Here is a 142617-nt window from a genome sequence, read left to right as displayed (position 1 = left end):
AAATGGCCACTAGAGGGAGCTGTGCAGGCTGTAACTGGCCAATCCCCCTCAAAACAGCTGTGTGATGGGTCATCTACAGCTAGGGATATATAAAGAGAGCTGGACAGTGAAACATGGGAGGAGGCTGTTTTGATCACATCTGGCAGATGCCCTATAAAAAGTAAGTAAATGAAGTGTGGCTGTTCCACCATAAATGCTTGGTGTGGAAAGAGCCAATGTGAGCTCGAGTAGTCAAGAGAAGTTTCTAATTATCATAATCGTTGTTGTTAGTCAGTCTCTAATTACTTAATTGAAAGTTACAACAGAAAAAGAAATGAATTAACTATAATTACAAAAAATAATATCCCCATAACATTAAACCTTATTTATTTAAGATATTATGAAGAAAGAAGTAAAAAAGTGACTCTCTTTGGTGGTGTGACTTAGAACCCTGACAGTGCTGATTTCAAAACTAAGCGTAAGGAACCTTTTTTAGTCTGTGGGCCACATTCCTCTTCTGGGCAACCTTCCAAGGGCTACTTGCCGGGGGGGGGGGAGAGCGCATAGGCAAAACTGGGAGGAGCAACAAATGTAAATTTGACCTTTGCAGAGTGGTCTCGTTTCTCTACACGTCCCCTCTCTCTTCCATCTGGACAAGCAAATGGCATGATCAGAGTTCAAGGGCGCATTCTGGCCAGGCAAAACCACCCGGGGTGCAAAGCGGGGCGTGTGAGGGGTGTGGCCTCGGGAGAGTTCCGAGGGTCAGACAGAGAGGCCTGGAGGGCTGCATTTGGCCCCTGAGCCTGAGGTAAGCCACCTCTGTTCTAAGCTGTAAGGAGACCCTACACAAGTAGAGCGCGGCATGCTGTGGGACCGGGACCAATGAGTGCATCCCCCCCGCTCTTCAGTGGGGAACAAGGGAAGTGGGGAACACCCAAACTGAGCTTTAGTCGTTTACTGTTTACTATCTCTATGCTCTAAATGGAAATCAGTGACTGGAAAGAACACCAACCATCATTTCATGCTCTAGGCTTGCTGAGTAACAGAGGATGCTCTACTTGGCTTGGTTCATGTTCTACAGTTCTAGTTATCAACTAGTGGCATTAACTGTAACAGCTAGTACTTTACAGTTAACAAATGCAATATGTTACAGGGTACATTCAACAGTTACCTGTGACCACCAAGAATGCCTCTCCATTCTCTGTTACTTTTGCTCTGCTCTTGTAGATTCCATAGAGGCCCATATCGCTGAACGTTACGTTCCTGATGTGAAGGGAGCAATCTGGCCCTGGAGTCTGGCGTCCATCGTAGGCTGCACTAAGATGCAATGCAGCCTTTGGGGGTGGTTGATATTCAAAGATGATAAAATAGTCCTCCTTTTCCCCTTTGTACCACAGACAGGAGATAGTGTCTGCCATAATTCCTCCTGGGATGAAGGTGATGTCCTGTCCTACTAGAGGATACTCTGGGTCCAAAATAAGGTCAATGGTAATGTTCTCAACAGCCTGAGTCAACACGAAGCAGGAACTCAAGATGTGGGCTGGTAGGGGGAGGGGGAGAGACAAACCTTCATTTCAAGGCAATAACTTTTTAAAAAACCAACCCTCTTATGTTGGATCACACCAAGGACCTATGTTGTCCAGCATTCTGATAATGGGTGTCCGCAAGATTTTTTTCCAAATTAAAGACCAAAATGGAAAGCAAGCTAATTTCTCACAAAAAAATAGTATGTATACATTGATCCTCATATCACAGGTTCTGCAAATGCTAGATGCTTGCTCCTTTTTTTAAAATGAAAGCTGGGGACCTGGGGATGATGGTTCATTGTGGGGGGATGACTGCCCCCTTCCCCCCTCCCAGTGGATGCCTATGATTCTGTTCTCCCTAGGACTGAGCCAGAATTTCTCAGAAGACATCTTTTTCTGAGAAAAGTTCTGAAATGTATCTTTTTTTCTAACCCCCCCCCAAGGCAAATTAACAGATTTTTCATGGGGGGTGGGGAGAAAGAAATTATGCTACTTCTGTTGCTAATGATGAGCCCCATTCTGACAGTGGCCAGCCAAATGCATCCGGGAAGCCCATCGGCAAGTCAGGACTGCAAAAACTGCACTTTCCCACTCGTGTTCTCCAGTATACTGCCTCTGTTCCTGGGGACAGCATACAGCCATCCATCATGATTGGCAGCCCCTGGCAATCTTATTCCCCATTAATTTGTCTACTCCCCTTTTTAAAGCCAACCCATTTGACGGCCATCGCTCCATCTTGTGGCAGGGAATTCCAGAGTTTAATTGTGCATTGTGTGTTTCAAAGTGCTTCTTTTTGCCTGTCCTGAATCTCCCACCATTCTGCTTCATGGGGGTGCTATAATCTCTACTGACTGCTGCTGTTCACCAGCTGACCTGGGCCGGCACCTCCCCCCCCCCGAGAGGCCATAAGAACCAACTGCCTTGTGAGGTAGTGTCAGCTGCCTCCCCACCAAATATTTCCTGTAACGCTGGGAGTGGCAAGAAGCTGGCAAATTCCAGCATGGCCCCTGAAGGCTAAGGACCTACTTTGTAAGGCCAGCAACCCCAGTTGCCTGTCCCAGGAAGGTTAGGACTGCAGATCCCTGCTGAGGCCCATTTTCAGCTGTGAGCAGCCCACATCTGCAGGCCCATCTGCGTTGGAAGTGGTGCTGTCATCTGAACTAACCTCCAATCCCGAGAAAAGGGGTGAAAGGCAAATTTTGTATGATCTTCATATTTTTGAAAGAACTATCATTGTTCCACCACCCTCTCAGCATTTGGGGGGGAGGGGTGTGTTGCTTGTTCTGAGGCAGCCGTAGAACTCATGCTAGCTCCACAGCTTCGTTTTGGATCCCTGCACCTCCGGGTGTTCTCTCCACAGAATCCCCATCTCTCACCTACTAGAAGCAGCATCTGCCAGGGTTTTCCACACCCATGGGGGGTCCCAGTTGCTAGGCAGTGTCTGCATGATGTTCCTGCCCCTCTTGGAGATGGGAAGAGTGGAGACATCTTGGGAGGGTTATCTTTGTGCCTGGCTGGAATCCTGGGCTCCTCTCGTACTCTTTGCTGCCAGTGTCTGGGACCCCCAGCGGAGCCCACCCACTCCTCACCCACCCACTCCAGGCTCTCCTCCTCCTAGGCTTAGGATGCCTCACTGCCAGCTGCCTTCATGTACCCCCACCCTCACCAGTATGAGCTCCTGGGTAACAGGAAGAGGTCATAAAGCAAAGGACTGAGCCATAGTGAGTGGGGTGTGGGGGTGGTCCTGTTTGGGGAGATTCCCTTGAAGACAGATTGTAGATTTGTCCATTAGCCCAGAAGTTTCACCATTTTGTGGGTGGGGGTGGGCTACTGGGGTTTAGCCTCCTCAGGGAAATTCCAGGCACCATCCCTGAATTTTCAGCTTTCATTTCTTCAAAAATTAGTCTCTAGTTCCTTTTGCTTGCAGCGTTATATGGAAAAGCATGCAGTGCAGGCAGAGCGCTATCCAATTGTTTCTTTTAGTGATGCTGAATGCATCACTTGGCGTTGCATTGTCCCACATGGAACCATAGTGCACGGGAAGAGGAGTTTCTGATAACAGTCCTCACCCTCATAAAGCTGTTGTTTTGCACAAGAGAGAAGCTTCTGTTGACACATCACTCTGAAAATTCTCTCATTCGAGGTAGCCAATGTGGTGCCCTCCAGATGTTGTTGGACTACAACTCCCAACCTCTCTGACCACTGATCATGCAGGTTGGGGAAGACGTAAGTTGGAGTTCAACATCATCTAGAAGGTAGAACTGCAAGTCCTACTTCTCAAAGATTGGCATCTATATTCCAAGGAACAGCTTGAAAGCAGAGGAACAGATTATTTTTCCCCACACAGCTGGACAGGTGTGGAAGGTGAGGTGAGACTGTCCTGACGGAGGCTATATGAAGCTTTTCTGCTTCCACTGAGTATGAGGGGGGAGGTTAGGAAAGAAGACAAACTGGAGGATAATCTTCCTTGCTGGGATCAAATGAACTAACTAATTACCTACTTGCTTGTCACAATCATTGGCAGAGCATCTGACATGAGTTCATGGCAAGGGTGAGCAGAAGATCTCTGGAAGATTTGCTGTAAGTGTGCCAGGGTTACTAACTCCCAGTAGTTGAACAATAGCAACTGAACTTGAAAATAATAATAATAATAATAATAATAATAATAATAAATCTTGGGCAAAGCTGACCTTTTGCTAATTGCTTTTGTCTCAGTCTTTGTTCCTCACTTGTAAAATAGGAGTATTAATTGGTTGTCTTTGACCCAGTCTTTGTGCAGCTCTTTTGGCTGGTTATAGAATCCTTGATCTGTAGTAATTGAGATGTAGATTTTCCCTTTGTATATGCAAGTTTTCCCTGTATATGGGTCTTGAGGTGCAGGAAGTAATTAGCTCTGCCGTTTGAGCCACCATTCTGCATCTGGCTTCAGGAGGCGCCAGGTTGGGGAAAGCTTAAGTAACTTATTAGTGACCTCTTCAAAAATATTAAACATTGCATTGTATAGCATAAAACTGTGTCCTTCAAACTTGGGTCCCTGGGTGTTGTTGGACTAAAGATCTGATCATTCCCAGTCAGCTTAGCCAATAAGTAGGGGTGATGGGAGTTGTCCAACATCTGAGGACCCAAAGACTGAAGAACGCTGACATATAATATTATACTAGGTATTTGAACATAGAGAGGGCCATCTATTTCTAGCTAAGGAGTACAGATACAGTCAGAAATTAGCACCGGATGCTTTTATTTCATTAGCAATTATAGTTCTCTGGCTTGCCACATAAGGCACACAAAGAATCAAAGATCCCACCTGCTAGTCCTTGGAACTTCAAGCAGCTTGTTAAGTAGCCCATGTCTGGGTTGGCAGGTCAAATGTTATTTGGTCTGGTCTGGATTTAAGTGCTGCACTGTTGGTCAATTTGCTCACCATAGCCGCTTGGAGGTCTTGGAATGGACTGGATGTGCAGTTCACCTACAAGAAGCTAGCAGCATGCCCGATGCTGTCATTGATTAGCCTCTGCCGACTCCACAACCTACGGAAAGAAAGGGATCTCAGAGAGAGACATTGGACTTGTATCTGTCACAGCATTTGCCCTTTCCAGCCTCCTCCCCCCAACATCCCTTCCTGTCCTCCCATCCATTACTGAGACCATTGCTTCAGGGAGATGATTTCAAGGACGTTGTGCAGTTTTCAAGGCCTGCTGGTGCAGCATAAGAAGAGGAAATGTTTTCCAGTCCACGCTGTGCTGTTTTTTCCCTCCCTGGGATTCTGTAAACCCAGTATAACTGGGTATGTCATAGGTGTAGGTAAATCTATCTCATATTTTGCCACAAATGTGCCTCAGAGCAGATGACAATAATAAAACACAGTAAAATACACTAAAACAATTGGTACCCTTCAATAACAAGATAAAATAGTAAGCTGAGAAATAAAAAGAGAATATAGATAAAACACCATTAAATGACCTCTTTTACCAAGAAACATCTGAGACAACAGAGTGAAACTCTTCAGGAGTCTAAATGATAACAGAGCAGGACTGGTGGGTATTGACCTGAGGTATACTCTGTTTCTCTCAGAAGGGTCTCTATTCTCTATCTAACCATTTGTCTCCAGGAGGTCCTTCCTATCTAATATTCGAAGGGGGGCACCTTCACTGGGTGGTTCTACATCTATAGATTTGACTATTCCTATTCCGCCTTTTCTTTTGTCTACAAGTCTAGGTAGCGACACTTTAAAATGAGGAGGCTGGTTTGCAACTGTACTTCCTGTATTTTGTTGGTTGCACCTCTGTATTAAGCTTACCTTGTTCTGCAACTTTTCTAGGTTATTCATAATCTTGTATTGTTCCTTATCGGGGAATTTATGAAAAGCGATTATCAGATCCTCTTTTACTGGCTCAGTCCAACCCTGGTGGTCTGAGACTAAGACCTTGTGGGCTGGCTTACTCAGGTCTGGTGTCCCTTGCATAAGAACCTCGAGATTGTCTTCCATTGCTGATATGTCTCCAATCAGGATAATAATTGAACCATCCCCCCGAGTTGGGTCCACACAACCATTCAGATTTGTAGGGATCCTAGTTGAAGGAGGCAAAAAAATTTTCCTCCCTGTATCCTCCTCTTTAAAGTGCAGCAGGGATCTTACTCTTATAACTTTAAAATGCCTATAGGGGCACACCCCTGTCTGTGTTAGCAGTTCTTTCTTTCTCAAAACCACTGCTGGGATTCGGGAGCTGAAAATTCCTCCAATTTTCCTAGTGTGTCCATTATTAAAAAGACTCCTCATTGATTTTAAATCTATAATACCTGAAGGTAATCCCAGTAATGGTGTCAAATGTCTTTTAGCCCCCAAAAATGAACCTCAACTGGGCGGAGGTCCCTTATATGGAAATAAGTGGATGATAACTTTGCATGGTCTCAATATCAAGCTGGTTGAAGAAAGAGTTCTTATTTCTTTGCCCTTTAACGGGTTGATATAAGATACACAGATTCCCCCTGCCATTCCTGAGGGTGAGTATTGAACAGTGCAGGAGTACCTAATAAAGAGGCAGTCCAGCTTCTCTGTAATATTATCCGGTCATTTGTAGATGGATTGGACTGTCCGGCTGATCAATAGTGATTGATCCACCAGCAGATCTACTTTTCCAGGTGTCAGTTTCTGTTTCTGTTCAATCAAAAAAAGGAGAAACACACTGCTTGTCTTTCTATCCTTCACCTCAGGTTTATGGTCAATCACTTCTGCACACAGAGGGTCAAAACGGTCCCAAACTGAGGTTGTAAATTTCTCAAGGCTAAAGTCAGCCATTTCCATCAGCCGAAAACAGTTATCCATCCTACTTTATTTGGTGCTTGGGGGCATCAAATTATTGCCCTTGTAAGATCTTTTAAGTCTTCCCATCTCTGTCGGTATGAGAGTCAGTTAGACACAGTTCCTGGATATTGTTTTATTCAGGTTGAGCTGGAGATTGTAGTTAGAAAGATTAGGAAAAGGGGGAGTTTGAGCAGTATTTCTGGTGCCAACTTCCTCCTCATTCAGTCAGAGTCATGCTCAGAGCCTGCGGCATCATTGGAGTTGTTGCATGCTGGTGGCAGAGAAGAGAAAGAGAATCCAGTGCTTCAGCTCTGCAGTGACGTGCCAGACAGCCAAGGTGACCCCCCAAAAGATGGACTGGGTATGTGGCACCCGTGGGTGGAAGAGCTCTTGGCTGATGCTACTCTGGGCAGGTGAGAGACTGGGACCCCGGAGTGGGGAAGGGGTTACATGGGGAGCAAAAACCTCCAGGGAGCATGGAAGAGGGATGAGACCATCTCTGATGTGTGCCTGGATGTAACAGCTTCTCCTTGGGAATTCTGACTCCACTAGTGTGTTTGGTGCTTTACTTCATGCTATTGGTACATTAATAACACTGGACTGTGAGGCTGCCTTATACTGAGTCAGACCATTGGTCTACCTTGCCCAGTATTTTATTTATTTATTTTTATCTGTTATTACATTTATATCCCACTTTTCCTCCAAGGAGAGCATGGTGGAGTACATGGTTCTCCTCCCTCTCCATTTTATCCTCACAACAACCCTGTGAGGTAGGTTAGGCTGAGAGATTGTGACTGGCCCAGGGTCACCCAGCGAGCTTCATGGCTGTGTGGGGATTCAAACCCTACTCTCCCAGGTCCTAGTCTGACACCCTAACCACTACACCACACTGTGTCCTCTGACTGGCAGTGGCTCTCCAGCAGAGTTCCTTTGCATCACCTCGCACCTGACTACTTACCAGGGATTGAATGTTGGACCTTCTCCATGCAAAGCATGTGCTCTACCACTGGACTATGGCCTAAACCCTTCATGTTGGGGTGTATCCAATGCTAGTCCTACTCAGAGTAGATACATTCAAGTTGATAGACATGAATAACTTTGGTCCATTAATTTCAATGGGTTTAATCTGAATAGAACTTGGTTGGCTACAACTGGTTGTTATAATAGGTTGTAATGTAATATTCAGTCCTCGCAGCATCTGTTTTATGCAGCAGTTATGTTGGAGCCGTTCTGTTGCATCCTGACAACTCCACATTTCACTTGCTTTCGGGAGGCTCATCTATAGCACTACACATTTCATGGGCCGATTGGAAAATCTTTTTTGAAGCACATCATGCAGATCTGGTGCTTCATTCATACAAGGATTATGTCACATGAGGATGACCACCACCCCATCACTTATGGCCACATCCGCACCATACATTTAAAACACTCTAATACCACCATAAATAGTCCTGGCTTCCCCCAAAGCATCCTGGGAACTGTAGTTTGTGAAGGGTGCTGAGAGGTGTTAGCAGAACCCCTATTTCCCTCACAGACAGACAATGCCAAATGTGGTTTAACCATCAATCCCTTTTCCCAAGGAACACTGGGAATAGTAGCTCTGTGAGGGGAATGGGAGGGGCTCCTAACTATTCTCAGCACCTTCACAAACTACAGCTCCCAGGATGCTTTGGGGGAAGCCAGGACTGTTCAAGGTAGTATAAGAGTGTTTTAAATGTATAGTGCTGATGTGGCCTCAAACTCAGTTTGCTTTCGTTGGTCTAAAAAACCACCTGGCAGTATAAACAGGACTGTTGGCAACTCCATTGCTATTGCATAGAAATGGACCTTTTCCTTGAAGGTATCGTCCCTTTTTTTCTTTCTTTCTTCTCTCTCTCGTACCACAGCCTCAGTCTTCAGCTCTCGCTTCCTCTTGGCTGGAGCCCAGGGCAACTCCCCAGCCGGAATACTCATCACCGTTAAACCAGAAATGCCAATGGAAGGACAGAGTGTCACCTTAACACCAGAAGGTGTTGATCTGAAGAGATTTGCTGCCTGCAGCTGGTACCGAGGGACAACTGAAGGACAAAACAAGATTTTTACCTATTACCTAGTTCCAAATCCTGGGCAGGTAAATGGACCTGCCTTCACTGGGCGAGAGACTGGGGCCCCAGACTGCTCCCTTCGCATCACAAATTCAAGGGCAAGTGACTCTGCAATCTATATGCTGAGAGTGGAGGGACCTACAGGGTTCGAAACGGGGGATGCAAGCCTTACGGTCTCCGGTATGATTTTCCCCTCATTTCTCATCTTTAAAGATCCCCGTAATGCCTTTAGAAGGTTCATCCCTTTTATCTATCCAAAGTTATGTCCTCTGTTCATTCTCTGACCAGATTTGTGAGCGTTCTACTGCTTAACAGTTTGTCCCGTCCAGAGCCGAAAGAATGAGGCTGGAGTGTGTGTGCAAGTAAATCTCGTTTTATTAGAGTAATGGATACATCAAAGGCATTGCGCTTCATAGGAAACCCTACGCTAACTCACTAGAGTCTCTAACTATACTCTAGACATGCTCTGCAGCGTGTGAAGGAAGTTGACTCAACGACCCCCCACTGGAAGCGGCAGGCTTATATAGGAAATGTTTTTGAACGTAATCTCTGACTCCTTCGTAATTCCTGTCTTTGCCCTTTCCGTTTCTCGCGGCGACGGGAACGAGGAGACAGGGGACGCGCATCCAACAGCTCATCTGAAGACACCTGCTCCCGAGCAACAGGCTCAAGGTCAGGGGGCGGTGCCACACTGGAATCCTCCTGGGAACTGCTTGGTAAAGAAGGAGCTGGCACTGACTCTGAAGCTTCCCCCCACAGTCCTCTGCATCAACTGGGGGCGGTGCGCTCGGCTCCTCGGAAAGGGCATTACTCGTGGGAACTGGCTGGAGAGCAGGCTGCCCCCCTCCCGCACGATCCTGCTCAGACACAACAGTCCCCAACTCTGCTTCTTCTGGCTGCGGAGGTGCCTGAAACTCATGCCTCCCCCCTTCCTGTCCCTTCTGAGTTGGCTGCAGCACAACACAGTTCTAGTATTTAACTCTTCAAAGGTTGTGTTTCTTTATAGGCTGTTTTTTCAGGATCACACAAATAATTATAGGGTGACTGCAACCATGAAAAATCTACCCTCAGTCAAGGAAAGGCTTGAGTGAGCAGACTTTTGGGGGCTCTTCCAGATGAGGCTTTTGTTGTGCACTCACCCTCTCATTCACTGAATTTTCCAGAGGGACCTATTCTTAAATTGCTCCTGTTCTTAAAACAAGCTATCATTCTTTAAATGAAGGTTCTCATTGTCTGCCATATCACAAATTAAAAAGAAGACAGTTTTCCCAAAATATCCTGGGGGTGGTGGTGGAGCGAAGCTCAGCTCTGGGGGGAGCAGTTGCCCCATTCCCCACCCCACCCCCGGCTACAGGGTTGTCCTCCTGTCTTCTTTTGCATCAGGGACATATAATAAAGTTCCCTAATTGTGTGTATATGCGCTAATCCCTGGTACACATGCATCCTACACTTATTTGTTTTGTTGAATTATCAATACATACTTTTTATTCCACTTAACATTTTTTTTAAAAAAAGCCTCTAAGCAGTTTGCAAGAAAGAATGCAATCATAAAACACAAAACCTAAACTGTAACAGCTAGGGAGTCTCAAACTACAGCAGGGGCCGGCAGTCTTTTTGGACCACAGGGCACATTTCAAATGTTGGGAGAATGCTGGGGGACACCAGTCCAAGCTGCCATGGGGTATGGCATAAGACAGAATTAACCAAGTTGTAATATAATATTGCAGTACGTTGGTCCTCGCAACATCTTGAAGTTAGAGAGACCCAACAGTAAGTGGAACCAGAGCCACTGACCCTAATTTTATTTTTGCCCCATCCTCCCCATCCTCCTCCTCCCTGCTGAATTTTACAAGTGGGGAAATGCTGAGATGAGTAAGGAGGAAATGGACAGGCAGGGATATTGTCTGGGTTTGTTGTTGTAAGTAAGAAGCAACAGAGCAGCACCTTCAAAAGCTCCTTGAAAGTTCGGACTAAAACCTGTTCTGGATTCACTGTCCCAATGATATCAGAGCCACCAGACTGAGCTTGGTGGGGCAATGCCCTACTTGCCTACATTGACGAGCCTCCACTGACCCCACCTATAATGAGGGATGGGGAAACCATTTGGTTCAGTTTGCATTTGAATACAAATCTACCTAATTTGCAGTTCCTGATACAACATGCAAAATGAAATGTAGTTACCCTTCCAAATGTGCAGTTTTCTGAATTTTGTGATGGAATTCTCCAACCAAATAAATGTCTACAAAATGTGTACATTAGGGGACATGGTTTGTAAAAATATTATATTAGGCAAAATTGCATACCCAAAGTGGATATTGTTTAGGAGACACATTCTCTGAAATGTTGATGAGGTTTTTGGGAGGACTTTTTTTTTTTAAAAAAAATCAGACATAGAAATATTATTATTATTGTTGTTGTTGTTATTTTTAAACTTAATCTTTGCTTCCACATCATTTGGCCTCCACAAAGCTGTTAATTTAGGTGGTGGTAACTGACAAAGGGGAGACATGAAAGAGTTATCTCTAAGCGTAACCGGCACCCCACCCCAAGCATACACAGACACTCTGTCACACACAAGCACCACCCCACTAGTGATCATTTTCTGTCTCTTCCACCCACAGAGGTTCTGTCCAAGCCCAGCTTGTCTGTCTCTCCATACCCTTTCCTATTGGAGTTTGACTCTCTCCACTTAACTTGCAACACCTCCTCTAAACTCGCCAAGGTCGTCTGGTTCTGGAACAGAGAGCCTCTCAGGAGTAACCCTCAGATCCAGTTGTCTGACAATAATCGGACTTTCGCCATCCAACGCATTGTCCGCAGTGATGCTGGGATCTATCAGTGTGAAGTGTCCAAGGCAGCCTTCATCGAAATGAGTGATGTTACATACATTGAAGTGATCTGTGAGTATGTGGCTCCTATTGCCATCAGCTTCTGCTGTTCTGGCTTTTGCCTTCTTCCCTCAACACTTTTATCCTTCCTGTCCCATCCCATGTTTCTCGCCTGCTGCTTTGTGGAAAGTGCTGTCTTTTTTTTTTTATCTCTCAGAGTTGGGTCTGGAAAGAGAAAACTGGAACGGGCCCTCCTATCATCACTGGGATGGGCAAGAAATTGGATTCAGTTCTCATTTCAAGCCAACTCTATCAAATTCTCACTTTCCAAAACAACGTGAAAACTCTAACACAGGCATCCTTCAAAATTTGCACTTCTTTGAATTTTGTAATGCAGTTTGCCAACCAACCAATGTTTACAAAAATGCATGTGTTAGGGAAAAGTGTAGATTAAAATGAATCATACAGAGAAAATTACAAAAATGCATTATATTTATTTATTTATTTATTGCATTTATATACCACCCCATAGCCGAAGCTCTCTGGGCAGTTTACAGCAATTAATTATATGACAAGAAATAGCTTGCAAAAATGTGTACATTAGTCAAAAATGCCTGCAAAAGTGCATTTATTAGGAGAAATTTGCACTAAAATGCTGAAGAATTTTCATGAGGGTTTTTAAAAATTCACAAATTGTGGAAATGTGGAGAACTGAATTTTCAGATTGGAAAAATGAAAAACTGAGAGAACTAAAATTGACAGGTTTTCCCATCCCTGTACCATCATAAGAACTTAGATGAGAACTAGTCCAGCATGCTAATCCCCATCGTGCATAGGTTGCTAATGTGGTGCTCTCCAGATTTAATAGACTACCATTCCCATGTCCCTTGACCACTGGGTATGGTTGGTGGGGATGATGGGAGTTGTAGGCTAAAGCAAGCCAGATCAGTTTCTTCCACCTAAGATACTGGCCAGGAAGAAACAGAGGGATAAAGGTGTGGGATGTCCCATGACAGCCAGTGTGGTATAGGGGTTAGAGTGTTTAACCAGGGCCTTGGAAACTAGGAATTAAATCCATAGCCATGAAGTTCACTGGGTGACCTTGGGCCAGTCAATCCATCTGAGAGGGTTGTCGTAAGGATAAAATAAGGATGGAGGAACCATGTACACCAGTTCAAGCTCCTTGAAGGAAAATGGGATAGAAATATAATAATAAATAAATAATGGTCTCTCCCCCCCCCCCAATCTTCTGTCCACCTGCCTTGCATGTTACTCTGCAGTATTGGACTTGGACCTATTTTTATATAATTTTCAGAGTTCATCCAGACATACAAAGCTGCCTTGTACTGAATCAGACCATTGATCCACCTAGCTTAGCATTGCCTGCACTGACTGGCAGCGGCTCTCCTGGATTTCAGACAGGGCATTTTCCCAGCCTACCAGGAGAGGCCAGGGATTGAACCCAGGGCATTCTGCATGCACAGCAGATGCTCTACAAGAGTTTAGGAAGCTGCCTTTGACCAAATCAGGCCCCTGGTCTATCTAGCCCAGTAATGTCTACACTGGCTGGCAGTGGCTCTCCAGGACTTCAGACTAGGTTCTCTCCCAGCCCTACCTAGAGATGCTGGTGATTGAATCTGGGGCCCTTGTGTATGCAAGGCAGGTGCTCTACCACTAAGCTACACCCTTTCCCTGAAATCTTTCCTCTTCATCTTTCTCCGGTGCAGGGGGTCTTTCAAGTGCTTGAGGGAGGGTGAGGGTGTTCTAACAATTTGCAGCTGACGTGCATCATGTCTTTGCACCAGATGGTCCCGACACCCCTGTGATCCAGACGGATGAAACGTCCTACGCTGAGCATTCCAAACTTTCCCTCTCCTGCAAAGCGGTTGCATTTCCCGTGGAGTATTCTTGGTTTCACAATGGGAAGGAGCTCAGCAAAGGATCTGTGCTGCGCATCTGCAATGTTACTGTGCTGGATTCCGGGACTTATACCTGCCAGGCATTGAATGGCCTTAGTCACCGCATGGCAAATGCCACCCTAGAGGTTGAGGTGGTGGCAAGTGAATAACCTCAATGTGGCCCAGCCTCACCATCTGTTGCCATCGACCCAGTCCCATTTCTGACCCCAATATCCTTCTGCCCACCCACCAAAGGGTTTCGCTTTCTTTTGATCATTACACAGCCGGCATCGCTTTCCATTCTGTCTCAAGCTTCTCCCTTGACCAGGAATGGCAGATAAAATCGCTTCGATGCAAACATGAATGAATTTACTTAGGAACTTCCAAATATTGGATGAAGCCAGTCTTACGCAGAGAAGACCCACTGAAATCAATGGGCAAATCAAGGAACCCTGTTGATTTCAACAGGATGGCTCTGGATATGACTGAAGTGGAGTATCACCCATTCTCTTCCCTTCTTCCCTTCCCTCTCTCAATGGACTTTCCACTCAAGTACAGAAAGAGTTTCTTGGGAGTATAATAGAATGTTCCCTTTGTCTGTGAAATGTGCTGTGTACACACCATACCTTCAAAGCAGATTCTTTCCCCCAAAGAATACTGGAAACTGGAGTTTGTTAAAGCGTGCTGGGAATTGTAGCTCTGTGAGGAGGAAACAGGAGAGTCAGTGTGGTGTAGCGGCTAGAGTGTTGGACTATGACCTGGGAGACCAGGATTCGAATCCCCAGACAGCCATGAAGCTCACTGGGTGACCTTGGGCCAGTCACTGCCTCTTAGCCCCAGAGGAAGACGATGGTAAACCACCTCTGAATACCGCTTACCATGAAAACCCCATTCATAGGGTCGTCATAAGTCAGGATTGACTTGAAGGCAGTCAATTTCCTTCCGAGGAAGAAACTACAGTTCCCAGGATTTTTTTTTTAAGGGGAGTGTACTTTAAAGGTATGGTGTGTATGTATCCCTGGTCTTAAAGAGCTAGCAAAACGCTGCTGTTTATGCAAGAACATTTATATTGCATATCTCAGATTGTCCCTTTTTATCTGGCAAAAGATTAGCTCCCCCCATTCCCCAAAAAGCGTTCTGCAACCAGTTTTCCTTGACCTCTGCCTGAGTTCAACCTGGATTTATCTTACGTTATTTTTATTAGCAAATAAAAATATTCAACATGGCCACAGCAGTTGATTGAAAGGACAGCAGGTTACCAAATTAGTTATCAGGGAGAGGAGGCAGGAAGGACTTGTAAACTGTGAGATCAGAAGGGAATGAAATGCAGAAAAGTGCAGATGGCAATTTCCCCATTTCCTGTCTTTTAGAGATTCCCTTTGCACCTTTAGAAGTTTTAGCAGCACCCAGAGCTGTGTCCTTCCTTCAGTCTTGGACCAGATTTCTGAGCACAGTATTCCTATCTTGCTTCATGGATTTTGCCATAAGAATGAGCAGCATTTCTCTAACTGTATGCTGTGTTGCCGTATTTTAGGAACTGCTTTCAATAAGTACATATACTGAAGCCTGGCAATGTTAATGATGCCTTTGTAATCTACATCTCTGATTAAATAAACATTTGTTGTCATTCAGAATTGAAGTGTCCATTGTTGATCCTACAGATCAAAAGAAACAAATTGATGTAGAACTTGGAGGAAGCATCCAGAACTCTGGGGATGATATCGCAAATGGATCTTCAGCAACTGGGGTTTTTTAACAGCAGATTTCCCCACAGAAAGGGTACATCTGGATAAAACTGGGGGAGGGGATACAAGATGGCATTTTATGCCAATAACGTTGGGTTGTATCAAATGCTAGTCCTACTCTGAGTAAACCCATTGGGCCTGCTGTTGATGTACCAGTCCCCCTGCTGCCCAAGAGCATGCCTGACTGAGGTCGTGCAGGTGGTCTCAAAGGTAGTGTTGGAGAATCCCAGGATGATGGTTCTGGGAGACTTCAAAATCCCCACCAAGGCTACTCTAACTGGGCCAGCTTGGGACTTCATAGCCTTGATGACAGCCATGGGGCTGGCCCACATTGTCCTCACTCCAACACACAGAGCAAGGCATATGGTCTTTACCTCAGGATGTGGGGGGTGACCCAGATATTGGGGTGTCTGTGTGTTTGTGTTGAATGAACCACATTGCCATGGTCACACCATTATCTAGTGAAGTTAGATCTTACAGCACCAATACTAGAGTGGCAAATTCAGAAATGCAGGGTCCCTTCATAATAGTCACACCACACACCCCTCACAGCCATATCCCCTTTTCCACTTTCCCTCATCACCCTTGCTCTCCCTGTTGTCTTTTGCAAGTCCACACTCCACTATAACAGATGTCCCTAGGAGCTAATCAGCATGAAAGGGGAGGCTGTGTGTTAGCTATTGAGAAGAGTCTTCTCAGTGGCTGGATCACCTTCTTTCATTCTGATTGGCTCCAATCAGCATAAAAAGACAAGGACTCTTCTCAGGGGTTAACATGCTCTCCTTTCATGCTGATTGGCTCATGAGACTCCGCTCCCAAAAAAGTTACAGGTCTATGACCCCCCCGTGGCCATAGATGACTACACCCCTGACTAGCCCCCCTCCCGCAGGGGCAGGGAACCCATTAAGATGGTCTGCTCATGGGAACTTATAGAATCTGAAAGGGGATTTTCTAGTAGCAGGAGCCAGCGTTCCTGTTGAAGCCTTAGTCTTGCTATGGAATGGTGAGATGTATTAGGCTCTTGATACGATTGCTCCAAAGTGGCTTCTCTGATGCTGTGGAGCCCAGAAATAGACCAGAGAGCAGCTAGAATGCAGGTAGCACAAGACTCAGTGTGAAGCCAGCAGGTTATGCACCCATAGTCATGCCTATTGCACGGCAGTGAAGGTGACAAAGACTTACTTTGCCAACTCTGTCATGTCCTCAACTAGCCATCCAGTGAGAGAATTCTTGATATCTGCCCAAGGGAATGGAGTGTTGGAACCACCAGAGGCCTGCTGTGATACATTTGCTAGGCACTTTGAGGATAAAATTGCTTATCTCCATGCCAAATTGCATGCTTCCGTTATTACGGAACTGGGTGGGGTGTCTAATTCAGCATTTTATCTGATCACATGGGATCAGTTCCAGTTGATGAGGACTGAGGATACGGCCAAACTGCTTGCAGTGTTTGGCCCACAATATGCTCTCTCACTCTCAAACCTTAACCGCCAAGGCTTCTTCAAACTAATTGGAGCATGGGGAAGGGCTGTGTGAAGTTGGCCAAGTGGGTCCAGGGAGTGGTAAACATATCTTTATGGGAGGGGATGATGCCTGGTACCTTGAAGGAAGTGGCAGTGTGGTGTAAAAGAAATTTAGACCCATAAGTTTCTTCAATTGCATAATGCTGGAACTCACCCTCTCTGGGAGACTGGTTGTGTCAGAAGAGGAAATAAGTTTGTGGTTAAGATTGCATTTGGGCTGAAATAAGAGGAAAGAGAACAAAGTACAGATAATAACAAACTGGCAACTCTGGGTACGCGTGAAGGCATACATGTTCTACATGTGCTATGCACATCATACATGCACAGAAGTGGAAAGTAAAGATCTAGGAACTTGCTAGAACATTTGAATCATTGCTGGGACATCCAGGTTGTACACAGGGGGTGTACACATGTAAAAGACATGGGGCCAAAGTTCATTACTAGGGGAAGAAGGGGTGGAGACATGCACAACAGTAAGAGATGGAGTGATATGCTTGAGGTACAAGAATGTCATTGGCCATGGTATCCTCCTGGACTGTGTCTGTGAGCTGGGAGTTGGTGGCACTGACTTCTCCCCCCCCCCCCAGTGGTTGCACTACTATGTACAGTGCTGAATTCCAAGAATGATATTGTGGGTTTATATGTCCACCCCCGGCAGTTGTGTTTCATGTGACGTTTTTATCCCCAATGTATTTAATATCTATATGCAGTGTTGGGAGTAGCCATTAGGAGTTTTGAGGTATGGTGTGATCCTTATGCTGATGATGCCCAACTCTCTTTCTCTGTTACATCTGAGTTGGAAGAGGATGTGACTGTTCCATACCAGTGCCTGGATGCAGTAGTGTGGGCTAGATAAAGGCCAAGAAGCTGAGCCTGAATCTAGGTAAGGCAGAGACTCTGTGGGTGAGAGGTTCCCAAGTCCAGGAGCTTGAGTATTTACCAGTTCTGGATAGGGTTCCACTCCCTCTAAAGGACCAAGTACATAGTTCCCATCTCTGTCATTGGAAGCCCAGGTAACAATGAGAAACGCCAGCTTAGGTTGGTACACCTATTATGTCCTGTTATACCTTGTCCACTGTGATTTATGCATTGGTAACCTCATGACTGGACTACTGCCATGCATTCTACGTGCGGCTTCCCTTGTGAGAACAACTGCACTCAGGTGACTGAGTGGAGCACATAGATGTGGCCATATTACACTGAACTGCATTAGTAGTTGATTAGCTACCAGGCCATGTTCAAATTTTTGTTATTAACATATAAAGCCCTGAATGACTTGACACCCGGATACCTGAAGGACCTCCTGCCCTTGTTTAGACTTGATAGATTCTTTTAGATCATCTGGGGGAATATTACTTGTGACACTGCACCCTACAGAATATCTTAGGATGGTGACCCCAAAACAGATATTTTCTACTGTTGCCGCTTCACTTTAGAGCACCTTTCCCTCCGCCATATGTGAAGCAGCATAAGTTATTTGCTTCAGATGTCTTCTAAAGAGGTATCTTTTTGTGCAGGCTTTCTCTGATCCTGCATCACAGGATTCCTTTGTTTTTTCTCTGGTTTTATGATTTTATGTTGATTTGTATGGTTTGTATATTACTTAGTGATTTAAAAAATATTAAGTGGCTTAGAAATGCTTTTAAATAAATAAATTGCAGGGGAAACAAAGGTCACATCTACCGCATATATTTAAAACATTCTTATACCACTTTAACATTCATGGCTTTCTCCAAAAAATCCTGGGAACTGTAAGTGTGCTGAAAGTTGTAAGGAGATCCCTCCCAGCACCCTTAACAAACTCCAGTTCCCAGGATACTTTGGGGGGAAAGCCATGATTGTTAAAGTGATATGAGTGCTTTAAATTAGGGTATGGATCCCCAAAAGGTCAACACTGATTGCTAATTCAGGAAGAATGGCATATGAGGTGCAACAAAAGGTCAAGCTTCAACATCTTAGACATTGTCTAGAATTTAACCCTAAATTTCCCAAATCTCTGTGACAGTCTGCAACTCTACCTGCATCTTTTCTACCAACCTTGAGAGGTGGTGTGATAGGGTTAAGTATGTGAGACAACAGCCTGAGGAAACAACTTAGTTAATCATGGCACAGGAGGAAGTTAAAGAGAGATCTTTGTTCTGACGACTGGATGCAGTCGTTGGAGGAAACCCACTCTGAAAACTCAGCTGCCAAGTTCCTGTCTAATTGGATGCCAGGCAGGGAACAGAGAGATACTCCAGAATACCAGCTGTGTAGCGTGGAGATGTACCAGACAGCCAAAGTGCCCCCCCCCCCACAAGATGAACAGCATAAGCAGTACTCCTGGGTTGAAGATCCCCTGGCAGACACTGCTCTTAGCAGGTGAGAGATCAGCACCCTAAAGGGAAGAGGGCTCACACAGGGAGTGAGGAATTTGGTCTTTTGAATTCTGACAATACACTCTGAACTCATCTAGTCTCTCAGACTAATGTGTGGATTGAAACTTAACTCTCCGCCAGATCTCACACTTCTCATGTTGTGATGCAGTTCTCAGGAATTCAAACTACATGGGGGAAGATGTTATTGTGAGAGAAAATAACATGCACTTTAAAACATGTACGTGAAACATGTATTCGCATGCAATTTTTGTGCAGATTTGTTATATTAAAATTGCAGATTAATGCAGAAAAAGGGTGGTACATATTTATGGATGAACACATGAAACAACTCCACAGACTAAAGAAATAGGCTTACAGTGCAAGTTCATGCATGCCTACTCAGAAGAAAGGTCCACTGAGTTCAGTTGGACTTACTTTCAAAATAAGCGGGTATGAAATTACCAGCATATTCACTTATTTCTGCTATGGAGCAGAAAAGGGCTGGGACCTACTATGAAACAAGGTGGGAGCCATCTATGGTGTGAGTGCACATAACAGCCTCTCCTTGGGAACCCTGACCACACACATCTGAGCATCTGCTATCACAGGGCAGGTACCCAGGAAAGTTCAAATAGTCAGTTATGGGCAGGGATGGGCAAATCTGTCAATTTTGGTTTCTCTCACTTTCACATTTTTCCAGTCTTCAGGTCTCTAAATTTCCTTATTGGTTTGTGATTTTTTTTAAGATGTCAAGAAATTTCATCAGCATTTTTGTGCAAATTTATCCTAATATACATTTTTATGCAGTTTTGCCTCATGTACATATTGTTGCACAGCAATTTTCCCTAAGATGATGCATTTTTCTATGCTATTTTGACACGTATATGCATTTCATGCACACTTACCCTAGTGTATGCATTTTTCTACACATTCCTTGGCTGGAGAACTGCATTGTAAAAAGTCTGTTAATTTGCATTAACTGGTCTGAAAGCTCTCCAGGCAGTATAAACATGATGATTGGCAATTCCATTGTTTTTTCTTAGAGCAAGTGTTTTGTTTTTTCCTCCACACTGCAGCTTCCATCCTGAATTCTCGCTACCTGTTGACTCGAGCTCAGAGCACGACTGGGATACTTATCAAAGTTGATCCAGAAACGCTAATAGAAGGACAGAATGTCACCTTAACACCAGGAGTTGTTGATCTGAAGTTGTTTGTTACCTGCTCCTGGTACCAAAGGACAATTGATGAACGAAACAAGATTTTTACCTATTACCTACTTCCATCACCTAGGCAGCTAAATGGACCTGCCTTCACTGGGCGGGAGACTGGGGCTACGGACTGCTCCCTTCGCATCACAAATTCAAGGGCAAGTGACTCTGCAATCTATACGCTGAGAGTGGAGGGACCTACAGGGTTCGAAATGGGGGATGCAAGCCTTACGGTCTCAGGTACGATTTCCCTCTCATTTCCCATCTTTAAAGATCCCCTTCATGCCTTTAGAAGTTTCATCCCTTTACCCATCCAAAATTATGTCTTCTGTACATTCTGTGACCAGATTTGTGAGCATTTCCATTGATGCTCTAGTAAACTTGCCCCGAGCAGAACCGCTTCCAAGGAGAAGCCGTGTCACAACTGCTGTGTTCCTTAAATGCAAACAAATCATGAAGGGTTAAAAAATAAGAACTTTTATGTTCTGCTGCTGGAGGTAGTTATGTTCAGGTTTTAAATAGGGTTCCTCTTGCAGTTCCACAATTCCCAGCACAGTGTGGTGGGTCTGAAAGCTCTCCTGGCTGTTAGTAACTCCATGAATGGGCCATTTGCTTGAAGGTCAGGTCTCTTCCTTTTCTTTCTTTCTCTGTCTCTCTCTCACTGCATTCTCAATTGTCAGTTTTTGCTTCCTGTTGACTCAAGGCCAGGGCAACAGCCAACTGAAATGTTTGGCATGGTTGAACCTAGCATAGCCAATAGAAAAGTAGAGTGTCAGCTTAACACCCAGAGTTGTCTTGGGCGTTTGTACTAACAGCCATTCAGTGGAAGCTGTTGGAAACTACACCTGGTGGGCTGCCTGTGAGGCCACCATCCTCCTCCCTTGCAAAAAACAAACCAACCAGTAAACGCATAAGCAGTATAGTTGTACAAAATGTATAGCACCAAAAAATATCTTGCCTTGAGACATCATTCACCAAGCATACATCATTCACCTAGATAAAATTATAGCACTTACCCGAATGTCATACAGTGAGCTTTATGGCTGAGTGGGGATTTGAACCCTGGTCTCTCAGGTCCTAGTCCAACACTCTAACCATTATACTGCATTAGCATGTGACATGGTTGTTGTTGTTGTGTGCCTTCAAGTCGATTTCGACTTATGGCAACCCTATGAATCAGCAACCTCCAATAGCATCTGTTAGTTATAAACCACCCTGTTCAAATCTTGTAAGTCCAGGTCTGTGGCTTCCTTTATGGAATCAATCCATCTCTTGTTTGGCCTTCCTCTTTTTCTATTCCCTTCTGTTTTTCCCAGCATTATGGCCTTTTCTGGTGAATCATGTCTTTTCATTATGTGCCCAAAGTATGAAAACCTGAGTTTTATCATTTTAGCTTCTAGTGATAGTTCTGGTTTAATTTGTTCTAACACCCAATTATTTGTCTTTTTCACAGTCCATAGTATCCACAAAGCTCTCCTGCAACACCACATTTCAAATGAGTTCATTTTTCTCTTATCTGTTTTTTTCATTGTCCAACTTTCACATCCATACACAGAGATCGGGAATACTATGGTCTGAATTATCCTAACTTTAGTGTTCAGTGATACATCTGCATTTGAGGACCTTTTCTAGTTCTCTCATAACTGCCCTCCCCAGTCCTAACCTTCTTCTGATTTCTTGACTATTGTCTCCATTTTGGTTAATGACTGTGCCAAGGTATTGATAATCCTTGACTAGTTCAATGTCCTCATTGTCAACTTTAAAGTTACATAAATCTTCTCTTGTCATTATTTTAGTCTTCTTGACGTTCAACTGTAGTCCTGCTTTTGTGCTTTCCTCTTTAACTTTCATCAGCATTCATTTCAAATCATTACTGGTTTCTGCTAGTAGTATGGTATCATCTGCATATCTTAAATTATTGATGTTTCTCTCTCCAATTTTCACACCTCTTTCATTTTGGTCTTATCTCGGTTTCTGTATGATATGTTCTGTATACAGATTAAACAAATAGGGTGATAAAATACACCCCTGTTTCATACCCTTTCCGATGGGGAACCAATCGGCTTCTCCATATTCTGTCCTTACAGTAGCCTCTAGTCCAGAGTATAGGTTGCACATCAGGACAGTCAGTTGCAGTGGCACCCCCATTTCTTTTAAAACATTCCATAGTTTTCCATGATCTACACAGTCAAAGGCTTTGCTGTAATCTATAAAGCACAGGGTGATTTTCTTCTGAAATCCCTTGGTCTCTTCCATTATCCAACGTGTGTTTGCGATATATCTGGTACCTCTTCCCCTTCTGAATCCAGCTTGGACATCTGGCATTTCTCGCTCCATATATGGTAAGAGTCTTTGTTGTAGAATCTTGAGCATTACTTTACTTGCATGGGATATTAAGGCAATTAGTTCGATAATTACTGCATTCCCTGGAATCCCCTTTCTTTGGAATTGGGATATATATTGAATGCTTCCAGTTTGTGGGCCATTGTTTTATTTTCCATATTTGTTGACAAATTTTTGTCAAAATTTGGACAGATTCAGTCTCAGTAACTTGTAGCAACTCTATTGGTATGCCATCTGTTCCTGGTGATTTGTTTCTTCCAAGTAGTTTAAGAGCAGCTTTCACATCACTTTCTAAAATTTCCGGTTCTCATCATATGGCTCCTCTGTGAATGAATCTGTCATTCCTGCATCTCTTTTATAGAGTTCTTCAGTGTATTGCTTCCATCTGCCTTTTATTTTATCTCGGTCTGTCAGAATAAAGCATATGAAATAACACACACAAGAATAAACAACAAGCTTCTCACATCTCTAGGACCAGGCCCTCCTTGCTTCTTGCCTGCACTAACAGCAGTTAGTTCCTCCATTCCAGGTCTCACCCCTCTTGCCAGCTTACTTGTCCCACCTCAGTAGGGTTTCGCCTTGCTTCTTTCTCTCTCTCTTTCTCTCTCTTCTCCAGCTTTGCCTTTTGTCCCCTTTTTATTTCTCTGTTTCTTTCTAACTTGGGGTGCCTCTTTCTGTTTGGCTTCCTAGGCCTCCATCACCTTGTTGGTGATTGCCTCTCATCCAGTTCCTTTTCTTGCTGTTCCAGACTGGATACGTCCACTGGGTCCCCTAACATAGTACACCATTTCCCATCCTGAAATTCCCCATTTAGGCATTTATCAGGCTGTCTTTACCAAAAACGCTCTATTCATTAACATCTTATTTAGCCCAAGCATTTTCTATCTGCTAAGCTTCTGCTGATGAGGGGCCAAGAGAAGCCGCATGGCTTCAGGGATGGGACTTACAATGAAGGACTATACCCCTTTGTGTCTATGTTGCCCCTTTGTGTGATGTGTGAAGGGAACCCTATTTCAGCCTGGGAAGCCTATTTCCTTGTGTGTGTAAGGTTGTGTTTAGCACCATCCATGTACCTGGCACAAAACTGTTTATCTCAAATCGCTATCCCCTCCCTCCCCCCCCCCCGTTTCATGAACACAGTCAATAACATACAGTAGAAACAGACTCCCGTTTTCTAAGGGCTCCACCATTTCCCATTTTGCACGTAATGCTAAGCCAAACTAGGGCTAAGCACGAATGAGCAAGCATGCAGGTACTCAATGTTACCTGGAGCTATGCCATGGTTTGGCATAGCGCTTAGTCCAACCCCAGTGGCGTGATGTGACTTCCTTAAACAAACTACAAACGGTAAGCCAAGAACAAACCTTGGCTACAGCTTGTGGTTTGTTTGGAGTGAGACAAACCTTGAGTCTGGGTTCACACAAAGCCAAAACACTAAGCCAAACTATGGCTTAGGTTTCGGTAGCATGGCAGCAGCAAGACCAGGGGATGAGCAAATTTTTTTCTAAATGTGCATAGCACCGTAGTTTTGCTTAGTGTTATGTGTGAACCAGGCAAGTGTGAGTTCGAGAGCAGATCCGATACTCATGTTACCTTTGCAATGTGGGCACCGTTGCAGCGCTGGGCCCTTTCTACACTGGTGCCAAAAGGCTTGGGCCATCCATGCTGTAGGCTCCTTCTTGTAACATGGTTGCCCACATTTCCAGAAAGGACAACTCTTGTGGACGAGCTGCCCCACAATCTCTTCCCATGTGTTCTGGAGTTTCTGAAAGTGTGTTTGTGGATGGGAAGGTGGTGCACTGCTGCAGATCCCAGAGTGCATGAACACCATGTTAAGGGGTAACTGATCTTGTATACCTGTCCATAACGTCAAAAAGGAATTGCTCTGGTCCCCAGAAAGCTGAGGATGGAAGATTAAACTTCGACAGGCTTCCCACCTCCCAGTTATAATGGAAGGAGGGACATTTGATCTGTGCTTAATATTTTTAAAAAATTACTTTTGAAAATGAGAAGAGTCTGAAATCTTTCACCCTTAGGCCAAGAAACCCTTTCCTGTAGCCCCAGATGTGTGGTGCCAGCTCATAACTTCTAATGGGCACTCTGCACATGTTCAAGGACTTATTATTATTTTACATATTTCAGAGCATTAGGAACAGGTTCCAGGAGTATGCCCTAGTGAGCCCCAGTTCTAGCCAACCGCATCCACTCCTGGACAGGGTTAGCCTGGCTGTGGTGATCCACATGCTGGTAACCTCTAGACTGGAATATTGAAATGCATTCTATGTGGGGCTGCCCTTAGAGTTGGTTCAGACATTGCAGTTGGTGCAGAACACAGAGACTAGGTTACTCAGAGGGGTTTCTTATCGCAAACACATTTGCCAAAGGAGCTGCACTGTCTGCGGGTTAGCTACCTAGCCAAGTTTAAAGTGTTAGGTTTCAGTCCTAACCCCACTTACCTGGGAGCAAGCCCCATTGAATTCAATAGGACTTGCTTCTGAACAGACATGGTTAAGACCGCTAGACAGCTTGGGACCAGGATATCTGCAGGACCACCTTCTCCCATATAGGCTGCCGAGGTCACTACCATCTAAAGATGGGGCCCTTCTGACTGCACCACAGTTTATAGAAGTTACTGTAGATACACAGGAGTCTAGAGGAGGGCATTTTCCGTTGTGTCAGTTACTATGTGAATTACTTTCCCTACAGAAATTAGGTGGGCACCTACATTGGGGTGCTTTTGCCAACAGTTAAAGATCCATTTGTTACCCTGGCCTTCCTTGACCACTAGTGCTTGTCCTGGGTACCTTGGTATTGTGATGTTTTGCAGATGATTTTGTTTTAATTAAATTTTAGACGGTTTTTACACTGTGAACCACTTGATTCTTACTGCAAATGAAAAGTGGTACAGAAACGTTAAAAAATAAATAATGCTGGTTAAGACCAGTGCTTGTGAGGAATGAGGATGTGAACTGAAAGCTTGGGAAGCCTTGCTGCACCAAAGCCACAGACAAGCATGGGAGAAAGTTGCCACCTTTGTTTTTAGTTTTGCTCCTAACTCTTACATCTTTAGCAGTAGCTAGACCATTCAGAAAACATGCTGGTGAATCTCGTCCAACCACTTATCTCCATGTCAGAAAAAATCTTTACTAGCTAAATTTCTGTTTGTCAGGCTGCTGAGGAAGTTAAAATAAATAGATGGCAACCTTAGCTTGTGGTTCTGAAAGTCTGGTTTTATTACAGGTTGCCATCTGTTGATGTGATCAAATGGGAAAGGAAAATTTGGCCACGTACTTTCCAAACCTCACAGCTCCTCTTTTTCCCCTTTTCCAGAAGATAAAACAGATCCCGAGGGCTCTCTCACTACTGGGAAAATTGTTGGAATTGTCATCGGTTGTGTGCTTGGAGCAGCACTCATTGCAGGTCTGCTGTATTTCCTGCTCACCAAGACTTCCTTGGGGTAAGTCTTCCATCCTGGTCAGCTTGGGTTGCCTCCCCCCCAAAAAATTTGCCATCTGCCTGACTTCTCCTGGACCTTCCTGCTCTTTATCAGGTTTGGTTGGTTGCTTTGCTTGCTCTCAGGGTTTGATGCTATCTCACTGGTGGGGGTTTCTTTCCTGTCTCTCCAGCCTGGGTTGGAGTCCTGCCCCACACGTCTCTTGGAAGCACTAAGTATGCTACAGTTTATGCCTCCCACCCAAATGCACAAACACTAACTAGGGTTGCCAGATTCAGGATGGGATAGTAGAAGAAACTTCTCTTCCTCTGTGAACAGGAGAAGTTGCCATGGCTGAAAACCCTTCTTCTGTATAACCTACCAAAGGCGCTGGAGGTCTGTCCTCCATTAGATGTGGTAACTCTAATGCACATACATATGGAGTGAGTAGACAACTGTGATTGGATAGACCTTGTTTTAAAAAAAATGTAAGTGTCAAGTATTGTTGATAAAGGGTTTAGGCAACAATACTAAGCATTATCTTGCCAAACTCAACATTCCATATTTTATCTTTCAGGATTAAAAATTAAATATATATATTGGATGGATGCTCATAAGAAAAAATAAACATTGAAATTATAATGGCCAATGTTTTAAACGTTGAGAGTTTTCATGGGAGGAGAAGCTAATTTTCTCCGCACCCCTGGTAGTCTCCATTTCTCACACACACAAGTCAAAGCAAAGCTGCTTCAAGGGCATTCTCAGGGAAAGAAAGTGTCTGCCAGGCTGCCAAAAGAGGAACTCTTGGTCTCCAGTGGCAAAATATTTTTTTTAATGTTTCAAGAAGCTGCTGCCACTCCTAATGATATTCCCCACAAACTTGATAGCAATTCACACATGCACACATACACACATTGCTCAGGTTGAGGGCGTAAAATGTGGGGGTCATTTGGGTTCATCCCTAGGTCAAATTCTGAGAAGTAAATTGCAGTTAGAAATTTCTTAAGAGTTCCCCATCCCACTCTCTTAAACATTTCGTTTCAGCTTTAATCGGCTAACTGATGTATGTAGGAGTGGGGTGTGTCTGAGACGCTGGAGGTTTTCACTCTGTGTCCTGGGGATCTCGGACACTTCCCAATACAAAACCACAAGCAATGGAAGATTGGCCCACGTCTACTGATTTTTGCCTGCAATGTGCAGCCACAGAGGGGTATGCTCTAGTTTTGTTCTTAGTTCACACAAGGAAACAGTGAGGCCCAAAGGCCTTGCTAGCACCCTTTATGATGGGGTGGAGAAAATGCGGCCCTTCAAATGTTGTTGGGCTGCAGCCCACATCATCCCTGATTAATGGCCATGCTAGGTGAGGCTGATGTGAGTTGTAGTCCAACAACATCTGAAGGGCCAGAGGTTTTCAATCCTAGCTTTAAGAACAGAGTGTGCACCTTAGAATATGTCTCAGAATTCTCTGCAATTTACTGGGATTTCCTTTGCAGGCACAAAGGGTCTCCCTTCGCAAACAGGCCAATACAGGAAAGGTTCCATGTCCAAGGTTCCATGACCTTGAAAACCACTGGTATGGCCAAGGGTAAGATAAATTGGATGTATGTATGGATTGAAGGAAGCAAATAGGATATATTATTTCAGATGATTGGTCAGTAGTATAGAACGAGAGAGAATATGCTTGTTCTGTTGGGGGAAGAGACCCTTGCTTGCTATAGGATCACAAAGTGTCTGCTGTTTACCTAGGAGAACGGAGCAGCACGCATCCAATGGAAACAAACCCTCAGCACCCGGCCACAGTAATTGTCAGCTCTAAAGGCTGGCCGGGGCCTGTGTGACACATGTTGTGTGCTCTATGCTACTCTCACCACCAACCACTTTCACCCCATTTAGAGGGAGCCTTTATAATTCACCCATAATGAAGCTGCAGAAAAGGTAGATGGTCTTCCCATGAAACTTGTGTGCCAAAGCATGGGGAAATAAAGACTACTTCATCCCAAACCCAGATGCACCATGGGAAAATCCTGTTTAATCATTTTCTTGGGGGAAAGGACTTCACAGCTGCTCCCCCTCCCATTTCCAAGTGCCTGGCTGGGGATCTCTTCCCTGACCCTGCTACCGCAATCTCAGTTCCTGCGGGAGGGGGAGAAGCTGCTGTTTTCTGCGGAGTGCTGGTGTCTTCCTCTCCCCTGTCGCTGTCTCCCCCACCCCCACAAAAGCCTTCATCATCCTTTGGGATTCCTGCTGCAGCTCTGTAAAACAGCCTGGTGGTGGAAAAAGCTGGAGCTCACGAGAGGGACTTGTGGGAGGTGCTGGTACTGGGTGGATCGGCCTCTCCGGGGAATGACTGTTCTGCCTTCCCACCTACCCACCCACCTCACACCATGATTTTCCTGGAACCACATCTGCCAAAGACTGTTCTTTGCATGCCTCTTTATCACATCTGGGCTTCCCTAAGGGGCTGATGCCCATGCCACCATCTTGGTTGATGGCAGGCATGCGCGCACAGTGCAGCCAGCATTCACTTCAAAGGAAAGGCAGGTGGGGCATGCAGACAGGTGATGGGGCCCAGGGCAGGCTGGTGCCAGCCCTCCTGGCCACCCTGTAAAAGCTGCCATTAGGAACATTGGAAGCTGCCTTATACTGAGTCAGGGTCCACCTAGCTTATTATTATCTACACTGACTGGCAGCAGCTCTCCTGGATTTTAGACAGGGCTTTTCCCCAGCCTACCAGGAGAGGCCAGGGATTGAACCCAGGGCATTCTGCATGCACAGCAGATGCTCTACAAGAGCTACAGCCCTTCTCCAGCTTAGGAAGCTGCCTTTTACCTAAACAGACCCTTGGTCTATCTAGCCCAGTAATGTCTACACTGGCTGGCAGTGGCTCTCCAGGGTTTCAGGCAGGGGTCTCTCCCAGCCCTACCTAGAGATGCTTGGAACTGAACCAGGGATCTTTTTCATGCGAGGCAGACACTCTGCTCCTGAGTTACAGTCCTTCATGGGCTATAGAAATAATATTTTTTGGTGATGATGTCACCAATGTTAAGATAGAGTTTGCATGTTAAGATTTGATCCCAAGCCTCTTCCGTTTCTCAGATACCCGTCGTAAGAGGAACAGGACATCCACCCAGATCATATCAGCGATGCCATTATATGAGAACATTTCTCCTTCAAAGGTGAGACCTTGAAGAAGCGGCATGGGAGAGTCTTCTCTGTTGGGTATGCTTTAAGTTGGATTCTTCCATTAAGTAGGGGATTAGACTTGATGGCCTTAAAGGCCCCTTCCAACTCTGCTATTCCAGCTCTGCTACTCTATGATTCTATGAGTCTTCCCATGTGCCATTTAATATTTATTTTCAGCATCAGCCCTGACTGAGGTGCTGTTGAGAACCTAAAGTTGCCACCTAGACCCTGCCCCAGAAAATCTTGATTAAACCACAGAAAGAGGCGTAGGGATTAGGAACATGGAAAGCTACCATTGTCTGAAATTACCCACCTGCACCACTCTGCGTTGTGCAGGAGAGGGCCATCATGAGAGGCAAACACTCCTTCAGGGAAACTCTAGGATTCAACTTCTCACTGGCAAGCTTCCAAGGAATCTCAGGGACCCCTAGAACACAGTGTGAAAAATTAGCTTCCGGGGTCATAACCACACCATACATTCAAAGGACTCTTAAAGTAAGTAAGTAAGTAAAATTTAATTTTTGTGTCGCCTATCTGGCCGAAGCCACTCTAGGCGACGTACAACATTGAAATTGATAAAATACAATATAAATACAGAATAAAATACAATGCAGTCAACCATAACCATTTTAAAGAGCAGCAGTATAAAACAATGTAGGGCAATCAATAAACAATTTAAAACAATCATAGAAAAATTAGCCCACCCCGGAGATCCCGAAGGCCTGTCCAAAGAGCCATGTTTTTAAGGCTCGGCGAAATGTATCCAGGGAAGGGGCATGGCGGAGATTGAATGGGAGGGAGTTCCAGAGAGTGGGGGCCGCCACTGAGAATGCCCTCTCTCTAGTCCCCACCAACCTAGCTGTTTTCGTTGGTGGGACTGAGAGAAGGCCCTGTGTGGCTGATCTAGTTGGGTGGCTTAATTGGTGGTACTGGAGGTGCTCCTTCAGGTAAACTGGGCCGAGACCGTATAGGGATTTAAAGGTTAACACCAACACCTTGAATTGGGCCCGGAAAACAACTGGAAGCCAATGTAGATGAAATAACACTGGTGTGATGTGATCACGGCGGCGGCTGCTTGTAAGCAAACGAGCCGCCGCATTCTGCACCAGTTGTAGTTTCCGGACTGTTTTCAAGGGTAACCCCACGTAGAGCGCATTGCAGTAGTCTAATCGAGAGGTGACCAGGGCATGTACTACCAGCGGGAGCTGATGAATCGGGAGGTAGGGTTGCAGCCTCCGTATGAGGTGCAGTTGATACCAAGCTGCCCGGCTCACTGCCGAAATCTGAGCCTCCATGGACAGCTTGGAATCAAGAACAACCACGAGGCTGCGGACCTGATCTTTCAGGGGAAGTCTCACCCCATTAAGCTTCAGGTCAACAACACCCAACTTTCCCCTGTCACCCACAAGTAGCACCTCGGTTTTATCAGGATTGAGCTTCAGCCTGTTCCTTCCCATCCACCCACTCACGGATTCCAGGCACTTGGACAAGGTCTCCACAGCCAACTCCGGTGAAGATTTAAAAGAGAGATAGAGCTGCGTGTCATCAGCATATTGGTGACACCGCAGCCCAAAACTCCTGATGATGGCTCCCAGCGGCTTTACATAGATGTTAAATAGCATGGGAGAGAGGATAGAACCCTGTGGCACTCCACAAGTGAGGGGCCAAGGGTCTGAAACCTCATCCCCCAATGCTACCTGTTGATGCCTGTCAGAGAGAAAGGAACGGAACCACTGTAAAACAGTGCCTCCTATTCCCAATCCCTAAAGGCGATCTAACAGGATACCGTGGTCGACGGTATCAAAAGCCGCTGAGAGATCCAGGAGGACAAGAAAGGTGAATTCTCCTCTATCTAATGCCCTCCTCATATCATCCACCAGAGCGACCAAGGCTGTTTCAGTACCATGTCCAGTCCTGAAACCTGATTGGTATGGATCCAAATCCATTATAACAGTCATGGCTCCCACACACATGCGCAAAGAATCTTAGGAACTGTAGTTTGTTCAGGACGCTGACCTCACAGAGCTATCACCCCCCCAGCACCCTTAACAAACTACAGTTCCCAGGATTCTCCATATTCTTAAAATGGTACAAAAGCTCTTTACGTGTAAGGTGTGGATGTGAGCCTGGTCTGCTTTTTCAACTCACGTTATAGACAGGCATTCTCTCCAAAATGGGACCTTCCCGCTCCAAAAGGAAAAACAACATTAAGAGCAAAGTTAAGATAGAAGGGGTTGAAAAATTAAAATAAGAGCATAGGAAGTTGCCTTACACCGAGTCTGACCACTGATCCATCTAGTTCAGTATTGTCTACACTGACTGGCAGCAGCTCTCCAGGGTTTCAGGCAGCAGTCCTATCTGGTGATGCTGCGGCTGAACTTGGCACCTTCTGCATGCAAAGCAGATGCTCTGCCACTGAGCTACGGCCTTTTCTTGAGAGTAAGGAAATCCAAATACAAACAAAATTTGGATCCCGATGGCCTGATCTCTTAATAGTCTGTACACCTCCTTTAGGTTGGCCTAGAAAGCATCACAAATGCCTTTTCCCCCCCATTAATAATCTGGCTCTTATAAGAGTGCTCAGAATTTAGGCCTGTTTGGCCTCAACAACGCAGCAGCTGCTCTTGGGGTTACTGCCTAACAACCGATACATGAACTCCAGCCATTTTATGTTTGTTCCAGGTGGTGCCCACCAGTTCCTCTGAAACTGACCATGTGTACCAGGTAAGTACAAGCAGAAGCCCTTCATGCCTGACCTTTCAGAGACCCTATCAGGCCCAGAGGAAGCCAAGAGGTGCGCCTGGCGCCCACACTGTTATCTTTTCGGCACCAGGTCAAGACTTTCCTCTTCTCCCAGGCATTTTAGCATGTGTTTTAAATTGTGTTTTAATTTTTTTAAAAAATATGTGTTTTAAAATTTGTATGTTTTTAGTTATTGTAAACCACCCAGAGAGCTTCGGCTATGGGGCGGTATATAAATACAATAAATAAATAAATAATAAGATTATATTGAAGATAGTGCTGTGTCACACCAAGGGTGCAAAGGAGGGATTATTTTATCTATCTGTTTCTTACATTTATATCCCACCTTTTCTTCAAGGAGCTCAATGTGGTGTATATGGTTCTCCCCTCTCCATTTTATCCTCACAACAACCCTGTGAGGGAAGTTAGAGAGACAGGCCCAAGGTCACCTAGTGAGCTTAGTGGCTGAGTGGAGATTTGAACCCTAGTCTCCCAGGTCCTAGTCCAACACTCTAACCCTGTTACATCATGCTGGGCTCCTGTATCTTTGTGAGCTCAGCATACGAGGGAATTCTTTGTTTTCCCTGCTTTCCTGCACAGGACAAGCTGCGCCTACTGAAATGGGAATGCCATCCTCTAATTCTGGTCTTCCTACTGCCTTTTTTAGTCTGAGGGCCACAATCTGTTCTGGATGACCTTCCAGGGGCCACATACCAGTGGTGGGCAGGGACAGAGGCAAAAGTGGGCAGAACAATGAATGTATATTTTATTTTTTACACAGTAGGCTATTTTCTAGGCACCTCTCTCTACCCCCCATCAAGGCAAGCTAGAGGCATTATCAGAGGCTAAGGACACATTTCAGCCATGCAGAACACACTCCTGGAGAATGCAATGCAGAGCTGATGGAGGTGTGGCCTAGGGGAGGAGGTGTGGCTTGGAGAGAGTCCAGGGGGCCAAACAGAGAGGCCTGGAGGGCCACATTCAGCTCTGGGCCTGAGGTTCCTCATCCCTGCCCTACTATATTATGAGCTGCGAATTGCCCAAATTCCATGCAAAGGGAAGCCAAATCCCAATATGAATGAGGCAGTTTAGGCAGGGCCCACCCAGACATCTTGCTGCCTGAGGCCGAATGGCAAATGCACTCCCCCTCCCCACCTCAGTGAAGATACGAGTAGTCCCCAAGACTGGCCAGGTAAATTGGCACCTAAGGCAGAATATCCCACAGATGCCTTTCCCTGGCTGTAAAAATATGGTAACAGTAGATTTAAAAGCTGTTGGCTGCCCTTTCCTGACCCCAAATCAGCTACCTGAGGCAGCCGCTTCACTCTGCCTAATGGTAGGGCTGGCCCTGACTGTAGAGGCTTTTGTGTTCCTTTGCTTCTCTTGCAAAAACAAAAAAAATGCAAAAAAGAATTCTTCTTCCAAGAATAAAAGGGTATAAATTGTTTTGTGTATTTTTGTATGAACGGCATGTGTTTTTATGTGCAGAAGTTATAATATATTTTATTTATATTTATTTTTCTAAATATGCTGTATGTTACTTGGAGACTGCTGTGTAACAAACGACTAGCAAGTCAATAATAATAATAATAAAAATTAATAGCGGTGCTCAAGACAAACAAAACCCAAACGGATTTGATTTTGGAGTGTCCACCTGATACTCTTATCTCCATTTTCTCATCAGACTCTACAGCATGGAGATCAGGCCATCTACAATGAGCTGAGACCGAACCCATCCAAAGCCTCCTCTGCTAAGCCCTCTCTTTAACCCTCAAGCCACTGATTCACTCATCCCTTTCAGATGAGATCTGCTCATTTCAGCCGCAGTCAAGTGTCTGTAGGGGGCCACCACACTCCCCATCAAGGGTGCAAGTTGGGCTCTGCTTCTTCTTTAGAGGCCGATCCTTCTGGAAACCCTAGCCTTTGCTTCAAATGACCGATGCACCATCAGTAGCCAAAACACACCAACACCTGAAGAAGAGTCTGCTTCCTCATGAACCAGTACATGTGTTAAGATCACCTTTGGAAGCTCTTCTCCACGTGACTCTTCCTGCAGAGCGGTGGTGGGTGAGGACTGGTGAGAAGACTTTCTTGCCTGTACCTGGGCTACAACTCCTACCCAGGGATGCTAATTTGGTATCTACTCCCAGGCTCCTTAAACTGTGACTCAACTTTTATATTTCCTCTTTTTATTCTGCTGCCTCTTTTCTTCTGAAACACAGAGAAACTTGATGGAGTTTCAGGATGTAAAATAAACCCATCAAAATCTGAAACCATGGGAATACACGTATGACAGGCCACAAGGGATAAAGTAATAAAGGCATATGGTATTAAATTGACACATAAATGCTTGATCTATCTCTAAATATGAATGAAGTGATTATTATTAGTATTTTTACAGTATAACATATACACTAGTTACATATACTAAAAACAGTTAAAACAATTTCATATATACAAACAAATATACAAAGCAATTATAAACATATAAAATGTAAAACAATACCAGCGCATGCATACAATCAATTCAAATCCAAGAGAGATACCAACTGGGATGACGATTGTAGAAGGCTTTTGAAAGAGTAATGTCTTTAGAAGGTGCCAAAAAGACAGTAGAGAAGGCCCTTCTGATATTAAATGTTATGGGAGCTCCAAAGGGTAGGTGCCACCATACTAAAGGCTTGACATCAAGCAAAACGCAGTGAATTGCTGGGTATGTAGGAAGTGAGATAGGTTACACAGTGTTTAAGTTACGTCAACTTAGTACCACTAATAGATTCAGTGACAAAAGATCTTAAGAAATAGTCTTGGACTGAACTTTTCCTAGTTAGGAAAAAATGCATTAAAAATGAATATAGTACCAAAGATACTCTGTATTTGAAAGTGTCTTGATAAAGATTGATAAAATGATAGTATAGCAGTGGCAAAAAAAATACCAGATTTTTATGGAACAGCAAAAGAAACTAAAGTTCCTATGAGAACTCTAGAGACAAACTTCCAAGAAGGAGGAATAAAATTCCCTAATAAGCAACATACTCTAAAGCCAGCTCCTGAAAAGAATAATTCAGTATTTGAAGGTTTCAAATGAACCTCTGTGCTTTAGATTAGAACAGAGCTGCGTTACAATCCCATTGGCAATACTTCCATGGTATAGTAAGAGGAAATTCAAAGAAAATGAATTTGCAACTAAACAAAATCTCTTTATAGGGGCAGTTCTAGTCATCTGGAATGGTTTAAAGAATGTATTAACACTGAAGATATATTTAACTTCATCGTTCATTTTAATGATGAATTTGAAGTTGGAGAACGAGGACTGGCTAGACAGTGTTACAACATATAAGGAGGTTGTGAGTCACAGACATTGTAAAACTTCAAATGAAATCTTTTGGATGAGCCCAACATCACAATGGTTTTATTATAGGCAGCTGAGAAGTTATATAGAGGAAAATTAATGTGTTGTGTAAGTCACTTGGAGACCTTCGGTAATAGCTGATAACAAGTCTAATAAATAATGATGATGAGGGACAAACTGGCATAACCGCTTTTGAAGACTAATATATAAAAATAAAACTTTGAAAAGAATCTTATCCAAGATGTATGCCTTATTGGACCCCTTGAATCCACAAAATGGTACAAGCTCTAAGAGAAGGTTGGATGAAAATAACTGGCAGAGAAATATTTGAACAGGAGAAATCTTTAATCAAGGATCAGGATGTTCTATCTGGGTAAACATAAGAGAAAATAGTTATAAAGTTATGGTGTCTACTGGGTAGAAAAGGAAAGGAGTGTTGCCAAATGGTCAGAGGAAGAGATGTTGTGTGTCGTTGTGTCCCATCGCCCACCACAGGGCAGATGGGCACAGCACTGGGATTGGCTTGATGCTCACTGAGCAGCCTTGAGCAAATCCCTATCCCTCAGACTAACCTCCCTTGCAGGGTTGTTGTGAGGCTACAATGACATAAGGACATGCTGCCTGGAGGTTTTAGACCCCCTGAGTTAAAATGGGATAGCGGAAATTGATCTCCAAAAGGTCAATTTTCTTCCTTTTCTCTGAATTGGCCTGACAAAGACATGGGACCCCTCTATAAATATGTCACCCCACCACGGATCAGGACCCCAGAAGCATATGAACCCAGAAATGGACTGTGTGAAGGGTTCATTTTCTGTTAGCCCGTCCAATCAGAATAGGGCTAACAAACTGTATATAAGAACTCATTTTGCCTGCCTAGACAAGTTCTGAGGAGCAAGTATGAACCCATCAAAAGTACCATTGAGGCCAGTTTTTTCACTTTTTCCTACCTCCCCCCCCCCTCGCAACTTTGCGTAGTCACTCCAGAAGTCTGGCAGGCATGAAAACTAGCCCCAGAAAAGAAGAGAGCATGTGTGTTGATGCAAAAGAGAGCTTCCCTGCAGCTGTGATGATGGCAGAGTAAGATCCAGACCTGAACTGCGTCTTTGGCCAAGCGCAGGATGGATTCCATTGATTTAGACTTAGGAGTGTGATTGCAAGTGTGATCTGAACAGGTGACCTCCTGAGGAAGAAGACATGGAAACGACAGAAACCCCCAGGGAACTCACAAGGCCTGCAGAGGTTGCTGTCGGAGGTGTTCTAATGAAACTGGCTGGGCGGGCTGCAGAAAAAGGGGGGCTTGGGTTTCCAATCACCCCTTGATGATCTGGAGGAAGAGGAGGGCTATATAGCCACAATAAAGCATTAAAAATGCTCAGGTTTGGGGCTAGGAGCCCCATAGGACCATAAAGCACAGTATGCTAAGGCTGTTCAAGGATGGAGAGAGATCTTTTTTCAATTAGCCTAAACAATCCTACACACTACATGGCACCAGTTCCATGCTGTCTGAAGCCATGAACTATCCTCTTAGGGCAGTGTTGGCTAATCTGTGGCCTGCCAGATGTTGTTGAACTACAATTCCCATTGTTCCTGACCGTTGTTCCAGACCATTGGCTGGGGCTGATGGAAGATAGAGTCTGACAACACCCGGAGGGTCACAGGCTAGCCACCCCCATGTTAGGACATAGGGAGAGACTGCAACATTTTGTTGCAGATCTGACTTGTATCTTAAAACATTTTTGTTTAGGCAAGCCTGTCCAGACACATAGGTGCTGACATGTTTCCATCTCTTATTAGTCTACTGTTAATTTTAGCTATCTTTTAAATGTTTTTAATTGCATGCTTTTAAATGTTTTTATTGATGATTTTAATATTGCTTGTAAATGGTAAGCAATGTTGCAATCAAGCAGATGATACATAAATTTTGTTACATAAAAAACAAAATCTTCTGATAAGCAAGCTCTTCTCAGCACTTGACAACTGCCTTGTGCTGAAACAAAAAGCATTGGGTTGGATGTAATTCTATGCCAGTTCATCAAGTACCCACACTCTCCTAGAAGTGTTGGTGTATGATTTGTGATAGCCCCCAGTTTATTGTCATGTGCAGACTCAAAGGTGTGGGTCCCCCCTCATATTTGCATGTGCTCGCTATTATTGGCACAGGGGTGCTACACTTGATAGCCTTGCACTTAAAGAAAGCATTCAGCTAGACACACAATTCTATGCCACCTCACAGAGGACGCTGTGCTAGAGCTATGGATGTATGAAGTGGAGTGGTCCTTACTACATGGTGCAGACCCCCCTTGCTCCTTACTTTGAGATACATTGGCTGTTATTGATGTGGGCCCATGCGCTTGACAGTGGCCTGGTTCACATGCTATGATAAGTCAAACTATGGCTTCCTGGGATTGCACAAAAGCGAGGATCTTGCAGCCACTTTGCCCTTCACCGGTAGGCAACTGCAGCTCATTGTTATTGAGCTTAACCACGAGCTCAGATTCAGATAAGGTGCTAAGACAAACATTGGCTTAGCTGAACATGGCATGGGAGCAGGAAGGAGGTGCAAAGTGGCATTGAGCACCACTCTGAGAACCCACCCTTTCATGCTGTCCATAGTTTGGCTTATCTTGCCATTCAAACAAGGCCTCTGTCTTGCGCCCCAGCAAAGCTTTGGGTTTGAGTCTAGGAGGACACTCTCAGGGAGGTGTGGGTATATGGTTTGGGGTAACCTGAAACGTAGTTGCACAAAAACAACAAGCCTTTCAACAAGCCTTTTAAGTTGAGACCTATCCCAGTCTGCGTCTGTGTTGGAATTGCTTTTTAATATGTTTTTTTTAAGACAATATATTTTTTAACCCTTTTAAAAAGATGTTTTAAAAGCTTTTTTAAAAAAATGTTTTTAAAGTTGTTTTGTTTTGGTGTATTTTAGGGTCTGTTTTTATGACGTTTTGATGTGTTTTTAGCGCTTCTGTTTGCCGCCCTGGGCTCCTGCTGGGAGGGAGGGTGGGATATAAATCAAATAATAAATATAAATAAATAAATAAAAACAACAGTTTTGAGTGAAGATCATTGTCATGGCTCTCAAAGGGGAGAGTCCCCTGGTCATGGCAATAGATGATGTGGGGTGGGCCAAACCTTATTTTGGGGTGTGGGGGAATATAAACTTCAGTTCCTTTTAAAGTCTTCAATCCCAGCCATGTCTACTCAGAAGTAAGTCCTGCTGCATTCAGTAGGGCTTATTCCCACATAAGTGGGGTTAGCCTACACATCTCTGTTACAAACTTTCCTGCAAACAAGGAACTTGGAATTCGTAACCAACTCCAGCCCCTTCCTCCCACGTTTTATCACCAAGTGGGGCCAGGGGAAGGAAGTTTGCACCAGCATGTGACTTTTTGGTCCCTTCTGTTCCGGGCAAGGGTGACTCCTTTCTTGTTACTTCTCCATTCTGCTGTTGCCAGAAGCTGTGTCTGAGCTCTCATCTCTGCCATCCCTCCTGTTACCTGGCTGGGTGGCTTTAGAGCAGACTGGTGGCCCAAAAGCTGGTGGCCTCTGTTGCCAAGTCCTCACCCCACTCTGTCTCTATCGAAGACTGGCTGACCCAGAAAACAGGAGACAGGGGAGCAGAGAGAAAGAATGGACCCTGGTGTCCTGCTGAAGAGGCCATCCCCTGTACTGAAGTCTGCAATGGGAAGGCAGGAGAAGCTTCAGTGCCATGCTTGGGATTCGCTGGGGAGGAAGAACTTCTGGCAGGCGGCAGTCCTTGGAGGTGAGAAGAATCGGAGCCCTGGACAGGAGAAAGGAGGCACAGAAGGGTAGGAAAATAGGGGCTGTGGTCCAAATTGCCCTTTGCCAGAGGATTGACAGTCTTTGATGGGTGACTCACTGCATTTTACCATCAACCCCCCCCCCCAGCTGTCTGACAACACAGGAAGGGGTTTGGGCCTTCCTAGGGGTGACCATCTTAGTCTGCTTTCATTTCTGTATGTCTGTTCAACTAGCCAATCACTTTAATGATTATTTGTACTGTTTTAATGGTGTTTTTTTTATTGTTGTGCGCTGTCTTGATATTTTCTGTATTAGTGGTATATAAATTCACTTAGAAATAACTGCTTGGCCTGAAACACAGAAAATTCCAAAATGGCATAGAAATGGCAAAGACTCCTAGCATATCTGGAAATGGGGACTGCTAGGGGGTGGCCCAGAGCACTCAAGCTCCAGGTCTTTTGTGGTGTGCCCTAGATCTCCGGCCCCCTTTCCTACTGTTAAAACTTCTTTTTAAAAAAATGCTTACAGGGTGAAAGCCCAGCTAGCCGTCATCTTAATTTACTCAAAGGCATCTGTGCATATAAATTGGAATATGCAAATATTAAGCAAATTTGAACCATGAGCCTGTGCCCCAAGTCCTTTAAGTAACTAGAAATGCCCCTGCCTGGAAATGACACCATAGTCCACCAATCAGGGGCTGCGCCAGCCATAATTCTCCCATGCCACCAGCTCATGGAAGGAGCTAAAGAACTCCCAATGATGTGGGCCCATTCCCTGCAACACGTGCCTGCATCACGACACACAAAACATCCTGCTCCCATTCATCAGCCCCAGTGGCTCAGCCAGCAACAAGCCTGATGCTGCAAGTCCCTACATATCCTGTCCACCAGGCAGGGGTTCAAATCCCCTTATGCTTGTCACAAACACAGCAGCAATTATGCAGCGATTGAATATATATAGAAAACACACACACATTTTGGCAAAATGGGCAGAGTGTTCGCAGCTCATTTTCTATGACAGGAGGACACCCTGAAGCTGAACTGGAGTAACTGGGAAGCAGAAACAGAGCAAGGACTTCCTCTGAAAGGAGGGAGCTTTGTGCTCCCAACCAGTTGGCAACAAATTAGAAGCAGAACTTAAAGAAGCAGGTTGGCAGCCTCCTTCTTGATGGAAAAAAGATGAAGCAGCACAAATATGCTAGTGCGGAATAGTTTAACATCACAGAGGGGGAGGGGGAGAGAAAAGCGAAAGAAGATTATTACACAATAAAAATAACTGGCCAGGAGAGCTTCTGAATAAAAGCTACACCTCAAAGCAATCAGGCACGGAAGTGGAAGCCAGAATGGCAGCAAAATGTAAATGTACTGCCTTCAAGTTGATTCCGACTTATGGCGACCCTATGAATAGGGTGTTCATGAAGCTAAGAGGCAGTGACTGGCCCAAGGTCACCCAGTGAGCTTCATGGCTATGTGGGGATTTGAACCCTGGTCTCCCAGGTCATAGTCCAACCTCTTAACCACTACACCACACTAGCTCTGAGATGAAAGCCCAAGACATGTCCTATGGAAAAGAAAAAACAAATGCACCTCAAAGAGATGCAGAATAAACAGCTGAAACCAAGGCCAAAGCATCAAGAGTCAATCTGAAAGCATCAGAATCCAGCGCAGGACCAAAGATGGAAACCACAAAAGAAGCAAAGTTCAAAGTCATAGCCAGAGCTGCAGAGAAGGTGCCACGATCACAGATTGCTTTAGGGTTGCAATCAGCAAAAGCAGAGGTAGAGCTGCACCTTTATATACGGTTGTTGTTGTAATTGTCATGATTATTATGCCATCAATGTACGTGGTGCTTTTCAGAATAGCAGCAGACAGATTCTGCCCTGAGAAGAATCTGGGACAGATTCTGCCCTGAAGCTGTTTGGGGTGAGGGTGAGGACTGAAGGGTTGTGGGGTTAAGCAAAGGATCCGTGGAGAAGGGGACTTTGGGGGTGATTGGAAGGGAGACTTGGCACCTTGTAGGTATTCTCTGTGGGAGCTTGTTTTAACCTGTTGATAGTTATTGTGATTTATTTTGTTAATTATTTTAGGTTATATTGATGTTCAAGATTTATTTTAAAAAATTGTATTGTCTTAAATATAATTTGGTTTTTATGATGTTTAATGTGAATGTTAAGATGTTAATGTTTAAGATGGTTTTTAAAAAAATGTTTTGTAGTGTTTTAAATGTGTGATTTTGTTTGATTTTTTCAACACAGAACCGCTTAGAGGCTTCTTTTCAAGTATAAAGTGGTACAAATTAAATAAATAAAATTAATAATAATAACTATAATAAACACCTATTTGGAGCCCAACATACAAAGAGAAGGAAGAAGAGTCCACACAACATAGCAGTCAGGTAGTTCTCTGGCAGGATCCTTGCAAAGAGTATACACAGCCCTTCTTGGACAGGAGTTCAAGACCTGCCAAGGGAGGGAAAACTTATTTATTTATTATCTCACCTTTTCTCCAAGGAGTTCCAAGTGGTGTACATCATTCTCCCCCACTCCCCATTTTAATTTCTCAGCAACTCTGTGAGGTAGATTAAGGCTGAAAAACTGCCTGGCTATATTGGAAAATGCACAATAATATTGTATTTTGAGGAGATAGGTGGAGTCCAGCAATTGCCCCTTTAATGCTCATAAGCTGTCACAGGAGGAGCTGTGGGCTGTAGATCAAAGCCACGGAGAGAGGGCTGGGGGCTTCAGATCAGTTTCTAAGCATCCTCTGTGCATGAGGCTAGCACAAGAGCACATATGGAATTGTTTCGTTGTATACTTTAATGATGCATGTTTATATTTTAATGTTTGTGTGCCTTGTTTTTTATATTTTGTAAAGTGTTTAGAAGCCTATTTTGAGATTAAGTGGGAAATAACAACAACAACGACGACAACGACAACAACAACAACAACAACAATAATAATAATGCATATTTTTGCTTAGAACAGGTCTTTTGCTTGAAGTGAAATTTCCTCTTCCCCCCCCACGTTGCAGCTTCCATCCTGAGTTCTTGCTTCCTGTTGACTCATGCCCAGGGGAGGACTGGATTTTTCATCAAAGTTGAACCAGAAATGCTAACAGAAGGACAGAGTGTCACCTTAACACCAGTAGGTGTTGATCAGAATATATTTATTAGCTGCATCTGGTTCCGAGGAACAACTGATTTGAGAAACAAGATTTTCACCTATTACCGAAGTCCATTTCCTGGGCAGCTAAATGGACCCGTCTTCACTGACCGGGAGGCAGGGGGCCCAGACTTCTCCCTTCGCATCACAGATTTAAGGACAAATGACTCTGGAACCTATATCTTGAGAGTGGAAGGACCTCTGGGATCTGCAACAAAGGATACAACCTTAGTGGTCTCAGGTATGATTTTCCTCTCATTTCCCATCTTTTAGAGCCCCCTTCATGCCTTTAGAAGTTTCCTTCCTTTTACCCCTCCCATATTGTGTCCTCTGTTCAGTTTTTGACTAGATTTATGAGTATTATATCCAATGAGGCTTAAGTGAACTTGACCCCAGCACAACCACTTCCAAGGTGAAGCCCTGTCCTAACTGCCGTGTTCAGTGATTACAAGCAAATCATGAAGTATTAGAAATGGAAGAACTTTTCAGTTCAGATAGTTCCTTTCAGCTTTTAATCAGGGTTCCTGCAATTCCACAATTTCCAGTGCAGTGGGGTGGGTCTGAAAGCTCTCCTGGCTGTTGGTAACTCTATAAAATGGACCTTTTGCTTGGAGGTCATCTCTCTCTCTCTCTCTCTCTCTCTCATGTAATCTCAGTTGTCAGTTTTTGCTTGACTCAAGCCCAGGGCAAGACCCCAACTGAAATGTTTGCCACAGTTGAACCAGCAAAGTCAATAGAAAGAGTGTCTGCTTAACACCAGGAGGCAACTCTGACAAATATATTACTGGTTCTCAGAGACAGCTGCAGACCCATGGAGCTGCTTCCACTGGGTGGGAGACGGCAGGCCCACATTGCTCACATCACATTTAATACCAAATGACTCTTGGCAATGAACAAATGTGAGATTGAAACGAGGTCTGTGAACATCATGGTCTGAGGTATGATTCACTCAGTCTTGAGCCATCCTCATCCTTTAATGCAATTGTGAGGAACCTTTGGGCCCTCCATATGTTGCTGAACCAGAACTCCCATCGTCCCTGGCCATTGGCCATGTTTGCTGGGGTGGATGGGAAATGCAGTTCAGCAACATCTGGAGGGCCCAAGGTTCTCCTCACCTGCCTTTATGCATTCCTCCAGATTTTGTGGGTCTCAAATTTCCATCAACCCCAACCAGCATGGTCAATAGATATAATGGGAGCTGTAGTTCAACAATATCTGGAGGGCCATCCCTTGTCTAAAGCAGACATCTTATCAGACAGAAGCTGCTCCAGCCCTTTTCATGGGACCAAATTAGAGCAGGTTAACTGTCATTTCTAGCAAGTTAGACATATGAAATTCAATAACAGGACACAACAGGGGGTTCACTTGAACCCTCTTATGCACTAAAGAACACGCACAGGGGGGTCATGGGACTGTGCTGGGAAGCCCCACTGTTCAGGACATCAGCCAAACATCCCACTGCCTGCACGTTGAGCAGTTCTGTGAAGTGGCCATATGCAGATGTGCACACATCTCATTTTATCCTCACAAACACTACCCCAGACTGGCTCTTTAAATTTGTTATGAAAATATTATCATTATGCTGATGTGTCTTACAAGTAAATACCAAATACCAACTGAGGGACAAGTGGCATTCAAGACAAATGGTGCTGTGTATACTACAAATAGAGAGCAGAACTGACCAAAATGCCCCATGAACATAATAACTTGGAAGAGTTGAGATTACAGGGCTGGGGGACCTTTGGCCCTCCAACTCCCATCATCCCTGGATATTGACCATGCCAGCTGAGGTCTGATGGGAGTTGAACAATTTCAGGAAGGCCACAGGTTCTCTACCCCTGGTTTAGAAGAACAATTTCAAGTTCATTATCCCAAATTAATGCATGAGTCTGTTTCAATCCCTGGCATCCACATGTAGGTCTGGGAAAGACCCTTGTCTGAAACCGTGGAGAACCTCTGCAAGTAGGTGAAGACAATACTGAGATACATGGGATTGTTTGGCTTGGTTTTAAAGTGTTTTTAGGGCTTTGTTTGCTGCCCTGGGCTCTTGCTGGGAGGAAGGGCAGGATACAAATTAAACAATAAATAAATATATATATAAGGAGACTTATGTTCTTAGGTTTTACATAAAGATTGTATTTTCCAAAGATAGTCTTTCTTTTATTCACCTAGAAGGCCTTGACACATTTGAAAAAGGGGGAGAAGCTAGATTAATGCTAGTCCTTATTGGTGGCATCATCGTGTTCCTCAAAACCTTCTTTCCTGTTCCAGGTTCTGCTCCATTGTCTGCAGGAGTCATTTCTCGGATCGTTATTGGGTCTCTCGTTGCACTAACTTTGATTGGAACCCTGCTTTGCGTCTTTCTCTGTGAGTAAGACCCCAGAAGCTGGAAGACTCGGACTTCTGATTCTTTTCACCAACTACTGGAGCGTAGGGGTGTTGCTGGATACGTAAGAGATTTGGTGGGGGAGAGGCCCATAGAAACAAATTTCCAGAACATGTGCATGTGCCAACCTATGCACCGATGCAAATGTAGAACTGAAATGTCACAGAATCACCCCAAACAAATTCTTCAGTTAAGAACCTCTTCCATTCATTTATCCCCCTTTAATGTTGCAACAGAACCTGCTCCAAATCAATTCCCCTTCAATCATCCCTTTTCATTAACCCCAAATCATCCCCAGATAAAGTCATATTTGATTAATATCCCATCCAATAACCCAGATCACCCCTGAATATGTTACATACCCAGGAACACTCGGGACACTGAGAAAAAATTTGGGGCCCATAGGCTCACCTTTAGCAATGCCTCTGCTGAAGCAGGAAGAGGATGAGGAACTAGGACACCTGGGTTCTCTTCCCATTTATGGAAAGAGATGCTGCTGAAAGCTTTCAGTTAGATAGTTAAAACTGTAAAAACTGCTGTCTTTACTATAAAGATAGAATGCACTTTTAAAGCAGAAACACTGTACGGGCTGTTTGTTCGGATTTGATTCCCATTCTTCTCCCTCCCTCAGGTGCCTGGCGTCTGAGAAATAAGACTTCTACCCAGGACACATCTGCACCTCCTTTCTGTGAGAATACTCCCCCTTCTGGCCAGGTAAGGCCTTGGATGAGAGATGCAAGCCATTTTACTGCCAAATAGCATTTAAAGTTTATGGTCAGCATCCAGACTAAATGCGGTTCATTCAAGAACTTGAAAGAGTCACAAGGTCTCTGCCTCACAGGACTTACAATCTTTTGGACAGAAAGAGGATTAGGGATTGAGAATGCAGCAAAGAGTATGGGGCTGGAGCAACAGGTTTCAAATGTTTCAGAACAATTTTGCACATCATCCTCTCTGGCAAGGAACCCCAATTTATGGCAGAGGATTTGAGTGTACCCCCACTTCACTGGCCTCTTGTTGGACGTCACTGCCCCCACGCTTGGCACTGAGCATGTGCACTGGAACAAGGAACACACCCCCTGGAGTTGAATATTGTGGCACAAGTTCTGTTGCAGCAGGCAACTTGGTAAACTTCCCCATAACTGTTGTTCTCATTGGGAATTCCCAGTAGGATTCCAATGAAACCCAGCATTCTCTGGGATTCTCTGGATCACAGAATGTATATGCTTGGATGAAAAACAGGTGGTAGTGGGGGGGGGAGTGAAGGATTCTGATGGCATGATAAGGGTTGTTCATCTTGTGTTGGCACCCAGCACCTGAGTTTGCTATTAGAAGTGATGTTCAGAATTCGGGACTAATGCACTATCTGATGCAATTCCTGTTATTGCTGCTATTGGTTAATAACTACGAAATGAGCTTCAGCATATTATTATTATTATTATTATTATTATTATTATTATTTAATCCAGGTCAAGGCTGAAAGCTCCTCTGATCCCATATATGAAGTAAGTGGAGATCGCTCATGCTTCATCCTTCTCTCATCGGAAAAGATAATCTGAATCAGCGGGAGCCAAGAATCACCACCCTGATAAGTTGCTTGAACAAGTGGTATACATGTCTTTAAAAATAAATAAAAATAGGACGGAATATCAAAGGCAGGGCTGTGTATAATCCAAGGTGACCACATGCAAAAAGGACAGGACCACTGTACATAAGAAGTGCGCTGCTGGTCTAGACCAACAGCCATTTCATTTTATTTATTTCATTTATTATTTATTTATTATTTATTGAATGTACATCCCACCCCTTCTCCCTTGCCTAGGGCAACACAGTAACAAAACAATTTAACAACAACAAAAAGAACAGCATTCCAAAAGCAGTTAAAATTAAAAACAGTATCTCATCCAACGCAGCATCCTGTTTAAACAGTGGTCAACCGAAATACCTTTGGGAAGCCTACAAGGAGGATCTGAGTGCCATAGCACTCTCTCATGCGCTCACTCATCACCCACAGTGACTAGTATTCAGAGGAAGGGTGGTACACAGCCAGCATGATTAGTAGCCATTGACAGATTTATCCTCCATGAATTTGCTGTGTGTCTTTGATAGCTGAGCAGGAAGAGGGATATTTAAAACTAATCTTTTAATTGTTTTTTAAAGTCTCTATTAAGTTCATCTTTTAAGACAATAGAAACAAGTTTTAACCAAGGAGAGGCGCTTAGGTAGGGAAAGCAGGGTGGGAAATGCCCAAATCCCATATTCAGAACAGATTCCTGTCAACCCACACTCAGATATTAAGATTTATTTTGCAAGATTATGCGAATAGGTCAGTATATGTGGAACAAATACCCAGGTACACCTCTGATAGTTGCTGCCTATCCTGTATGCTGGGACTTGGGGCCCACATGAAACTGGTAATGTAGTGATTATTAAGACTAAGCCAGGCGAATCAGGACCCTGGACAGCTTCAAGTGGGATATTTTGATTGAGTTAGAGATGATGTTATTTCAACCAAGGACTAAAGTCATCGGAAGGCTTAAGAAGGTGAGCAGAGCCTTTGCTTCCAGTAGCTCTGTGCCTTTCAAAGAACAGAAAGCAATATTTAAAGAGCCCATAGCCTGTTCTGCAGATGCGTGTTCCTGTGGTTGTGGAGGAGGGGAAGGGGAGATGTCCTCAGATTCAGGATGATGGGAAAGCCACATGTTCAGGGCAGGGCAACAGGAGGACTCCCTCTTGAGCAGGGTGACTGGTGCATTGTCTGAATTTGAGTCCTCCCCAGGCTGACCCTGCGATCCTGAAGCAGAGGACATGGCACTACCTGTAGTAGGCTACATCCTTGAAAGTCAGCAGTGTAGTGGCAAATTCAGAAGTGCAGGGTTTCTTCATGAGAATCATGCCACATTCCCTCACAGCCACACTCCCTTTTCCACTTTCTCATCTCCCTGTCTCTCCCTGTCATCTCACGAGTGCACAACCCACTACAAGAGACATCCCCAAGGGTCAGGCAGCATGAAAGGGGTAGCTGTGTGTTAGGTACTGAGAAGAGTCTTCTCAGTGGCTGACACATTTCCTTTCACTCTGAGTGGCTCCAAACAGAATGAAAGGAGAAGGACTCTTCTCAGTGGCTAACACACTCCTTTTTCATGCTGAAAGGCTCATACATAGGGACCTGGCTAGGACCCTGCTCCCAAAAAGTAACAGGTCTATGACCCCCCTCCTCTTGACCCTAGATGACTACACCTCTGATGAAAGTAGATAAAGTGGCCAAGTCTTCAGTCTACTGGGTGACTGGAGGTGGTGTTCTGTCTTTCCAATGTCAAAGCACCAGCCCTTTCACCGCCATAAGCACTCTCATGTCACAATCCTCTTGCACTGACCATTTGTCAGGCTCTAGTGCACATTTACATCCATACATTTTAAAGATCTCTCTAGAATGATCTTAACACAGGTGATAACCTCCGCCTGAAAGGGGGCCACCACAGAGAAGGAATTTCAATGAGGACATCCAAATTAATGTTCTTTCCAAAATGTATTGGCTACCAACCCAATGCTCAGAATGCCCGGGGGGGGGAGGGATAGTTTTGATTATGATGTTTCTGTCTGATGTAGCACCATTTTCTCCCCAGGACCTTCAACAGAGAGACCAGGCTGTGTATGATCAGCTGAAGTGGTAACAGATGAATCCACCAATGTCCATTCTGCTTCTGACTTGGAGCTTTCTGTCCACGCAGAGGTCCGGGGTTCAGTCCACTGGTTCTCCAGTTAAAAGGATCTCATGTAAGGAGCTGGGGAACTCTGCAGGAGTACTTGGAGAGGCAGTTGGAACAAACAGTACCAAGCTAGATCTAAATCTGTCTGAAGCAGTATTCTCTGCCCCCATATGGGAATCTCTCCCTATAAAGTCAACAGAGAAATGCATGACCATGTTATCTGTGTGGCCTATGGCTGAGTCTGCCAAGAGGCAACACAATTTATGGCAGCCAGTAGAACTTGGGCTGATTGGAGTTGTACTCCAAAACATCTGTAGGGCACCAGGTTGGCAAAGGCTGTCTTATGGCAAGGAAGGTAAAAAGGAAATGTTTGGTTGATATTTTCATTTGCCAGCTTTCTTTTTAAAGCCACCTTATAATATGTGAGCTGCTACTCTCCTCTGGGCAGGACCAGCTTTGAATAAAATGAAAGCAGCCTGGGTGATTTTTTTGCTACAGGCAGGGCAGGCCTGAAAGAATTTACAGCCCAAGTAGAGCAGTAAAAGGTGTCCCTCACTACTCCAAGTCAAGGTACATAACTGCCAAGGTCAGTCAAGTTATATTGGCACCTGGGGCTGCAACAGCAACAACCTACAGACAGTTATCTTCAGATCAGCTGTGAGGCTGCTCCGTCACTCTGCCTAAGTGTACGTCCGCTCCTGGCTAAGGGACCAATTGCCTCCTTTCTTGGTAGCGTAAGACCATTCTCCATTGTACGTCAACATCCTGCAGCTGAGGATATAAATACCAAGGAAAAATATATCTCAAGTTTGCAATGCTTTGCCCAGGCTTTCCCTGACCCACAGCCCCCAAATCTCTGTTTTATCTCCTTTTATAGGTTTTTATTGGTATTAGGTTGTATTTTTGTTTGAATGGATGTTGTTTTCATATTGTACATAGTGTACACCATTTAGAGGTTTTAAAAATGTCAAGCGGTTTAGAAATGTTTTAAAATAAATAAATAAATCAGCTGATTGATGCAGTTAAAAAGTCATTGATTATTTCTCTAGTTATGCCTCTCTCATTTTGGGGTGGGGACCATTTTTAGCACATAGATTGTGTCACAAGAACAACTGGGGGTGAGGTATGTCTTCTTACAAAGCAGTCCTGTAATCCTGGCACAAGGGCAGCATTGATGTCCTGCAGTTTGGATTTAACCCCCAAGCTACAAAGTATACAAGGCAGCTAAAGAACGCGTTTCTGAGAATAGAAGGTCAACCTGTTGAGGTTTGCAAAACAACATACAATTCCATGAATCACCACCAGGGGCCACATAATTCCATATATTGAGAGAGCCCCTTAAAACGAAATGCAATTCGCTTCTGAGTAAGCACACCCAGAAGGGTTGAACTGTAGGTCCCATCAAAACCAATCTTTGGCAAAGTGCATTGGCAAATGGGCTGGCAATTCTGCTCCAGGAGTTCCTCGATAAAACCCAGGTCCTTTTTAGTGGCTTCTGGCCTAGTTTTATTTATTTGTTTACTTGTTACATTTCTATAAAAAAGTAAAGGTGTCTCCGCACTTGTAGTGCGAGTCGTTTCCAACTCTTAGGGTGACGTCTTGCAACGTTTAGGCAGACCGTATATATGGGGTGGGATTGCCAGTTCCTTCCCTGGCCTTTCTTTACCCCCCAGCATATGCCGGGTACTCATTTTACAGACCACGGATGGATGGAAGGCTGAGTGGACCTCGACCCCTTTTACTGGAGATTCGACTTCGTCCTTCCGTTGGAATCGAACTCCGGCTGTGAGCAGAGTTCTGTGTTACCGCCGCTTACCACTCTGCGCCACGGAGGGTCTATACCATTTCTATACCACCCATCAATTCATCTGCAGTTTGCAAGTTAATTTTAAAAATACAAAACATAATCCAAAACCAATTGCATATAATATATACCAGCATGCACACACACAAAGCCAGCATAAATACAAGCAGCATAAAATCAATTAAAAACAGCAAGGAGGAAAGAAATTGGTGCATTAATTTCTCCTGGAGAGTTACAGGCTCCCCAGCCCTGACCTGGCTGTCAATGGTGCAAAGCTCTTTGTGCACAAAGTGTGGCAGATGGCACTCACAGCTTGCATAGGAAAAAACATCTACCAATGTGAAGAGACAAATTATATACAAACTTAACCGCTGCTGATGCTAGCAAGAGGCATGGGCACAAGCATGAAGGAAGATTAACATAACATAATACCTGACATGACCAGGTATGTGACCAGAGACTACAGTGCTGTCAACTAAGCAACTGGATAAGGTTCCTGTCTCTGACTAGGGTGGCACAGCACAGCCATCATGGCTAGTAGCCATTGATAATAATAATAATAATAAAATTTTATTTCTAGGCCGCCTATCTGGCCACATCAGCGGCCACTCTAGGCAGCGTACAAAATCAGATAAATACAACATATAAAATACACATATAACCAAAACTTTGATATAAAATTAAGCTAAAACCATCCACAACTATCGCCAATAAAATTAGGCTACCCCAGGGGTCTTGTAGGCCTGCCTGAATAGCCAGGTTTTCAAGGCTTGGCGAAAACTTGGCAAGGAGGGGGCATGGCGAAGATTGTAAGGGAGAGAGTTCCAGAGGGTGGGGGCCACAATTGAGAATGCCCTCTCTCTGGTCCGCACCAGCCTAGCTGTTTTAACTGGTGGGACCGAGAGAAGGTCTTGAGTGGCTGATCTAGTCAGGCGGCATATTTGTTGATGCTGGAGGTGCTCCTTCAGATAAACTGATAGCCCTGTCCTCCATGAATTTGTCTAATCTTTTAAAGTCATCCAAGCTGGTGGCCATTACTGCATCTTGTGGGAGCAAATTCCATAGTTTAACTATATGCTGAGTAAAGAAGTACTTCCTTTAGTCTGTCCTGAATCTTCCAACATTCAGCTTCTTTGAATGTCCACAAGTTCTAGTATTATGAGAGAGGGAGAAGAACTTTTCTCTATCCACTTTCTCAATGCCATGCATAATTTTATACACTTCTATCATGTCTCCTCTGACCCGCCTTTTCTCTAAACTAAAAAGCCCCAAATGCTGCAACCTTTCCTCGTAAAGTAGTTGCTCCATCCCCTTGATCATTCTGGTTGCCCTCTTCTGAACCTTTTCCAACTCTAGAATATCCTTTTTGAGATGAGGCGACCAGAACGGTACACAGTAGCAACCAGAACTGTACACAGTACAGTCTGGCAATGAGGAGCCCATTGAACCAGTTCCCATGGCACAAGGAAAAAGTCCAAGTTAGAGTCACTAAGCTAATTTCCTGTCTGACACAATTAATAAAAAGTGACTAAAGCAATGAGAGGCTGAGAGGAGACTACTGATTGAATTAGAGGATGCCATTTCCTGAACAGCCGCTAGAGGGATGCATAATCCCATATAATAACAAGGCTAGGGCTTCCTTCCAAAATTGATGGGTCTAGATAGATTCAGATAGATTCCATTCTGATAGATAGAAGATATCCATGCTCAGCTTTGAAAGTCAGTGGGTGGGCTCTGGCAAATCTTCATATCTCATTCTCAGCCTAGTTCACCTCATAGGGCTGTTGAACAGGTATGATGGATTCATTCCATGCAACCACCCTGAGCTCCTTGGAGGAAGTGTGTGATGTAAATATGTTTTAGCACCATCACAATCTGGGCCATTGCACGGTCTATGGTAGGTCCAGCTTGTCTACTGTTGATTTGCAAAGTTGCAGTTGCATGAATTATATTTTGAGAATGCTTTACGGTGCTGTTTCTTCTCCATTAATACAGATCACTCATTAAGTATCTAAAAAATCATTTGAATTGTATTGCCCCAATCAGGAACTAATACCTTTTCAAATGGTAAGGCACTTAACTTCATTTCAAAAGAGTGATTGTTTTAACAATGTGTGCAGAAATGACTATGGTATCAACACAGTTTTTTGTATTGCTGAGTCCTTGCAGTCCAAATGTCTAATCCTGTCCCATCAACAACACTGAAGAAAGATTTAAGTGCCAGCTCATTCATCTTCTAGACCAGGAAATGTGGGGAGGTCTTGTCCTTTGCTCCAGCGGCAAAATATTTTGGTCCAGCCCTGCAAGCAGAGAACTTCCCAAGAGATTTGGGGGTGTGCGTGAAGGGTATAATTTGAATTTTCCATCTGAGGCACCAAAATGTCTTAGGTCATCATTCTAATATGAGTCACCCATGGATGCACATGTACCCACAAAGGCCTTCCCTGGTTTCCCCCCTAGTTCCTCCCTCTGCTGAAATTAGACTTGAAAGAAGCAAGAGTTCTCTCTCCAGCTACAAACTCCAGGAAGATCACACACCACCACCACCAAAATACTGACTTGAACAAAAGCTAAAACTCTTTCCTTCAAACTTTATTGCTGGGGGAGGGAGGAGAGTGAATGTGCTTACATGTGCATGGGGGGGGAGGTAGGTTGTGGCACATATGTGCGGTTGTGGTGCGTGGTTTTATGGGATGTGCCTGGGTCAGTTTCTCCGGTTTGCAAATGCGCCCAGGGGTCCAAAAAGTCTGGCGACCCCTTTTTATCAACTGCCCCTTTTCGGTCCGCAATTCTTTCTGTCTGGCCGTGTATCCATTCATCCCTCTCGCTTTCCAGCCGTGGCTCAGCAGACGCGTCTCTGCTCCACCTCCCCGCCCTCTGCTCCAAACGGGAAGTGTCTCCCCGGCTCCGGGCAAGGCGTGGCGGGGCGTCGAGGTCGTGCCGTGGGCGGTGGCGGGGTTGGTCGCCTCCCTCTGGCTGGCTCTGGGCAGGCAGAGCCCGCCTCTCCTCTCCTCTCTCCCCCCCCCCGCCAGCCACGCCTCGCCTCTGATTCCCGCTACCTAGCCAAGGGCGCAGGTAGGAAGGCAGGCGGCCGGCTAGATCGAGGGGGGAAGGCGGGCCCCCGAGGGCGGGGCGGGCAGGGCAGGGCCGGCTCTGGGCTGCCAAGTCCCCAGCCCGGCAGATCCGAACACAGATCCCTTTGCCCTGGCGCGGGTGGGTGGCAGGAAGCGCGGAAGCGAGGAACCCCCACCATGGCGAAGCGAAGAAGTCCTCCCGGACCTCTCGGGGTCAAGGAAGCCTGGTCCACGACGCTCCTGGCAGGTAAGAGGGATCGGGGCCATGGCGGGCGGAGATCTGGGGGCGGAGGGTGGTCGCTGCTTGCCGGCGGTTGGGGAGCCTCCATCCCAGCCTCTGCCTCGGAGTTGGATCCCCTCCGTGTGCATTATTGTTCGCATTGGGTGAATTGAATTTACTCGAGCAAGAGCCCAGCGGGGACAAACGTGTTGCGGCCAAGACCGCCCCCAAAGCCACCTTCGTTCTTTTCCCGGCTTGGGTGCCCCTTAGCACCGCGTGCCCAGGCCACGCCAGGGTATCCGTTGCCCACGGCTCCTCTGGCGGCGCTCCCGTCCCATTCAAGTCACCTGGAAGGAGCTCCGCTTTTTACAAACTTTTCACTACCTTTGCCAAATCCATGGGACGCCAGGCAATCCATGGCTGCTGCTATGCACGGTGGGTAGGGGTTGCCTCCGGTATCACAGGCTACAGGCTGATGATAGCGACGATTATGAATCGCCTTTTGCGTGTGTCTCACGGCGAGCACACAGTAAGAACAGCTACACATAATTTTTAAAATAGTACAAAGAAAAAACTAAAGATACGTTTTAAAACAACGCAAAATGAACACCTAAGGCAGAAACCTTTTCATCCGGCTGGAAAAACTTGTGGAACAAAAATGTCTTCCGTTGTTTTCGGCAAGTACAGACAGCGGGCATTCAGTATGTTTCTGAATACCTGTCAGTGGGGATTGCAAGCTGGAGAGTGCTGTTGCACCCATGGCCAGCTTGCGGGCTGCTTACCATAGGCATCTGGTTGCTGCTGGGCGAACAGGATGCTGGACTAAGGCCCCATCTGCACAATACACCTAAAGCAGGCACTGTAGTGCTGTAGTTACAATACCCAATGTTCCCTGGGATGAGGGATTGTTAAACCACTCTGAGAATGGTAGCTCTGTAAGAAGAGGAGTCTCCCAACATCTCCCACCATATTTAACAAACTACGGTTCCCAGGATTCTTTGGGAGGGAGCCATGGTGGTTTAAAGTGGTATGATCCTGTTTGACAAGTATAATGCGGTTGGGGCCTAGATGGGCCTTGGACTGATCTAGCAGTCAGGCTCTTCTTAGGTTCCTCGGTTAAAATGCTTCAAGGGTTAACAGTTTTTAAACTTAAAGGTATCCTTGAGTGGTAGAGGCAAAATGGATCAGGGCACAGCATTTGGGGAGGATAATTGAATTCTCTCTTCTCTCCCCCCCCACACTGTTACTCTTATCAAAATCATACACAACCCTTACAGCTGCTCGTAGCTATGGTTTGGATGGGGGGAGATAGGTATTTGTCTGTTTTTTCCCATGCCAGCTTTTTTGAAGTATACAGTTATGGAAATGGCACTGGGGGAAAGAGTTAAAAAAAACCCAACCACCCTCTCCTGTCATAATCCAATTCATCCTCCTTGAGGTTGCTTTTTAGTAAGATCTGATCAAGACTTTCCTGTGTCATGAGTTCTTTGGCCCATAGATCCAAACTTTAGTATTGGGAACTCCCACCTCCATGGTAGGGATGAGCCAGAATGTGAGAAGGTTGCATTAGCGGAAAGCAAAGATTAAAGTTCTGTGTTCAGGATGCTGATAAATCCAAGTGGGACTGAGGCTTGTGGAATAATTACATGAATGAGGGGAAAAGGGAGGGGGGGTCCTATTCTTCCAGTAGTGGAACAAGATTTTATCTAGTGAACTAAAAGAGCAGCAGTTGTTCAGGTGATCATTGGAGGGAGGGGGGACTGTCAGCTGTACACAATTGGCATAATGCTCACATCATCTCAGCAAAAGGATCTTTAATTCTTCACTGGGGACCTCACCAATCTAAAAAGCTGGAAAAGGGTTATTCAAGATGCAACCATTAGAAAGTTATTCTGTGTACTGCCTTTGTTTTTGAACTTTTCATCTAGCTGCTTTTTATTAATAGTCATATACAAGTCAGTCCTGCAACAAAATGTTGCAGTGTATACTCTCTTCGTAACAGGAGTGCTCCTGTTCAGGGAGCCAGCCAGCTGTGCTCTCCTTCAGATACTCCATTATTCCACCACCACCATCTATATAGTTTTCCATTTTTTTCTTTTCCAACTGACAATCAATGTTCCATGGCTACTGAACACATTCAGTCCCCAATAGTTTTGGGGAGGGGTTTTGCTCCTTATGGCCTTTTTAAAAAGGTTTGTTTGTATTTCTGTAAACCATGGGGTTCCCCTGAGCATGCTGATGCTCCCCTTTTGTTTCTCAAGTGGCCCCCCTTGACTCCATTTCTGTCAGGAGTGCTGTCAATAGCTGAATTGGCTACTGGGGGAATGATATACAGGGTGATAACAGAGAACTCTGGTCTTCAGGCACTAATGTTCTGCACTGAGAGAGACTGAATTCTGTGGCCTGAATAAATTGTGCATATTAAGAGCATTGTCATGGGTCTCGTTGTTTTGCATGATTTATTTTGCTTCTACCAGTTGTGGCAGTCATGGGAATGCTGTGTAGCATTCTGGTCACTGCACCTCAAAAAGGGTATACTAGAGATGGAAAAGGTGCAGAAAAGGGAATCCAAAATGATCAGTGAGCCGGGGGGGGGGAAGGAGTATGATAAAGATTTATAAAATTATGTGAGGTGTGGAGAAGGCGGATACTGAGAGGTTTTTATCCAAGCATAATCCTACACACACACCGATGTTGATGCAGGGGGTAGGATAGTGTGCACTCATCTCCCTGCCAGCCTAAGTGGAGCGGAGCAAAGCTGGGGACAGGCATGAGGCATGAGACACTATCACAGCAGAACTCCTCAGCATGGATCTAATGCAGGGGGGGAAAGAAAATTGCCCCCCCCTCCATCTTTTGCCATAGAGCAGCTAAGCTTGGGATACAGAGCTGTCCGCCACTCTCCTCCACCACCCTCCATCCAGGTTAGGATACCTCTGCTCCTCTCTCGTGATATTTGAAGCTGAGGTCACCCAACAAAGCCAAACAGTGAGTGGGAGACTTGGAGTAGCCAAAAGGAAGAACTTCAGACAGCACATGGTTAAAACTAAGGAATTTGCTGTCACATGTCACATGATGCTGTGACTGACACAAGATGCTGTGACATTCATCAGCTTAGATGATATTAAAAGGGGGGATTAGACAAGAAGGATAAGAGTATCAATGGCTACTAGTCATGATGGCTATAGATAATGAGAATCAGAGGCAGCATGCTAGCAAATACCAGTCACTTGAGAACCACAGCAGGAGAAGGTTATTGCGTTCTTGTCCAGCTTATGAGCTTCACCTGGGCATCTTGGATGACCACTCTGTGAAGTAGGATGGTGGACTAGATAGGCTTTTGTTCTGGTTCTGCATGAGCTCTTACATTGTTAACACTATTTGTTCAACTCATGTGGTTGTAGTATTCACACACATCCTCAAGCGGTGTGGGATTACCCCACAGGGGAAGTGGCTTCCACCCAGCAGCAGGTGTTTGTTAATAGAAGCACACAGTTGCCTTTCATTATTAGTAATTATTTTATTTATTTATTATTTGATTTATATCCCACCCGTCCTCCTAGCAGGAGCCCAGGGTGGCAAACAAAAGCATTAAAAACACTTTAACACATCAGAAAAACAGACTTTAAAATATATTAAAAGAAAACAACCATTAAAAACATATTAAAACAAAACATCTTTAAAAATATTTTTAAAAGCTTTATTTGTTGTTGTTATGCGCCTTCGATTACGACTTATGGCAACCCTAAGAAAAAAAGGTTTAAAAACATTTTTTTTAAAAAAGTTTAAAAACATATTAAAAAGCAACCCTTTCATTAATGAGGCAACCCTACCCAAGCGATGTTCCATAACCTTCTCCCAGTCCTTGCCTGTCTAGCTTACTGCTAAAGCATCGAACAAGCTCTACAGACACGTCATTCCTTTGGAACCCCTTCTACAAGCTGCTCAGTGTGCAGCAGCTGCAGTTTATAATTCCTTTGCTTGAGCCTTACTGCTGTTTACTTTAAGAACCTGGTTCCATGCAACAACTTAGCATGGATGGGTATCTTTGGGCCGCTGAAAGAGTGACATTTGGAGTACTTGTAGTGCCATGCAGAAGGATGCTCCACAATGAGTTTCATACATGGCACAGTTAGTCAAGGCAGATGAAGAGCGACTGTCACTAAGATTGTCCTGATATTGGATCCTGATATAACTGTTTCCTTCCTTTGGGGTGTGTATGAATGTCCTTGTTTGTGTCCCTCTTAACTTCAGCTGTAATGGCATCGCTAGATAACTAGCTGTTGCTGACATTCACTCATTCTTAGTTTTTACAGCAGGAAATGAGTTGGGATACCTGTTTCTTGGATATACCATTTCAGAAATGGTGGGTGCCCTTCAAATGAAAACATATTATTGTTTATTTTCTTTCACTATTGTTCATGTATTCAGTAATGTGGGCATTGCAATTATATAATCTCTTTTTTGGTTGACGTCTCTTTGAAACAGTAAAAAAGCCATAAGACTAAGAGCAAGACTTTGGGGGTATTCATGGATCACCTGAAGGCCCTTCTGAGAATATAACTGGTTTGGGGTTTTTTCTGTGTGGTTTGTTGTTGTTGTTTTGCCTAGAATAGGTTTTTTGCTTGAAGTGAAGTTTCTTCTTTTTCCCTTGACACTGCAGCTTCCATCTTGAGTTCTTGCTTGCTGTTGACTTATGCCCAGGGTGGGACTGAATTTCTCATCAAAGTTGAACCAGAAAAGCCTAAAGAAGGACAGAGTGTCACCTTAACACCAGAAGCTGTTGATCTGACGGAATTTGCTAGCTGCAGCTGGTACCGAGGGACAATTGAAGATCGAAAAAAGATTTTTACCTATTACCTAGTTCCAAAACCTGGGCAGGTAAATGGATCTGCCTTCACTGGACGAGAGACTGGGGCCCTAGACTGCTCCCTTCGTATCACAAATTTAAGGGCAAATGACTCTGCAATCTATACACTGAGCATGGAGGGACCTACAGGGTTCAAAACGAGGAATGCAAGCCTCACAGTCTTAGGTATGATTAACTTTTATCCAGGTATTCTTGCTTCTTTAAGCACACAGATCTGTCTCCTCTACTGAGTTTTGAGGTAGAAAGTTCTGAGCGTTTCCCTGGACAGGTTTATGAGCTTGCCCTAAACACAATTCCCCTAACCCCAAATGTCTGTTATCTCATCCCAAAGAGGTGCTCTCCATGCCATGGTCAGTATTGCAGGATTTATATATTCATTTATTTACTTATTGAAGTTGTATCCCACCCTTTCTCCCAAGGTAGCTGAGGCCTTGCTACTTTTTAGTTACCAAATTAGAAATATATAATGAAGTTATATATCCATGCATTAATTACCGCTTAATATACCTTTACCACCCTGTTATACTCTCATTCAGGATGATTAAAGAGGTACAATTGTGCCATTTTTACCTGTGCTTTTAATGCATGCATATAGGTGAGATGGAGTTTCTTATCTTTGTTAATAATCTGTAGTACAGAATCAGGAGTTGGTAGTGACTCCCAATTAACTGACTTTGAGTAAAATGACAGGAAATTCTGAATGTAGTGTGTGCTTCACTCTTGCTGAATCTGTGCCAGCATGCTGGTTTTGGGAACCTGAGCTCCTCAGATTCATTATTTGGTGGTGGGGGAATCATTCAGCATAGCTGAACCTAATCTGCTGGAAGAAAAATGGTTCTTCATTGTGAGCGAATGGCACAGACACAAAGTGGCTTTAAAATAGTATTAATTTTTTGTTACAGAAAGAGCCAAAATTTTTTTAACAGTGCTGATGGAGCCACAACAGACTATATATCTGTATCTATGTGTATATTTGTTGTGGGACTCTCTTCCATCTTTCTCCTTCTGGTCTTGCACAAAGTTCTTGGAGGAACAATGGTTTCCCAATCTTTGGGATGTGACATAGAGGGCTATCCTGATGAAACTTGTCCTAGGATGTATTCCTGACAGGCCTCGATTGCAAGGGTCCATGGCTCTACCCACAAAGAGATCCAGGTGATTGATACAATTTATTTTCAACCTGATTCATCCATCCAAATGGTCTGGCTCCTGTGCAGTGATGATACGAGTATGTAGTACTGTGATGAGAGAGAGAGAGAGAGAGAGAGAGAGAGAGAGAGAGAGAGAGAGAGAGAGAACGAACTGAAGGAAGATGGTGTCTAAACCATGAATCCCATTGGAAGCTATTCCTGGTTGATTCACACAATGAAATTGGAGCAACTTAGTGAAGTGGATCAAATAATTATGCATTTACTGGTGTAATACGCAACCCTGCCAAGCTGCAGAAAGGGAGTTGAGCATCTTAGGTCATGTCTAGGCCAATTCACACATCCAACATGATATGATGAGATGGGAGTTGAGCGACTATGTGTTGCTACATATTGATATAGTGTAGAATTGTTCCATGCACATCTTGCTTGCACTAGAGAGTTTTCTGAAGTAGGCTGAAAGTGATGGGTCAGTGTGGTGTGAGTTACACCACAAAGTCTCTAGGATAGATAGAAGAAGCTGGAGTGACCCAAGAGTGGCACTGTAGGAGATGGGCAGATCTGACCCATGAGATACAAATACACGAGCCCTATTGAGAGCCATATGTTTAAATGAGACCACTGCAGGAAAACCATTTGGTGTTTTGCACCCCATGTTAATTTGTTGGCCATTGAGATTTTCCGTGTCTTAGATTGGCCATGAGTAGCAGAGGTTGTTTATTCGTACACCAGGACAATTGAAATACAGGAGGCTTAGCAGAGATATGCTGAACTGGAAAGACCCACAAAACTTTGTTGCCTGCATATTCTCATGTGCATGGAGGATTACACTTGCAGCCTGCATATACTGCACATGTGTGGGGGCCACATTTGTTCATATACTGAAGTATACCATTAAATTATATTTGTCTGAGTGTTGCATTGCTTGCTGTCATCCTGGTGTATGGTGTTAAAACTTGAATAGATATGAATGGAACTCAGAAGTCTAAAACCTGCATATGTGGGAGTGAGATTTTGTGCAACATGAAATATGAATTTGTGAAATCTAAATATGAGCTTCTAGAAGTTGCTAGGAAATGTAAATGTCTGAATCAGCACTGGAACATTATTGGATCCAATGCATGTGCAAAACTTGATTACGGGACACTTGTAGCTGAATGTGTGAACTGAAAAGCACTGAACACTCAGTTACTTGTTGAATTATAGCAATTTTTTTCTGCTTGTTTTACTACATTGCTAGAACATTTATTTGTTTGGTATTTGCTTGTACAGATCTCCATCAAGTGTAGGTAATATGCCCCTGTTCTCTCTGGCAGGGGAAAGAAATTGATTAGTGATTCTCTATCGGCAACAGATAATAGTCACAACCTATAGCTGATGTGAGCAAGGCAGTGCAGTGCTATTATTAGACAGGGCAAAGCATCTCATCTCAGGCTTTGTATTTTGGGGTACTATTGAAAGTCAGAGTGTAATTAATGATCTAGTGTTCTTGTTATATTTTACCAGCATTTGGATTGCCATTTGGATTTTCTGCCTCAGGTACCATCTCTTCCAAAAGGAGATTGTTGGTTGCAGGACGAGCCAACAGTTTTCCTTCCCTTTCTCACACACACATACACTTACCTCAGCAACAATAATAGTGTGTCTTATCTGTAGAAGGTCTATCCAAGCCCAGCTTGTCTGTCTCTCTATCCCCTTTCCTAATTGAGTTTGACCTTGCCAATTTAACTTGTCACACCTCCACTAAACTCGCCATTGTCATCTTGTTCTGGAATGGAGAGCCTCCCAGGAACAGCTCTCAGATCCAGCTGTCTGACAATAATCAGACTTGCCATCCAAAACATTGTCTGCGGCGATGCCAGGATCTGTCAGTGTGTCCAACCCAGCCTTCATTGAAATGAGTGACATCACACACATTGAAGTGATCTGTGAGTATCTGTCTCCAACTACTGTCAGTTAGACCTGTCCCTTTCTCAGCTTCTCTGTTCTGTTATACCCTTTCCCATCTTTACTTCTTGCCAAGTGCTTCAGTTTTTAAAAAGGCAATTTGTTTCTGATTCTTCAGATCCCTCTGTGTTGCCTTCATGATATCTGGATAGGTGGCCGAACTGTGTCAATGCAATGTGTTACTTTTGTATCCATGAGAACTTGGTCCCACCAATTCAATTCAGAAGTCCAGCTCTATTGCGGACTGACTCTAACACCTTGGTCATTTTCCTCATCCTCTCTGTTCCTCATTAGCTTAAATTGCAGTGACCCCCCTCACCTCCTAACAGGAACAATCCTGTTCAGTATCCCTACAAGTCAGACATGCCCTCCTCAAGGATACTTTATTTTCTTCTGCACCCTGTTTTTCATCCCCCCCCAACTGACGACATTAGGTGGCTACTGAGCAGGCTCAGGCCACATGGGCTGCTTTTTGTTCCGTTAGGTTGCTTTAAAAAAAAAGATTGGCATACCTGGCCAAACCTCAGAATCCCTTCAAGCATGCTGATACCCCCCTCTTGTTTTCCAGTGGCCCTATTTTGGCTCAAGTCCTGTTGGCACTCACCCCTGGGTTGACAATGAAAGGGAGTGCCACTGTTTCTCTCTTCACTTCCCCACCAACCAAGGAAGCAGTAATCTCTTGAGGTGAGAAGGAGGCCAAACCAAGCCGACCGCAAGGCGGCCTGAAGTGATAGACTTTGAGCGCCACTAAAGAGCAGCAATCCTGAATTATTTAATTTTTAAAAATTATTTAAAAATTTGGAGTATAAAGCGCCAGTAAAGAGTATGAAGTAACTCTGCAATGAACAAATAAACTTCAAATAAATACAGGGTAAAGCCTGGATGAGATTTCCACATAAAATAAAAGTGACTTGTCCTTCTGAAACAACACGTAAAAGAATAAAAATAAAATGGTCCAAAAACATTTTTGGAGAGTGAGTCAGAGGTAGTAACAGCAAAAGTATCATGTATGATAAAACAAGTATTACAAAACAAATATTTTGTTATAGCTTACAATAATATTTTTTTTACTTAATTTTTTTCAAAATATGTTTGCCATGGAAGTAGGAGGGCAGGCACCATAAATGCAGGGGCCTATCCAAGAAGGAGGAGTGAAGCAAATTAGAATCGGGAGAAATTGGCTGAGGTTTTTCTTCAAATTCATTTCTGCTCTGGCTGAATTTAAAGACACTGTGGGTCAGACTGGCATGTGGTCTTCCAGACAACTCATTTGTGTTCTCTTGCCCCAGGAGAGATTATTAGTGGGGGAGATTGAGAAATCTCATAAAATGACTCTTCGCTTTGAGGCCCCCTAATAAAATGCCCCCTTTTTGAGCAGAGAACACTATTATTTTCATAGAGAGTTAAAATTGACGAAACTTGTATTTTTCTAGCATACTGAGCAACCTTCTCTTTGCCCCCGTTCCTTTGTCCCACAGTTCAAATAATTATGAGGTAATGAATAGTCAGAGTGAAACATGTGAGGGAGAGGGAAGACTTGGGCCAAGAGAACAGTCAGATATGAGAGAGAAAGGATTTGGGCCTAGTTTCGGGGTAGCACAGAGGGGCCTGAGCAGGATTTTTCCCTCACGCAGTTTTGTTTTTCTCTTCCTCCTTCGTTTCTTATTAACTTGACAGCCGTTTTTATTTATTGGCATCAGGTACAGATTGCCAGCAACAGTAACTCTTGCTCCCTTGGGTAAAAGGGCACCCAGCAAGCGAGGCGAGACAGGACAGGGGCAGCCTTTAACAGCCGGAAGGTGCTAAAGGTCTACACTGTTAGGGTGTTTTTTCTGGGTTTTAGCAAGGCTCTTTTGAGAACAAAAAGAATACAGTGCCAGCTATGAATTTATAGAAGGAGATATGATTTTGAGGGCCCAGCTAGCCACAATAGCCACACACTTTCCCTTCTTAACCACAAAATAACTTCTAGCCTGCCTGTGATATTTCCCACAGTATTTTTTTTTTAATGCTCTTAGGGGTACTTTAATGTAGGACAGGGACAAAGGTTGTCATCTTTGGGCCTGGCATGGCCAATGGTGCACAGCCCTTCTGTGTCAATGAGGCAAAATGAGTGAGACGTCAAAGAGCCTATTGTGACTGCAGGATAGACTTGGCTGTCTGGTCCCATCATTTATAATTATTTTAATTATTAAATACCAAGCTGGAAAAACAGGTCCATGGTGCCTAATGGTCATTAAAGTTCCTTATTCTCCTAACAGAAAATTTAATTTTACCAACTATGACGTACAAAATGAGATTACTATGCATTACTGTATTTTGACAAAATAACTTGCCCTTATTAATCTTCTGGAAAAGCAGCCAAGCTGCTGCTCTTTGCTGCCTTCAGAATCATTGCCCTCCCCAAATGCACATTTTTTGAAACTGAAGGCAAGATTGGTTTTAAGTTTGTTCTTCAGAATATTTGGACAAACTTTTGCCATAATAGTGTTTCTGTTTTTTTATGGACAGAGCACCCAAACTAATTGGGAAAATCTTCAGGAATGCTTTGATTTGGATTCCTGCATTGAGCAGGGGGTTGGACTTGATGGCCTTGTAGGCCCCTTCCAACTCTGCTACTACTATACTACTACTACTACTACTACTATTCTATGATTCTAGGGAGAAAACACACACTCACTTCATATTTGTAGGACAAAACGATCTGATTGCAGCCACTTTTCCTTCATTCCATACAACTTAATAGAATGAAAGTCTGCTCCACTGGAATAAGGAAAGGAGATTTCAACCAGGAAAATCCTTGAGAAGGAAACAGAATCCTTCTGTGTTGCATTTTTAATGCTTTTGTACTTTATTGTTTTGATCTTTTCACTTGTCAGACAACTTGGGATAACTTGTTCATAAAGGCGGGATTATACATTACATTATTACAATGCAAATATCAATGAATAAAATAAAATCCCACCACCATCTCTCTGGTGGTATACAACAAGACTGCAAGTTAACTTTTGCCAAAGGCAGCAAAACGGCTTGAGCCATTCCTGATGGGTGGGCTTCCTGTGCCACTTCCTGCAGTACATCCTGGAGAAAATCTCGCAGAGACTGCTGGTGTGTGCAGTCAACATTCCTGTGCTGTAGATTCTGTTCTCTGTCCCTGCAGAACAAGAATCAGTTCATCAAGCATTTTTATTGCATCACCTAAAGGTCATCACAGTTCCCTCTGGAGACAGGTAGAATAGGAGCAGCAGTGTCTGGAAACAGTGCCAGCAAGGACTGGCTGTCCTTTTCACAGATGCTATTTTTTCAAATTGATTTATTTCCCTCTTACTAGTTATGGAGGCCTGAAAATGAATAGAAAGTCTGGTCCAAGCCTGAGCGATGGTTCAAATTAAACCCTGGTGCTACTTCTCTCAGCCTTGCTAATTTTTTGTCTTGCCCCCTTTGCCTAAAGTTCAAGAGGAGTTTAGGATTTCCCTCCTTCCCCTGTACCTTCTACTATCATAAAGCTGCTTTGCCAATCACCTGTAGTGTGGGTTGTCTCATACAGGAGCCATAGCTCAACAGGATGCTTTTGATGGGGAAGTTCCTAGATTCTTTCTCTGGCACCTCAGTTTAAGGATCTGGGAAATACAACTGTCTGATATCTTGGAGACTATTGCCACTGACAACAATGCCTCAGCAGCATGCAAGCTAATTCAATCAGGCCATTTGTCTAGCTAGCACAGTACTGTTGACTGTGACAACAGACAAATGGCCTGACTGAATTAGCTTGGATGCTGCTGAGGCATTGCTGTTAGCTGGAAATGGAATTAAAACAGCCAGCACTTAATACTGTGCTATATTGTATCTGGCAATATAGCCAGGATCCTTCTCTGTCTATCCACAAATAAGTTCCATTCAAGAAAGGCCCTCTTAAAAGCCTCGGTAATGCTTTCTCCACATTGGACACGTTGGTGCTGAAATTGCATTTTATAGCAAGCTCCCTCTCCCTCCACCATATATCACGTTTGACAACAACACAGAAAACACTGGAACACAACAATGTGGTGATGTCATCATGAAGATTCCCCATAAAAAGTGAGGGAGCAAAGGATGGCAAGTCCAGAGGAAAGGACTAGTGTGGAAGCAACCTTGGTGCAATCCCAGGTATTGCTGGGCCCCACAGGAGCTGCACAGAAATTGACTGAAAGTGGCATTTGGGATCTCATTTTGCATGCAAACAGTGGAGAAGGCAAGGAGGAAAAGGACGTGTAGCAAGGTGAAGATGACAAAACCAGCAGCCTGCAGCTAAGACTAGTCACTATAGATCTGTATGAAGATACACCAAGCTTGTTGTTATAATGTCAGTTACTTCCAGTGCCCCTTGGCCCTTTCCAACATGTGGCTTTCCTGTTTTTGCTCCAGATGGGCCTGATGCCTCCATAATCAACCTCCAGGAGCCAGTTCATATAGAGCACTCCCACCTTAACCTCTCCTACTCTGCCAACTCCAACCCATATGCAAATTATTCTTGGTATCATAATGGGGCATTTCTGGAAGCTCAGAACGAGTCTCGACTCCTGATCTCACATCTCTCTCTGAATGATCCTGGCATTTATACTTGTAATGCCACCAGTTATGTCACTGGTCTCTTCAACCTCACCAGCCTAGAGATCAGCATCCTGGGCGAGTAACTTGAATGGCCAGATTGGATCACAGGCTGACATCTTCTTGCAGCTGATACGTACTGCCCTTGTAATAATCTGTAACATCTGTACAAGGCGTGCCTGATTGCTCTGACTCTGTCACATTGCCATTTTGGCTTCATATCATCTTGGGAACATTCTTTTCTGGCCTATGTATGAATAAGATTGTGGTCTGATTCCTGTATTTCTATTTGAGGATTCTTGCCAGCTGGAGTTTTTGCACTGGTATCCCTTGCATGCAGTGGACTGTTTCTCATTTTATTTTATTTGCTTGTATTCTTATTCTGTGTCCACGATCCTCACTAGGCTGTTATCATCTGGTTTGCATCTGGACCAAAAACTAGACTGTTGCCTGCTACCCATTCCACTTATGCACTTAAGTGGGACAATCCTTGTATCCTCTCACCTTACCTCTCTCTTCATCATCTATGATGACTGCTCCAATTCAGTTCTTGGTGTATCATGGGGTTTCTCTTCATCAAGTCAATTTTGTTCTTTGTTGTGCATTCTCTCTGTGTTCCATGCTATTTCTGGATTTAAGATTACATTATTTTTTGCCTGTCAGTGGAACAACTCAGATGACAAACAAAAATTGTGTGCAAGTGCCTGGCATTTCTCCTCCTTTGTGTGCTCTATCTTTCAGAACCTTCCTTCTAGAACTTTAACTGGCATAGAGTGGTTCAAGTTGGCAAATATTTGGCTAAGATGTAGGGCCCACAAGCTATCATTACTTTAATTATACAGGTCCTGCAATGTCCTTTTCCTTTCAGTTGGTTGTCTTCCTCAACCCCATTCTACTTGGGCTTTATTTTAGTCCTCCATGGATGATCCTCTTTGTCCCCAAAACTGGATCAGAAGCTTCTCCGCTGGTATGCACTGAATCTACAAATAACACATTCACAAAGAAGCAAACTCTGTTCTTTTCTTTCCTGTTGCTAAACCTTTAGATTTCATCACACCAGTTCCATCACTACAGTGGATTCTTTCTTCCATAGGATATGGATTGGAGATGGGACAGTAATTCACCTTCCCTGTGTTCCTTTTTTTAAAAAAAAGATTTATTGTGTCAACTATTCCCTTGTTCCATTTTACCTTGTTCCATTTTAACATTCATTTTCCACTGAACATTTGTTTTACATTGACAAGCTTTTGCATTTCAATAATGGCAACCGATAAAGTACAAGTGTTTCCGTGTGCTCCCTCCTGTTCTTTGCATCCGTCACCTTGTTCCTTACTGCTGCAGAATTTTGTTTACTGAGGTCTCCTAAATGGGAAAAAAACCCACAAGTATCACCTCTCAGCAGCAAATGGATCATACTGCACAATCACTCCTTATTTGGCAAAGAGAGATTGGATCTTGGAAGTTGAGAACAAATTGGCTACCATGAGGAGGCCTACTTGCTTCACCATTTTTACCTTGGATAACACCGTTCTTCCCCCCACTTCTGTCTTCTCTCTTTCCCTCTCTTTCTCTACAGGAGTTGTCACTAATATCAACATCAGTGACCCTGGCAAGGCCATTGAGAATAACATCACAGTTCTGAACTGCACCTCCGCAGGCTCTGATGTTTCCTACTCTTGGTTAAAAGGGAACCAGAGCCTGGTGGTTGGAGGTCGCATTTCTCTGAGCAACAACAACCAGACCCTCACATTCAACACAACAAGCCGGAATGACTCAGACAGCTACAGCTGCCATGGATATAACACCTTCTCTAATGACACCGTCACCTACTTGTTGAATGTTCTCTGTAAGTCTGGTTTTACCGTTGAGGGTGGGTTGAAACAATTCTGGGAATGGAGCGTGTGGGGAATTGGCTTGGGCCCTGGAAAGTGCAGACTATGACTTTTAAAGGCAAGCATATAAGGCCAACTTTTTACAACTCAGTAAGACTAACAAGCACAAAAGTGGGGAGACCCAGCCTGCAAGTTCATTCACCTGATGTGAAGTTAGAACTCACCTTTTAAAATTGTTACTTCATGCACAATCCATCTTCTTTCTGAAACTGGATTGTCAGAACTCTATAGTTTTAAATTTCCCCATTCCCTTATTGCAGTATAATCATTAAAAAAAATTGAAAGCTCCATCAAAATCTCTAGGATAGATTTTGTTTTGTTTTGTTTACAGCTTATGGCGACCCTATGAATCATTGACCTCCAAAAGCATCTGTCATGAACCACATGATCTTAGATAGAAGATCATTATCGTACCCCTTATTTGATCTAAATGTATGCCTGATCTCAAGTAGGACAGTCAGTTCTAGGAACTGCATCAGCACCAAAGATAATAAGTTGAATTATTTATTATTATTATTATTGTTATTATTATTATTATTATTATTATTATTATTATTATTATCTTTATTTATACCCCGCCCTTTTTCCAAACTGGAACTCAAGGCGGCTTCCAGATAAAAATAAGTACACATCATTAAGAACCTATAAAAATATAAAACATATAAACATATAAATTACAGGGGTCTGCATCACATTGAGCCAGATCGATGCCCACTATAGTTCAGGAACTGCCTTACTTACTTGGCAGCAAAGTAACTCCAGCATCCCCGGGAGATATTATTTCCAGACTGCTGAAATTTTATTTATTTATTTATTTTATTTGATTCAGTTTTTATACCGCCCATAGCAAGGCTGTCTGGGCAGTGTACATCAAATAAAAACGTTTCACATACAATTTTAAAACCACATGATAAATACAAAATACTAAAAATACTAAAATAATAAAAATACTAAAATGCCTGAGCAAAGAGGAAGGTTTTCACCTGGCGCCGAAAGGATAGTAATGTAGGCGCCAGGCGTACCTCGTCAGGAAGGGTGTTCCATAGTTCGGGGGCTGCTATCGAAAAGGCCCTCTTTCTTGTAGTCGCCTTCCGGGCGTCTCTCTGAGTAGGCACCCGGAGGAGGGCCTTCGATGTTGAGCGCAGTATACGGGTAGGTTCATACTGGGAGAGACGTTCCATCAGGTATTGCGGGCCCGTGCTGTGTAAGGCTTTATAGGTTAAAACCAGCACCTTGAATCGGGCCCGGAAACATATAGGCAGCCAGTGCAAGCGGGCCAGAATCGGTGTTATATGTTCCGACCACTTGGTCCCAGTTATTAATCTGGCCTCCGCATTCTGCACAAGCTGCAGTTTCCGAACCGTCTTCAAGGGCAGCCCCACGTACAGTGCATTGCAGTAGTCCAATTTCGAGGTCTAGAGATGGCAAGGATTAGGCCTGTGGCCTTGTAAAGGCAAATTGTGTGCTTTACCACTGAGCTCTGCCCCAGTACATCTTGTGTAACTGCCTATATGGTATCTCTTTCTGGCTGGCTGTGGTATAGATGTCTAGCCTCATTGCTCAGAGGGTAGCTGGGTAATTCTTCCTTATTCCACACTACCTCCCCCTTTTTTTTACTGGCAAAACTTAAGAAACCAAAAGAAGCTATTTCTTTTTTCAGATGCCAAAACTAGACTTACTGAGCTTCTGGAAGTGAGCCCTTTCTTGTTTTTGAGGAGGGGAATTAAGTGAATTAAAGTAATGCCTCCACCCTGCCAAGCTTGCTTAACTTCCCATTTTAGGTCCACTGCTTCCTATTTTGCTCTCTGTTGTGAGAGAGTCCGTAATATTGACTCACAGATCACATTCATTCTAGGCACTTTAAACTAGTTTTTGAAAGTCATGGCTTCCACCAAGGATTGTAGCTGTGGGAGACCCTTTATCACAACTGCCCTTTTCCCCTTCTCAAAACAACAGGGTTCCCTGAGAATTAAACAGATTTGAAACTGGCTTACATTTGTAAATGTAGGCATGCTCTAAACAAGTAAACATGTCATGGATATGGAGGGGGACAGCTTAAATCTCCCAAGGTAGCTGTTCTGCATTCTCTAAACAGACACATCTACCAGCAATTCAGTGTCCTTTAAACTTAGAGAACAAAAATCACAATTCATATGCCAAACGCACAGGCAAGTGCCAATCAATCCAACTCATGATGCATTTAGGTAAAGGTGGCACCTTAATCCTCCATGAGCATACTGGCTTTCCCCAACTTCTGACTCTCCTGTATTTACTCCAGATGGGCCTGATGTCCCTGTAATCAGCCCCAGTGCACACTCTTATGCAGAGGGCTCCAACCTCACTCTCTCCTGCAAAGCTGACTCCAACCCAGCTGCACAATACACTTGGGCCTTAAATGAGACTTCAGAAGTTGGGAATACCTCCCAGCTCCTGATCCTGAATCTTCTTTTCAACAATACTGGGAATTACACCTGCAAGGCTTTCAACAGTGAAACCAACAACCACTCCAGCTCCCCAAACCAGGAGATCTGGGTACTGGGTGAGTATCCGCATGGTTACAAGCATCCATGGCTTACAAAAGTTAGTTGTATCTCACTGCTGTTTCTTGTCTTGTACTGGTGGTCTATATACCTGTCCCATTTCCTGTCTCCATGGGACTCTTCATGAATCCAAATCCAATGCCAGCTTTTCTCCTCCTCTTCTGTTATGCACGCTTGGGTATTAAATTATTTTCTGTCTACCCAGCAGCCTCTGTTCCTTCACCCAATATTGATTTAACAGGATCTCTGTCACCCATGGGATATTGCATGGTTCTCAGGGTATCTTAGAATCTAAGCAGTCACCTACCAGTGAAGACTTCCAATCAAGATCATCAATAAAATGCATCTTTTGTGGTGTTTCACTGCCTTGGCAATCTTTTTGTATGGTTTCTGTTCATCTTATTCCCAAGACTCTGTCCTCTGCAGGATATATTCTTATGTCCTGAAACTGGGGATCAGAATCTTGATGCAATGGCTTACTAGTTTCCTTCAAAGGATTGGTGTTCACAGCCTCTTGCTAAACTGTCTCTCCCTTTGGTGCCTCACCATGATCTGTAAGTGCCTTGTTGGTCACCTGTCACTCAAAATGACTTCACTACATTTGAGTTCCTTCTTGTTCTTCCGTTGGTGAATGTTGTGGCATGGCTTTTAAACTACATCTCTGTCCTCTTCAAAAGATTTCAAGGGAATTGGAGTTCCCGCAGGCAGACCTGAGATGCCTTCCTCTCCATGTATGCATTATTTGCCACATTTTTTCTTGATAACTCCCTGCCTTGCCACTCTTGTTTCCTTACAGCGAAAGTTTCTAATGTTATCATTACTGGTCTTTCCGAAACCAATGAAAGTGAGTCGGTGTCGGTGACTCTGAATTGCACCTCTAGTGGCAGTGAGGTCTCTTACTTTTGGTTCAAGGGGAATCAGAGCCTGGAGGATGGAGGACATGTGTCTCTGGGGTCTGATAACCAATCTGTCATAATATACCCAGTTGACCGGTCTGATGCAGGCTCCTACCTCTGCCTTGGGGTCAACAGCATCAGCAACAACACCAGTATCCCCTTCAACCTGACAGTGTTCTGTAAGTGTGGAGCCAATTCTCAGTTCATTATTTCTATCAATTCCTACCAGCTTTCTCCCCACACTTAATGTATCTCCTAAAAATTGGATGAGGAATCCATCATTCCTCAGTGCTAGGTCATTTGCCTGCAGCTGCCTCTTTAGCTCTGGGGAGATACTGAGTGCTGGGGAGATTCAGCAGGAAACCTGATGCCCAACTTGTAATTCTCTGTTTGCTCCAGATGGGCCTGATGTCCCTGTAATCAGCCCCAGTGCACACTCTTATGCAGAGGGCTCCAACCTCAGCCTCTCCTGCAAAGCTGACTCCAACCCAGCTGCACAATACACTTGGGCCTTAAATGAGACTTCAGAAGTTGGGAATACCTCCCAGCTCCTGATCCTGAATCTTCTTTTCAACAATACTGGGAATTACACCTGCAAGGCTTTCAACAGTGAAACCAACAACCACTCCAGCTCCCCAAGTGAGGAGATCCGGGTACTGGGTGAGTATCCGCATGGTTACAAGCATCCATGGCTTACAAAAGTTAGTTGTATCTCACTGCTGTTTCTTGTCTTGTACTGGTGGTCTAAATACCTGTCCCATTTCCTGTCTCCATGGGACTCTTCATGAATCCAAATCCAATGCCAGCTTTTCTCCTCCTCTTCTGTTATGCACGCTTGGGTATTAAATTATTTTCTATCTACCCAGCAGCCTCTGTTCCTTCACCCAATATTGATTTAACAGGATCTCTGTCACCCATGGGATATTGCATGGCTCTCAGGGTATCTTAAAATCTAAGCAGTCACCTATCAGTGAAGACTTCCAATCAAGATCATCAGTAAAATGCATCTTTTGTGGTGTTTCATAAGAACATAAGGACATAAGAAGAGCCTGCTGGATCAGGCCAGTGGCCCATCTAGTCCAACACCCTGTTCTCACAGTGGCCAACCAGGTGCCTGGGGGAAGCCCGCAAGCAGAACCCAAGTGCAAGAACACTCTCCCCTCCTGAGGCTTCCGGCAACTGGTTTTCAGAAGCATGCTGCCTCTGACTAGGGTGGCAGAGCACAGCCATCACGGCTAGTAGCCATTGATAGCCCTGTCCTCCATGAATTTGTCTAACCTTCTTTTAAAACCATCCAAGCTGGTGGCCATTACTGCATCTTGTGGGAGCAAATTCCATAGTTTAACTATGCACTGAGTAAAGAAGTACTTCCTTTTGTCTGTCCTGAATCTTCCAACATTCAGCTTCTTTGAATGTCCACGAGTTCTAGTATTATGAGAGAGGGAGAAGAACTTTTCTCTATCCACTTTCTCAATGCCATGCATAATTTTATACACTTCTATCATGTCTCCTCTGACCCGCCTTTTCTCTAAACTAAAAAGCCCCAAATGCTGCAACCTTTCCTCGTAAGGGAGTTGCTCCATCCCTTTGATAATTCTGGTTGCCCTCTTCTGAACATTTTCCAACTCTATAATATCTTTTTTGAGATGAGGTGACCAGAACTGTACACAGTATTCCAAATGCGGCTGCACCATAGATTTATACAACGGCATTATGATATCGGCTGTTTTATTTTCAATACCTTTCCTAATTATCGCTAGCATGGAATTTGCCTTTTTCACAGCTGCCGCACACTGGGTCGACATTTTCATTGTGCTGTCCACTACAACCCCGAGGTCTCTCTCCTGGTCAGTCACCGCCAGTTCAGACCCCATGAGCGTATATGTGAAATTAAGATTTTTTGCTCCAATATGCATAATTTTACACTTGTTTATATTGAATTGCATTTGCCATTTTTCCGCCCATTCTCTCAGTTTGGAGAGGTCTTTTTGGAGCTCTTCACAATCCCTTTTTGTTTTAACAACCCTGAACAATTTAGTGTCGTCAGCAAACTTGGCCACTTCACTGCTCACTCCTAATTCTAGGTCATTAATGAACAAGTTGAAAAGTACAGGTCCCAATACCGATCCTTGAGGGACTCCACTTTCTACAGCCCTCCATTGGGAGAACTGTCCGTTTATTCCTACTCTCTGCTTTCTGCTTCTCAACCAATTCCTTATCCACAAGAGGACCTCTCCTCTTATTCCATGACTGCTAAACTTCCTCAGAAGTCTTTGGTGAGGTACCTTGTCAAAAGCTTTTTGAAAGTCTAAGTACACTATGTCCACTGGATCACCTCTATCTATATGCTTGTTGACACTCTCAAAGAATTCTAATTGATTTTGTATGCCACCTAAAGTGGCCGCTGACACAGCCAGATAGGCGGCCTAGAAATAAAATTTTATTATTATTATAATAGGTTACTGAGACAGGACTTTCCCTTGCAGAAGCCATGCTGGCTCTGCTTCAGGAAGGCTTGTTCTTCTATGTGCTTAGTTAATCTAGCTTTAATAATACTTTCTACCAGTTTTCCAGGGACAGAAGTTAAGCTAACTGGCCTGTAATTTCTGGGATCCCCTCTGGATCCCTTTTTGAAGATTGGTGTTACATTTGCCACTTTCCAGTCCTCAGGCACGGAGGAGGACCCGAGGGACAAGTTACATATTTTAGTTAGCAGATCAGCAATTTCACATCTGAGAACTCTCGGGTGGATGCCATCCGGGCCCGGTGATTTGTCAGTTTTTATATTGTCCATTAAGCCTAGAACTTCCTCTCTCGTTACCACTATTTGTCTCAGTTCCTGAGAATCCCTTCCTGCAAATGTTAGTTCAGGTTCAGGGATCTGCCCTATATCTTCCACTGTGAAGACAGATGCAAAGAATTCATTTAGCTTCTCTGCAATCTCCTTATCGTTCTTTAGTACACCTTTGACTCCCTTATCATCCAAGGGTCCAATCGCCTCCCTAGATGGTCTCCTGCTTTGAATGTATTTCACTGCCTTGGCAATCTTTTTGTATGGTTTCTGTTCATCTTATTCCCAAGACTGTCCTCTGCAGGATATATTCTTATGTCCTGAAACTGGGGATCAGAATCTTGATGCAATGGCTTACTAGTTTCCTTCAAAGGATTGGTGTTCACAGCCTCTTGCTAAACTGTCTCTCCCTTTGGTGCCTCACCATGATCTGTAAGTGCCTTGTTGGTCACCTGTCACTCAAAATGACTTCACTACATTTGAGTTCCTTCTTGTTCTTCCATTGGTGAATGTTGTGGCATGGCTTTTAAACTACACCTCTGTCCTCTTCAAAAGATTTCAAGGGAATTGGAGTTCCCGCATGCAGACCTGAGATGCCTTCCTCTCCATGTATGCATTATTTGCCACATTTTTTCTTGATAACTCCCTGCCTTGCCACTCTTGTTTCCTTACAGCGAAAGTTTCTAATGTTATCATTACTGGTCTTTCCTTAACCAACGAAAGTGAGTCGGTGTCGGTGACTCTGAATTGCACCTCTAGTGGTAGTGAGGTCTCTTATTTTGGTTCAAGGGGAATCAGAGCCTGGAGGATGGAGGACATGTGTCTCTGGGGTCTGATAACCAATATGTCATAATATACCCAGTTGACCGGTCTGATGCAGGCTCCTACCTCTGCCTTGGGGTCAACAGCATCAAGCAACAACACCAGTATCCCCTTCAACCTGACAGTGTTCTGTAAGTGTGGAGCCAATTCTCAGTTCGTTATTTCTATCAATTCCTACCAGCTTTCTCCCCACACTTAATGTATCTCCTAAAAATTGGATGAGGAATCCATCATTCCTCAGTGCTAGGTCATTTGCCTGCAGCTGCCTCTTCAGCTCTGGGGAGATACTGAGTGCTGGGGAGATTCAGCAGGAAACCTGATGCCCAACTTGTAATTCTCTGTTTGCTCCAGATGGGCCTGATGACCCTGTAATCAGCCCTGAAGAGCAACCATATGCTGTGGGCTCCAACCTCAGCCTCTCCTGCAATGCAGACTCCTACCCACCTGCACAATACATTTGGATCTTAGAGGGGGAAGCAAGTAGGTACACTTCCCAGCTTTTGATCTCAAATCTGTCTTCTGGCAACATTGGGAATTATACCTGCAGTGCTTTCAATGTTAAGACTATCCTCCACAAAAACACAAGCCAGCATATTGGTGTGTGGGGTAAGTATCTTTTCATGGCCTGTACTGGGATCTCAGCTTGGTTATTTTCCGCTTTCTCACCAAATACCACCGCTTTCTCTGCACTCTCTTTGGAGAAGCTCCATGTTGCTCCACTTCTCCTGAGCTGTCGCTTCCAGTGTCTGTATTAGTCAAGACATCAGTAAGTCTCTCAAATATAGATTGTGCTGTTCTGTTGCCTACAGCCTGCTACCCTGGGTGTGACTTGAACCCTTGATTTTGTTTGTTTGTTAAATTTATATCCTGCCCTTCTTCCCAGAAGGATCCCATATATTTGGCTTACCTGAATGCATGATTTTCGCTTGATGCATGCAGTGAAAGGTTGGATGGTATAAAAAAAGTCAGGTTAAATGGTGGCAATGCTCATGACGAGCGGTAGGCTTTAAAAAGATATATGACTAACTTGCCAGTGCAAACACGACGTATGATACTACCTTGATAGCCCAGAGTGCTTAGTTTCATATGTTATATCCTGTCTACATTTGATAACAAAAATATTTCCTTACAATGTACCTTGGTGTACCATGATTATTTAAATCTGGCCTGGGGGAACCTTTGTTCTTTCAAGAGTCACATTCCTGTAGGGGTGATCTGTCTGGGGCTGAGGTGGCCCACTGGAGGAGGGACAGACTGCACTTGTCAGAGGTCTGAACTGATGCATGGAAAGGGATTCCCCGCACCCACACACTTCTCTTTCCATTGCTCCATTGCTCCCAGCCCCCCCCCCCATCCTGCCTCCTTCTCTTCCTTTGGGCTCACACAGATACACAATTAGGTGTAATTTAGATCTTTTTAGAATGGAGGTTTCTTATGCAAGATACATTGCACTGGAATGGAAATGAGATCTGATGGCATCTCTTGTTAGTGATGGAACTCTTGTTTTGCATAGTGCAAGTTCATTTCCTGGAATACTTTGCAGTGCCCAAACTTCAACTGTTGGAGTATCCAGATACTCAGTGATCTGCATGCTTCATTCAGGTGGTGCATGGCATATCTGCAAAGAACACTTACAATTTGAATTCTATGGAATTCAAATTGTAATACAATAAAATGCAATATATAGGAAGTAAAACAAGCACTAAAAACACAATTAAAAATCATATAGCATCTAGGACAGTGCACTACAATCACTACATCAGATGGGGGGGGAAATCATTAAGTGGTCCATCATAACCCTCGGCAATTTTCAAGTGGACTTTTTGGGGGAAAGAAGTTTGGGAACCACTGAGATAGGCCACATCTACTACACCACAGGTATAATGTGGTTTAGTCGTTATTCCCTCTCCCCCATGATACTTGGAAATTGTAGTGCTCTGAAGGGAGTTAGAGCTTTTTTTAACAGAGAATTCTCAGCACCTTCACCAAACTGTGATTCCTAAGATTGTTTAGGGGACATTAGGGCAGCTAAAGTGATATAAATAAGGAGTGTAGCTATGCCATCAGGGCTAGGTCCAGGGTTCAGGGGGCTATGCTGAAAGTACTCTGTGTTGGGCCCTCTCTGTCGTCAGTGGGCCTTAGTGGATTTACCTGCCTGGTAATAGTGGCAGTGCTCAATGCAATGCCACGTGTTAGCAAGACTCCTCTGTAGATATGTGTTTCACATTCACATGTTCTAGGAGTCTTATGAATTAGGATCTTTAGATATTGGCAATAGTGCCTCTTGGCAGATTTACCCAGTAACTTGCAGTCACATAGGTCATAAAAATGGGGATATTTGTTGAGTATATACACACAGAATCAAAATATACATATTTTAATGCTTCAGTAGGGAATAGCTCAGCAACAATACATATCTGTTGACATCAGTTGGGAGAGCTCAGTAACAATATGTGTGAGGGAATTAGCTAAATAACTCTAATATAACTAAACTCACATACACACTCGACATACACACACACACAAAGGAGCACACACAAGGCATAAGAGGAGATGGGGGGATTAGTTCAGCACAGCTGAGGAAGGCATACTAGTCTGCCCTTTCTCTGTCTCTCTCTCTGGGCTTACTTTGCAGACACGGCCTCAGTCATGCGCAGCTGGGCAGGGAGGACCAGAGCATGGCTTCTGAAACACAGTCACACACACAGTCAAAGATAGGCAGAGGGAGCAGATGTGGAGGCTACGATTTGTAGGGAAAGGACCTCCAGAAGACAGGACAGAGAGCAAGATATACCTTTGCCAGTCTGGAAGTAGACATGGAGCACGTCAAAACTCCTGGGTCAGGCAAGAAAACAGCAAATGCAGCAGGCAGACCCTGAACTGGCTTCTTAGATCTCTGCTTTGGCTAGCAAAGGTCCAGGGGAAAGCAGGAAAAGTAGTGGAGTCCTGAAAAGGGCCTTCAAAGCAGTTTCAGCAAGCGGGGACCTCTGTTTCAGCAGGCAGGGGTCCAGAAATAGTAAATGAAAAGCAGGGAAATCAGACCCCTGTGTTCTGGCTGTCTAAGTGATTCAGCAGGCAATTTCAGGTAAAGTGATACCCAGCAGAGTGGGTGACCAAGTCCTAGAGCCACGATTCAGCAGATGATTTCATAGTGGAACTGGGCAACCAGAAGCCCAAACCTGGCTCTAAGAGTCCAGTTTTTATACCTTTCTGGACAAAATCCTCAAAGGAGAATGCAGAATTGATTGGGTCAGGCAGGTGTCCTTCCTTCATTTCCATACCTGTTTTGAGTCATAAGGTCAGGGTCATAAGGCTTTTCTTTTGTGAAGATAGTTGGTGGTATTCATTTTCAGCCAGCTTGATAAGATACGTATTTGAAGCCATTTTAAAAATCATATAGTGCATGTTGAGGTGGAGTGTCTCTCAGGTTTATAGGCTCATAGCCAGCCTGCCAACACTGGGTCTCATCACCATTTTAATTACCCACAGTGCCTCACAGTAATACTACATCAGCAGCACTGTGGAAATTTATTTATTTATAAATCCCAGCAGGAGCCCAGGGCGGCAATTATTAACGTGTCAGCTATGCCCACCCAATGCTTGTTGCTGCTCAGAGTCCTGGACCAGAAAGAAAAGAAAAGGAGTCATTGGTGGGCCCTGGCAGCTGTCCACGGTTGCCAGGGGCTGAAAGTAGCCCTATATATTCTTTAACATTCTCAAGAAGCAGAATTAGAAATTGCTTCTGCCTGAAACCCTGGAGAGCTGCTGTCATCATTAATATTGGGCAAGATGGCTGTTTGTGTTGGCATATAAGATAGTCTCTTATATTGAAGACTGAACACTGTGGGACTGTAGGAAAGATCATATGTATGAGAGGGACAATCACCTGCTAGCAGAAACCAGTCCATCCTAAGAGGCAGAGCTCAGTGTTTGTTCCACTCTAGTGATGAGTCACGCAAGTATGGCTCAGCAACAGCAGAAGTGGTTACCACCGGCCTCATCTTAGTTTGCTCTGTGTTCTGTGCAAATCTTGGATCCCAGATAAGTCCCTCTTATTCCAGAATGAGGGTATAAGCTGGGATTCTGGCAGCAGGGAGACAGTTCAGCCCCTAAACTTTAGGGCATAATAACATGGAGGATCAAAATAGTATCAGGAAACAGAATGATCTGAAAAAGATCCAAACCATTGCGAAGAAGACCGGCTCGGCAACCAAGCTAGGTTTAATTCTTTGTTTGCTGACAAAATTCCATTGCAACTGTTGCATTGCCTTTTGGGCAGTGCCAGCTAGACAGTTTTCAAGCAGTGTGACTGGGATTCATTATCCCCTGCTCTGAGCCATTCTTCTAAGCATGCATTCAGTTGGAAGGAGTTCTGAATTCACACATTTTGCATACATCTGTGTGAGCTGATGTAGACGAATAAGCAAACACTGTAGTTGGATTTTAACTCTGTATGAAGTGGCAATCATAATTGTCCCTTTTTGGGGGTTCTCCCATGGAGAACTACAGTTAGCCCTACAAGAATCAGCTTGCTGAGAAACTCAACTTTCATTTTTTTTAGAGCGTCTAGGCCTTGTTGCCTCACCAATATGTCTGTGTGGGAAATAGCTGCTGAACTTTCAGAAGCCAGAGAGGGTAGCTGAATAAGTGGTTGCCAGCGCTTGGGGGTTCCTCTTCCCCAGGAAAACATGAACCTTCAGACGATGCAAAACAATATAAATAGCAAAATAAATTGTGCAAGTGTGGGAAAGAAGTTGAACCTGCATAATTTGCGCAAGTCACAGAATTCACAATTTTGTGTGTGTGTGCAAAATTGGGATATTGCCTGGGTGGATGTAGATTTATTTTTTTATTTATGAAGTACACACAGCCTGGATCATCAGGTAGCTAATTTGTGCTAAGGAATCATGTGAATGTCTCTTGTAAGTTGTGGCTGGTTACTAGGTTAATGTGCTACAGGTCTACTTACTTCAAGAATGTCCTGCGTCTGTCTGGCCCCAGTTTCCACCCACAGTTAGGGTGTTGGAATTGTTGCTGGCTCTTTCTGTTGGTGACATTGCCACATGCAAACCAGGATTTTGACCCATTATTATCATCACTTCCTGGCAGATGAGCTAACTTGCTGTCTAGATTAGAGGAAGGAGTTGGTAGTGACTGATGGCAGAAAGCTGCTTTCTCCTGTCTATTTGCTGTGCCGTTTCTCTCTCTGGGGAATTTGCAGTTCACTTCTTTGTTTGCGTTCTCTCTTGTTCCACCCTTTCACCTGTAATTTGCCCTCTTAATCCAACGTCCATTGTCTGTGAACTTAAAATGTGGCAGTTGTGGTGTGTCTGTTGTCCACAGATTTCTTTCTCCAGAATACATCCCAAATGCTTTCTTTCAGCTTTGTTTCCTGCATTTCCTTATTATACCAGTAAAGCTCAACCCTTGAACTGAGATATCGCCTGCTGGTTTCTCTGTCACTCTGGGGAATATCCTGGCTGATGTAGTCACATCTGGGAGATAACAACTGTGTGTAACGCATTGCGTCCGAGGCCTGTGCCTCCCTCCCTCTTTTCTCTCTCCCCCCTCCCTCATTTCTTCCAAACTCTTTCATCCACCTTTCAAACCTGTTTATGTCTCATGGTTTCCAGGGACTGTATCCTGGGAATTCTCTAAAGAGGCTCTGAAGGAATTCTTCTCAGCGCCCTCCTAAACTTCAATTCCCGTCGCTCTCTGCTTGTGTCATTTTGTTTCTTTTTAATTATCTGAATTTATTCCCGCATACAAGAAAACCAATTAAACCAGAGCACTCATGTCATTTAATACAAAAATCAAAAGCATGTCTTGAAATCTGATAAATTCTGCCGCACCATCAGAGGTGTTCTTATGGGGAGGCCCAGGGGGCCTAAGTCGTGGGTCTTTTACACCTGTTCCTTCCCTGCCCCCCTTTATAAAAACTTGTTTTACTTTTTTTTTACTTTGCTTATAGGATGGCTGAGCGCACTACAAAATGCAGTGGTGGCAAAGAGACCCCAGTCATCCATCAACTTAATTTCCCAGAGGCATCTCTGCGTATGAATTAACATATACAGATTTTATGCAAATAAGTAGCATGGGCTTGTGCCCCCCATTCCTATAGGTAGCTGGCAATCCCCCCTATGCACCATCCAATAAATGGCCTGTGCCATCTCCCGGTGGCCACGACTCCTCAATAAGAGGGTATCCTTTGAGTGCCATTGAGGGTTCCAGACAGCGAGATCCGATGCCGTTGGAGGTCAGCATTGTTGGGTACCTGCAGACACCCATACCCCCAGTAGGGAGCCCAATGTCATGGGAGGCTCTGGTGTCTCTTGTCTGTTGCTGCCTGTTCTCCTGCTCTCTTCAATCAAGCATTAGGAGGAGCAGGTATCACCACACACCTTGTCCCTGCCTTCCCTAACCTGGTGCTCTCCAGATGTTCTGGACTACAACTCCCATTGACTAGAGCTGATGGGAGTTGTGGTCCAAACATCTGGAGGAAACCAAGTTGGGGAAGGCTGCCTTGTCTGCTGTCTGTTTGGGAGGTGATGCTGATTGGCCCCAGAAGGTGAGACAAGCTAATAGATAATGGCAGTAGTGGGGCCTGCTCACTGAGAGGGGTCAGCTAAGCGTATCTTGCCCCAGGCCCCTGGAGTCATCACTGCACTACAATTGCCCAGGATGTTCTCCTGCACAAGCTCCTCAAACAACATTTGAACAGTTTTACTGCTTGCTTCTAATAACTGTGCAAATTGCCCCAACACCTCGTTAAGCACTAGCAGTGTGTCCCCCATATGAATGTTCCCCTTATAAAAATGCCACAACACCTGTTTATGTTTCCCTATCAGCCACTGGTGCACAATCACTTAAAGGGACAAACACCCTGGATTGAGCACTAATGTGTCTTAACGATGACCAAGCCAATATATTTTCAAAAACACCTTATTTTCATAAAGTGCCTCTGGGTTATAGCAGTTGGCGCCACTTAATTGTTGGTTTGAAAGCATGCGGTCAGTCACTGTCTCAAGTGCTCATCTTTACAAACTCTGTTAAATCACAATTGGCAAATTCCATATAAATTGCTACTAAAAAGAGACTTTTGGAGAGACTCTGCAGGAGGAAGCAGGGACTTTTTCTAAGCTACTTATATACCTCCTGCAACACACACACTGACATTCTCTCCCTTCCTGTGTGTTCTGTATATCGCAGAAACAATGGCGCCCAAAACAGTGTACAATTTAACACTTTATTATAACTACCTGAAATTATGCTTCCAAAAAAGCAGGGTTCTGCTTTAGAAGCTATGGACCTCTAACGGACTCCAGTGTAGTGACTCCTTCCTCTCTTGAAGAGTGGCCTAAAGGTGACTTTCCTTAATGGCCATTGACAAGACCTTGCCCAGATTCAGAGGCCAGGAGGACCCACAAAGGATGACCCTCTTTCCATTTTGTGTGCAGAAACTCTCTCCAGCCCAGTCCTGTGGCCTCCAGAAAACACAGTGCCAGAGAACACAAGTGTTACCTTATATTGTATCACTTCCAACAGCCGCGATGTCAACGTCTCCTGGTTCCAGGATGGTAATTCTCTCACGGTACCTTCTGACCAGGACCGAAACCTCACTCGTGTTGTCACCAAAGATGTTGAAGGGATCTATACATGTAATGCCACCAACCCTGTCAGCTACGCCGTAAGCAACTCCAGTAAGATAACCATGGCATGTGAGTAATCCCAATTTGGCGGTGCTGGTGACTCCATTCCTCTTGCCTTTGCTGCGTGTGTGTGGCAGGGAGGGCATTTGAGATTTCTAATAGGGGGTTTCCCCCATTTCCAAAATAAGAAATGTGGGGGCTCAAAAAGCTACTTGGAGGCTGCAAACCTCCTATTCCCTTACCCTTGACGGGGAGGTTGCTTATGGTGCACCTCGGTGGGGAAGGGGAAAAGGCATTCTGCAGATGCTCATAGGTGCTGTCTCCTTTATTAATAAAGCCATACATTCTGATATTTAGTCCCAGTATTGAAAATGGCTTTCAAACTACAGCCAGTGAACGCTTTCTCGGATTAATCTCTAAATCTGGTTGCCAGTTCATTTGCTGGCCTAGAAGCATTGCGTTTGGGCTGATGCACAGTAGCTGTGCATACGGAGTGATGCACCCATCCCTGTTTCTGCCCGTTTGTCCTGATTCTACTTCCTTTTCTTTCTAGATGGGCCAAATAATGTTAAGGTGAGCCCAACAGGAACCACAGTGCTGAAACCAGGTTCCCGTTTGGATCTGCTGTGTACAGCGGGCTCTGTACCTGCAGCCCAGTTTTGGTGGCTTTTCAATAATACTGATAAGAACGTGACGAAGGACACCTTCAGCATTGACTTGATGGCCTGGGAAGATGAAGGGAATTACACCTGCCAGGCTAGCAACAACATCACTAAACGCACTGTCTCGAAATCATTCTATGTGAAATTGACAGACGAGGGTGAGTCCCCAGGACTATCAGCCCATTTCATATTTGCCTCTGGTTCCACCAATATTTTGAATACCCCCAAGTCTCTTACGCAGGGATGTGGCCAATCTGGGAGGAAGATGGAATTAATAGCGGAGGATGTGTCTGACTTTTTGTGGGCAGCACAGGATTGGATCCAGAATAAATGCCAATTCCAGTGCGTGTCCACCTCTCTCTTCTGAAAACGGGGGCACACAATGCTAGTCAAACCATGCCTCTTTTTACTGTAAAACCTGGTGGGATCAGTTCGATTTCTTTTTTTAAAAAAAATTCAGCTTCAAACAGATTTCTCAATTTATTGGCAGGTCAACCTCTTTCCCCTCCAGGTGTGGCCAATGGAAACGCTTTGCTGTAGGTGACTAGTGTGCTCGCAGCCTTAGTGGCACTAAGGTCCCATTGAAATCAGTAGGATAAGTTAATCAGAACAAGTCCTATTGATTTCAGTGGAACTAGCTGCAGCTAACTTCACTGGGATCATGTTCAGGGTTTCCCTGTTTTGTTTTGTTTTGTCTTTTGTTTGTATACTGCCCTGCTCCTGTGCCTTTTTTATATTAAAATTTATGCCCCGTCTTTCTAGGCAACATGGCCACTCAAGGCTGTTTGCAATGTCACGCCATAAAATATAACAAGATATAATCAAACAATAAACTACTTTTAAAAAGCAAACATTAACTACATCCTGATATGCAAAAATTTAATAGGTTTAACTTTTCCCCATTGTTGCATCTCCCTATCAGGAAAAGCCTCATCTGCTAAATTTCTAGATGTCAGACGGCAGTTAAAGACAGATGCAGGGACAGGGTTAAAAATAAAAAAGGCACCCACCCCCCAGTCTTGCACCCAAATGCTGGAAATCTTGTGGCAAATTTCTCTAATCTAGTTTTGTTTTGTTTTGTGGTGGGAGGTTGTTTCGTTTTGGAGGAGAATGTGCCCCGGATTTGTGTTCCTTTGTGGTTTAGAAGTTGTTTAGAAAATGTATCCACTGCATAGGCATAGTAGGAATTCAGCTAGTGCAGGCCATGGTCTTATATTTCACATGGGTTTCCCATGCGCTTTAGACTCCTGATCTTCCAGCATTTTAAATCCTGTGCAGAGCCTACATGGACAGAAAGAGCTCCCTGCTCCAGAAGTTATCCTTCAACACATGAGGGGCCAAGAGAAGCCGCATGGCTTCAGGGATGGGGCTTACAATGAAGGACTATACCCCTTTGTGTCTATGTTGCCCCTTTGTGTGACGTGTGAAGGGAACCCTATTTCAGCCTGGGAAGCCTATTTCTTTGTGAGTGTGTGTGTGTTTGTGTTTACCACCATCCATGTACTTGGCACGAATCTGTGTATCTCAAATTGCTATCCCTTCCCCCCCCCCCCCCCGTTTCATGAACACAATCAATAACATACAGTAGAAACAGGCTCCCGTTTTCTAAGGGCTCCACCATTTCTCATTTTGCACGTAATGCTAAGCCAAACTAGGGCTAAGCATGAATGAGCAAGCATGCAGGTACTCAAATGTTACCTAGAGCTATGCCATGGTTTGGCATAGCACTTAGTCCAACCCCAGTGGCGTGATTTGTCTTCTTAAACAAACTACAGACGGTAAGCCAAGAACAAACCTTGGCTACAGCTTGTGGTTTGTTTGGAGTGAGACAAACCATGAGTCTGGGTTCACACAAAGCCAAAACACTAAGCCAGACTATGGCTTAGGTTCCGGTAGCATGGCAGCAGCAAGACCAGGGGATGAGCAAAACAGCTGCAATTTTCTAAATGTGCATAGCACCGTAGTTTTGCTTAGTGTTATGTGTGAACCAGGCAAGTGTGAGTTCGAGAGCAGATCCGATACTCATGTTACCTTTGCAATGTGGGCACCGTTGCAGCGCTGGGCCCTTTCTACACTGGTGCCAAAAGGCTTGGGCCATCCATGCTGTAGGCTCCTTCTTGTAACATGGTTGCCCACATTTCCAGAAAGGACAACTCTTGTGGACGAGCTGCCCCACAATCTCTTCCCATGTGTTCTGGAGTTTCTGAAAGTGTGTTTGTGGATGGGAAGGTGGTGCACTGCTGCAGATCCCAGAGTGCATGAACACCATGTTAAGGGGTAACTAATCTGATCTTGTATACCTGTCCATAATGTCAAAAAGGAATTGCTCTGGTCCCCAGAAAGCTGAGGATGGAAGATTAGACTTCGACAGGCTTCCCACCTCCCAGCTATAATGGAAGGAGGGACATTTGATCTGTGCTTAATATTTTTAAAAAATTACTTTTGAAAATGAGAAGAGTCTGAAATCTTTCACCCTTAGGCCAAGAAACCCTTTCCTGTAGCCCCAGATGTGTGGTGCCAGCTCATAACATCTAATGGGCACTCTGCACATGTTCAAGAACTTATTATTATTTTACATATTTCAGAGCATTAGGAACAGGTTCCAGGAGTATGCCCCGGTGAGCCCCAGTTCTAGCTAACCGCATCCACTCCTGGACAGGGTTGGCCTGGCTGTGTTGATCCACATGCCGGTAACCTCTAGACTGGAATATTGAAATGCATTCTATGTGGGGCTGCCCTTAGAGTTGGTTCAGACATTGCAGTTGGTGCAGAACACAGAGACTAGGTTACTCAGAGGGGTTTCTTATCGCAAACACATTTGCCAAAGGAGCTGCACTGTCTGCGGGTTAGCTACCGAGCCAAGTTTAAAGTGTTAGGTTTCAGTCCTAACCCCACTTACCTGGGAGCAAGCCCCATTGAATTCAATAGGACTTGCTTCTGAACAGACATGGTTAAGACCGCTAGACAGCTTGGGACCAGGATATCTGCAGGACCACCTTCTCCCATATAGGCTGCCCAGGTCACTACCATCTAAAGATGGGCCCCTCCTGACTGCACCACAGTTTATAGAAGTTACTGTTGATACATGGGCGTCTAGAGGAGGACATTTTCCGTTGTGGCAGTTACTATGTGAATTGCTTTCCCTATAGAAATTAGGTGGGCACCTACATTGGGGTGCTTTTGCCGATAATTAAAGATCCATTTGTTACCCTGGCCTTCCTTGACCACTAGTACTTGTCCTGGGTACCTTGGTATTGTGATGTTTTGCAGATGATTTTGTTTTAATTAAATTTTAGACGGTTTTTACATTGTGAACCACTTGATTCTTACTGCAAATGAAAAGTGGTACAGAAACGTTAAAAAATAAATAATGCTGGTTAAGACCAGTGCTTGTGAGGAATGAGGATGTGAACTGAAAGCTTGGGAAGCCTTGCTGCACCAAAGCCACAGACAAGCATGGGAGAAAGTTGCCACCTTTGTTTTTAGTTTTGCTCCTAACTCTTACGTCTTTAGCAGTAGCTAGACCATTCAGAAAACATGCTGGTGAATCTCGTCCGACCACTTATCTCCATGTCAGAAAAAATCTTTACTAGCTAAATTTCTGTTTGTCAGGCTGCTGAGGAAGTTAAAATAAATAGATGGCAACCTTAGCTTGTGGTTCTGAAAGTCTGGTTTTATTACAGGTTGCCACCTGTTGATGTGATCAAATGGGAAAGGAAAATTTGGCCACGTACTTTCCAAACCTCACAGCTCCTCTTTTCTCCCTTTTCCAGAAAATGAAAAAGTTCCAGGGGGCTCTCTCACTGCTGGGCAAATTGTTGGAATCGTCATAGGTTGTGTGCTTGGAGCAGCACTCATTGCAGGTCTGCTGTATTTCCTGCTCACCAAGACTTCTTTGGGGTAAGTCTTCCATCCTGGTCAGCTTGGGTTGCCTCCCCGCCCCCCTGAATTTGCCATCTGCCCGGCTTCTCCTGGACCTTCCTGCTCTGTTTATCAGGTTTGGTTGGTTGCTTTGCTCGCTCTCAGGGTTTGATGCTATCTCACTGGTGGGGGTTTCTTTCCTGTCTCTCCAGCCTGGGTTGGAGTCCTGCCCCACACGTCTCTTGGAAGCACTAAGTATGCTACAGTTTATGCCTCCCACCCAAATGCACAAACACTAACTAGGGTTGCCAGATTCAGGATGGGATAGTAGAAGAAACTTCTCTTCCTCTGTGAACAAGAGAAGTTGCCACGGCTGAAAACCCTTCTTCTGTATAACCTACCAAAGGCGCTGGAGGTCTGTCCTCCATTAGATGTGGTAACTCTAATGCACATACATATGGAGTGAGTAGACAACTGTGATTGGATAGACCTTGTTTTAAAAAAAATGTAAGTGTCAAGTATTGTTGATAAAGGGTTTAGGCAACAATACTAAGCATTATCTTGCCAAACTCAACATTCCATATTTTATCTTTCAGGATTAAAAATTAAATATATATATTGGATGGATGCTCATAAGAAAAAATAAACATTGAAATTATAATGGCCAATGTTTTAAACGTTGAGAGTTTTCATGGGAGGAGAAGCTAATTTTCTCCGCACCCCTGGTAGTCTCCATTTCTCACACACACAAGTCAAAGCAAAGCTGCTTCAAGGGCATTCTCAGGGAAAGAAAGTGTCTGCCAGGCTGCCAAAAGAGGAACTCTGCTGTAGTCTTCAGTGGCAAAATATTTTTTCAAAAAGTTTCAGGAAACTGCTGCCACTCCTAATGATAGCACCTGCACACACACACACATTGCTCAGGCTGAGGGCGTAAAATGTGGGGGTCATTTGGGTTCATCCCTACGTCAAATGCTGCTGCCACTCCTAATGATATTCCCCACAAACTTGATAGCAATTCACACACGCACACATACACACAGAGCTCAGGATGAGGGTGTAAAATGTGGGGGGTCATTTGGGTTCATCCCTAGGTCAAATTCTGAGAAGTAAACTGCAGTTAGAATTTTCTTAAGAGTTCCCCATCCCACTCCCCTAAACATTTTATTTCAGCTTTAATCGGCTAACTGATATATGTAGGAGTGGGGTGTGTCTGAGACGCTGGAGGTTTTCACTCTGTGCCCTGGGGATCTCGGACACTTCCCAATACAAAGCCACAAGCAATGGAAGACAAACGTCTCTGAATGACTGGCCCACGTCTACTGATTTTTGCCTGCAATGTGCAGCCACAGAGGGGTATGCTCTAGGTTTGTTCTTAGTTCACACAAGGAAACAGTGAGGCCCAAAGGCCTTGCCAGCACCCTTTATGACAGGGTGGGGAACCTGCGGCCCTTCAAATGTTGTTGGGCTGCAGCCCACATCATCCCTGATTAATGGCCATGCTAGGTGAGGCTGATGTGAGTTGTAGTCCAACAACATCTGAAGGGCCAGAGGTTTTCAATCCTAGCTTTAAGAACAGAGTGTGCATTTTAGAATATGTCCCAGATTCTCTGCAATTTACTGGGATTTCCTTTGCAGGAACAAAGGGTCACAAACAGGTCAATACAGCAAAGGTTCCATGACCTTGAAAACCACTGGTATGGCCGAGGGCAAGATAAATTGGATGTATGTATGGATTGAAGGAAGCAAATAGGATATATTATTTCAGATGATTGGTCAGTAGTATAGAACGAGAGAGAATATGCTTGTTCTGTTGGGGGAAGAGACCCCTGCTTGCTATAGGATCACAAAGTGTCTGCTGTTTACCTAGGAGAACGGAGCAGCACGCATCCAATGGAAACAAACCCTCAGCACCCGGCCACAGTAAGTATCAGCCCTAAGGGCTGGCCGGGGCCTGTGTGACACATGTCGTGTGCTCTATGCTACTCTCACCACCAACCACTTTCACCCCATTTAGAGGGAGCCTTTATAATTCACCCATAATGAAGCTGCAGAAAAGGTAGATGGTCTTCCCATGAAACTTGTGTGCCAAAGCATGGGGAAATAAAGACTACTTCATCCCAAACCCAGATGCACCATGGGAAAATCCTGTTTAATCATTTTCTTGGGGGAAAGGACTTCACAGCTGCTCCCCCTCCCATTTCCAAGTGCCTGGCTGGGGATCTCTTCCCTGACCCTGCTACCGCAATCTCAGTTCCTGCGGGAGGGGGAGAAGCTGCTGTTTTCTGCGGAGTGCTGGTGTCTTCCTCTCCCCTGTCGCTGTCTCCCCCACCCCCACAAAAGCCTTCATCATCCTTTGGGATTCCTGCTGCAGCTCTGTAAAACAGCCTGGTGGTGGAAAAAGCTGGAGCTCACGAGAGGGACTTGTGGGAGGTGCTGGTACTGGGTGGATCGGCCTCTCCGGGGAATGACTGTTCTGCCTTCCTGCGCCTCCCCCCACGCCATGATTTTCCTGGAACCACATCTGTCAAAGACTGTTCTTTGCATGCCTCTTTATCACACTTGGGCTTCATTTTGAAGCAAGGAATAGAAATGAACTGAGGGGTGAGGGTGGAAAACCTGACTTTGAAACTGATTGCTTCAATTTATTTGTCTATGTATTTCTAAGTGGGTTTATAGAGCAATCCTAATCTCCTGATCTATGCTACTGGAGAGGGTTAGGATAAGGTTGAGGTGTTCCTCCTCTAATGGAGGGCTGCAGTGCTGCCAAAAGTGCAGGTTTTTGAGAAGCTACCAGCAACGGTGTTCCCTCCAGCAGCAGCAAGTATAGGCCCCAAAATGGGGCAGGACAAGTCAGAGCCAGCCATAGATCCACCAGATCTAAAGCAGATGTTTAAAATGGTATGTAAGATTACCTATGACTATGGAAAAAAACACAAAGGAAATAGGTACCTCAGGCCCTTTTCTATAGTGCGGATCTTCAGTTTATTAACACTTTGAGCCTGAGCTCTTTGGGGATCCCCTGTCAAAACAATACCACAATACCTGATGGAACACCTCTCCCAACACGGACCTACCCGTACACTATGCTCAACATCAAAGGTCCTCCTCCGGGTGCCTAATCTGAGGGAAGCTTGGAAGATGGCAACAAGGGAGAGGGCCTTTTCAGTGGTGCCCCCCAAATTATGGAAAGATCTCCCTGACGAGGTGCGTCTGGTGCCAACCCTGTTATCTTTTCAGCGCCAGGTCAAGACTTTCTTCTTCTCCCAGGCATTTTAACAGCATTTGAATAGCATGTGTTTTGAACTTGCTTATTGATTTTTATGGGTTTTAATTGTTTAAATTTGTATACTTGTTTTTAATGTTCTTAATTGTAAACCGCCCAGAGAGCTTCAGCTATGGGGCGGTATATAAATGCAATAAATAAATAATAAATAAATAATAAGCAGATGGCTCCCTCTCTCTACACCCCAAACTGGCCTTGGAGTACTCAGGACTCAGCACAGGTAGGAAGATGCAGCAGGTGGGGCTGGAGCAAGAGGGAAGAGTATGAGGTCGGGGAAGGGCTGGAGTGCAGAGGGAAGGGTCCCCTCCCTACATGTTCCCCTTCCTGACCCACTTGTTGAACTGATGGGCTGTTATCTCGCTCATGTTCACTACATTGTAGGATAGCCAGCCTAGACTCTGTGAAAGCTCCTGGGACTTCATGAGCTGCATAGAGAGAGAGAGAGAATTTTTACCTGCTGGGCTGTTTTGTTTTTCTCTCCATGTGGTTTAGTGAAGATAGAAACTGTACACACCTGGTGGAACTTTCTTCTGTATGCAGCCCTAAAAGCAGGGGTGGCTAAGCTATGGCCCTCTAGGTGTTGTTAGACTGCTACTGCCATCAGCCCCAGCCAGTTTAGGATATGAGGTCCAATAACATCTGGAGGGCACCTGTTTAGGGAAGGCTCCCTTAAAGGTACATGGCCCCTTTGGGATTCCTGATATCAAGGGGAAAGTCCCGGCATGGTGTTTTCTTTGTACCACATTAGCTTACTAACCCAGCTCATGCCACTCGCCCTGCCTGCTTCTGCTAACCTAGTGGGAGTCCCCCCAGTGGTCTTAGCCTTTTGGTTTTGAGCAGAGGGTTGTAGGTTTTCAGTGCCTCCCGCTTGGCTCTGCTGGGCTTGTGTTTAGGCTCTGTTGTATGTTCCAGTTCCTTGATGCTCTCTCTCTGTCCTGTCTCTGTCATTTCAGACCAGGGCGTCACTGACACCAAACCCACATCGGTAAGGATGGAACACTTAACAATCCCTAATGTATATGGACTCCAGAGTTCTGATCCAAATTCTAGAAGGGGAAAAGGGGCGTGGGGTTGGTCTGGAGCAGAGGGGACTGGAGGTCTTGGGAGGCTTCTTGTTTCCATTCCTGAGAAGGAAGTAGGGCCTACTTAAAGTTGCCAACTATTTTGCCAGTCTACCTCTTTTAACAGCACCTTGATCTGCACAATGTATCGGGTGACAATGGTACAAGTCTGATTGGTACGAGCTATTTGACAGCAAAACAGATTGCCTCGGAAGATGGTAGATTCTTTCATGAGATGCTTTCAAACAGAGGCTGGATGGCCACCTTTCAAGGATACTAGAGCAGTGGATTTCCTGCACTGGTATAGGATTGGACTAGATGACCTTTGAGGTTTCTTCCAAATCTGTGATTGTATCATAATGCTTATCCCCATACCATGGAAAGCTTCGCCTGCTGACTTCTGTAGATCAAGCTGCTGTTAAGGCACAGGAGAATGCTAGCCTTCCCCCCCCTTTCTGGCCAGTTGGTGTCCTTAGCCCTAATGGATTCAGATGATCTAGGAATCTGGCGTTCTGGTCCGAGAGGTGAGTAAAGTATGATACCCATACAGGCAACGTACCCTGGGAATATTTGGCTCCCTCCAGGATAAGTTGGGTAAGTTGGCTGTCTGTATATTCTGCTGGTTGTCATCAAGTTTAAGGAGAATTTTACAACACACCAACCATCCCTTGGGAATTAGTTCTGTGGCTCTCAAAGAAGGAAAGAAGAGCTCCCTGAGGAGGCATGAGTGGTTGCTAAGAGATACATAAGCTTCCCCCGGGCCTCCACCTTGCCAATTGGTCTCCTCAAATGCAACCAGGATCATCCCCATTTTAAATAGACCTATTCCTGTGCTTTTAACTGAGCCTGGTTTTGTTGTGTTGGGGGCCGGGTGGGGCTGCGGGCTGGCTAAGTGTTGACCAGCAAAGGAGGAAGGCCAGAGCAAAACAGTCAGAACAAAATACAGAGAGCCTAGTAACCTGAAAAAGTCATTTTAATTGCATATTTAACTAAATATTAAGAAATGTAAAAAATGTGTTCCCAAATACAAAAAAAAGGGTATAATCAAGTGCTTGCTTGTAATCCCAGTGCCTTACATTCAATTGTTGGATCACTGTAAAGCATGATCAAGTTTGATACTTACTGAGTGATTATTGGCTGCATGCTTTTCCTTATATCCCTGCAAGTAAAAAGACCTAACCTTTGTTGTGTGATTGTGTTGCTTTTTTAATTAAACGAAAGCTGGAAATTCAGGGAAGTGTCCTGCAATATCCCTGAAAGGGCTGGTCCCCCACAGGCCCCCCTGTGGCGAGGGCCCACCCTTTAAATCTTCCCACAGTCCCTCTGACTCCTACTGGTGTTCTCTTGCAGGGTGAAGAGGACATACAATATTCAACACTAGCCTTCAAGGCAAACAACCCTCCCCAGCCAGATCCAGGGACCACCCGACCTTCGGACAACAACATTATTTACTCAGAAATCAAGAAGAAATGATCAGGGATAAATCTCCCCCAATGGGCTTTTTGGTGCAAGCATCCCCTACGCCTCACTTCTGCTTCCTTTGCCTGGATGTTTTTTTAGGGGGAGGCTGTTTGAAAAAAGCAGTTGCCTCTTCTGAAGAGGCCCCTCCCTCATACACACTCACACGCCAGTTGGTTCTCCTCTTAGAGTCCACCAGCCCCCTTAGCTGAAAAGAAAAAAGCAGAAGTTCTGTCCACACCCAGTCGCCTGGTGTAATAAAAGGGTTGGCAGTGGACCCTAGTGATTAGAGGGCAGGCCTTCCCTTCGCCCTGCTGTGACTTGCCTGCATGCCAAGAGAAAAGCCATTTCATCCTCAGAACTGGGTGGGGAAAAGTGGGCAACAGGTTGCATATCTCTTTTCTCTTCTCCTCCCCCCACTAGTTCCTGGCTGTGCCAAACCTTCCCTCCCCACGGTCACTAGGCAGCTGTGTGGTTCCTGTACCCTTGGGCCTTTTCCAGCCACCACAAGCCCTCCTTGGGGAACTGAGTTCCAGGCACTGGCGAAGAAAGTACTCAATATCAGGGAAAGTGTACACTGGAAAGGGACTGATGTAGTGGCTGCATCCGGGGCCGTCCAGTGCCAGAGGATTGCTTTGCTGGTGCCTTCAGGGCTGACACCCAGTGGCTCCATCTGACTCCCGATGCTCCTGACTTTTTTATTTGCTTCTTCCGCCACCAGATTCCGTGGGTCTTGGGGAAGGGCATAAAAACTCACTGGAGGATCCGATCAAGCCCATGGACTAGCGGCTCACCACTCCTGGTGTATAGGTTGCCTTCTATACTGGCAATGCTTTGACAGGCCGGCAACAACAGCCACCTTTGCTCTGTGGTCTGGCTTCTGGCTTCAGCTACTCTTTTGCTTACGTGAATGTGAAACTGCCCCATGGATGGATATCGAACTTGGACATGCGGACTCAAGATGTGTAGAAGGGATTTGTGATGGCAAAATCATAATTATTTCCCTACTGCAGAGTAAGGCCATCGATCATTATCCCTTCCTTCCCTGCCACACATCCCATTCTCCAGATTATCTCAGATAACAGAAGCAATGCGTACCTTGCAGAGCAGATTGGTTAAGTAACCCATGTCAAACACAGCAGGCTGCAAGAGAATGTGGGCTGTGTGGAGGCCGGGATATTGCATAGATTTCCTTCCGTGTTTTTCCAGCCACATGGTGTCTATTGGGAGGAAAGAGGAAAGATTGGTGCCAAATGGTTAGAGGCTTAGAGCACTGTGGATAAAAATTAGGATGCCACCAACTTTGAGAGAGGAAGAGATGTGGTGTGTCATCTGTCCCGCTGACACTACAGAGCTAGCGGGCAGAGCACTGGGATTGACTGTAAGAGCCATGATGCTCACCGAGCAGTCTTAAGCAAGCCCCTATCCCTCAAACTAACCTCCCATGCAGGGTTGTTGTGAGGCTACAACGAAATACAGACATACTGCTGCCTTGAGCCTTTAGGGGGGGCAGCAGGAGATTATTTTAATTGCAGGTATAGAATCGGGATGTAGGAGTCAGAATTCTAGATTAATTCAACTCCCACATTGCAGAGGAATGTTTCAATCAGCTGGGAGAACTGGGTTGCTCTGCTAAATTCAACAAAGTGTAGAGAGGGAGAGTGATTAACAGTGAACAATTGTCTGTTTTGCTTTGACAATCAGCATTGGCTGTGCAACCAACCTGCTTAAGCTAATGGGGCAAACTTGCCAAAAGATGTTAGTCTGAGCCAAAGCCAGGCGTCATAAGATCTCTGGTAGGAATGGAGGGAAATCTCTCTTATACCCTCTACTCCTTTTGCATTGCTTCAGAGTCTTCCCCACCCCCCATGTTTTTCACCTTTGACTGAGAGTCAGAGTGCCCCTGTGGTGTGATAGTATCTCGTACACTCTGGGCCTCGCTAATCGTTGGGTGTGGCTGGAAGACGGCATGTATTCATGTTAAGCTTCAGGACAGAAGGACAATGCAGCAGTGTTTGGAATAAGCATTGCAGTCATGGCCCCAGCACCCAAGTTAACCCGTACATTGTCCTCCAATCTTGAGAAGGCCTGACACAGTGCTCTGTAATGAAGAAATCCCACAAAAGAAGCTTGTCTCCCTATTGCATCCGGTTGGCACTGAGCCTTTGGAATAGCTAGCTGGCATCCTGCAGGGCAGGAGTGGCACAGGCAGCTAGGGTTGACGGTGACTGTGTAGAGGGCAGGATGGGAGACGAGATGCACGCTGTGGTGATTATGAAAATTTGGGCTGTTTTTCTGGTGTTTGTATCATTATTTTGTTTTTAATAATAATAAAAAAACTGAGAATGGAAGCGGCTTTCGTATACACTATTTTATTTATTTATTATTTGATTTATATCCCGCCCTTCCTCCCAGCAGAAGCCCAGGGCAGCAAACAAAAGCACTAAAAACACTTTAAAACATAATAAAAACAGACTTTAAAATACATTAAAACAAAACATCTTTAAAAACATTTTTTTTAAAAAAAAGCTTTAAAAACATCTTTTAAAAAAGGTTAAAAACACTGCTTTTTTAAGGTTTAAAAACATTAAAAAGCAATTCCAACAGAGACGCAGACTGTGATATGGTCTCAACTCAAAAGGATTGTTGAAAGAGGAAGGTCTTCAATAAGTGCCGAAAAGATAACAGAGATGGTGCCTGTCTAATATTTAAGGGTAGGGAGTTCCACAGGGTAGGTGCCGCCACACTAAAGGTCAGTTTCCTATGTTGTGCAGAACAGACCTCCTGATAAGATGGTATCTGCAGGAGGCCCTCACCTGCAGAGCGCAGTGATCGGCTGAGTATATAAGGGATAAGACAGTCTTTGAGGTATCCTGGTCCCAAATTGTATAGGGCTTTATACGCCAAAACTAGAACCTTGAACTTGGCCCAGTAGCAAATGGACAGCCAGTGCAATTCTTTCAGCAGCAGGGTGACATGTTGGCGATAACCTGCCCCAGTGAGCAGTCTTGCCACTGCATTTTGGAAGGATGCACTATGGAAGGGGAGAAGGTGGGCAGGGAATAGGATCCTCTGACAGAGAGAGAAAGCCCAACAGCAACAACAGTCTAGCAGCTTGTTCCTGGGGCATTAGGAGCAAACTGATCTGCTGACATCAGCCAGTTGAAGCTTTTCACACACATGGAGGCAAAACATGATGACCTGAAAATTAATCTCTGCAGATCAAGCTGCTGCTATGTGACAGACATTGGGTGGCCGTCATAACACACACCATCCCACTCCTCCGTGGGGTTCCTAGAGCTCCCGCCTCCAAGAGACCAATCAAGTCAACACCTGTGTAACTTCAGCAATGCTGCAGCGTCAAATGCTCTGCAGCACATTCACTTAGCTCCTGCCCTTGCATCTTCACTTTCTGTGGCTTTGCATCTTTTAGAGTTTGCATGACAAACAGAAACTCAGTGGGGAGGCTTTTACTGGAGTCCAGGCCAATAAAGGTTTTGCATGTCAAATTTCTTCCAGTAGTTCCCCAATTGGTGGGGGAAGCCTCCAGTGCCAGAAGCAGTATGCCTCTGAAGAGCAGTTGCTAGAAATCACAAGTAGGCAGACTGCTGTTAAATTCATATCCTCCTTGCAGATTTCCTAGCATCTTGGTTGGCCATTATGAGAATAGGATGCTCGACTACGGCCACATTCACACCATACATTCATTCCACTATTATTCCACTTAAACAGTCATGGCTTCTCCCAAAGAATCCTGGGAAGTGTAGTTTCTTAAGGGTGATGTAAGGAAGCTTCTATTAGAGCTACAATTGTCCAAGTAGTTTAACAGTCAGTCCCTCTTCCCAGAGAATTCTGGAAATTGCAGCTCTATGAGGGGAAGCAGGGTCTCCTAACAAATCTCCCAGTACCCTTCACAAACTAACTTCCCAGGATTCTTTGGGGGATGCCATGACCGTTTAAAGTGGAACAACAGAGGAATAAATGTATGCTGTGAATCTGGGCTTGATGAACCTTTGGTCTCTAGGCTCCTCTTATAATCTTAAAACCCTCATTTGCAGAAGTTGTCCAGCTAGCCTTATGATGGGTCTCCATGCCACCCCAGCACATACAGGCTCCCCTCCCAACTTTCTACTTACTTAGGCACTGATCCCCTTGCCTCTTTATCGTAGTTTAACCCTCACAGCCCTGGCTATGCATAGAGCTGCTACCTTCCATACGTGGCCTGCTGCCATGCCTTTGAGAGCAGCTTGCCGTGCAGAATTTTTTATCAGGTGCAGATTATCTCCATGCCTAGAGAAACTTCACTTGCAAACTTTCTGTGCCTGTTACTTGCAAGAAAGAAAAAATGTTTGCAATTTGGGCTGTGAGGGTTAAACCAGTTTAAAATCAGTTGAGGTTTACAGTATAAACACATACCCTGCAACATTTCCAGGATGAAAAGAGAGCTGCGCCAAGGATCTCTATTCTTGGAGCTCCACATTGTCAAAGAAAGCCCGTCAACTCGCTGGATGCAGTATTATTTATTTCCAGTAGTTTGTTCTCTGTTCATTTTAAAACCAAGGCAGTAACTGTACTTTTGGTTAAAGATATCCTTACAAAAAGATGCACTTGGGAAAAAATGTAATTTATCCTGCAGCGTGCCACCAGCAGTTCAAAGCAGACCTTGGCATCCTAAGTCTGTAAAATGGCAGGCTGTGCACTGGATGGCCCTTTTGTTTTCATGCTAGGCCAGCCATGACTTGCGCATTATCAAAACACAGGAACTGCACAACCACAAAAGAGGGTACAGATTTGTATAATATTTAGATGCACATGTGCAAATTGAAAAATAATTAGTATAATTTAAATGGAAATACAATACATCTCACCATAGCAGGGAAATACTGTGCGAGCAGGTGACTTGTGTGCATGTTTAGTCTGCTGTCTGGGTGCTTTGAAAAGTAGAGTAAATGGTGCAGTACCCCAGTTCAGGCGCAAATATTTATCTGCTTGTGCTGAGATTCTCCTAACCCTAACCAAATAGTGCTCAAATGCTGGGGGGAGGTTGCAAAAGCTACCCAACCCCCCTCATTTTTTTGGATAGATCCCCTGTTAACAATTTTTTTAAAAAAGGCTACCAAAGGGACCATAATTTGGTTATTATGGGCAAGTGCATTTCATTGTGGGCCCCATGTCTTTCCTGCCATATTTTCAGCATTGCACTTAAGAGATTTCACATTCCAAACAGTGGAGTAGGGCAAGTCACACTAGCAAGGGGCTCACAAGGCATCTCCAAAAGCCCCCCCAAGATAGATGATTTAGCAGCAATCTAAAAATAGGATTTGGCCCTAGTAAATAGGCAAAGTTAGGAAGGAACACAGAAGGTACGCTGTACCAAGTTGGACTGTTAATCTAGTTAGCTCAGTATTGTTTGCACTGACTGGCAGTATCTCTCCATGTTTTAGAGAGAAGTATATTCCAGCCCTACCTGGAACTGCCAGGGATTGACCCCTAGGACCTTCTGTATAGGGGCCATGTGCTCATCTTCTACTGAGCTAACAAGTAATCCTTGCACCCTGAAAGCCAGCCATAGAGTTTGGAGGCCATGCCTTCTCTAAGCAAGAACAAGTCTCATTTCCCTTTATTTACATCTGGGATTTGACTCTCCCTTTCCTGCAGCTGAGCTGCACTTAATAGCTTTTAAAACTGTTGCCGTAAAAGACAGCTCCTGGGCTGCACACAGGAAGGATCCCCTTGCAGAAATGGGTAAAGGCAGGAAGACCTGGGCAAGGTGGAAGCCTGACTAAAGTTATGCTTCCCTGCCCCCTTTCCTCACTTAGCAGTGAGTACAAACCTTTAGGGCAACGATGTAATGAAATGGCAGATTAATACCAGCCTGCATGCTTATTTATCCTGTATACAACACTTTTAACACAGAGCTCTGTGATTTTCACAGTAGCAGAAGAGGCAGAAATTCAGCAACTATCCTCTTTTTTTAGGAAAATCTGTAGCAGTTTAATCTCTGCCTGTGTGAGACATCTGTTCAAAGCAGCCTTTGCTTTGGGGGAAGGGCTAGTAAAAAGATTTAGTAACATTAGTGTGTGTATATATATAAAGATCTTTGCTTAATTGACATAATACTGCTACTGATAACTTGTTATATTTAATTGTTGTAAACCGCCCAGAGAACTTCGGCTATGGGGCGGTATATAAATGCAATAAATAAATAAATAAGGTAAGGTAAGATTCCCAGTTTTCATGTTGCTTTATGGTTTTGTAAGATAATTTCCCTGTCACAAAAACCCTGTGAGGTAGGCCAGTACAAATGAGGTTCCACAGCTGGGGAACTTATCAAAGGTCTCCAACTAAGTCTGTGATAGAGGTGACACGAATACTGATTTCTTCAGTCCAATTTGCTATTGAGTGTCCCACCTAACCTCTTAAAGCACTTCCAGATAGCTGCTTTTTGCAGGGGGTGCAGTTAAAGTGGATTTGGCACTGTTGCACAACAAATCCACTTCCAAGACGTACACACCATATATTTAAAGCATACTTTTACACACACACATAATCCTTGGAACTGTAGTTTACCACTTACAGAGGACCCTTAACAAACTACATTTCTCAGGTTTCTTTGGAAGAAGCCATGTGTGGTGTATGCGCAGTCAAAGAATTAAAGAAAGGGATGGGAAATAGCACTGGAAATGGCATGTGGAATAACAATTAACTTGATGCACATCATATAACCTCTCCCCAAGCAAACAGAATGCATGCTGAATAAACAGCTAACATCCTCCCTGCCAACTTTGTGCAAACAAATCAGAGTGAATGTTCAGTTAAAAAAGGTAATCTAGAAGCGAACTCAGTTACACAATGCTGGACGGTTCTGTTTAAAATACCTTTTTATGGACTTCTCCTTGAAGCATGGACTGCAGCCCATCTCCACTTCCTACTCTGATATGGTTGTTTCATTCCTTTGCGGGGCAGTTATGTTCCTCCTTCCTCATGCTGCCTTTAGCACAGCTGCTAGTCTAATGAATATTAAGCGGTTACAAGATTAGATTTAGAAACTAAAATGTTCCAACACTTCCCCCACATGACCTGAAACCCAGCAAAGGTAATGCAGATGGCCAAAATGTTGCTATTTAAAAACACCATTATTTTTAAACAAGATTTGTTTAAAATATGGAAAGGAAGTTTGTTGGGCGGGCAACGTTTGGCCATGGATCATTGTGAAAGTGAGAGTGAGATAAGGACATAGGAGCATAGGAAGCTGACTTATACTGTGTCAAACTGTTGGTCCATCTGGCTCAGTACTGCCTGCACTAACTGGCAGCTGCTATCCAGACTTTCAGGCAGCAAATATTTTTGACCTGCACAGTATTTCCACTTCCTCCTGTCCCCACCGCCTCCTGAAGTTTGGCAGTTGTAAAGAAGTGGGGTCATGTGCCTCCCCCTTTCTCCGCTGCCCCTTGCTTTTTCTGAGTTATTTTTTCCCTGCTGGAAAAACAAATTTCCAGCAGGGAAAAATTAACTCAGAAAAATAACATTTTCTCAAAATATCAATATTGATCTTTTGAGAAAATATTGATATTGATATTTTTGAGGTGACTTTGTTTAAAAAATCCATTTTAGATTTTTTAGGGGGAAAATGGGAAGCCAGTAACAGAGAGGTGTATGCGTTGATTAATGTCAGTGGGGCCAAGCCCACAGGAGAAAAAAATCAGCTTCAACCAATAGTGAATCCTGAGAATCCATGCACGGGCTTTGACAGAAATTACCCCCACTTCTAAAGCAAGCAACATGTTGGGCACACAACTCCAAACTCCAAACACAGCTCTCGGAAACTTTGTCTGTGTGACTTCAAAAGGGGCAAAACTATCATATGCACATAACTGGGCGCCATATACTCTAACATCTTTGATATAGCCTTCTCTATGTATATCTGAAAGACTGAAGGAGCATCTTGGCCCTGCTTCATGTAGAAAAAGCTTAGCAGAGCCTTTACGCTCCTCTGAGCATTCCCAGTAGCATTTTTAAATGGTGCTCTCCAGGAGCTCAATGCATGGAACGTTACACCCAGGGGTGTAGCCATACAGGATCTCGGAGGGTCTTAGACCCCTTACTTTTTTGGGAGCAGTGTCCCAGCAGGGTCCCTGTGTCTCCAGCATTATACAAGCCAATCAGCATGAAAGGGAAGTGTGTTAGCCACTGAAAAGAATCTTATAACATGCTTCCTTGTCCTTTCCTGCTGATTGAAGCCCATCAGAGTGAAAGGAGGTAAGAGTGCTACTGAGAAGAGTCTTCTCAGCGGCACTCTTACCTCCTTTCACTCTGATTGAAAGCAGGAAAGGACAAGGAAGCATGTTAGAGGGTTCTTCTAACACACTCCCCTTCCATGCTGATTGGCTTCTAGGAACATCTGTTGTGGGAGAAGGCATGCGCGGGAAGGACTGAGGAGTGTGGAGATGATGATGGAGAGCAAGTGAGTGAGGGGGTATGGCATGACTATCATGAAGGGACTGCACTTCTGGATTTGCCATTATACTACTGGATAAGTGTAAGATGTAACCTGTTCAATAAGATGGTTGTTAATCTGCCATGTATGCTTTATCCTCTTCATGGTGAAGACTAATATAGCAATGCAAATAATCACTGGACATTCCTTATTGCAATAAGAGTCCAAAGCTTTTAGAAGGCATCTTAGACCTATACTTGTCAGGGAAAGAAGCACCAGTGTCATCAGCATACAGGAGAATTTGACAGGGATCTATTTGCAAATCTCGGTGGGTGGGAATTAACTTCTGTTAAACTTTTAACTAAGGAACTGATGTAAAAGTTAAATAAAGTCGGGGAAGTATACCCCCCTAATTTCTTTAAAAGTTGGAATAGAGTTGGAATAGAGTTGGCCAGCACAATTGCAATTAATCCGCAGACGAGAATTTTCATATAGTTTGCGAATAAGTGTTAACAAGTGTCTATCAATGTTAGTATCCTCAAATTTTCCCCATAGTCTCTCTCTCTGAATTAAATCGAAAGCTGATTTGAAATCAATGAAATCAAATCTGGGTCTTTTTAGTTTAGAGAAAAGGTGAGTGGTGGGGGGGTGGGAATGACAGAAGTGTATAAAATTATGCATGGCATTGAGAAAGTGGATAGAGAAAAGGTGTTCTCCCTCTCTCATAACACTAGGACATGTGGACATCCAATGCAGTCGAATGATTCAGGACAGACAAAATAAAGTACTTCTTTATACAGTGCCTAGTTAAACTATGGAATTCGCTCTCACAAGAGGCAGTGATGGCCACCAACTTGGATGGCTTTAAAAGAGGATTAGACAAACTCGTGGAGGTTAAGGCTATAACAGCAGCTCCCATTTGGTCCTCTTTGCATGAAGAGAGAGAGAGAGATCTTTCTGTCTGTCTTCCTTCTGTGTAAACTGGTATGTTTCAGGGAGCTATTTACACCTCTGACTCACCTTCCTGTTTCTCTCTCCTCTGCTGACCACCTGAAGAGAAGGAGCCATGTTCTCTTTGTCTCCTCTCCTCTCACATAAGGGGCAAAGTCCAATCATGGTCATTGCAGCCTCCAACTTAGTTAGCTAGACAGAAGTAGTACCTTTCCTATCCAGTATGTATTTCTGTTAATAAAGTAGTCTTTTCTTACTTTGAATCCAAGTCTAAGTCTGAGTGATTTAAAGCAAGGTAAAAGCTTGCTTTCTCTCAGGTAAAATCACACTCATGCAGCACAGAGCTAAGCTAAACTCTGCTAATTTACTAAAATCTCTAAGTGGTCTACCAGCCATTGGTGAACCCAACACCAGTCTCAGATAGAAGATCTTGAGATTCCATTAAAAGGCAAATGTTTATGAATCACGATTATAAAATCGTCACTTGTTTAATGTAGCCTACTATTCAACCTTTTACACATGAAAATACGGACATCCTTGCCGCATCCCTATATTCTATCGAGAATCCATGTCTAAGCACACCCTTCCCCCTACAGATTGGGACCTTAGCTTCTTCTGCTGTTGTACTAAATAACTGCCCTTCACTGACTGACAGTCCAAGAAAGTGATGATATATGCTTGGAAAACATAATTCTCCTACAATAAGTTGCCAGTGGCTCAAAATATATCTTAGCAGCTGCACAATGCGAGATGGCGGACTGCACGCTGCATGGCGCCTTACTATTGATGCTCTAGAGAGGAGAAGCAACATCTAACTTTCTTTCACTCAGAGATTTAACTTCTAGAGGCCCTGTGGAGGGACCTGAAGTCCTGCAAAACAGCGTGAGCAACCCATGCTAACAAAATGTTAATACGGCATCGCCAAATAGCAAAAGATAAATTGAAAACAACAGAAGCAGCTATTTACTAGGGACAAGGACTTGATAAATTGGGACAGTTGCAGCATATGTATTTTTATCACCAGTTGGGCAGGATTTAGATTTTATGCCTCAGGCCCCAAAATAGTTTGGGCTGTCTTTTAGAAGGCGGTCACCATCTTGTGTGATGAGAGCTAGAAGGAGACGCTTTTAGAAACAAGAATGAAAATGCAATCTGACCTCTATCCAGGCATCTGTTATGTGTGAGGAGTATTTAAAACATATTCAAGAGCACTTTAAGAAATAATACGCTTGTTTCCAACATCCAAAACTAGAAATCCTTGCTGTATTTCCTCACCCCCATAGGGTGAATGACCCTCCATTCTCCCTCCTTTCCTGGTGCAATAAGAGATTGCATGAGACCATAAATGGCTCCAAAAGTCCAGAGTTCAATGGGACTGTGCGGGGGGGGGGGAGGATTCTCACATCGGCCTTATTGCCCTCTTGATCTCACATGCTGGGATGGGCAACTGGCAGGCTGGGGACCAGTTCTAGACCAGTAGATGGGGATTTCCAGGTAAGGCTGTTGGAGAATCCTGATGACAACAGAAACAGGAGTGGAAATGGCCAAAGTTCAGTCATTTATCTTATTTCCTCTAGTGGAGATCAATCGCTGTTGTTGCTTACAGTCCACAAATGATATGTAATTTATTACATTTCCCTCCATTTGAATTGCATTTCCTTTGCGTTGAAATGAATGCGGTGGAATAACATAATGACAAGGTAACTGATGTAATTTACGCAATTTACATAAGTTATGTAAATTACATAATTTCGCCACAGGGAACAACAAAACAAGTAACTTTTTTGGTGGAAGATGAACTGCTGGGGATCAGAACCAGTGCTGCATGTGATAAACATAGGGTGGAACAGGAAACAATGCCTTCTTATAGCTCTATTTAAAGTTCGCTCAAAGCAACACCACAACAATAAAGTGGGGTCCCTGTCTGTGAGGAAATATGTCTAGTTATATACAGGTCCAATGTGGTTTGCAAATTGTCTTTTAGAGAACTGTGGAGGTCTTCAGAAACTTCTCCAGGGTTCCTCATTTGCGAGATCTGCAGACAGCCCCATCTCCCTGGAAGACACTTCCACATTGTACAGTCACATGGTCACTTCCAGTCAGAAGACCTCTTTACTGAGCATTCAGCCTGCTTTTTTCACCCGACGTTTGTGGGGAAGTTACATGATGTCTGCTATTTCTTAAGCATTGATTCTGATTTCTTCGTAGGCAGGATATACAAAGTTGCAGCAAGTGACTGTAATCGCACACTTTCCAGCGTCTTTTCTCACCAACTTCCTTATCGCAAAAAGTCTGGTCTTGGGGAGGGGGGGAATGGGTTTGTTGTGCATGTGTACCAAGTCAACGTTATCTGAGCAACTCCCACCCGGTAACAGAGACTGAAAGCGCCCGCAGAGAAGCACAGACCATTGGTCCATCTAGTACTGTCTACACTGACTGGCAGCAGCTCTCCACAGTTTCAGGCAGGGGTCTCTCCCAACCCTACCTAGAGACGCTGGGGACTGAACTTGGGGCCTTCTGCATGCAAGGCAGATGCTCTGCCACTACACTACGGCCCTTCCCCACTTGCACAGGGACAGTTTATTCAAGAGATTTTGCTGCCAGAGGTAAAGGACAAGGTGGCAGCTCCTCCCATGCCTTCTACCAAAGACTAACAGCCGAATTGTACTTCAGCACCGGCAATGGATAAGTGTTTGCACCCAAGAAGCTAGCTTAGGAAGTGCATGGCAGGATACAGTGATCATGCACATAACTCTGTCCGCTTTGTGCTCCCCCCCTTGATTTCTCTCCAATAGCTGTCTCACTCTGCCTAATGGTAGAGCTGGCCGTGCGTGACTTCCAGCTCACACAGGGCAACGGCACAAGGCAAGTGCTCCCATAGAAACTGAGTGCATGGCCAATATGTCCCAGAACCCTAGAGGGTTGGACTGAAGCCAGGGAGACTCAGGTTCGGATCCCCACTCAACTGTGAAGCTCTGTCTGGGTGACCTTTGGCCAGTCATTCTCTCTCAGGCTAGGCTAACTCACAGAGCTGTTGTGAGGATAGAGTGGGGGAGAGGGAGGGAAAACGATGTATGACCCTCTGAGTTCCTTGAAGGAAGGACAGGATATAAAATAAAATAATTCAATAACAGTAGGGATTAAGAGGCAAAATGATAGCCGTCTTCAAATATTTGAAGGGCTGTTGTCATGCAGACGATACAGCAAGTTTGTTTTTTGTTGTTCCAGTGGGTAGAACCCAAAGCGACAGGTTCAAATTACAAGGGGATTTCTAGCAAACGTTAGGAGGAACTTCCTGACAGTACAATCTCTTTAGCAATGGACTGGCCTTTGGTCCAGATTTTTAAGCCAGCCAGCCGGAGTGAGTCAAGTCTGTCACAACTAGGGAAGGAAGGATCCGCCAGTTGCCATTCTCCGTTTCTCATTTTTCCAGTCTTAAATTCAGTTCTCTGGGTTTCTGCAGCAATTTTGATCGTCATGACACTGTGAGCTGCTTGCAGAATTGCAAGTGACTCTTGACACTTTGCTGGTGGACTTTGGTAGTCCATTAGGGGGAATGGGGCTGTACCCCACCAGTAGTGTAGTGGCAAGTTCAGAAGTGCAGGGTCCTTTCAATGAGTCACAACCACACCCTTCCCTCCTCTTTTTCTTTTTCTTTTTTGCTGCTGGGTTGAGAATGAGATTCTTGTTAATGCCTTCTCCCATAACAATTGACATCTCTAGGAGCTAATAAGCATGAAAACTACAGTATGCATGTTAACTAACTGAGTCTCCTCAGTGGCTGACTCACCTCCTTTCACTCTGATTGGCTGCACTCAGTAGGAAAGGATAAGGAAACATGCGAAAAGACTCTTCTCAGTGGCTAGCACACTCCTGTTTCATGCTGATTACTTCTTCGAACGCTGGAGACATAGGGACCCTGCTGGGACCCTGCTCCCATGAAAGTAAGGGGTCTAAGACCCTCTGAGATCCTGGACGATTACACCCCGTACCCCACCAATCACAGTCTGCCCTCGGCCAGCCACTACCTGCCTGCCTTCTTACTTACAACCTGTCATTGGCTCTGGCTCCACCTACTGTTGATCTCCCTGTCCTCTGCCCTACCAGTCCCAGTGGGCACCATCTTGGTGGATGTAGTGCTTCCCTCTTTTTTTTTTTTTTTTGGAGAGCCCAGAAAGGGTTCCTGGGGGCAGAGATTAGCACCGCATGGGAGTATGTGTGTTTGTTTTGAAAGAAGAGCTTTTAAGCCTATCTAGTTAACAGGTCTCGAGTGTAGTTACTATCCTCTTTCTGAAGTGTTGTCAAAATATATTTATTATACATATGCTGGTGTCAGGCCTGGCAACCCTAACCCAGAAGAGTTTTGCGGCACACAAATCACATAGAAAGCTGCCTTTCACTGGGTCAAACTAGCCCAGCATTGACAATTCTGACTGGCAGCGGCTCTCCAAGGTTTCATCACCTGACATTTACAAACTAAAAAGGCCAGGGGTTGAACCTGGAACCTTCTGCATGCAAACTGTCAGTTCTTCCACTTAGCTGTGAGGCCTTTCCTAAAAGGGAGAGCACCCTGAAGGCAGAAAGTCTGAAAGCCACAGGTGGCCTCCCAGCACAAGCTACAGTTCCCAGGATTCTTTGGGTGAAGCCACAGAGATTAAAGTAATATAAGAGTGCTTTAAAGTTATGGTGTGGGTGTGACTGTGTGTTTGCTCTGCATACACAGTTTCTGTTGTGTTACTGACTCTCTGTTTGTGTAGTTCATTGAGGTTTGGTTGCATAGGATGACTGGAAATGGATGTGAATGGAACAGTCCTGCCTTTGGCCAGGTGACTATGATCTCTGATCTGTGCTGCTGCCCATCTCAGTGGTTCTCCACCTGGTTGATTTCTCTTTTCCCACTGGGTAATGCTGGACTGGAAGTGAAGAGGCACATCGATGCCAGTCTGGGGTAGTAGATGGATGTGGACTGGGAAGACACGGGCTCAAATGCTTACTCACTGGGTGACCTTGGGTTACTTGTTGTCCCTCACCTAAAACTACCTTGTGGGGTTGTTGTGAAATTGAAATGGGGTAAACCCTCAGCTACCATCATGGGTTCCTTGGAAACGCAACTGCGTTTGAAATTGTTTAGTGGCCACAAATCAGGTCTGGAAAGAGATGGGAGAATAACACAGAAAATAATAACAGACAATAGGGCTAGCAAAAATGTAATGGGATTCCCTCTTTCAAAAAAATGAACAAAGGGTACCGATTCCTGATTAAACAGGTAATGCAGATGAAACCTAAGACAATTAAAACAAATCTAAAATTGCTTTACATTTGCACAGCAGATTTCCCTTTGAGTTTTACTCCCTTCCCTTGGAATTGTTTTCTTTCTCCCCGAGTACAAATTTACGCTCAAATCTATCTGCTCCAAAGGAAATCCATCAGTCTGACAAGGTCAGTGGCAATATAGATTACCTTTTATGTTCCTCCTATCAGGCTGGTAAATATATCACCTACGCTTTGTCATTTATATGGATTTTGCTGTAGTCTGTGAGGATTTTGTTTTGGGTGAGAAAATATGGACACTCTGCTCTATAATAAGTCAGAATCATAGAGCTGATAGGATTACAACAACCTTTGACAATCCACTGCCCTCCAGATGTAGCTCCCATCAACCTCATCCATATGCTGACTGGGGATGATGGAAGTTTTAGTCTAAAACATCTGGAAGTCACTAGGCTGGCGAAAGCTGAATTACACAACACCCATGATATGCGGCTGCCTAGCCTCTGCTTAAAAACCTCTAACAAGGAGGCTGGATGGGGAGGTTGAATGAGAGATGGAGACAGAGAAAGAGTACTACTTCACAGAGTGCATAGTTAAAATTTGCTCCCAGAAAATGTTGGCTATTTGGGTGACTTTAAAAGTGGATTAGACAAATTCAGTGAGGATCATGGGTATCAATGGGTTATTCACACCATACATTTATTCCACTATTATTCTACTTGAAGCAGTCATGGCTGCCCCCAGAGAATCCTGGGAAGTATAGTTTATGAAGGGTGCTGAGAGTTGTTAGGAGACCCATGTTCCCCTCACAGAGCTACAATTCCCAGATTTCTCTGGGAAGAGGGAATGACTGCTAAACCACTCTCTGGGAATTGTAGCTCTGTGAGGAGAATTGGAGCAGAAACACACTCATTGTTCTGCCAGTTCCAGTGCATCTCCACCTCTCTCTTCTGAAAACAGGGGCACACAACACTAGTCAGACCTTGCCCTTTTTTACTGTTAAACCTGGTGGGAACAGCTTGTGTGTGTGTGTGTGTGTGTGTGTGTGTTTAAATCAGCATCACAGAGATTTCGCAACTGATCAGCATATCAATTCGTCCCCCCTCCAGGTATGGCTCATGGAAACACTTTGATCCTGCAACAAGTGTGTTTACAGCCAAGGAGTCTCTTAACAACTCTTGCCAACCTTCACAATCACAAATTACACTTCCCAGGATTCTCTGTCGGACACGACTTGTTTAAAGTGCAATAATGGTGGAATAATTGCATAACGTGAATGTGACCATAGTCATGATGGCTTGTCTTAATTTCGTAACAGAGCTGGCAGGTATGGACGCTTCCAGACTGTTGCTATATTTGGGGTGGGATTCAATCACATACCAGCAAATTCAGGGTGGGCAATTAAAGTTGGCTGGGAGGTCTTGCGCGACAAACCCACTTCCCCAAAGGAGCAGACTTTTTGCGATAAGGAAAGTGAGGAGGGAGCGCACTGGAAAGTGTGGGATGCAATGTTGTATTATCTTCCCGCAAACAAATCAGAGCGAATGCTCAATAAATAGTTTATCCTCCCCACAAACAAAGAGGATAAATTCACCTGGAAGTGACCTGTGTCTCTGAATCACTGGAGAGCAACACCCAGAGACAGATAAGCTCTGCTTGCAGGCATCTGGCAGGCCATTGTGAGAACAAGATGCTAGACTGGATGGACCTTTGGCTGATCCAGCAGCCAGGCTCTTCTTAGGTACTTATGTTCTAATGGTATGATAACATGACCTTTGAATAGGGATGGGCAAGGAATTCGATTCAGTTCACATTTCAAGCTGAATCTATCAAACTGCACTTTCCTAAACAATATGAGAACTGAAACACAGTCAACTTTTGAAATTTGCACTTATTGCAATTTTGCGATGCAATTCGCCTGTCAAACAATGTTTACAAAAATACGGGGAGAAGATTAATACATTTGTGAAAATAACATACAAAAATGCATTATACGATGAGAAATTGCTTGCAAAAATGCGTACATTAGCCAAAACTGTCTACAAAATGTGTTTATTAGGAGAAATTTGCACTAAAATGCTGGCGAATTTTCATGAGGATTTAAACAAGAAATATCACGAATTGCTGCAGAAATGTGGAGAACTGGATTTAAGACTGGAAAAATGCAAAACAGAGAAAACCAACGTTGACAGTGGGGAGGAAAGCCCGGCTGGGAGTCCAGAGTCTGTGAGTTCAAATCCCCGCTCGTGTCTCCTGGGTTAAAGAGCCAGCTAAAGATCACCCCCACAGTGAGTGGCTCAGGGGTTATGTGCCCTGCCACCTGTGCAGCCGTGGGCAAGCTGCATAGTCCCAAGGAGCCCAGTTGCCCCCCAGCTGGCAGTTGCGGACAAGGAAGGGGCTGGCTTGTGCAGCTGTGGCAAGCTGAGCAGGCCCTAGCCAGCTGGGAAGGACTAGCCTCAGAGGGAGGCAATGGGAACCCCCCCTCTGAATACCGCTTGCCATGAAAACCCTATTCATAGGGTGGCCATAAGTCGGGATCGACTTGAAGGCAGCCCATTTCCATTTTTCCATCCCTACCTTTGAAGCCGCTTACAACACTATGATTCCGTGTGAAACAAACAAGCTCCCAACATAACTTGCAGACCCATTCACGGTAGGAGTGCGTGACAGCCCTCCCTTAGACAAACATGGTAAAATGCTCTGCACATTCCACCCTGATGCTTCATTTATTCCCCATTTTGGTCGGGAAGAGGCAGAGCTTGGAAAAGTTACTTTTTTGAACTACAACTCCCATCAGCCCAATGGCCATGCTGGCTGGGGCTGATGGGAGTTGTAGTTCAAAAAAGTAACTTTTCCAAGCTCTGGAGAGGCCAAGTTATGACTCAGGAAGTCCTCCGCCTAGACTCCATTTCTGCATTAAGCAGATATGTGGGTAAGGCATTCTTTGTCATCTTCAGCACCACACCACACCTGGAATATGAGGACAATAACACTGGCCTATCTTCCAGGGTTGTTGGAAAAGCCAATTACCAAGTTTTCAACCCTGTTAAGTGGTATAAAAATATTAGTATTAGTGGTTTTCTTCTCTTTGTTTCCCCGCCCCCTCTAAGTAGTTGTCTCCTTTTCCAAAGACACCTCTTGAGCAAACCTTCCCCTTACAGTGGCTGTGCACTGGGGTTCATGAGAAATGGCCCTACACAAGGGGAAGCCAACCTTTTGAGGCCAGCAGCCACATTTCAAATTCTGAGAAAGTGCCAAATGGCTGCAATGGGGTGTGGCATAAAGGCTGCCACATCTGAAAGGGCAGAGAAAGAGAATGCCATGGTGCGGGCATCCGTCCCGTATCAATAGTGGTGGAAGAGGAGCACCTACATCAGCCACTCGTTGTGCTCACTCACAGAGAGCAGCTCTTTGTACCTCTCTTCTGTTCGGAATGGAAGAGAGGGCGGGTGTCCAATCCTGGCACCCAGTGAAATGTGGGCTTGTTTAAGTTCAACGTAAGAGAGGCTGAGCCATTGCAAACAGGAACTGAGCTGGAAGAGCAAGCAACCTTTCATGCACTATGGATTTTTGAGGGGGTGTTTACTGAAATCTTTTCCTTGCACCCTAGGAGGTACTGGTGAGCACACTGGCACCCATGGGTGCCACTTCGGCAATCCCTGCCCTACACATATACAGTTTGCCAGAGCTTGGAAAAGTTACTGTTTTGAATTACAACTCCCATCAGCCCCAGCCAGCGCCGTGCTGGCTGGGGTTGATGGGAGTTGTAGTTCAAAAAAATAACTTTTCCAAGCTCTGCAGTTTGCCGCCCTGGGCTCTTACTGGGAGGAAGGGCAGGATATAAATTTAATAAATAAATAAACAAGCCTCTTTATCAGTAATGCTATGAACGTGTGGCCACCAGCGAGGGGGCTAGGCCAGCAAGAATCTAATTTATTTATTTATTATAGCATTTATACCCCACCTGTCCTCCAAGGAGCTCAAGGTGGCGTATGTGGTTTTCTCCCTCTCCATTTCATCCTTGCAGCCAGAGGCAGCATAAGCCCACAGTGGCCCTTTGGGCATCAGACAACAGGGGCCCTTGGCAGCCGAGTGGCGCGAAATAGGCCCGGCGGTGTCATGCATTAGCACACTATGTGTGTGCCCCTACCATCACCCAAGATGCCGTGACGTCCTCGCCGCCATCCTGGGTGATGGCAAGCATGCACTCATAGCACGCTGACATGGCACCGCAGGAAGTTGTGCAACCAGCCGGTGGCAAGGGTGGTGCCTGGGAGGGTGGCTGCCACTCTGCGATTCACGTCAGAGTCTGGTCATGGGGCGCATGCTGCATGACCCGATGCTAGTGCAGATCGCGGAGAAGGAGCTACACCCCACCCAGCACCAGCACCAGCGGCCCCTCTCAGCACCAGGGGCCATTGGCCAGTGCCCAACCTGGCTGCCCCCTGGTGCCGGGCCTGCTCACAACAACCCTGTGAGTTAGGTGAGGCTGAGAGACCATGACTTGCCCACGGTCACCCGGTGAGTTTCATGACTCCGTTGGGATTTGAATCCTGGTCTCCCAGATCCTAATCCAATACTCTGACAACTTCACCACACTGGCATTTGGGGACATGGCTAGCTGGTGTGATCCTGCTCCCCCATCATAGGATACTTGAGGAAGATATTTGGACGTTAAGGGAAGGGCCATAGCTCAGTGGTAGAGCATCTGCTTTGCATGCAGAAGATCCCAAGTTCAAACCTTGGTATCTCCAGGGAGGGCTGGGAGAGACTTCTGCCTGAAACCCTGGAGAGCTGCTGCCAGTCAGTGTAGGCAATGCTGAGCTAGATGGACCAATGGACTAACTCAATATGAGGCACCTTCCTATGTTCCCATCTCTATGGTTTTTATTTGTCTCCTTAAAGAGTGGCCAGTTGAATTTCCCCAGGGAGGAATCATTGGGACCAGATTTGCCAACTGAAGAAGCCTGGATGGATCCTGTGCAGAAATCAGCACATGACGCTTTTCATTGCTGGAGTGTGAAACTCTATTGCTTGCTAATATCTGCAAATAAAGCAGCTGGATCTGTGGCAGGAGCAGGATCCTGTTACAAAGTTGGCAACCCTAGTTGTGTCTCACTTGCCTGCATAAACTGTGTGGGTAAACTAATATATTGCAAGGGAAAATCAGAAATGTTGAGCCAACTGTATGTGAGGAAAACATAGTCACCATTTATTAGTATATCACACAGAGGAACCTCTGATGAATTTCTGTGGAACTTCTGGGTTCATCGGTATGCAGTTCAAAAACCACATCTGTCAGGCATTAGGAAATGCCACATCCAGGGAAAGGATGAGGGATGCCAACTTTTTACAACCAGCCCTGCTCCTGTGTCTAACACAGAAATTATTAAATAGGCGAAACACCTTTTGATGTGTGTCAGGCAGCTGTTAAAAGCACAGGAACAGAACTAGAAGCAAAAGCTGGCAATCCTAGACAGGGATGTTGGTTGGCATAAAGGAAATCATAGGGTAGTGTCCAATGTTAGTCTTACTCAAAGTAGACCCATTGAAGTGCCTAGACATGACTAACTTAGGTTCATTATTTTCAATGAGTCTTCTCTGAGTAGGACTTCGTTCAGTGCAACCTATAGACTTGGAAGAGATTCCAAAGGTCAAATAGTCCAACCCCCTGCCAATACACAAAATCCATGGCTACAGCATCCCTGATAGGTGGCCATCCAGCCTTTCCTTAAAAACCTCTCAGAATGAAGAATCTGATACAACCTATTCCACTACTGTTTAGTCAAAGTCTTATCTTCTGGAACACCAGAAAAATTTCCTCACATCATCCCTGTGAGAGCCCTTCAGTGTTTGAAGATGGCTATCATGTTCCCTCTTAATCACCCTCAGGTTAAACATATCCCACTTCTTCATCCTCTCCTTTGATATTTTGTTTAAACCTTTGCTTATTTTTCTGTTAGCAGCTTGCTTAACTGTTTCTCTAGGTTCGAAAGATGGCTCCCACTATACAATGGAGGTTTGGCATAAAAAGGCTTCACATATAGCTGCAAAGGAAAAAATGACTCATGAACTTAAACTAATTAGGGATGATGTTGCACCTAAGGATTTTGCTGCGGCTTAGTGCCCTTTATAGCTACTTTGGGCAGACACAAAATGCCCCGTTATCTCCCTATAAAATTTGGGTTTATTTGGGGAAATTATTGAACTTCACTGGACTTAAATGTTCATCTCCTCTTCACTCTTCACTCTTTTTTTATCTGTTTTGATTTGCAACGGGGATCCTCCTGATTACTGGCTTTCATATTTATATGGATTCATTTTGTGTATCCTGTAATAGGAATATTTATTGTAATTATTATATTAGTTCTTCTCTCGTGTTCGCTTTTGTAGTATTTATGTGTAAATTGGAAGAATTGTTTTTAACCTTTTTTTTTAAGATGTCTTGAAAGCTTTTAAAAAATATTTTAAAAGGTGTTTTGTTTTAACTCATTTTAAAGTCTGTTTTTATTATTTTTAAAGTGTTTTTAATGCTTTTGTTTGCTGCCCTGCGCTCCTGCTTGGAGGAAGGGTGGGATATAAATAAATAAATAAGAATTGTGGGTTGTTTTTTAAAACAACAACAACCCTGTCCTCATAGGATTTGGGCTGCTTTCGCACATGAGGCTGATTGCGTTAGTTTAACGGATTAAAAAGGTAGTGCTTCTGTCCCAATTTCTAAAATCCCTTTCACACTGCAGTACCTGTTGCATTAAGGAATAGTAGTTTTTTTCAACCGATATACCTGCATTTTGTGCAAAGGTCTTTCACACAGCTGCAGTGAACATCTTGTTTTCATCCCTCACTCATTATATACATGCATATTGTTCCCTACTGTGTAGGAGGTCTACGATCTCGTCCTGTCGCCATGCAAGCCCTCTCCCTTTAGGATCTGACTTTTAACATTGTATAGACACAGACGCGTCTTGGAAATGCTGCTGCTATCTGCGCTAAAGGGTGGGAACGCACTGCATGCTGGGATGTGTGTCACATGAGCGGCTGCAGCTAGCGAAAAACTCCAGCAATCTTCCAGGTTCCCAGCCTTGCTAACGGATTATTTCTGGTATCATTTATCACAGAAATTTGCACTAAACTTGCACTACATTCCACTAGAATTCCAGAGCTAGCTTGTGCGTTGTGTGAAAGGTCAAATATAATGCACAAATTACCAGGTAAGAAATTGACAGAATAACAGAATAGTGTGAAAGCACCCTTGGTCTCCACATGCCTCCGGCCATCTTTGTCACTCTTAAATAAAATCCCCTCTGGGTTGCAGATAATCTGATTTGACATGCATCTTGACACAGAACCCTCGCGCTCTCTCTCTCCTCCATGATACGGAGAAAGTGGATAGCTGTTTTTCTTCCTCTCTCATAATACTAGAACTCCTGGACATCCAATGAAGGTGAATTTTGGAAGATTCAGGACAGACAACAGAAAGTACTTCTTCACACAGCGCACAGTGGAACGGTGGAATTTGCTCTTACAAGAGGTAGTGGTGGCCACCAACTTGGATGGTTTTTAACGAGGACTAGACAAATTCATGGAGGATAAGGCTATCAGGGGTTACTGGCTAGGATGGCTGGGTTTTACCTCCACTGTTGGAGGCAGTATGCTTCTGAACAGTGGCGTCACTAGGGTTGGTGTCACCCGGTGCGGTAACTCATGGTGTCACCTCCATGGACCTCTTCCCATACCAGACCATACAGAATCCTTAGTAATGTTTTTTGTATGAATGTTACTCGTAAATCGTAATTCCCATATATCACTGAATGTAATGGCAATAGTAGTGACATAAACAACTAGCAAAATTAAAGTTACACCTTTAAATTACAATATCATATGCACAGGCTAAATGTATCATCACACAAACAGCCTAGAATATTTTTTCCCTTTCACAAGGACATGCAAAAGATTGAACCCAGGACCTTCTACATGCAAAGCACATGCTCAGCCTACCACTAAGATATAGGGTAGAAAAACACTCACTGTTCTGCTGGTTCTAGTGCTTCTCCACCACTTTCTTCTGCAAATAAGAACATAAGAAGAGCCTGCTGGATCAGGCCAGTGGCCCATCTAGTCCGGCATCCTGTTCTCACAGTGGCCAACCAGGTGCCTGGGGGAAGCCCGCAAGCAGGAACTGAGTGAAAGAACACTCTCCCCTCCTGAGGCTTCCGGCAACTGCCCACACCCCCTTAGTGACGCCGCTGGATACACAATATAATTGTAATAAATAAATAAGTCAAAAGCCCAAACCATGTCCTTCTTACCACCTGGTCATTCACTCTGCTTAAGTCTCATAGTTTCTCAGTTCTAGAAGACTGGCTATTGCAAACTTTGGAAAGATAAAATAACATTCTCTTTCTAAGCACAGAGGTAGTGATGCAGGTCAGATCAACCTGGACTGCTGGACATAAAAACATTACTGGTGATAGCTACTGTAAGTGTCTTTCTTGTTCCTTCAAAAAGATTCTTTTCTGCTTTCTTGTTTTTTTCTATTTCTATTAATTTATGTTATCTCTTCTTTAAAAAAAGCACTACTTCTTCCCTTAACAAATAACTTCTATCTCCTTAAAAAAAAAAGTAAGAAAAAAGCATGGTGATACTTAGGAAATTACAATCTTATCTTACTTCTGCCTCCAAAATTCTCAAAGGCAGAATAGTTTTCAGGGGGGGAAAGGTGTTCATAAGGAACATATCCAGACCATAATACTTAGGCTGTTCCTATTATTATTTACAGTCAGAAATTATCCTCTGGTTACTCATTGCTATGAATACTAAAAAAATAAACATAATTTTGAATAAACTTTAAAAAGCTGTTATGATGGGTATCTATTTCAACAGTCAGGCTACCATTAAAATCTGTTCTAATTATTGTCACAAATCAAATCACATATTACCAGTGACATTGCTCTGAATCACTGATTATTATCTATCAGGTCAAAGACCCATCAAGTCAAGCATTCTGTTTGCAACAATGGCTTAGCTGATATTTGTGGAATGCTTACAAACAGCAAGGCATATTTGGATTGGGATATACTGTGAAATCATTTCCAGACAGGTACCATTCTAGTAAATTGCAACAAAAATAAGAGAGTCTTCTGGCACCTTAAAGACCTAACCCCATTTCCTTGGGGGTAAGCCTTATTGATTCAACAGGAATTATTATTATTTAGACTTGTTAGCTGCTTGTTACCCAAACATCTCCAAGCAATTACAACACATTTAAAAACATAAACATAGACAATTTTTTCCATTGTTTAAAAAAACATACAAAACAACTACCATTCATTAAAATAAAAGTGGGTAGACCTTGTTAGGATTGTACTGCAGGTTAGCCTTTAAGGTGTCACTTGACTTTAGTGAAATCAGCACTTTTTCATATTTTTATTATTTTTTATGAAATTATTATTGCCCCACAACCACTTTGTGAAATTATTTAACATTTCCATTTCTCTTAGGAAATGACTGGAGATCATAACATGATACTTGAAAAGTTTAGCCCTGCTCACTAAAATTTTAGAATTACAGAAAGGAAAAGCAGTTAGACTTTTCCTCTCCAATTCCTACCCCCCCCCACACACCTGTTTTTTAAATCAACAGTGGTTCTAGACCTGGCTAGGAGATAAATAATATTGGTAGTGTTGCATGACTAATCTAAAATGTTCAGTGACAATCAATTAGTTGTACGTCAACTTGAGTTTTAATCGGAACCAAACAGATTAAAGCTGTAGCTGTTACAGTATTCAAATAGCTGAGTAGGAGAGGGAGAGGGAAACAACCAGCCGGCTCAGAAACTCACCTTTCCCTTTCACATGGCGTGCAAAACAGTCACCCCTGGTGGTGGTGGTGGTGGGTGGGTGGTGCAGCAGCCTCAGGCTCTTGCCTAGCCTGCCTGGTAATGGCTGCAACCCCGCTCAAGGCCCCGCCCCGCTGGAGATCCAGCCGGCACTGCAGCATCCTTCCCTGCTCTTCCCCCATGCCTCCGTGTTAGTGCGGGCAGGGCAGCTCTCTGCCTGTCCCGCTTCCTGGTGTCACCCCTTCTCATGGTGTTACCCGGGTGTGGCCTACACCACCCGCACCCCTGTAGTAACGCCACTGCTTCTGAATACCGGTTGCTGGAAACTGCAGGAGGGGAGAGTGCTCTTGTGCTTAGATCCTGCTTGGGGGCTTCCCATAAAGGGCATCTGGCTGGCCACTGTGAGAACAGGATGCTGGACTAGATGGTACCACTGGCCTGATCCAGCAGGCTCTTCTTATCCAGCAAAGCAGGGCAGCCTCCATAGGCCTGAGTAGATATGAAGAGGAAGACTGCTTTGAGCCTCAGGGCGGGTCAAAGTTAGTCCTAGGAGATCAGGAGAGGAGGATGGATTAATAATGCTCACTGGTGCTCATTGAGATTAGTAGGGGAGGAGACAGGGAGACCAGCAGTATGTTACCACCCTGGAGTCATGAACATAGAACCATAGGAAGAGTCTTACTGAGTCAGACCATTGGTCCACCTGGCTGCCCTCAGCTCTCTAGGATTTCAAACAGAATTCTCTCCCAGCCCTACCTGAAGATGCCAGGGATTGAACCTGGGACCTTCTGCATGCAAAGCACATGTTCCACCACTGAGCTGCAGGCCTACCCCTCAAAGATCTCTAGTATTTGATTCTTCATCAGTGATGTTGCTCTGACATCCTGCCCCCTCTTTTCCTCTCCTAAGGTGACCATGTGCCCTGCTCTACAGAGGATACTCCTCTATTTGAAGGCATCTTCGATTATATAAAGGACTGCCTAGTCAAAACCTGGTTAAGAAGGTGCTTTGACATTGCCCATCAACAAGAGCACCTGGACAACAGATGGACCAGGCAAACAACTCACAGTCTCCCCTGCCAGAGTGAGATGTATCATACGGTATTTCCATTTAAATTACAGCAATGGTTTCTACATTAGCAGCTGTACATATAAGCTAGCACATGCAAATTACATGCAAATCCATATCCTCTTCTTCACTTTTTGGGTGATGTGTTTTCTCCCCCCCCCATTTTTTTTTGCAACATGTAAGTGGGTTCCCTAACCTCTTCCCTCCCTCCCCGCCTCCTCCCAGCAGAACCACCTGTTGGGACAAATGTTCCTCACCCAGAAGGTCTTCTCTCATTACTTTCTTCACATTTGCAGGTAAAACAAACACAATTGCAATGTTCAAACAAGTTAAGGGCACCATAAAATGTTAACATATCAGAGGAATACGGGTTAGGGTTGCCAGGTTCAGGGCCTGAGACTGATCCTGTATCTTTAGGAGAAGAGAAAGTCAGCCAAGTGCAGGTGTTCTTGCAACAATGTAATGGGAAAAACCACAAGGTAGAATTCTCCCTTCCCCCTGCACAACTTTTAAAGATACCGAAGACCTCTTGGTTGCCAGGCCCAGCTTCCAAGAGGTCTTCTGTATCTTTAAAAGTTGTGCAGGGGGGAGAACAAATTCCACCTTATGGTTTTTCTGATTACAGGGTTCTACAAACACCTGCACTTGGCTGACTTTCTCTTCTCCTAAAGATACAGGATCAGTCTCAGGCCATGAATCTGGCAACCCTAAAACGGGTGTTTAAGTAACTACTGGAAGCTGGAGGGCTTGTTTTACAAGGGTGAGGTGTTTCTAAAGAGAACAGTTGAATTTTATAAGGGATCCGCCCTTTGTCATCTCCTAATGTTTAGTGTTATAAACCATATATATGGGCCTATGGCACGGCTTACTGTAGTATTGCATGCCATTGCAAGATTGACCATTAAAGGTAGGGTTGCCGGGAGACTCTGGATTTTTGGGGTCTTCTCCGGGCGAGTCACCTTAATTTCCGGACTCTCAGTTTTCATTTTAAAAAGAATTAAGTATCTAGGTGGTCTGGTTCACAAAATATGCACCAAAATGTCAGCCCCCTCCCCTGTAACTTCTGTGAAATTATCTCTTAGCTGGCTGCTCTAACCCCACCCTTTCAGGTTTGTAGCCAATAGGTGAAGTCAGGGTTGTGACTGACAAGGGATTTCTTGGTCTCCAGGACCACATTGCAAAGGTAGAAATGGTTTCCCCCCCATTTATCTGAACATCTCATAAATTGAGTATGTATATAGCTTTCAGCAGTACCAAAAGTCATTTTTTTCTCTTGCGTGCAGAAGTCAAACAAGTTTAAATTTTCCTGGGCTATTGAATAGGGCAGTGTTTTGAAAACTTTCCGAATATGAAGCTGTAATCCAATACAGTAGGGTCCCACTTAACAGTGTTCTTGCTTTTCTGGGAGTAAAGCTGCAATGCTGATCCCACATACCCAGAGTAAACCCCATTGAATTCAATAGGACTTACTTTTGAGTAGACATGGTCATCTGCCGGGAATAGGGTTGCCAGGTTCATGGCCTGAGACTGATCCTGTATCTTTAGGAAAAGAGAAAGTCAGCCAAGTGCAGGTGTTCTTGCAACAATGTAATGGGAAAAACCACAAGGTAGAATTCTCCCTTCCCCCTGCACAACTTTTAAAGATACAGAAGACCTCTTGGTTGCCAGGCCCTGCTTCCAAGAGGTCTTCTGTATCTTTAAAAGTTGTGCAGGGAGAAGGGAGAATTCCACCTTGTGTTTTTTTCCATTACTGTGTTGCAAGAACACCTGCACTTGGCTGACTTTCTCTTCTCCTAAAGATACAGGATCAGTCTCAGGCCATGAACCTGGAAACCCTAGCTGGGAATGCTTTGATTTGGATTCCTGCATTCAGCAGAGGGTTGGACTTGATGGCCTTATAGGCACCTTCCAACTCTTCTATTCTATGATTCTATGGTTAGGATTGTGCTGTAAATTAATGGGACTTTTGAGTGAACATAGCAAAGGATTGTGTTTGTGTTGTAAATCTTTCTGTCCTTCTCCAATCCTATTTTTTAGACAGGGCTTACAGAGGCATCACTGCTTTTATTATGTAGGAAAGTAATACAGATTTTAATTAAAAAAAACATGTTCTGCAATAACCAACCGGTTTTGACAATAAATTATTATATGGGGTCTATGTATTTTTACATCTCCTGTGTGTGTGTGTGTGTGTGTGTGTGTGTGTGTGTGTGTGTGTGTGTGTGTGTGTGTGTGTGTGTGTGTGTGTGTGTGTGTGTGTGTGTGTGTGTGTGTGTGTGTGTGTGTGTGTGTGTGTGTGTGTGTGTGTGTGTGTGTGAGAGAGAGAGAGAGAGAGAGAGAGAGAGAGAGAGAGAGAGAGAGAGAGAGAGAGAGAGAGAGAGATAAACAGTTGCAAAACAGCTTAAAGTGGCATGATTCTGAATTTTGGGTTGGGTGAGTGAAGCTCCTTGTCACTTGAGGTTGCAGATCTATGCACACTTTTCTGTTTGAGTCAGCCCCATTGTATACATTGCAACTTGCTTCTGAGTATACAATCATAGGAATGCACTGCAAAGATCTTTAAGAGTTTATTTATTTATTATTATTTATTTATTAATTATATTTCTATACCGCCCAATAGCCGTAGCTCTCTGGGCGGTGCACAACATAAAAACATCCAATATACAAGTAAAAACATATATCAACAACTTAAAAACAATATACCGAAAGTAGTAGAACATAATTAAACATATAAAAACTACAACACAAGCCTAAAAATATTAAATGTATTAAATCAGTTAAAAGTATTAAGATGTTAAGTAATTAAAATTACTAAAATATTAAGAGCGTAAGTGCAAATGTAGGTGTTACAATAGATGTTAAAAATGTTGTAAAAATGTTGTTAAAATGTTGTTAAAAAGCCTGGGAGAACAAAAAGGTTTTTACCTGGCGCTGGAAGGACAGCAATGTTGGCACCAGGCGTACCTCATCAGGGAGAGAGTTCCATAGTTCGGGTATGTGTAGTTTGTGTAAATAGTAAACAACTTTGACAGTCATGCTTATAAATATTCCTTCATACTATGTCCCAATAAGTATCTGATTTCACACTATGGTTGTGCAGTATTACTTCCACTACATCTTAAGTGTGCCCTTGTTCCTTGGAGTTGTCATGGTTCCGCTCTGTTTTTCATCCTGAGGGGCAGATTAGGCTGAGAGATGGTGAGTAGCCATGATCACCCAGTAAACTTTATAGCTCATTTCCATTTCAAAAATTAATTAAAACGATTTACATGCAGGCAAAGTTTATTAATTAGATCCACACAATACATTTAAAGCACATGACTTCCCTTAAAGAGTCCTGGGAAGTCTAGTTTCCCCCTCACAGTTATTGTTCCCACCACCCTTAACAAACTACAGTTCCCTTAAAGGGCATACCATGGTGCAATGGGAACAGCTCTTTGAAGCTGATTTGCCACTCCTCTTATTGGCAACGGGGCTCCTAGGCCCTTACTAGCTGTTCAACAGGCAGAGGTTCAAGTGATGCAGCTTCTCCATCACTACATTTCTTCCATCACAGTGCTTGGAAAGTTCATTTTTAAAACAAATTAGTTCCTGTTCCAGTTCACCCCCTCCAACAATTCCCAGAGTAGTTTAACAACCAATCTCTCTTCCTGGGAAACTCTAGGAATGATAAATCTGTGAGGGGAATGGAAATGGAAATGGACTGCCTTCAAGTCAATCCCGACTTATGGCAACCCGACGAATAGGGTTTTCATGGTAAGCAGTATTCAGAGGTGGTTTACTATTGCCTCCCTCTGAGGCTGAGAGGCAGTGACTGGCCCAAGGTCACCCAGTGAGCTTCATGGCTGTGTGGGGATTCGAACCATGGTCTCCCAGGTCGTAGTCCAGCACTCTAGCCCCTACACCACACTGGCTCTCTTCTGAGAGGAATAGGGGTCTTCTAACATCTACCAGCACCTTTAACAAACTACAGTTCCCAGGATACTTTGGGGAACCCATGACTGTTAAAGTGCTATAATGGTGCTTGAAGTGTACAAGCTGGCCTGCAGAGTTGGGCATTAAGATCCGGTCTGTTGAGCCAAAAAGGCTTCCCACCTTGAGTATCTCTTCCTGTTCAGCTTCCTGTGAAAATCAAGATGCTGAAATCAGTTAGGAAAATGATGTCAGTGTTTGCACTTTCCTGCGTCGTCCTAAACTGGGAGGCTCACATTGCAAAGGCCCAAAGCATGAGGGAAGATTAACCATTAACTTGTCCTTGCATGTATCCAAGGGGAACCCCACAGTTGTGAAAAAAAGCAAGCAATTTCCTCCGTCTTCTTCCCTTGTGCTTCTCTGTGGTGTTTTAACCGCAAATTTTTAGAGCTACTGAAACTGCATTTCTTCCCCTCCCTTTTTTTTTTGTTTATCCTTCAGATGAGCTCTGGCACCCTGCCTACTCCCCCAATGTATTTTCCTCCTGAGTTATATTTGGATCTGGCCTAACTAACATTGCCAATCATGAGATCCGACAATGAGAAAAAGAGTGTGTTTGCCAAGGCTAAGACTACAATGCTTCTGCTTTCTGACTTTTAATTTGGTACTGTGTGATGAGGAAATCAGGAAAAGGTTGTCAGGGTGTGTGTGTTTTCTTATTTCCTGCTTCAGGAGATGCAACATGGACAAAATGCATGGACAAAATGCATGGACAAAATGCAGGAGATGCAACAAGGACAAAACCCTAACTCTCCCGACTAAGGAATCGATCGGTATTTGCTATTGTTGTTGCTTTCAGTCTGCAAATGATACATAGACGATTACAGTTTTCCCCAGTTTGCCTTGCGTTTCCTTTGCATTGAAATGAATGGGGTGGAATAATGTAATGACAATGTAACTTTATGCAACTAATTACTGTATGTAAATTCTGTAAGTTTCATAATTTTGCCACAGTTGACAGCAAGACAAATAACGTCATTTTTAGCAGAAGATGAACAGCAGCAGAACAGCAACAGTGTTGCATGTGATGAATACAGAGTGGAACAGAAAACAATGCCTTCTTAACATCCCAACTCCCCTGCTCACATGTCCCTAATAAGAAAGTCCAGGCACAAAAAACAGGGCTCCCTATACATTTAACAGATGTTTGGCAGTGGTTACCAGGTGCAAAAGAGAATGGGACTTGTGCACCTTTAGAAGTTGTGTGGAAGAGGGTTTGCACTTTGCATGACACACAATACCTGTTGAAATCCCTTCTTCTACACAACTATTAAAGGTGCACGAGCCCCATCCTATTTTGCTACCTTATGGAAGACTGAGCTCTGCTGTTCAAGGTGTGTCTTGACCCACAGGTTTACCTTTCACTGTCCAACTGGATAGAATTCTGCCTGCACATTTTCACTCACATCTCTGCTAGGCCAGGTGGAGAACTATTTATAGTTTCAAAGGAGAAAAGAAAGCTGAACACTCAGGGAAGAAGCCTGCAATGGTACATAAAAGTCTTTCCCCCCCCCCCACAAGCACAGTTGCCAACTGATCAGGGGGCTGTGACCCAGCCTGCTCCTATGCCTCTATCAGCAGTTTGATCTGCAGAAACCAGGTAATGGTTTTCAGTGCACAGGAAGAAGCAGGTGCCACCTGCTAAAATCTACAGATCATGCTGTTGTTAAAGGCACAGCTATAAGGCCTGGCTGAAAAGTTGGCAGTACTCTCTGCAAACTCCCCACCCCAACCCCCAGCCCACTCGCCCCACATGGATACATCCCTGTGTCAGAAGCATAACTCATAAAAAACAGCACACACTCCTGTGTTTATATTTTGTTTCCCAGGCAACCTTGGCTCTTTTTTTTGCCTGAATGAAAATGGAAGCATGACAGCCAGAGAACAAATAAAATGAAGGCTGCGTCGATAATGGCTTTTAAAAAGCACGCGATAAAAATGAAAGAAAGCAGAAACAAACTCTTGACTTTCAAAGTGCCTGAAGATTTGCCAGCCTGTGTTTTGGGCAATATATGTTTCCATTGTCCGTATATCAGCTGACTGGAACAAAACTACTAATCTAATTGGGAGGAAATCCCAGGCAGAGCAAAGAGATGACTGAAGTAGACTTTTTTTTTCCTGGCAAAAGTGCCTGTGCTTCCAACAGATGCAGGTGTTCCACAAGTGAAGCTTTTCTGTATCTCCATAGCCAGGAAACTGCCTATTGTTCAGCTGTTATAGAGGCAGAAGAGCCCAGGCAAAACAAGACCGTGGCAACCTCAGTGCCCCTCCCTGGCCTTCTTGTACAATCACAGAAGAGTCTAAAATGTGAATGAGAAGGAGGAGCAGTGGGAGTGATGAAGGCCCCCATAATTACTTAAACTGGTCAACAAAGCTTCCTTCTTGCAGTCCTAAGTGATGCAAAGGTGGTGGCAAGTCATCTCCATGATCAGCCTTTAAATCTGAACCACAGTGTCTGCGTGGACCGATTGGTGGCTCCGATGTTAGTAGGGCAGTGAATCCTCTCTGGGCTTTAGTTTGAACTTTGGACACCTCTTTGAAAGTTCAGACTAAAGCCCAGAGCAGATTCACTGCCCACTGACATTGGAGCCATCAGTCTCCACTGCGGATCAACAGTGATTAAAGCAATTTAAATGTAGTATAGAAGAGAGATGCCCACTGACCAGCCTACAGAAAAAGAAATGGCCTGATCTGCTCTTGTGTCTTTAACAGCAGCTTAATCTGCTGCAGGTAATTTTTTTTTTTTTTGGTAGCATGGAGATACTGGCTGATGTCAACAGATCAAGCTGCTGTTAAATGCAGAGGAGCAGCAGCAAGGTGAGAAGTTGGCAGCCTATCTTCCCAGCCCTGTAAAGCTTTTGTACACTAAGATTGTGAACTTTTAGATAGATCCACGTAATCCTGCCTTTAACAACAAGCAGAATCAGCAATAGTTTGCGAGTGATAAAGTTTATCTCTAGCAGGGTGAAAGTGTTAACATCTATTGCATTCTACAAATCGCATTGCTCCCACCGGCAAAGGAGTAAGCTACGCCACTGTGTGCTGCTGAACCAGATGTTTGTGTTTGCTTTTTTTACTGGAGGGTCAGCAAACTAGAACAAAGTCCTTTTTAGGTGGATATAATGCACAGCACATAGTGTTGCCAGCTTCTTTACTAGACCTGCTCCTGTGCCTTTCAACATCAGCCTGAGATGCAGAAATGAGGGAGGTGAAGCTTACAGGGGAGGGGAAGAGGGAATTAATCTGCTTAAATCTGATCATTATGACAGGCTGTATATTTCCATCCTCTGGGTAAGGAAACGCAGACACCCTGTTTATTGAGCATTCGTTCTGATTTGCTTGAAAGGTGATTAGACAACAATGGCTATTTAATAAGTATTCATCCTGACTCGCTCGAGGGGCCATGAGATGACATTGCACAAGCAATATCATCCCACACTTTCCAGTGCTTTTTGCTGTCATTGCCCTTATCGCAAAAAGTCCAGACTTTTAGCAAAATGGCTCCATTGAGCAAGCACTGCATATCGGCTTTAACTGCAAGACCTGAATTTGCCGGTATGTGATTGAATCCCACCCCGAAACAGTGGCAGTCTGCATGGAAGTGGCCAAAGAGTCAAGGGTTAGCCAGAACCTTCAGGGACCACTTTTGTGTCTCTTGGAATATGGGAGATGAGCCAGTCTACAGACGAAGAAATAGGCCGAGAGGGCAGAATTCTGAGCTGTTCCACCTTAGGTAGGCGATGGCATTTTTGAGTGATTCACTAATGATTTATAAAATGTGATTCCACCCAAGGCACTCCTGGCTTTTGAGGCCCCTAGCGGCAATAAAAGCAGCCACGAAGAAATGACAACACGTCCAAACAAAATAAAGCACACACTAAAAAGGGGGGAGGTAAAGTGAGGCATAATTTGATGTTTTTTTATTTAACAGATGCTTTTCTGACCTTTTCCTGTGCAAATGCACTAATTATTAAGGAGAAACTATTGCTTTCATGCAATGTCCCAGTTGGTGTTAGGCGTATGATAAAAATCTATATCAGTTAACAAAACAATCAAGTCTTTTTCCGAATCACATTTCTCATTTGTTTAAATTTGCAACTCTGAGCACAGAGAGCATGTCACAATTTGATCCAATGGGCATAAAAACAAGTTGTGAAACTTATCAAATGCCAAAAAAATGAATGTCTGAATCTGAGGCCCCCTTTGAGCTTGAGGACCAGGCCAAATGGCCCCCCTGATGCCCTCTGTTTGGCCGTGATCCCCCTTTGCACTCTACTGTGGTACAATCTATTCTACTATCTCAGAACTCTACCACTTCATTCCGTTGCAGATGCAGTCCAGGCCTGTCTCTTTTACCAATCCCTCAGCTACATCAGGACTGCATCTCACAGATTAACATAGGGATAGTCTTGGTAAAACCCCTGTTCTGTACCAGAGTTCTCCAGCTCAGAGATTCTCCCCAATTTGCATTTTTAAAAAAGCTGCACTTAAACGCAGAGATGCATTTCATTTCCCTGCAAGTCAAATGCCACACTCGACAGTATAGCTTGCCCTGCATTGACTTCTGCAGCAATTAGCAAACTGTCTTGTGACAGTTTTCTTTTTGACCATGTTGATCAAATGTTTAATCTCAGAATGGAGCTGATGATCTGACTAAAGTGCTGCAACTCAAAATACATTCAGTGACAGTTACAATCTGGTTGTGGGGAGTGGAGGTGAAACCTGAAGCTATTCACTAGTATTTTGTGCCCATGTGTGTGCATTTAAACATGCATGTACTGCTGACTGAGTCAAGATTCATCCCTTCTCCCCACACCTCCTTGATAAGTTGCACAGTAATTGAGGGAACCTGTTTAGGTCTGTGGCTTCCTTTATGGAATCAATCCATCTCTTGTTTGGCCTTCCTCTTTTTCTACTTCCTTCTGTTTTTCCCAGCATTATGGCCTTTTCTAGTGAATCATGTCTTCTCATGATGTGTCCAAAGTATGATAACCTCAGTTTCATCATTTTAGCTTCTAGTGACAGTTCTGGTTTAATTTGTTCTAACACCCAACTATTTGTCTTTTTCGCAGTCCATGGTATGCGTAAAGTTGTCCTCCACCACCACATTTCAAATGAGTTGATTTTTCTCTTATCCGCTTTTTTCACTGTCCAACTTTCACATCCATCCATACAGATCGGGAATACCATGGTCTGTGTGATCCTGACTTTGGTGTTCAGTGATACATCTTTGCAATTGAGGAGCTTTTCTAGTTCTCTTACAGCTGCCCTCCCCAGTCCTAGCCTTCTTTTGATTTCTTGACTATTGTCTCCATTTTGGTTAATGACTGTGCCAAGATATTGATAATCCTTGACAAGTTAAATGTCTTCATTGTCAACTGTAAAGTTACATAAATCTTCTGTTGTCATTACTTTAGTCTTCTTGACTTTCAGATGTAGTCCCTCTTTTGTGCTTTCCTCTAACTTTCAACAGCATTCGTTTCAAATCATTACTGGTTTCTGCTAAGAGTACGGTATCGTCTGCATATCTTAAATTATTGATATTTCTCCCTCCAGTTCTCACACCTCCTTCATCTTGGTCCAATCCCGCTTTCCGTATGATATGTTCTGCGTATAGATTAAACAAATAGGGTGATAAAATACACCCCTGTCTCACACCCTTTCTGATTGGAATAGGGCTCTTGTTCTTCCCTTTTTGTTGTCCTCTTCTATTTATTATTATTATTTATTATTATTATTTATTAAATTTATATACCGCCCGACTAGCAATAGCTCTCTGGGCGGTGAACATAAAATAGTATAAAAATACAATGAATAACAAAATAATATTAAAATACAATCAACAATACAATAAACATTATTAAAATTAGATCAATGTAACTTAAAATGCTTCAGAGAATAGGAAGGTTTTGACCTGGCGCCGGAAGGAAAGCAGAGTCGGCGCCAGGCGTACTTCCTCAGGGAGACTGTTCCATAGTTCGGGGGCCACCACTGAGAAGGCCCTAGATCTTGTCATCACCCTCCGGGCCTCCCTGTGAGTTGGAACCCGGAGGAGGGCCTTCGTAGCAGAACGTAGTGCACGGGCCGGTTCATATCGGAAGAGGCGTTCCGCAAGGTATCATGGTCCCGCACCGTATAAGGCTTTATAGGTTAATACCAACACTTTGAATCTAGCCCGGAAACATATTGGCAACCAGTGCAAGCTGGCCAGAACAGGTGTTATATGCTCGGACCGCTTGGTCCTTGTCAGCAATCTGGCCGCCGCATTTTGCACTAGTTGTAGCTTCCGAACTGTCTTCAAAGGTAGCCCTACGTAAAGCGCATTACAGTAATCCAAACGTGAGGTTACCAGAGCATGTACCACTGATGTAAGGTCCTCTTTACTCAAATAGGGACGTAGCTGGGCTACCAACCGAAGTTGGTAAAACGCATTCCTAACCACCGAGGCTACTTGAGCCTCAAGTGAGAGGGAAGAGTCTAAAAAGACTCCCAGACTACGAACCCGGTCCTTTAGGGGGAGTGTAACCCCATCCAGGACAGGGTATATATCCACCATCCGATCAGAGAACCCGTCCACCAACAGCATCTCAGTCTTGTCTGGATTGAGCTTCAGTTTGTTAACTCTCATCCAGTCCATTGTCAAGGCCAGGCAACGGTTCAGCAAATCGACAGCCTCACCTGAAGAAGATGAAAAGGAGAAGTAGAGCTGCGTGTCATCAGCATACTGATGACAACGCACTCCAAAACTCCTGATGACCTCTCCCAACGGCTTCATGTAGATATTAAAAAGCAGGGGGGACAAAACTGACCCCTGCGGGACCCCATATTGGAGAGCCCGCGGTGTCGAGCAATGTTCCCCAAGCACTACCTTCTGGAGATGACCCGCCAAGTAGGAGCGGAACCACTGCCAAGCAGTACCTCCAACTCCCAACTCCGCGAGCCTCTCCAGAAGGATACCATGGTCGATGGTATCAAAAGCCGCTGAGAGATCAAGGAGAATCAACAGAGTTACACTCCCTCTGTCTCTTTCCCGACATAGGTCATCGTACAGGGCGACCAAGGCTGTCTCAGTGCCAAAACCGGGCCTAAAACCCGATTGAAATGGATCTAGATAATCAGTTTCATCCAATAGCGCCTGGAGCTGGCCAGCAACCACCCGTTCCAAGACCTTGCCCAGGAATGGAACATTCGCCACTGGCCTGTAGCTGTTAAAATTGTCTGGGTCCAAGGAAGGCTTTTTCAGGAGTGGTCTCACCACTGCCTCTTTCAGACAGCCCGGGACCACTCCCTCTCGTAAAGAGGCATTTATCACTTCCTTGGCCCAGCTACCTGTTCCATTCCTGCTAGTTTTTATCAGCCAGGAGGGGCAAGGATCCAGTACCGAAGTGGTTGCACGTACCTGTCCAAGCACCTTGTCCACGTCCTCGAGTTGAACCAACTGAAGCTCATCCAACAAAACAGGACAAGACTGTGCTCCGGACACCTCACTAGGATCTACTGCTATAACTTGAGAGTCTAGGTCCCGGCGGATACATGAGATCTTATTCTGGAAGTGATCGGCAAACTGATTACAGCGGGCCTCCGATGATTCCACCCTGTCCGGAGGGTTTGAATGGAGAAGCCCCCGGACAACTCGAAAGAGCTCCGCTGGGCGGCAAAGAGATGATTTAATAGTGGCAGCAAAATGATGTTTTTTAGCTGCCTTCACTGCTCCTACATAGAGCTTAGTCGAAGCACTAACCAGCGCATAATTGTATCCGTCGGGAGTTCGTCTCCATTTCCACTCAAGCCGCCTCCTATCTTGCTTCATCGCTCTCAGCTCCGGAGTATACCATGGAGCTGTATGAGCTCTACACAGGAGAGGGCGTGCAGGAGCGATCGTGTTTACAGCCCGGGTCATCTCCGTATTCCACAGAGCGACCAGGGCTTCAGCAGGAGCGCCAGTCCTATCAGCCGGAAAATCCCCCAGAGCCCTTTGAAAACCTTCAGGATCCATTAGTCTCCGGGGGCGGACCATTTTAATAAGTCCCCCACCCTTGCAGAGGGAAGAGGTTACTGAAAGTCTAAACTTCAGCAAGCAGTGGTCTGTCCATGACAAAGGGAGTGTTGTAAAACTCCCCACATCCAGATCACTTTCCCCATGCTCAGTAGCAAAAACAAGGTCTAGAGTGTGCCCCGATACATGTGTTGGACCACTAACATATTGAGACAGCCCCATGGCTGTCATGGAAGCCATGAAGTCCTGAGCCGCGCCAGACAAAGTGGTCTCGGCATGAATGTTGAAATCCCCCAGTACTATTAGTCTGGGGGACCTCAACAATATATCCGAGACCACTTCCGCCAGCTCAGTTAGGGAAGCCATTGGGCAGCAAGGTGGGCGGTACACCAAAAGGATTCCCAGCCTGTCCCTCTGGCCCAACACAAGGTGTAAACACTCCAGGCCAGTAACTGAATGAACATGGTGCTTGGTGAGTGAGATGGAACTCTTATAGACGACAGCGACCCCACCTCCCCGACCCTCAGATCTACCATGATGCTGGACCAGGTACCCCGGTGGGCAGAGCTGAGAGAGACCAACTCCTCCCTGCTCACCCACCCAGGTCTCGGTTATACATGCCAGATCGGCTGCCTCATCCACAATCAAATCGTGGACGAGGGAGGTTTTATTATATACCGATCTGGCATTTAATAACAGCAACTGGAGATCTGAGAGTTGGCTGATAGGACTACCAACGACCTTGCGGGTGTGGGAAGGACCGGAACAAGGCACAGCCACAACATGTCTGGACCGCGTTCCCCTTACCTGGCACGTCCTTCTCACAGCGCCATACCTTCCTTTGCCCGTCACTACGGCAATTGGGGCCCCCTCAAGTCTCCCCGCCTGATGGATAAAACTCTCTCTGAAGCACATAATACAACTAAAATATACAACAATTAAACGTATAAAAACAGCTATATATACAGCCATATATACAGCATATAAACAAACATACATTCATATAATCAGGCACCCATTCATCTCAAATTGCATCAACACACCAACAAAAAGTAAAAAAAAAAGAAAAAGAAAGGAGCAGCACAGCAGCAGCAGCCTCTCCTTCCCTTGGGGCGATGCTTTCTTTCTCCTGCAGGGCCTGGGTCTCCCAGGCCACCTCAGCCAGCCGGCTTATGTATCCCTCCAAAGAGGGACAGGTGGTAAGAATCAGTCCTGGCTGGCTGGGTACCTGGGGCCTGGTCCTGCCAGGCAGAAGTCCCTCTGGGAAGGGTGGTGGAGGTGGTGGTCCCGCAGCAGCAGCAGCACAGCAGGAGCACAGCAGCAGCAGCCTCTCCTTCCCTTGGGGCGATGCTTTCTTTCTCCTGCAGGGCCTGGGTCTCCCAGGCCACCTCAGCCAGCCGGCTTATGTATCCCTTCAAAGAGGGACAGGTGGTAAGAATCAGTCCTGGCTGGCTGGGTACCTGGGGCCTGGTCCTGCCAGGCAGAAGTCCCTCTGGGAAGGGTGGTGGAGGTGGTGGTCCCGCAGCAGCAGCAGCAGCACAGCAGCAGCACAGCAGCAGCAGCCTCTCCTTCCCTTGGGGCGATGCTTTCTTTCTCCTGCAGGGCCTGGGTCTCCCAGGCCACCTCAGCCAGCCGGCTTATGTATCCCTCCAAAGAGGGACAGGTGGTAAGAATCAGTCCTGGCTGGCTGGGTACCTGGGGCCTGGTCCTGCCAGGCAGAAGTCCCTCTGGGAAGGGTGGTGGAGGTGGTGGTCCCGCAGCAGCAGCAGCACAGCAGCAGCAGCCTCTCCTTCCCTTGGGGCGATTCTGTACAATAACTATTGTAATAGTTCTCTTTGTCCCTACGTACTAGTTGCTGTATTGTTGCATTTAGGGTTCTAACCATGTTTCTATCTCCTTTTGCTTTTGCTTTTGCTTTCCTTCTCTCTTTAACCATTTTAAGAGTTTTGTCAGTCATCCATTGAGGTCTTTCTCTCTTTTTAACTAGAGGTATTGTCTTTTTGCATTCTTCCATGACAGTGTCTCTGACTTCACTCCATAGTTCTTCTGGTTCTCTAAGTTTAAAGCCTCAAATCTGTTCTTTATTTGATCTTTATATTCTTCTGGGATGTTATTCAAATTGTATTCCGGCATTATGATTGCTTTGTTCTTCTTCTTGACCTTTATGCTGATTTTCGATATTACCAGTTCATGATCTGTACCGCAGACTGCTCCTGGTCTTGTTCTTGCAGAAAGTATGGAACCTCCATCTTCTGCTGCCAGTTATATAATCACTTTGATTCCTATATTGACCATTTGGTGATGTCCATGTGTACAGTCGTCTTTTTGGTTGCTCAAAAAATGTGTTTGCAAGAAACAATTTATTGGCTTCACAGAATTTAATAAGTCTTTCTCCTGCTTCATTTCTATCTCCTAAGCCCCATTTCCCCACTGTTCCTGGTTCTTCTTTGTTCCCTACTTTTGCATTCCAGTCCCCCATGATTATCAGCACATCTTGTTTTGGTGTGTGATCAATTTCTTCCTGTACTTCTCCGTAAATCTTTCCAGTTCCTCTTCTTCTGCGTTTGCCATTGAAGCATAGATTTGGATGATGGTTATGTTAATAGGTTTCCTGTTAAATCTCATTGATATAACTCGCTCAGGCCTTGCTCCCAATTGCTTTTGCTACATCACTTCTCACTATTAAAGCAACCCAGTTTCTTCTTAATTTCTCATTTCCTGCATAAAATATTTTGTAGTTGCCTGATTGAAAATGTCCCATTCCCGTTCATTTTAATTCACTCAGCCAAGTATTGTAATGTTGATACATTCCATTTCTTGCTTGACAATTTCTAACTTTCCCTGGTTCATGCTTCTCACGTTCCATGTTCCTATTGTGTATGTCGTACAACTCCGGATTCTCCTTTCACATCTGTGTGCATCAGCCTCTGGGCTTCCTTTCGGCTTTGACCCAGCTGCATCATTAGTCACAGCGCTACTTGTACTTGTCCTTTGTTCTTCCCCAGTAGCTCGGTGAGTGCCTTCTGACCTGGAGGTCACTATCTCGTGTTGCATTTTGGATACTCTATTCATAGGGTTTTCGTGGTAAGAGGTATTCAGAGGTGGTTTACCATTGCCTTCCTCTGAGTCTGGATGCATCTTAGTCTGGTGTCTCAGCTTTGACCATTCCGCCTTGGGTGACCCTGCTAGGAATCTAGCCTCTTGGTCTAGACTCCTGATGGCATTGATCTCAGCGTCTTCGAAACTCTCAAACCCCCTCACTACGTTAAGGTGTGCATCCTGATTTTTGCCTAAAATTTGCAGGGAGGTTAAATGATATCAGCTGTTTACTGAGTCTTTGTTCAGATTTTTTAGCAGGGAGGTTAAACAATGTCACATCAAACAATTTTTATCCCATGCTTTCAGATACATTATCCTGTCGCTTTCTTTACCGGGGGGGGGACTGATTTGGGGGAGGTGAGTTGCACAAGAGCACCAGATCCGCTTTAATTGCACAGTTTGCCCAATGCAATTGAATCCCACCTGCTATCATTGCAACACAGCCACACTCTGGAAGTGCCGTGGTGTGTGACCTTCTCCCCTTTAAGCTGGAGCAGATACCAGGAAACAGAGACTCTTCCTGGCGAGGTGGTACAGTCAGAGTGTATGCATTGTGCGTGTTCCTTAAAATTACATGATTTTGATCAGGTTGGGTTATTTTAGGGTGAGAGGGCAGGAAAGGTGGCTGGTGGTGACTTATGAACCAGTGAAACTGCTCTCATTATTGCCCGATACCAGAGAATAATCTCCATCATTCAGGTGGATAAGGAGGCACATACCATTCTTGTTGACTCTACTCAATTTAGGGTGTGATTTTTTTTTAAAGTGCTCATTTCTTTGTTTCAAGCCTCTCCCTTCCAGGCACTCCTCTCAATGCTGAAACAGCTGGCCCTTTCTCATCTCATTCCTTCCTGGTGAATTATTTAGATGCCATTTCCTGGAATCCGCTGTCTCCTTTTTTCCATTCCTAGCCAAAGAGCTAAGAGCTCAGAGAAAACAAAACCTCCAGGAGCAACACCCTCCCTCCTTCACCGGCTGGCTGTTTCCTCAGGTGGCTGAAAATTTCAAATGCGGTTCGTGGCAGAAGGCCTCATGTAAAACAGGAGGTGACTCTAGAACAGAACCAACTGAGATATATTGTGTATATCAAAGATGTGTCTAAAATGCACCCATACAGGATTCAAATTCTCAGGACTGACAGTCTAAGTTGAGAAGAGCGACCATTTTATTGATGAAACGGTCTGATTTGCTGTACTTTTCTCAAGGAGAGAATTTTGGCCGATGCTTAGAGCAAGGATAGGGAACCTGCAGCCCTCCAGATGTTTAAAGCAGGGGAACTTCAGGCCTAAGGGCAAATGCAGCCCTCCAGGCTTCTCTCTGGTTGGCTCGCAGGACACTTCCCGGGCTGTGCCCCACTCTAGGCCACACCCCTTTCCCCAGGCCACACCCCTCACTGGCCCTGATCTAAGCCCTCCTCAAGGGCTTTTGCATAGCTGGAAAGTCTCCCTGCACTGTGCTAAGGCCTCTTGCTCGCCGGGAGGGAGAATTATGTGTATATGTGGGGAGTCTCTGATTTTGTGAGGCTGGAAGGTGTCCTACTGGCCAGAAGTATGTGGCGCACCCATTGCCCTATCCCCCAAGGGTGGAGAACCTGTAGCCCTCCAGATCTTCTTGGACCAACACGCCCATCACCCCCGGCCATTGGCTATGGTTGCTGGGAGCTGGGCCCCCCAAACACCTGGAAGGCCACAGGTTCCCCATCCATGCTCCAAATCTGCCCTCCCCAACCTGGTGCCCTCCAGGTGTTTTTGACTACCGTCAGCCCCAAGCCAGCACGGCCAATGGTCAGGAACGCTGGGAGTTGTAGTGCAAAACAGCTGGAAGGCACAGGGTTAGGGAAGGCCGATCTAAATCTAGCCCCGGTGTGGTGCAGTGACTAGAGTGTCATACTGGGACCTGGGAGACCAGGGTTCAAATCCCTGCTCAGCTATGAAGCTCACTCGGTCACCTTGGGCTAGTCACTGTCTTTCAGCCCAACCTACCTCACAGGGTTGTTGTGAGGATAAAATTGGGAAGGGGAGAACCATGTTTGTATGCCACCTTGAGCTCCTTCAAGGAAAGGTGGGATATAAATGTAATAATAAATATAAATAAAAATGGCTAAGCACATAGGAGTGCTCTGGCTGACCTCCACTTTGGTTCATTTGGAGTCGAAGGGGTGGCAAGGCCCTGGAGTATTCTGGACTACATTTCCCACCCCACACCCCCTGTTTTCTGATTCGTTCTGTCTTTGTAAGTACTGTGAGATGAGGACAAGAAGCAAAGACAATGTTTTGGCACTTTCGGAGGAACGTGAAGACCCCGGATTAAATGTTATCTCATTTCTTGGCAGATTCCCCTCATGCCCAGCAGAACAATTCCATTGTTCAAAGACAGCATTAGAAAGCAGAACTAGTTTTTCTGAGTATCAGCAAAAAACACATACACAACGTGAGATCACATCATACCCAGACCCTTCTTTTCAAGTTGATTTGTAACAGGGAATGGGTATTTAAGAGCAGGGTTTGAGACCCAGGATGGTGATCCGAGCTCCAGCATGTACAACTGTGCTCTCGTGAGACGCAGCGCAGGACTGCAGGCCGTGGATCAGGAAGGAAGTCTGTGTCTCAGTGCAAACCTTGGAGCTTTTGGCTCAGAGCTCGTTCACATCACTTCACCTGTATTCCACTGCCCACTCCCTGGGCCTAGGATAGGTAATCTCTGCAACTTGTCATTCCTTATAGCAGTAGGGACTTTCATCTCTGTAGTATAGAATATGTTATGATACGAACAGATTTCTATCCCCAAAGACCAATATATCCTAATTTATTTATCTATTACTACGCTGCTATCCAATTCCCTACCTATATCCCCCCCCGCAATGGCTTGTATTTTTATTGATTAAACTATATTAAAAAGGTTAAACAGAACAAAGTTTATTAATATTTTGGGTACTCTAGTTTTCTTTCAAAACGGACCTTGCAGTTTTAAGCATTTTAAGCATTCTAGCTGGCAGCATATTAGGCTGGTGGAGACCATCCGTGTCCTGCCTGATCGGCGTGTGTCATAAACAAATACCAAGAATCTGCAAGATCTTCTTTTGTTGTGATTCCTCTAGCCTGTCTGAGCTTTCATCCCATTTTTGTACACCCCCCTTTCATGAACATTTCTTCTTGTTCTTTGTTACGGGGCAGAAATGTCTATTTCCCCTTTCTTCGCTTTTATTCTTTCAAAAATTCAATAAAAACGATTTAATTTTTTTTTAAAGTGGGGCCCATATTATTGGTTGGGGTTAAGGTGGTGAGTCTGTGTCTGAAAAAAAAGTTGAAGACATCTGCCAGTTGGCCTGAAGCCAGTTGCACGAAACTGATCCCCAAGGTGTCTCCCCTCTTCTTCACTTAATGGTTACTCATCAGATCTGTCAGCCGTCCTCAGCATGAACTCTGCATGGTTGGCATGCCTAGTGGTATAGGGTGTTGTTGGCGTCATGGGTGCCCCCATGGAGAGGACAGACTCCAGCAAGGTAAGGCGATCCTTTCCTTGGGAGTTGGCTCCAGCAAAGGTATTGCCTTACCTGTTACCTGCCCTTTTGTGCTTTACTTCCTAGCTTTTCATTAACTGCTAGGAGTATTTTAATGACCTTTCGAAGAATAGCTAAAATAAGCTGGCACTCCTCCTGCCAATAATGTACGGATGACGCACTCATGATTGGGGGAGTGGGGGTGTTGGCATTCTATTATGTACTTGCGCCATGAAATATGACCTCCGAATCATTGGTGTGGTGGTAAATACTGAAGCGCGGACGCTCTTCATGACAACTCTTACAATATTTGATAGCCACGCCCTTCGAAGGTCACATCCACATCATACATTTAAAGCCCATGGCTTCCCCCAGAGAACCCTGGGAACTGTAGTATGTTAAGAGCTCTGGGAATTGTAGTTCTGTGAGGGGTACACTACCATTCCCAGGATACTTTGGGGGAAACCATGTGTTTGAAATGTGCTTGAAATGTATGGTGTGGATGTGACCTCTGCCTTTACAACAAAAAGGAACTTTTGATCAGGTCAGACATTATTGCTTCAGCAGAAAGCCGGTTCCACTCCCTCTCCATCCTATCAGCCTCCCTGCAGCTTTCTCGACATCCAGCCTGATGAAGAGTTCTGGTGGACTCAAAAGTTTGCTCACTATTTTGTGACATTTTGGTTGGTCATAATAATGGGGGGTTTCAAAATAAAAAAGTGGCAGTTAAACCCTTAGCCATGCATGCTAACGTAACCTACCTCCTTCCTCAGCTTAGCTTATTTGGTGGGTTTCTCTTTGAGAAAGACTTCTTTCTTTGGCATGCAGAGGGTTACCAAACAGGGCCTCAGGAGATGAGTCTTTATCCGTGCTGTGAAAGAAGTGGTGGCACTTTGTACCTGCCCCACTACACCACTGCTCAGAATCTGGTGGCAATGTAAACTTGAGATAATCTCGGCTTTTTGTGATTAAAGCACCCTACATTGAAAACACATTCTTCCCATTCCTAAAGAATCCTGGGGACTGTCGTTTGCTAAGGGTGCTGGGAACAGTAGCTCTGTGAGAGGTAAACTACTGATCCCAGGATTCTTGAGGGAGGTGCTTTAAATGTGTGGTGTGTACTCAGCTCAAGTTTCTAGAACTCATGCATGCATGTATGAAAAAGCCCTGGAACAAAGATGGGTGTGTATGCTAAAATCTTAGGACATGACATCTGTTTTAGTAGTCTTGATATAGAAATAATCATGGCATACTGCTGCTTCCTTTTTAATTCCTGTCCTCTAGTTAGGATGCATACTATATGGGCTGGGCTGGCAGAGAGACAGATCCACCAATGCATATCTGGTTTGTTAACATGCAGAGCTTGGAAAAGTTACTTTTTTGAACTACAACTCCCATCAGCCCAATTCAGTGCCCATGCTGGCTGGGGCTGATGGGAGTTGTAGTTCAAAAAAGTAACTTTTCCAAGCTCTGAATCTGCTAGGGTTGGGTGTGGAGCAGCCCACCTTGGTTCTGTGGGCTGAACTAGATAGATTTCAAGTCCATTCTAGCACTATAACTCTATTAATAGCAGGACAATATTTTCCAGATTTTCCGGATTAGGGTTCGGTTAACAACAATGGGACAATGTAAGAAGTTTTCTATATTACTTTTGAGTTTGGGGGGCCATCTAGTGTCTACTTTTGGAACTGTAACCTCCAAAATTTTCTTCCCTTAGATTTTTGCATCTTGGCACACAGATTTTAAAAAAAAATTTAAAAAACCTTTGGACATTGTGAAACTTGAGGTTTTGTTTCGGTAGCAAAATGGCTAATGCTGTAGCAAAAATGTCACAGAGGCAGCATTTCAAGGTACTAACAAGACGAAAAAATAGAAATTAAAGCTGCCATATTCTGCAAAATTCCTTGGAAGTAAGCCCCATTGAAATCAATGAAGCTTTCTTACAAGTAAGCAGGAGTAGGGCTTGGGCTGTTTCACGCATAGATTCATGCATATTCCTCTATTGTGAGCAGGCCGCCCTGCATAGTACTCAGCATGCAACAACTGGGTACTGGAACTTGGGGGCTCGAAATTTCAGAAGATGGCCTAGGCTGATTGCTCATGTTTTGAGATCTGGTTTCATGTGGTTCCAGTTGTTGGAAGACAAGCCAGTCATATTTCTTAGGCTACAGACTTTAAGATTGGCAACAAGAGTTTTTGTTGCTTCAGGTTCACAACGATTAGCACCATACGAAGCAGGCGTGGGGCTCCACTCCCCTTTCTTAGGGGAGACAAAAGAATGAGGTTGCTTGGGATGTTTTAATACCAGGATCTCGGGACTTAGGGCCAGATATCCCTTCACACTGGGGGAGGGGTTGAGATCTAGAAACTCGCCCCTTCCTGAAGGACTTCCTTTATCCCAGGAAGTGGTTCCAAGGTCCGTCTTGAGGACATGATCTTTTTGACTGTTTAAACCATGGGAAATCTCAGAGCTCTGTTAGAGTGAAAAGTCTCAGCAAAATCGCATTTTGTTCTTGTGCAGGCAGAATGCTAAAGCTGTCAATAAGCATAAGTTCTTCTTTGCTAAATACCTTTGGGGCAGCAGTGATGTTATCAGTCCCGGCTATCTCAGTGTTATTAGTACACTGATGATACCCAGTTCTATTTCTCTGTAACATCTGAATTGGGAGACGCCATGCAAGCCCTGGACCGGTGCCTGGACTCGGTGGTGGGCTGGATGAGGGTCAATAAACTGAGTCTGAATCCTAGCAAGATGGAGGCACTGTGGGTTGGTGGTTCCTGAGTTCGGACAGAGCTTGGAAAAGTTACCTTTTAAAACTACAACTCCCATCAGCCCCAGCCAGCATGGCCACTGGATTGGGCTGATGGGAGTTGTAGTTCAAAAAGGTAACTTTTCCAAGCTCTGAATTCAGATAATAGGTCAGTTGCCTGCTTTGGATGGGGTTGTACTCCCTCTGAAAGAGTAGGTTTGTAGTCTGGGGGTGCTCCTGGATCCATCTTTGCCACTAGAGGCCCAGGTGACCTCAGTGGCTAGGAAAGCCTTTTAACAGCTTTGGGTGGTAAGACAGCTGTGGCTGTTTCTGGACCAGGATAGCCTGACCACTGTTGTCCATGCACTGGTAACCTCCAGGCTGGGTTACTGTAATGTGCTTTATGTGGGCTCCCTTGAAGTTGTTCCAGAACCTGCAGCTGGTGCAAAATGCGGAAGCGTGACTGCTCACTGGGGCAGGGTATCGCCAACATGTCACCCGGCTGCTGAAACAATTGCTTCTGAAAGAATCCTTTGGGGGAAGTCAGAACTGTTTAAAGTAATATAATACTGCTTTAAATGTATAGTGCAGATAAGACCTCAGGCGGCCCTGTGTGGGTGAAAGAACATACGGCTAGGTGGTGGGAAAAGGTACTCTTTTGGTGGAACGACCAAGCCTGGAGGAACAACTTCTGTATGTTGAAAGCTACACTTTTTGAGACTGCGGTGCAACTGAGACCTCATGTACAGTGCCAGAGAACCACCATGAAGGATGCCATCTCAGTGGTTAAGCATGGTGTGGTCGTCATAGCGTGGTGGCTATTGAATTTTGAGTCCTATTGGGCGGCTGCAATTCACGTCAGGGTTGGGAAGTCTACCACTGGAGAGACGGTCCTAGAAGGGTGCATTGCAACAGGGCATGTCCTTTTGAGCAGGGCCATGCATCTTGGTGATTAACGACAGGTGAGACTTTGGGGGAGAAAGGGGGAACAGCTGGGGATATGGCTGGGAGTTAGGAGGAACAGCCAGGGGCTGCTGCCGCCGGCACCCCTAACCATCTATGGCTCAAGGTGGTTGCCTCCTTCTGCCTAGGGGTAGAGCGGCACTGCCAACAATCATACCAACTTTTTGTGGGTGTATCCTCCGTGCTGTAAGAATCTGGGGAAATCGAGACACCCATCAAGAAACGAAACTGCAACAGAGAGAATGTCCATGCTGTGTGTAGTGTCTGGACATGCACAACTGGATCTGTCCTCAAGAGCTTTCCGTGTGACTTGCACAGAGACTGTCTTCCACCCCTTTTTGGTTGGCCAGCTGCCAAACCAGGCAGGCAGGTTGCCACACAAGTTTTTGATGGCACTCACTCCCAGGGCCTGTTTCCTGTTAAGGGGATTTTTGTTGGTGCAGTGAGGACACACTTTGAGAACAAAACCCCTTTTTTCATGGGAAAGGGGGCCTGACCAAACAGGCAAGATAATGGACAGAGAATAAACATAATGGAGTGTTTATTTTCATGAGGTATAGAGTTTTGAGGCTTATAATGATGGAACCTTATGTTTTCTACTCACCGTAACTAAAGGAGCACTCCTGTGCTCCTCTAATATACATTCTTTTTGTATCTTTTGCTAATGAATCCAGCTGTACTCACTATTTTACCATTGAGGTAGAGCAGGGGTGGGGAACCTTTGGCCCTCCAGATGTTGTTAGACATCAACTCCTATGAATCCCAGCCAGCATGGCCAGCAGAGGCTGGCCTGTTTGGGTGGATATGGCACCGCTCCACCAACCTCCATCGGCTACCAGCCAATCCTCACCTACCTGCCTCCTTATTTGCATCTGGCTCAAGGGATGGCCCTGACTATCAGCTTCCTCCTCCTGAGTCTCAGTGTTGCCCCTTGCAGAACTCAGGTGGGAGGAGGATGGGAACAAAACAAGAATTAGTTGACTCTCTGCCTGTCATTGGCTCTGGCTCCACCTACTGTTTGGGCTCCCGGAATCCCACCCCACCACTCCCAATGGACACTAGCTGCTGCCACTGTCCATAGGCCACATTTTGGAAACCCCTGATCTAGACAAGATCAGGTGTTAGATCAAGGGCACCCCATGTTATGTAATCATAAGAAAATAATGCAAGCCCTGATGGATCAGATTAAAAGGCCTATCTAGTCCAGCATCCTCTAAGTTTCCCACAGAGGCCAACCGGATGCCTCTGGAAAGCTGACAAGCAGGACATGAGCACAATAGTATCCTCTCACTGGTGGTGATTAGCATTCAGAAGCATGCTGCCTCTGATCAGTAATATAGGGCAACCACCATGACTAACAGCAACTGAAATCCTTATGACCACCAACTTGGATGGCTTTAAAAGGGGATTAGACAAATTCATAAAAGATAAGGCTATGAATGGCTAGCTGGTATAGCACAGTGGGGAGGAGAGTCTGGCTGGGAGTCCAGGGTCTGTGAGTTCAAATCCCCGCTCGTGTCTCTTGGGTGTCAAGGGCCAGCTAAAGATCACCCCCACAGTGAGTGGCTCAGGGGTTACATACCCTGCCACCTGTGCAGCCCTGCCACATGTGTAGCCGTGGGCAAGCTGCATAGTCCCAAGCAGCCCAGTTGCCTCCCAGCTGGCAGTTGCGGACAAGAAAGGG

General features: G+C 44.6%; 5 protein-coding genes across 14 annotated transcripts; all 5 read left to right on the top strand.

Annotated features, from left to right (window-relative positions):
* Positions 1-8977: 8977 nt before the first annotated feature.
* Positions 8978-15185, top strand: LOC133370206 (carcinoembryonic antigen-related cell adhesion molecule 6-like). Its single transcript, XM_061596097.1, has 3 exons — positions 8978-9074; positions 11516-11794; positions 13528-15185. Exons 1-3 carry the CDS (start codon positions 9014-9016, stop codon positions 13788-13790), a joined length of 603 nt encoding a protein of 200 aa, XP_061452081.1. The 5' UTR covers positions 8978-9013; the 3' UTR covers positions 13791-15185.
* A 3815-nt stretch (positions 15186-19000) lies between these two features.
* LOC133370204 (carcinoembryonic antigen-related cell adhesion molecule 1-like) lies at positions 19001-34524 on the top strand. The gene is made up of 7 exons (XM_061596094.1): positions 19001-19249; positions 20322-20693; positions 26127-26253; positions 27723-27814; positions 29326-29405; positions 32095-32136; positions 33839-34524. Exons 1-7 carry the CDS (start codon positions 19189-19191, stop codon positions 33920-33922), a joined length of 858 nt encoding a protein of 285 aa, XP_061452078.1. The 5' UTR covers positions 19001-19188; the 3' UTR covers positions 33923-34524.
* Positions 34525-38944: 4420 nt separating this feature from the next.
* Positions 38945-49496, top strand: LOC133370205 (uncharacterized). Of its 3 annotated transcripts, none has more exons than XR_009759095.1 (6): positions 38945-39315; positions 42252-42669; positions 44700-44795; positions 45446-45528; positions 46284-46422; positions 48441-49496. XR_009759095.1 is itself a non-coding variant. In XM_061596095.1 (6 exons), exons 1-5 carry the CDS (start codon positions 39137-39139, stop codon positions 46371-46373), a joined length of 774 nt encoding a protein of 257 aa, XP_061452079.1. In that variant the 5' UTR covers positions 38945-39136; the 3' UTR covers positions 46374-46422; positions 48441-49496. The 3 variants fall into 3 exon arrangements, 2 of the variants coding, with proteins under 2 accessions (XP_061452079.1, XP_061452080.1); XM_061596095.1 differs by having other exon boundaries at positions 38945-39269; positions 42298-42669; XM_061596096.1 differs by having other exon boundaries at positions 42298-42669.
* A 3671-nt stretch (positions 49497-53167) lies between these two features.
* On the top strand, positions 53168-95440 carry LOC133370203 (carcinoembryonic antigen-related cell adhesion molecule 1-like). Of its 5 annotated transcripts, none has more exons than XM_061596088.1 (12): positions 53168-53649; positions 58286-58657; positions 67751-68020; positions 70345-70605; positions 71403-71681; positions 71902-72162; positions 82573-82833; positions 83318-83584; positions 87200-87326; positions 89155-89207; positions 91524-91555; positions 92982-95440. In XM_061596088.1, the coding sequence occupies exons 1-12, from the start codon at positions 53580-53582 to the stop codon at positions 93102-93104; spliced, it is 2376 nt and encodes a 791-aa protein (XP_061452072.1). In that variant the 5' UTR covers positions 53168-53579; the 3' UTR covers positions 93105-95440. The 5 variants fall into 5 exon arrangements, with proteins under 5 accessions (XP_061452072.1, XP_061452073.1, XP_061452075.1 ...); XM_061596089.1 differs by lacking the exon at positions 89155-89207 and adding an exon at positions 88923-89009 and having other exon boundaries at positions 92982-93071; XM_061596091.1 differs by lacking the exon at positions 89155-89207 and having other exon boundaries at positions 92982-93071.
* Positions 95441-103898: 8458 nt separating this feature from the next.
* On the top strand, positions 103899-123594 carry LOC133370691 (uncharacterized). Of its 4 annotated transcripts, XM_061597342.1 has the most exons (7): positions 103904-103971; positions 108858-109075; positions 109808-109974; positions 115171-115279; positions 116162-116227; positions 118496-118686; positions 123299-123594. In XM_061597342.1, the coding sequence occupies exons 2-7, from the start codon at positions 109039-109041 to the stop codon at positions 123386-123388; spliced, it is 660 nt and encodes a 219-aa protein (XP_061453326.1). In that variant the 5' UTR covers positions 103904-103971; positions 108858-109038; the 3' UTR covers positions 123389-123594. The 4 variants fall into 4 exon arrangements, with proteins under 4 accessions (XP_061453327.1, XP_061453326.1, XP_061453328.1 ...); XM_061597343.1 differs by lacking the exon at positions 108858-109075 and having other exon boundaries at positions 103899-103971; XM_061597344.1 differs by lacking the exon at positions 116162-116227.
* Positions 123595-142617: the final 19023 nt, after the last annotated feature.

Source organism: Rhineura floridana, chromosome 15, assembly GCF_030035675.1.
Source record: "Rhineura floridana isolate rRhiFlo1 chromosome 15, rRhiFlo1.hap2, whole genome shotgun sequence".
Classification (NCBI taxonomy): domain Eukaryota; kingdom Metazoa; phylum Chordata; class Lepidosauria; order Squamata; family Rhineuridae; genus Rhineura; species Rhineura floridana.
The sequence above is the reverse complement of the archived record's forward strand: the minus strand, read 5'-3'. Positions and strand labels throughout refer to the sequence as shown.

Coding starts and splice junctions, on each gene's coding strand:
- LOC133370203 (XM_061596088.1), top strand. CDS start 53,580: ATGGCGAAGCGAAGAAGTCCTCCCGGACCTCTCGGGGTCAAGGAAGCC. Junction 58,658..67,750: donor TGCAAGCCTCACAGTCTTAG/GTATGATTAACT, acceptor CTTTCTCTACAG/GAGTTGTCACTAATATCAAC. Junction 83,585..87,199: donor TGTGAAATTGACAGACGAGG/GTGAGTCCCCAG, acceptor TCCCTTTTCCAG/AAAATGAAAAAGTTCCAGGG.
- LOC133370691 (XM_061597342.1), top strand. CDS start 109,039: ATGATGGCTTGTCTTAATTTCGTAACAGAGCTGGCAG. Junction 109,975..115,170: donor CGGCTGGGAGTCCAGAGTCT/GTGAGTTCAAAT, acceptor TCATAATACTAG/AACTCCTGGACATCCAATGA. Junction 116,228..118,495: donor CATTACTGGTGATAGCTACT/GTAAGTGTCTTT, acceptor TCCTCTCCTAAG/GTGACCATGTGCCCTGCTCT.
- LOC133370205 (XM_061596095.1), top strand. CDS start 39,137: ATGGACCCTGGTGTCCTGCTGAAGAGGCCATCCCCTGTACTGAAGTCT. Junction 39,270..42,297: donor GCAGGCGGCAGTCCTTGGAG/GTGAGAAGAATC, acceptor CCCACGTTGCAG/CTTCCATCCTGAGTTCTTGC. Junction 44,796..45,445: donor CCTGCTTTGCGTCTTTCTCT/GTGAGTAAGACC, acceptor TCCCTCCCTCAG/GTGCCTGGCGTCTGAGAAAT.
- LOC133370206 (XM_061596097.1), top strand. CDS start 9,014: ATGCTGAGAGTGGAGGGACCTACAGGGTTCGAAACGGGGGATGCAAGC. Junction 9,075..11,515: donor TGCAAGCCTTACGGTCTCCG/GTATGATTTTCC, acceptor TTCCACCCACAG/AGGTTCTGTCCAAGCCCAGC. Junction 11,795..13,527: donor TACATACATTGAAGTGATCT/GTGAGTATGTGG, acceptor TCTTTGCACCAG/ATGGTCCCGACACCCCTGTG.
- LOC133370204 (XM_061596094.1), top strand. CDS start 19,189: ATGAACAGCATAAGCAGTACTCCTGGGTTGAAGATCCCCTGGCAGACA. Junction 29,406..32,094: donor AGAACATTTCTCCTTCAAAG/GTGAGACCTTGA, acceptor TGTTTGTTCCAG/GTGGTGCCCACCAGTTCCTC. Junction 32,137..33,838: donor AAACTGACCATGTGTACCAG/GTAAGTACAAGC, acceptor TTTTCTCATCAG/ACTCTACAGCATGGAGATCA.